The 113597-nt window shown below is 37.3% G+C and overlaps 12 protein-coding genes across 15 annotated transcripts; 6 read left to right on the top strand and 6 right to left on the bottom strand.

The window, feature by feature from the left end:
• Nucleotides 1-1146: 1146 nt before the first annotated feature.
• Nucleotides 1147-3508, top strand: LOC147865623 (rho GDP-dissociation inhibitor 1-like). Its single transcript, XM_087318477.1, has 5 exons — nucleotides 1147-1639; nucleotides 2350-2416; nucleotides 2553-2771; nucleotides 2937-3061; nucleotides 3135-3508. The coding sequence occupies exons 1-5, from the start codon at nucleotides 1373-1375 to the stop codon at nucleotides 3201-3203; spliced, it is 747 nt and encodes a 248-aa protein (XP_087174603.1). The 5' UTR covers nucleotides 1147-1372; the 3' UTR covers nucleotides 3204-3508.
• Nucleotides 3509-8342: 4834 nt separating this feature from the next.
• Nucleotides 8343-26713, bottom strand: PWD (chloroplastidic phosphoglucan, water dikinase (ATGWD3)). Of its 2 annotated transcripts, none has more exons than XM_087318478.1 (19): nucleotides 26400-26713; nucleotides 23099-23759; nucleotides 22892-22978; nucleotides 22684-22815; nucleotides 22011-22136; nucleotides 21741-21919; nucleotides 20806-20890; nucleotides 14194-14343; nucleotides 13976-14028; nucleotides 12285-12493; nucleotides 12067-12185; nucleotides 11550-11620; nucleotides 11023-11140; nucleotides 10546-10629; nucleotides 10361-10447; nucleotides 10035-10111; nucleotides 9783-9924; nucleotides 9583-9700; nucleotides 8343-9295 (listed from the first exon to the last, which is right to left on the bottom strand). In XM_087318478.1, exons 1-19 carry the CDS (start codon nucleotides 26624-26626, stop codon nucleotides 8391-8393), a joined length of 3630 nt encoding a protein of 1209 aa, XP_087174604.1. In that variant the 5' UTR covers nucleotides 26627-26713; the 3' UTR covers nucleotides 8343-8390. The 2 variants fall into 2 exon arrangements, with proteins under 2 accessions (XP_087174604.1, XP_087174605.1); XM_087318479.1 differs by having other exon boundaries at nucleotides 8343-9268.
• A 2059-nt stretch (nucleotides 26714-28772) lies between these two features.
• On the bottom strand, nucleotides 28773-35300 carry LOC147865621 (uncharacterized). Of its 2 annotated transcripts, none has more exons than XM_087318476.1 (11): nucleotides 35093-35300; nucleotides 33772-33841; nucleotides 32745-32905; nucleotides 32580-32673; nucleotides 32361-32431; nucleotides 32116-32222; nucleotides 31750-31871; nucleotides 31015-31103; nucleotides 30491-30550; nucleotides 30327-30416; nucleotides 28773-29245 (listed from the first exon to the last, which is right to left on the bottom strand). In XM_087318476.1, the coding sequence occupies exons 1-11, from the start codon at nucleotides 35180-35182 to the stop codon at nucleotides 29081-29083; spliced, it is 1119 nt and encodes a 372-aa protein (XP_087174602.1). In that variant the 5' UTR covers nucleotides 35183-35300; the 3' UTR covers nucleotides 28773-29080. The 2 variants fall into 2 exon arrangements, with proteins under 2 accessions (XP_087174602.1, XP_087174601.1); XM_087318475.1 differs by having other exon boundaries at nucleotides 28773-29248; nucleotides 35093-35299.
• Nucleotides 35301-36989: 1689 nt separating this feature from the next.
• Nucleotides 36990-40139, bottom strand: LOC147865620 (small ribosomal subunit protein uS4z-like). The gene is made up of 3 exons (XM_087318474.1): nucleotides 39980-40139; nucleotides 38041-38422; nucleotides 36990-37296 (listed from the first exon to the last, which is right to left on the bottom strand). The coding sequence occupies exons 1-3, from the start codon at nucleotides 40005-40007 to the stop codon at nucleotides 37119-37121; spliced, it is 588 nt and encodes a 195-aa protein (XP_087174600.1). The 5' UTR covers nucleotides 40008-40139; the 3' UTR covers nucleotides 36990-37118.
• A 1253-nt stretch (nucleotides 40140-41392) lies between these two features.
• On the top strand, nucleotides 41393-44294 carry LOC147865619 (pentatricopeptide repeat-containing protein At2g03380, mitochondrial-like). Its single transcript, XM_087318473.1, has one exon. It carries the CDS (start codon nucleotides 41521-41523, stop codon nucleotides 44158-44160), a length of 2640 nt encoding a protein of 879 aa, XP_087174599.1. The 5' UTR covers nucleotides 41393-41520; the 3' UTR covers nucleotides 44161-44294.
• A 477-nt stretch (nucleotides 44295-44771) lies between these two features.
• On the bottom strand, nucleotides 44772-49362 carry LOC147865618 (uncharacterized). Of its 2 annotated transcripts, XM_087318471.1 has the most exons (8): nucleotides 48642-49362; nucleotides 48231-48309; nucleotides 47804-47966; nucleotides 47578-47706; nucleotides 46816-47219; nucleotides 45311-46430; nucleotides 45156-45175; nucleotides 44772-45108 (listed from the first exon to the last, which is right to left on the bottom strand). In XM_087318471.1, the coding sequence occupies exons 1-6, from the start codon at nucleotides 49058-49060 to the stop codon at nucleotides 45312-45314; spliced, it is 2313 nt and encodes a 770-aa protein (XP_087174597.1). In that variant the 5' UTR covers nucleotides 49061-49362; the 3' UTR covers nucleotides 44772-45108; nucleotides 45156-45175; nucleotide 45311. The 2 variants fall into 2 exon arrangements, with proteins under 2 accessions (XP_087174597.1, XP_087174598.1); XM_087318472.1 differs by lacking the exons at nucleotides 44772-45108; nucleotides 45156-45175 and adding an exon at nucleotides 45246-45264.
• Nucleotides 49363-67164: 17802 nt separating this feature from the next.
• Nucleotides 67165-70063, top strand: LOC147865617 (protein STRICTOSIDINE SYNTHASE-LIKE 5-like). The gene is made up of 5 exons (XM_087318673.1): nucleotides 67165-67563; nucleotides 68010-68077; nucleotides 68731-68970; nucleotides 69125-69257; nucleotides 69797-70063. The coding sequence occupies exons 1-5, from the start codon at nucleotides 67165-67167 to the stop codon at nucleotides 70061-70063; spliced, it is 1107 nt and encodes a 368-aa protein (XP_087174799.1).
• Nucleotides 70064-71966: 1903 nt separating this feature from the next.
• Nucleotides 71967-74387, bottom strand: LOC147865616 (pentatricopeptide repeat-containing protein At5g27110-like). Its single transcript, XM_087318672.1, has one exon. It carries the CDS (start codon nucleotides 74385-74387, stop codon nucleotides 71967-71969), a length of 2421 nt encoding a protein of 806 aa, XP_087174798.1.
• Nucleotides 74388-86045: 11658 nt separating this feature from the next.
• Nucleotides 86046-87628, top strand: LOC147865615 (expansin-A10-like). Its single transcript, XM_087318470.1, has 3 exons — nucleotides 86046-86305; nucleotides 86467-86782; nucleotides 87311-87628. Exons 1-3 carry the CDS (start codon nucleotides 86113-86115, stop codon nucleotides 87615-87617), a joined length of 816 nt encoding a protein of 271 aa, XP_087174596.1. The 5' UTR covers nucleotides 86046-86112; the 3' UTR covers nucleotides 87618-87628.
• A 153-nt stretch (nucleotides 87629-87781) lies between these two features.
• LOC147865614 (pentatricopeptide repeat-containing protein At4g04370-like) lies at nucleotides 87782-91280 on the bottom strand. Its single transcript, XM_087318469.1, has one exon. The coding sequence runs from the start codon at nucleotides 91136-91138 to the stop codon at nucleotides 88934-88936; it is 2205 nt and encodes a 734-aa protein (XP_087174595.1). The 5' UTR covers nucleotides 91139-91280; the 3' UTR covers nucleotides 87782-88933.
• A 1557-nt stretch (nucleotides 91281-92837) lies between these two features.
• Nucleotides 92838-97880, top strand: LOC147865613 (uncharacterized). Its single transcript, XM_087318467.1, has 4 exons — nucleotides 92838-93030; nucleotides 94721-94831; nucleotides 97278-97355; nucleotides 97600-97880. Exons 1-4 carry the CDS (start codon nucleotides 92872-92874, stop codon nucleotides 97648-97650), a joined length of 399 nt encoding a protein of 132 aa, XP_087174593.1. The 5' UTR covers nucleotides 92838-92871; the 3' UTR covers nucleotides 97651-97880.
• Nucleotides 97881-99860: 1980 nt separating this feature from the next.
• Nucleotides 99861-104680, top strand: LOC147865612 (putative polygalacturonase). Its single transcript, XM_087318466.1, has 5 exons — nucleotides 99861-100627; nucleotides 102173-102293; nucleotides 102395-102569; nucleotides 103088-103158; nucleotides 103959-104680. The coding sequence occupies exons 1-5, from the start codon at nucleotides 100118-100120 to the stop codon at nucleotides 104606-104608; spliced, it is 1527 nt and encodes a 508-aa protein (XP_087174592.1). The 5' UTR covers nucleotides 99861-100117; the 3' UTR covers nucleotides 104609-104680.
• The last annotated feature ends 8917 nt before the right edge of the window (nucleotides 104681-113597 follow it).

Raw genomic sequence — 113597 nt, 5'->3', positions numbered from 1 at the left:
TTCTTTAGCGTCCTCGATGAAGCATGAACTATGAAGATATGTTCAAGTGTACAAAACCGTCTCTTGAAACAAATGGGACTTGAATACATATGTTTCTCATTTGATACGGCCTCATCAATGATAGCATGAAGCGAGAAGATATGGTTTAATGAAGTGAACTCTCGAAACTAGTGCGTCCCTTAGGGCTATTGTATAGTCTCTTAAATTCGCCAAAAACTTCAATATATATGTTTCTTATATGCTCTACTAACCTCAATGATAGACCAAAGTGCAACCATATGTTCCCATGTAGCGAAACTTCTCTTGAAACTAATGTGTCCCACATAGCCATTACATGTTCAAGAAAATATGCATATAGTTTTTCCAAAGAATAAGCAACCTGAGAGCGCGATGGTTGGTGGATGCATACCTCTCGTCTTTACTACTTGCACAATGGTGGCAATATTATGGGTCTATGGAAAAACCTCATAGTGACGTGTTGGATGGACATCCTCATATTCACGACTTGACTTTCACGCATGTTGGTCCTTAGATCTTCAACCTTTACGACTCATGGCTTGACTTTCAGTCATGTTGGATCTTCAACCTTTGCGATCAAGGTTTGACTTTTGGTGATGTGGGATCTTCAACCTTTGCAATCAAGGCTTGACTTTCAAGCATATTGGATCTTCAGCCTTCACGATTCAAGGCTCGACTTTCAGACATATTGTATCATCAACCCTTACGATTCGAGACTCGAGTTTCACACACATTGGGTCTTCAACCCTTACGATTGAAGGCTTGATATTAGACACATGTTGGATCTTCAGCCCTTACGATTGAAGGCTTGACATTTACACTTGTTGGTTATTCGGCCCCTACGATTGAAGGCTTGACTTTCACACATCTTTCATCCTAGTTTACTCGATCGAAGTGTGGAAAGTAGTTGAACCCATGATCTTTAGGTGTTCATGCGGTTCTCCGCCAGATGCCTTCCTTCCTTCATATGATGCCTCCCAAAGTATGTATGTAAGTAGGTCCCCCCCCCTCCCCCTCTCTTCTCTCTCTTTTTTCTACTACATCCTCATAACAATTGAAATTTTTGAACACAAAAAGCTCAAAGTAACAAAAGCTCATTTTCCTCCTCATTCTTCATTCTTCTTCTTCCATCTCTCTCTCTCTCTCTCTCTCTGTGTATGTCAAGGCTGTCATAGCAGAAGGAATTCCTGGAAACAACTCACAGAGGATAAAGGAAACAACAGAGAGAGGAGAAAAGAAAACAAAAAACAGAGGAGAAGCAAATTTATAAGGAAAAGGAAGAAAAACAGAGGAGGCCAAAAACAGAGGAGAAGGAACAGAGTAGAGTAGAATCTCTTTGAGGGTAAGGCAAGTTATGTCTGTGTTATTGATGGGGACCCCTCCTAGAAGAAGAGACATTCCTGAGATTTCCTCATCTGTGTCTTCCTCTTCGTCGTCTTCTTCCGATACCAAAACACACAACTCTTGTGAAGAAGAAAGAGGAGAAAGAGAAGGAGAAGGAGAAGGAGTGGCAGAAGGAGAAGAAGTAGCTGATTTGGAACAAGAAGAAATCATCGATGGAAAAGAAGAGTTTGTTGTGAGCCCCATTGTGCCCCTTAGAGATCAGCTAGAGAAAGATAAGGTGAGATTTAGTTCTCTCTTTTCCGTCTCTCTGTCCTCATCTGTGTATGGAACTGTTGATATTATATTTACCCACTAACATTAACTCCGTAATCACAACGAGCCTAATCAAGACCTCTTTCTATGTATGCAATGTATGTAGTCATATGCACATGTGTAACCATATGGTCTGCGTGTCTGAATTGCATACCATAAGTTTATGTATATGTGTATGTCTGTGTGTGTGAATCATGCCATATGTATACATGTAATGCTACATACATACATACATATATATGTGATTGTATGTATATCTGGCGAGGGAGAAGGAATGGTGTATGCAATGTATGTACTCATATGCATATGTGTAAACATATGTCTGCGTGTCTGAATGCACACCAGACGGTTATGTATATGTGTATGTCTGTGTGTGTGAATCATGTCATATGTATACATGTAATGATACATACATGCATATATATGTGCTTGTATGTGTATCTGGAGAGGGAGAAGGAATGGTGCATGTGTAACTGTGTGAGAGGGATTTAGCTAATCAGTCCTCAGTTGAGATGGCCATGTGGTTATTTTGGTTCACTGATGTGGCATGTAGTTTAAGAGAAGCAAAAAATGGTGTTGTCTGAAAGTAAGGATTTGAATCCATGAACTTATGTTGCTAGGCTAATTGCTTATCACTAGAGTAAGAGCAGAGAGAAATTGATGTTTCCAATGCAGGATGATGAAAGCTTACGAAGATGGAAGGAACAACTCTTGGGTAGCATTGTGCTTGATCCAGTAGAAGGTATAACATATATATGTGTGTGCTATTTTTCTAAAATTTACCATGTAAATGAAACAAAGAACAAAGTTTTTTATTTATTGCCATGGAATTTACACTATGCCTATTCCATGTGGTAATTGATCAATCGCTCTACCAGAGGGAGTAGAGCCGGAGGTACGAGTACTCGGTTTAAGCATCTTATCGAATGGGCGGCCAGACATCATTATCCCTCTTCCTCTTCCGCCAAAGTCCAAATCACACCTTTTTACTCTCAAAGAAGGAAGCGCCTACAATATCAAGTTCACATTCACTGTGCGCCGCAATATCGTGTCGGGACTCACGTATATTCATACTGTATGGAAGAATGGATTTAGAGGTATGCTATTTCAAAACAAATTATTCATGTTTGTGCTTCATATTTTGATTATTTGTAAATATTATCTTTGCTATGATCAGACTCATTGGGGATGTTTTATAGATGCAGTTGCACTTAATATGTGAAGACATTGTATAATGATTTTTGTTTTGGACTTTTTTCCAGTTGACAATACGAAGATCATGCTGGGAACATTTGGACCTCAATCTGAACCTTATACGTATGTGATGGAAGAGGAGATAACACCTTCAGGCATTCTTGCTCGAGGAAGTTATACTTCAAGAACCAGGGTAAGAAAACATAGCACCTTAATATCTTCTCTTCTCATCCAATAATACCTTAATAAGTGTTTGTGTCTCGCAGTTAGTTGATGACGATGGGCGGATCCATTTGGAGATTAACCACACGTTTGATATCCGTAAGGATTGGTAGACTATTTGCCCGACCAATTTTGGGCGACTTTGGAATCCAAGTGATAAAAAGACTCATAGTCATCAAAATTTCCACCAGCTTTCATAGTTTTTAAGTGGAGCATTTCTATAAAGATGATGGTGTTGATGTAATCAAGTTATGCAAAAGCCAAGGTTGTTATTAGGTAATATCTCCAAGAGTCTCGTGATTATTTGCATATATGCCCTTGTAGTATTCTCGTAGTCTGATGTTCTGTTGGTTGATCAAAATCTAATGTTACTTCTTATTTATGGATGCTAATGCTTAAAATCTCTTTGCTTTCTTAATTGAATGTCTTAATTTCTCTCTCTCCAGTTTGGTAGGTATATGGTCATGCGTATACAATCCCTTGTATCTTTAACATACGGGAACTTGAAAGAAATTGTTAGATTTTTCAATGTATATCGTGTTGATTGTCACTAAAGGATTTAATTTACAATTATACATGTTCGAATGAAAATGTATGTAAGGAGGAGAGCCTGTACATAATGTGGAATTGAGGTTGCCTACGGGAAGTGAGGAAAGTTTAAACCAATTGTATGAAAAAAGGCAGTCGATTGATAACTCCACATTGACCTTACAACAGCCATCGTGTTAAGGCTAGTTAACGTAAAGCCGTAACTCTTTTGGGGACAAAATACTGTTCTTATGGTTGAGCTGCGAGAACCTCCTCATTGTATTTGTTGTCTTGATTAATATAAAGGAGCCTCTCAGTGATCTAAAGCTAGTTGACATAAAGGTGTAACAATGCGGTGGACGAAAAACTTCCACCCGAGGTTTACTTCTCATCTAGGTATATATAGTTGCCAGAGAATCAAAACCTATTTCCTTTTCGTGCAACCATGCACTTAGCCACATACCATTTGTCTTTCATAGGGACATGCTCTTGGCTGATGCACGATGTATGTGTTCACTTCATATTTTAGATTGTAGAATGATGCAAACATCAAGTGTTTCTTATGTGATACCGAAAACTCATCCTTCAATATTCGCAGATGAACCTTACAAAATTACTTATTTCTTTCAAATGTCCTCTTTATCATGCCATCTGTATTTGACATAGACGCCATATTACGTGCAAAGCACAAACAAGGTGCACGTAGTAGTTTTTTTAATGAATTCATGAATTATAAATTGACAATCAAAATAGTGCGGCTAAAGAAGAAAGAAGAGAGGGCTTAGCTAATCATAATGAAACAAATGAAGCAAACAAACACTTGACAACCCGAAAATACCAAAATTTTAAAATACTCCATCATGAAATTCAGGCTTTACAATAACTTTTCAAAATGCAGCTTAGTTAGGGGATGGTAAAAAGGTTTGTGGCAAAAAATAGTTGGAGACGTAGGACATCGGGTTATGATTTGATGTCTTATCAATTAACTTCCTTACATTGGCACGAAATCATGTTGTTTTACAAATATCCATAAAGTCATTATCACACCAACAATGTTTAGAAATATGAAACCCAAAGCTCGACGTACAATTTTATATATCCCATTATCAATAAACTCAAATGCAAACAGTATATCGCCCAAAGTAACAAAATTACCTTGCCATCTGATATTTTTATGGTGTCCTTTCACCTTTAATATCAAAGTTACGACTAGACAATACAACTATTACAATAGTATCAGTCATTGTTTATTTTTGAAGGTTGTGATGCCCCGGGTTTTATCCTTGTTGGGATAGTTATTTTTTTAGAATTATGTGAATGAAAGTTTACCTTGGAACTTGTCCTTTGACACAAGAAGGGGATCCTCAATATTAACGATATCAATCAATCAATCAATATATGTATTGTTTGATGTTATGTGTATACCATACACACAAACATTTATTTCAAAACGCATTTAACATAAAATGAGGAAACTTATGTCTAATGCATTGATTCATAACCTTGTATGTTTTTACTTACAACATTTGTGGTCTTTAAGAAACAATCATGTGAAGCTATTTGCATGTTTTGAGTTATGTAACGAGAATCTTCATAAGAAAAAGTATTAATGAAAAGTATTGATATCTTAGCGGAGGTAGTACTTTCAGTGCTCGATAACTATGTTATAGGTTATTTTCTACTAACATGTAACAAAATTAAAGCGTAGTTGTTTTTTGATGAAATCTGAGCACTTAATCTCACATCAAAAGAAATGGAAGTCATTCTTTCAAGGAGGGTGAATATTTTGTCGCCTTACAAAAAAGAAAAGTGAACTTGAGTCTTGAAGATGAGCATATACATCAATTCTATTAGACCTATCAATGCTTTTTTTAGTAGAAGAACATAATGAAGTCACGGATTTAGGGTGATATGTTGGTGTACAAACACATTTTATATGATCATTAAAAGACATTAAAGGATAAGGCATGCGGCGTAGCAAAGTCCTTCAAGCATTCAAATCAATTCAAAATTTCCCATTCCCAAGGTGTTGGAAATTAGCTTTTGAAAAAGTTGTATATTAATGTTTCATTTTCCACTAATAATAAAAGTGAACAATGTCAATCAAGATTCAAGCATGTTTACTTGGTTTAGATCCTCATACATCTCCAAAATCCTTGATAGAGTAAGTTTTGGGAGTTGATAACTTCACCATCTTCACTTTAAGGTAGAAGAGGGGGTGGGGTGGGTGTAAATGCTGAGATAGGTTTGACAAATTGAAATTGCAAAACTTACGGAAAAAAGCTTTGCCACTTTGTTGGTTTGTTGTAAAAGGTGAAATAGTTAATGGAGACTTTAGGTAATACATATGATGAACTTTTCGAAACTGTACTTTCAAGATAAAAACAAGGCGACACATGCGTGTGCCCCCTGAAGAATCGAGATGAATAAGAGAGAGAGAGAGAGAGAGAGAGAGAGAGAGAGAGAGAGAGAGAGAGAGAGTCGAGAAGGAAAGAGACACTAATAAAAGATAGACGCCATCAATCTTTGTCTTTCAATGATTTTTGAGAGAAAATGTTTAATGAACAAGATTGGGATCATTATAGAGTCAAGGAAGAAAGGGAAATGTACACATCATTAAATATCGGGGAAATGGTTGTATGGATGTTGGAAACAAGAGAGAAAAAAGGAAAGAAAATGTATTTTTTTTCCCCCCCTTAAGAAGGTTTGCAACTTCATGGACGTTCGGTAGTATCTCTCTTTGGATTATCTCTTGTGTTTTGCTTTGCGGGAAATGAGAGGATTCAAATAAAAATGACGAGAATGTTCATTAATAGTGAGGTTATAAGTGACATCAATTTAAGACATAACTATTTGCTTATGGTTAGGACCTGTCAAGTTTGACCCAAATATAATGATGCTTTTAATTTTGAGTTTTTGATTTCGCCTATAATAGTATAGATATATGTTGCTACGTTTTCATTATAAAAAATGTGTAAGAAGAGTTTGTTTTTATTTGCAAGAGTCAAAATTTGAACTATGGATGCCCATCCTACAAAAGCCAACCTTACTTGTTTAGCACGGTTACTAAACGTGATCAAGTTATGATGCACACATTTATTCCATATTCATAGGTGTTTCAAACATAAAACAAACATGTATGAGCTGAAGACAAGTAGATTTTTTATTATATTTACAATCACGTTCTAATTAACTAATTAATAAATAATAATATTTAGTTGTATGTATGATTACTATTATAAAAAGGGGGTGTGAATTTGTGTGGGTGTGTGCACACGTGTGTGTGAATGATTCAATCCAGTCATCTAGGTATGGAGGGACGATTCGATGAGTCATGGGGGTATCTACCTTGACGTCAACACTATGCTTGTTAAATATTGTCATATTCTATGATCAAAAAATTTGAGTTGAATTTCTCAATTGAACTTTTTTGGCCACATAGTCAATCATTGGTGGAAGAAGAACTACAACACCTCGAGGCATTGAACTTTGGATCAGCCTAGTTATCTACACTACTAGATGGGGGTATTGCTTGTCATTCAATACTAGAAATGTAGGTTCACGAGACATGGAGAGTCGAGACATTACATTATGCATGCAATGAAAATAAATGGACATCGGAAGTTTTTACTCTTGTATTGTAGCAAAACTCGGGTGTTTTTCCTTATTCCAACCTATTCCAAAAGCATTTCTTTTTTCACATGTGTGCATTTTGAAGTATATTGCAATTTGCACCCATTAACTCTTGAAAGAAAACAACATAACTTCCTCAGAAATGAGCTTTGATAAACACTCTCTATGCACCTCTCAAGCACTTTTAAACGAATTGGTTTATCATAAGGTGTCAATGGTCATCATAAATCCCAGTTACTTTCTTGAATCTAAAAGGTATTTTTATCTATCATGCTTTCCTTACAAGGTCATTTGAGGTTACAATTCAGATTTGTTTATCTTTTATTATTTATATATCTTTTCAGATTTTCTAACTATTTTCCAAGAAATTATACAAAGTATACCCAAAGCTTTTGTCAAATCTGAATATTGTACATCAAAACATCCCAAAGGTTAGTAAGTTCAAAATGTCAAAACTCATCTCTCATGACAAAAACCACTTCCAAATATATCGTGCTTCTTAGTTTAAGAGCAAAGTTAAAACAAATCGTAAGGTTCATTGTTTCCATTCTTATGACATACTATAATTCCATTTCAATGTGATGTCATCCAAGTGCAAGAAGTAGAAGCATGCATGGATGGTATCTTGTCTCTTAACTTGGAAGTAGAAGCATGCATGGATTTTCTTAAAGGCGATCAAGTGTACGATATACTTTGTTGGGTGCCAAATAACATGGCGATTGGCTTTGATGGTCATGTAGTTGATTTGTGTTTGTGGTTCACCATCCTGTTTGGCCCATTTGTTACATAGCACAAGCATTCCATCTACGATAACCAAGCACATCATGACCAAGTATTCTCCATATTTTTTCAAGCACACACATATGCTTGGGTGCATTATCTATGAGCCATGAACATTACATGGACATAATAAACATAAAAATAGGAACATTCTCAATGATTACCTCTTCAATGCCTTCTCAATGCATAACAGAAGCCACATACGAGAAATGGATCTTTCCAAAAATACCGATTTAGAGAGTTAAAAAAATACATTTTTAAAAATATTGGGAAGCCCATACTTGATAAATGATTGACCAGGGACATACCTGTCACCATAATTATGTGTAGAAAACATATAAATAAATGAAAAAGTTGCATTATAGAGGTTGGGGACGCGATTGTACAATGTAAACCTTGTTCCCCACAATACAACCTTCAACGTCTTGAGGACAACCTAACTTCTGTTCCAAGAAGAACCCGATCGTTGCCAATTGCTGTCCAAGCTTCTCTCTGAATGTAGAGTTAGTGGACAGCTCCATTTTACTATAATCAATGGTATGTCTCTTCACATTCCCATTGGCAACACCCCCTTCATCGACAATCATCTCCTCGCTAAAGTTAGCAAAGCTGCAAGTTTTCACACTACCGTTGAATTTGTCGACAGCTAAGCGCCATGCAGTGCCACGCGTACCAGAGGCGAGCGTCTCACCCAATCCCGATGCAATCTCCGCTGATACTATCTTCTCATTTCGATCGACTGGACTAACTGTGTGTAAAACAAAGGAAAGCTGCGGAGACAGGAGCTCTTGTATGAGAATAGCCATAGACGCATCTTCCTGAGCTATTTTGGCGAATCTTCTGCTAAGGATAGCTCTCCTTGTATACAGTGAAGCCCACACTTGTGCCACTGCCTTGCTAAAACCATCCACATCTGACGCTTTCACATTAGGTATGGATTCGTATAGCCCTGCTCCTGACATTCCAGCCAGATCTTCTACGTTTGCACTCGAGCGGACAATTAGACGAGCATCAAGAGGCATGCTTTCACATATATCCTTGACCAATGACAGTGGAAGCCTTTGTGATGCCACCACGTCATGAAGCTGTCTACACACATTGTCAAGCTCACCATCTTTAACTCCTGCAGACTCAGCTTTAGCCAGTAACTCATTGAACTTTAGGTTGTCTCCACTTGTCTGGAGAGCTGCTTCCATTGCGCCGAATGGTATCACTTTGCCTGCTGGAACATGAAATGCTGCAGGAACACCTTGTTCATTATATGCTGCAATAGAATTCTTAATTTAATGTTTCTAGATTCATGTCAATGAATATTGTTATTCAGAACTTTTAAATGTAAGAGAACAGGACTTTCCTTAATAGGACACTCGAAAAGTTAAAGACAAGGGATTCTCCTTAATAGACATACATGCACATGAGATATAGAGGAGGGTCTACATCCTCTATATCATGGAAGGAACATCTCTTGAACCATGTGAGTATACTATTTTTCTGAGACTAATAATCGAAACTTCTATTGGAAAACAGTAGGTAAAAAGGTATAGTTGCTACCATGTTTTGCTTGAAGAGAAAGCTGAGCTAGCTGACCACATGAATATGCCTTTGCACCACAAGTTAGGATTTCAGCATAGGAAAGATCTAGAACAGATCCATTAAAAGCTGGTACAACCTGAGGATGACACAAACTCATCAACGATGAGAGAGATGAAGCATATTTTATGAAGACTCAGAGTTTACCAAAATTTCACTACCTTTCTTTGTTGTACAGGTTTTATTGCAGTTACTACATCCTCACTAGTTTTCTCATGTGCTCTACTCACTCCTACATTACCACCATCGTCTCCCCTTGGCTCTTGTGAGGAAACAACAACGGAATCTGTACTAACTTCAAGCCTGGCCACAAATGTCAGCGTTTATTATGCAGCTACATATTGATCAGGAATACAGCAACATATATGCTCTCTTATACAACGGATTTACATACATCATAATAGGAACTGTACCTGATGTTTTTACCAATTAGACTTCGAAGGTTCGCTATCTTATCTTCGTCCTCACATGTTACAAAAACTACCTTTTCCTGTGAAAAAGTTATATTTAAAGCCACAAAACATGGTAAAACTGTATATACATACATAATTGAATAATTCACATGAAAAATTAGCCATCATTCAAGTTGATTACATATAGGGAAGGTATCACCAGGAAGAGGATTAAGCAAATCGTCTTCATGAGAATTCAATGGAGGGAGGAGCAAAACATATGAAAAGTACGAAAATAATTTAAGTTTATTCCACATAGACACCACATTCATTTTTCAACAATATACCTGTCTTGCACGTACACCTAAATGCGAGAGATGGGGAAGCTCCTGTAGAAGAATGACTCCTTGAACATTCTCCCCGGAAGCTTTGACCTGCAAATAAAATTTTCTTTACTTTTGTCCCATTTGTGAAAGAAATGCAAAGAGGGTGCAAGAAAATTATGTTAAGCTTCCTAGATAACATAATTTACCTCTTCATCACCATCGGCCTCTTTAACAAGCAAAATGATTGGTCCAGATAGAGAAGATAGGGATTCGGGAATGATTCTGTCCACCTGAATGAGCACCGTAAGGAAGAATAGCAATCAAAACCCATATGTATTATCAACATGTGCATATTCATTATTCTTTATTCACGCTGGTGTAAAATTGGTCTCCAAGATTGATATCCTCAATTGGAGGCTGCATACTGATCCTCAATTTCATCATAAACATGAAGATTTACGTTTTAGGAGGGACAGGGAAGGTTATTCCTGATTCCATGATGTCTTGGTGTTTATTTTGAGTAAACCCTGGATAATTGAGGATGCTTAATGTTCATTCAAGTAGATTCCCAAACAAAGATTCGAATCTTTAAACTCTTGATGAGATGCTAGGATTGAAATTCCATCAAAATGCAAAATACTTTGACACTTACTACCAAATGCTAATGGAAGGATAATACAAACCTCAATCAAAGTTCCGACAGCTTCACCTGATACTAGAGGATCCCAGCCCTCTTCACCTGCAACTGTTCTTGCTGCTTTTAATAGGAGACTGCAGAGTTTTGAAAGCTGAAATACTACACTGGATAAAATAATGCCCAAGATATAGAGGATTATTAGATAATAACCTGGTTAAGCAAATATCATGCTCTAAAGTGATTCAAAGATGCAATAATCAACTACTTCAGTCAGACATGAAAATGAGTTATTTTAAGCATGTTGAATTCAAATCTGTTGGAACATAACAATTATCACTAATGCTGTTTGCTAGGAAAAGTGAATATAATCAAATAGCTAATAGATCACCTCAATACAGAAACTGGGGGTCTTTGGAAAATGGGGAAAAATGCAAGATTCAGAATAATGCTGTTTATCTAATAAAAATATAACTGGACATCTTGGGTATTGAACTCAAGAAGTTTGCATCCAACCCATCAGAAATTTCATCAAGACATGAAAAACGAAAATGCATCGAGGAGAAAAACTTCTACCTTGCACGGATTTCCGCTTCAGTGTAGCATCTAATTGTATTTTCTGGGATACCAAGTGCCGTCCCAAGTTTCTATCACAAAAGATGAAATTAAGATTACAGTTTAGCCACCTCAGTGACACAAAATGGTCTTTATAAAAGAGAAACCTCCTTGTATCGTTTTTAGTGGCCAAGAGTGCATTGCAATGTTTGGACATAAGCAACAACAAAACTACTAGAGTTTCCAAATCTCATTAACCTCTGTGTTAACTTTGCGTCTCAAATGTTTTCTTCATATAGAAAGATATCGTCCATCAACATGACTGAGTAGATAGGATTTTTGTGTATTGGCTGTAATCACAAAAACTACACAGCCCTACATGTCATCGATCTCATTTTCCTGGACATAATATGGACAATTTAAATTTACTGAGATGAAACCATGCACTTCATCAGAGTAAATTTAAAACATCCATATTAGGTACTGGAAATTTTTTGGCGACTATAGTTCTGTTTGCACAAGATTTGTAAAGACTGACCTCAACATTCTTTGGGTAAATCTGCAATAATAAATCAGAAAATGTTTCAGAAAGTCTTCTCGCTCTTTCAATGGTTGCTTTAACTCTAAGGGCCCATATTCTAATACCATCTTCATTTCCTGTCATTGCCAAAAAAGATACAATAAACAATCAAGTTAGTGCTGATATGCATATACTGCTTTCATTGACATTGTAAAGTTTTTAAAACTAGAGCATGCCTTCTTTTTCAAAAATCCCAGCTGACTGCCAAGCTATGATCTCATTTTCAATTGCCATACATTCTTCCCGCTTAAATCCAGAAAGTCCTAACTGGCGAATACCAAGGACAATAGCTCCAAAAGGATGGTTCCACGACTCCACTTTCTTTAAGCGAGCTTTCTGTGCTAGCATAGCTGAGCCACCCATTTCGTCGAGGGTGTTGGAAAACCTATAGAAATGAATGTGAACACCAAACATTATCACAAGATGCATGTGGTCACTGGTCCTCACAGACCTATTGGTACTCTCTGAAAGACTCCAGTCCAATATGGCCAGGAATGTTTTAACATATTCCAAGTTCTTAAATCATGACATAGAGAATATCGCATTTCATTCCTAATCTAAACTTTAATCTCTCTTTAAAATCTTTTATTTTAACCGATTTGGTCTAGCGTATTGATAAATATATAGAAATAAATATGACCAAACAAGTGGTCCTTGATCATCACAGACCTATCAGTGCTCTCTGAAAGCTCCCAACCTGATATGGCAGGCATGTCTTTAAAAATTTCAAGTTCATGAAACACGAAATACAGAATATTGTGTTTCAGTTCTAATCTAAAAATAAACTCACTAAAATCTTTTGTATCAACTATCCTGATAAACCAGAAAGACTGCACCATGAACTAAACCCATGAAAAAGGTCAAATGAAATCCAATGTATTGGGTACAGTGGTTTTGTTTAGATTGTCATATTCAATCTTGATTGCACACAGAGTATGTGAAACAACAATGCAAATAGTATATGCAAGTTTAACTGGTAAGTTAGGAATTGCTATCTTTTGTATTGTTAACATGGTTGGATAGACCATGGTTTGGATTCTAATGAACACATTTTTTATCTTTGATGGTGGTTAAATAGATTGTGTTAGTAGGTTCTATATACAACCTTCAAACTTCAGACATTTGATATGTCAAATGAAAGAAAGAAAGATATAGTAATGTCTTATAAGAGGCCAAAATGGCCTATGTGTTTGAACAAGGCATTATACCTTAAAATGCTGTTTTGCCTTTGACCAAACAAACCAATAAATGTTAATAGAAACTAGTAGCGCTGCCTAAGTAGATGGACTGAAATGTTTGCCTCCAACATGAGGTGACCCAATGTGATGTATGTGTAGTCCTATGCATGAGGTATGAAAATATTAACCACACACAAGTTTTTGAAAATGATAATCATAAAAATCAATAGCTTTTCTAAGGATTTCTATACAAATTTCACCCATAAACAATGTAAATCAACTACCAATCACGTTTCTAGTAAAGAATACCTTCAAAGTACTGTTTGATTAACAAAATAAGAAATATCTACCATGAGGTATGCTTTGGACTTGAAGCTGTATTCGGAAAGATGCTTTCCTATTCCTCAGGAAACCAAAGGCCAGTTTCCTTGAGTTCCAAATTGCCTAAAATCATTGATTTTTATGCACGAAAGAATAATCTAAATAATTCCTTGAGAACTTCAAACCATACACAAGGATGCTTTACAAGAATCAAGAATATGAGTCAAAATTAACTCAGATTTATAGGTTTTGGAAATGCAAAGGGCCTCCTATTCCATGAGTTCCAAATTAGCTAAAATATAATTTTCAGCAAGAGAGCTCAAGTACTTTCAACCACAGACATGGATACTTTCAAGAACCAAGAATACCTGCTCAAGAGCACAAAGAGGTACTCCTCTAAGCCAATCTCACAGAGCCTCCACTAAACATCAACAACCAAGCAGGTAAGAAATTTGAGAATTATTCAGATAAATGCAATAGTGCATATTTATATTTATATATATAAGAAACAAAATGGCATTCTTTGAGATTATATATATGATATAAAAAGTCATATGACATTGTGAAAATGTTTGCAGGAATATACCTTTTGGCGCATTGCAATAGCTTCATCAGAAGCATCATTTCGAAGCCCATTCTCAAGTCCCTTTACCAAACCAGCTCGTAGACCAGTTAAGGCATGCATAGTTCCAATAAGGGCATCAGTTCCAGTGGGGTTTCCAATCTCATCTAGTCTCTGTTGCAAAGAAAAAGAAGTTTCTCCCTCTCTTCCCCTCTGTTCCTTATTATAGGTTTTGTATAAACGGTACCAGAAGTGTATCAGAATTACTAACTGGTCCAAAATGGTTCAACTACTAGAAAGCAAAACTTAGAAAGAAAGTTGATTAAAAAGAGATATTGAGGGGAGAGGGAGTTAGCACATACGCTAACAAATATCAGCCTTCTAAGTAGGAAGAAGACTAAGAAGTAGTCTAGCTGTGATTAAGAGCTGAGTGGGTTGTGTACACCGTCCTGATTATTGGACAAAGATTAGTTGAGGTTCTTAATTCCCTTTTGGTGTCTGTAAAATGATCAATCAACCCCTATAAATGACCCCAATCCCCTCAATAGCTTAGGTAGGTCAAAAGATGCTATTTTTGGTTGCCCCATAGCATTGTTCGGCTACAAAAATGAGCACTTTTGGTCCAGGTAGGTCTCGAAACCATGGCTCTCATGTTATCAGTAGGAAGCTTCAACCGATGGAGCTAGCATGAGATGTCTTTGTTTACAATTCCGTTCTCTATTTCTATGAAATGATCCTCTTCATCCACCCCTTTTAACTTGACAAGGAACCCTCCTCAGCCTGAGTGCCGAACATGACATGACATTCGCCCCTGCCAAACTTGCACGTCCTCTGGTATGTGGCAATATCTGGAGAAGATTGAGTGCTTCTACTAATTTTAGTTTTTGAACTACAAGCATTGCTTTATTTTCTTGTTGTTCTTATTTTATTAATGATCTTTATTCATACTTTGTCCCTTCATATACCCCTGCATTTAATTTGGTCCATCACACCCAGTCTATTCATAAAATCCAGGCAGACCACCTAGTCGACCAAGCCTTGTTAGTCCTCCTTTGTTTAGTGGATGTATCAATATCTCTACTCCGACAACCCTTCAAATTGGAAGGTTGTAACTTCTACCCTTTAACAAGAAGCAATTGGTCTTGGGTCAAGTATCTTTAGGGACATCCCTTTTACTTTTTTCCCAAACCACTTCAATTTATCCTCCTCTTTTGGTTTCCCGATTTATTTATGACCTGAACTCCAAGTGATTTTAGTAACATTATATGGACCACCCCAAGTCGACAAAGCCCAAATTCCTGATCCGCCTGATTCCTCTTCCATAAATGAGAAGTATGACGCTCTGAGAACTTCACTTCACTGAGAAGTATGACGCTCTGAGAACTTCTACCATGTCGGTGTTTCTCTGACCTAGTTCATCAGAATTTATCTTCTTTACTTCACGATCCTTCTCATGTTGTGTTTGTCCTCATTTAGGTCTTTCTTTTCAATTTTTGTGCCACTGACCACTTTTCTAGTTGAGGCATTTGATAGCTTGGGCACAAAGCTTGAAGTATCAGCGAGATATTTTGACGGTGCTCATGTTGGGCAATCATAACTTGTTGGATTTTATATTCTCACGTCGGCCAATATTGAAATTTTGACCCAAATCTTTGCCTCATCTATCTTAAAGACTGTTGGTTGTATTGCATGGTCCTGACTTATGACTCCTGACCATTGGCTTATGCCCCCTGACCATTGCCTTCTATTCTCATGGTGGTTGCATGCCAATTTCACTTCATTCCATTTTACCTGAGGCTAGCAGGGCCTTCATCATCCTCTAAAAGAATTCCCAGTTCCATTCCGTCCTTCCGATTCACTGCATTTAGAAACAGTAGGACCTTGTCCCGCCCAGAAAACTCCAGATAAGCATGAAGTCCTTTCTTCACTTCCCAACATCCTTCACCACAGTCACTTTTTTTCTGGCCCACCATCCATTTGACAAAACTGTGTTGTGCCATCCTCGTATCATCAGGGGCAAACCCAATGAGCAAACCCCAATTAAACTCCACCCAAGTAGGGGGATGGTGTACAGTTCCACAATTTACACATGCATATACTTTGCACTCACTATTCACTATTGTAAACTATTTCAACAATCACATTAACACAATCTCTCTTCGTCTATGACCCATCTGGTTCTATTGATTTTCACACATGTACAAATACAATGTCATGTGACATGCACACACATAAAGAGTCCTAGATAGTTCAAATTTGGAAAGCTTGTACTGAATAATACCATCTTCTACAAGTATTTAAGTTTACATAAGAAAGTCTTTTGTTTTAAATATAGTGACTCGTATTGCCAGAATGACTTGGAACATAAGATCATAATCAATGAATGCACATAAAAGCTAGAGATTTTCTTTGCCTCCGGGTCTCCTTTCTGTTACATTATTAGGTGATTATAAACTTCGAGGAACTTCGATATGTTCACTGTTGTGTTAGCAAGCAATGTCCACAATTTTATGAATTATGTTTCCTAAGCCATCTCAAAAGTCAATAAAACTGGAACAGATACATAGTTGCCCTTAGGAGGAAAATCCTATAAAAAGAATAATAAAGGTATAGAATGGATCCATCCATCTGAAGTCACATATGACACAAACAAAATGTGATTGCATGCATCCTACTCCTTAGAAGCATATGTAGCTTCAGAAGATTGTACGTTGTCGGAGAGTTTGTGATTGGTATCTTGAACCACCAGCGTTATGAACAAGGAGAACTCTTAAAAGAAAGGGAGATAGATGAGCAAATACAAGAGATGGAATAGTGTAGGATCAAGGAAGCAGATTCCTTGAGAGTTGAAAAACCTTTACCAACAAGCTAGCTCGATTGATTGATTGATTGATTATTATATGAATATATTTTGACGCCTAGTTACTTCGTTTCCTTTTCCTAAAACAGGTATTCAAATAAGATTGTATGTGACGTATGAGAACATGTCTGTGAGAGTGCATATGCTGCATGCAATGTGCAATTGCCACTTGGCACTTGGTACACATGTGTTAATGTTTAATGCACACTCAACATCTTCAACCACACTTCTACTCTGTAAATCATTTACTACTTCATTCTTATCATTAATCACTATAGTGGCACCACTAGTTGACGCATACACATCTCCTTTACTTCTTCTAATCTCGGGATTTTGACTACACTTCAGGCCATCATAACCCCTTCCTGTAGAGGCCCGTTCTAGAAATCTTGGAGAAAGTCTTCAGATTCCTGCATTGGATGGTCGAGAAGGTGCTCTTTATTTCGCACATGGTTGGGTCAGATAGTAAGGAACTGAAATGATTTTCTTCCATCTTGCTTTTGATCATACGAATGCTGATCTGTTGTCTTATCACATTTGTCTCCATTCTTACTGGAGTGACGGCTCCTAGAATGACTAGGTAGAAAGATTTCTCTTGAACAAAGAAATTTTGATATATTGAAACATGCCCTACAGTTACTTTAATGTTGGAGCATGCTCTATATAGATCTTTAATTACACCTTTTGCCGCCAGGACTTTCCATCCATGGTTTTTCTCAATATGCTACTTCCCACGATTGTAAAAGTCAGACACATTATATTAATTTTGCAATCGTGGTGGATCAATGCGAGACATGATTCCATGACTTCCCCAACCTTGATCGAGGCCTCCTGCTCGAGCCCAATGTAGTGGCTTTTGTCTTTTTCTATATTGATATCTTTATCTGCACCCCTTACTCCAGCTAGTAATGCGCTTCCTTATCTGCATATTCTTGGAATTTATTTGCATTAAATCCCCCAGCTCCATTTGCTACTTGTCTTTTTCTTCAGATCACATCAATTATAACCTCGTCTTTTTCTTCAGATCACATCAATTATAACCTCATGAAATTCTTTCTTCATAATTCCTAACAATTCCTTGATAGTAAGCTCTACCTTAATATCAAGGATTTTACCTAACAATTCCTTGATAGTAAGCTCTACCTTAATATCAAGGATTCTAGTTTCTAAAATCTGTCTGTATGTCGACAGCAGTCTCTATGTCCGAAGCTAGCTTGAAAGATGGTGTTGCTTTTCGCGTTGACTTTTATTTCGCAACGACTTCCTTTGTTTCTCTTCTTTTTTGCTCTATAATTTCTGGTCTTTGATAAGGACCAACTTCATCCATTCTTTTTCTCTTCTCTTTTACTTGAAGATCATGGCTGTTCACCCCAATAAATTTTTGCTAACCTCATTAAAGTCTCTACTGGGCCATTCCACCCAATACTACTTCAGATCTCATTGCCAGAATTCCTTAAAGTCCTAAGGTCAGACCTTTCCTTTACTTGTATCAATCACCTTATTCTAGAAACCAGAACCAATATTAGGATCGCCTATCTTCAACCCAGACACTGCCGAGTAGTAAATTGCTTGTAACCTTTTGCCTCTGGTATTCTCCATTAACTTCTTCATTCCGCCTTTTCCAAAGTTGAATCAGAGGGGTTGTCAAGTTTCTAATAGATGAATCTATTACCCATCTTGATAGAAAATCAGATTTCCATCAAGATCTTCTTGATGACTCATGTAATGCTTGTGATGCTCGTGCTATCACACCATATGCATCAGCAGGTGAAGTTTTCATTGACTTAGAGCATTCAACTTTCTCCAACTTGACAACCCTCAATTGCAGATCTTTCATGCCTTTGATTAGCTTGTCACTTGGAGATTCTAATTCTTTTTCTTTTTGTTTCAGTCAACTCCTGTGTTGGACGATCTCTTGCAATAATTTTCTTTGATTTTTGCACATCGTCCTCCATCTGCAATCCCCTTCTTCAGAGTATATGAAAAGCCTCTGGGACCAGTTGGAGACAAGCTCAGTTGTGCTTATTTGATCTTCCATAAGAGCGCATTGTCCTCCATCTGCAATCCCCTTCTTCAAAGTATATGACAAGCCTCTCGGCCCAGTTGGAGACAAGCTCAGTTGTGCGCTAGATCTTTTCTAAATTATTTGTCCACTGTCAGCACTCTACTCAATTGAGCAGACCATGTGTCGCCCAATTGCACCTTTATTGGCCATTTCATACTTATATACCCCTGGAAATCTCATGATGTCTTCACCATGAATTCGGCAATCTTCTGCATAACGGATTGTACGAGCTGCACTTTGTTTTTATATAATTCAACTCATCATGGTCATCATGAAGTTGACCAAGTTCACATTGAAGCCCCTCTAAACCATTTCTACAATCGGATACTCTCCCTCACTAACGCTTCACGTCAGGTTCACTAAATTTTGTCATAGATTTCATGATTGGTGTGTAGAACCACCAGGGTTACGAACGAGGAGAGTTTGTAAAAGAAAGGGAGAGAGATGAGTATAGACGAGAGATGGACATAGTGCAGGATTAAAGAAGCAGAATTGAAAGGATGTTCTATTTAAATTGGGAATGCAAGATTTTATTTACCAAAGTTACAACATGCCACCCTAAGGATGACACTTTATATCTGTCAAGCTCCAACTCAGAACCCTTGACTTTGATCTTGAGAATTGAAAAACCTTCGCTGACCAGCTATAGCTTGCTTGATCGATTATTAGATGATTGTATTTTTATTGATGCTTAGATGCTTCGGTTCTTTCTCCTTAAATAGATGTTCAAATAAGAGTGCATGTGATGCATACGATGTGTGATTGCCACTTGGCGCACATGTGTTAACGTGTGATGCATGACAACCATGTTTACTCATCTGAATCAGCCTGTATGCAATACTGCATAAGACATAATTACAATGGTGTGAATATAGACTCCTAGAAATACTTGTCCTGATGGATCACACTTAGTGGTTGACATGGGAGGTTATCAATTCGAACCTCACAAATGACACTTGCAAACTATTTGAATTTGTTTTCATATCATGAAGCAACTGCTTCGTGACAATGTCCTCCTTTGATTCCACATTATGAATTCACTTGTAATTATTTGGGCATCACAAGCCAATAAAGCAACCAAAATATTCCTCCCAAAACCCACTCTATGGAACTCCCTAATATCTATGGGGGCATGAAGGACCATCAATGTGCAAAATGGCCCATCTGGCCTAGCCTCTTACAAATGTTGTCATGCTTGTCAATCTTGGAAAGTGAGCGACACTTCAGGCAGGGAATCCAACTATCTATAAGTACTAAGGCCCCTTATGTCCTTCAGCTAGTAAAAGACCCACTTCTATTTTCTCCAATAGAATGTATAGTCCAATTCTAGGAAAAGAATTTCTGAAGACATCTCAGAATAAAGCTTGACTATCATTCAACTCCACAATATAATATATAATGCTAGTCCCTTCAAATTACACTCCTCGATTTAAACACATTGTGATCAATCAATAATAAAGAAACAAAAATGCCTTCTATGGTTTAGAAAATTTTCCAGCACAGAAATATAATATATAATGCCAGTTCCTTCAAATACACACTCCCTGATTTAAACACATTATGATCCATCAATAATAAAGAAACAAAAATGCCTTCTATGGTTTAGAAAATTTTCCAGCACAGAAATATAATATATAATGCCAGTTCCTTCAAATACACACTCCCTGATTTAAACACATTATGATCCATCAATAATAAAGAAAAAAAATACCTTTTTATTGTTTAAAAAATTTTCCAGCATAGAAATAACTTGATCATCCAAAGAAGGCCGAATTGAGTCCAATTGTTCAGTTAAGCTACAAATGCCATTACTCGATAATGATTAGATAAAAGTACAAAAAGTATCTATTAAATTACAAAGCTTATAATAAAAGCATATATTTACAGTCCATCTTAGTGAGAGTGGATTTTTTTAATCGATTGATGCATATTGACGCTATAGCATCCCCAGTTTCGTCACCAGTTTCCAAGAGTAGGTATAGGTTCATATTTCAACAGTCAAGTAAACTAACATTACATGCACGAATCACCACATTCAGTTTCTATGACTTGTACTGAAAATGATGGGAAAACTCATCCTCGAAGAAGTCTAGGACTAAGTAAGATCAAGGTCTACCATGAATATATACATCTACAAGTATATATAGTATGGAAGATTGTCAAATTTAGCAAACAATCATGGAAAGATTGTCAATCTATTTAATTTATCTGAATGAACTATTATCTATTTAACTTCTTATTATTATGTAGATTCAACATCTAAGTTTCCATCAAAATATACTATACAGTTAGGCTTAAGTATGTATTAAAAATAATAAAACTTGAGGAAGAAAAGAATAGAGAACAATTATCATTATGAACAATTTATTGGGTATTGCAAAAACATTTTGAGTGAAAATTATGAGGGAATGGAAGTGATTGGCCTGTTATGACCACTCTCATGTCCAAAGCTTAGAATGTACCATATGCATTCCATTATCCATACACCCTCCTTCCAACTCAGGAATACATCATGCAGTTTTCCATATCCATGAGAATGGAGGAAACGCATGAATGATAGGACAAGTGCATATAAGGTATTCGTGTATTTTATCCAAGAGAAAATGATCATATTAAATCAACCATATGGATATGAAAGATGCTAACCTGCCAGCATTAAAAAAGTCTTTCAGCTCTCTAAAGAAAGTTTTGAACTCCTCGACAAAAGCTGCATTGTATTCTCCAGGCTTCTTTGTTATTCTTCCTAACATGAGCTCAGTTGCCACAAGATCCTCAGGACCAGCATTTCGATGCAGCTTATTTTGTATAGTATGCTTGATTTCTTGCTAAAAATTGATCAAACAAAAGGCACTCTCAATTAATAAATATCACATGATATATGAATAAATGGAAAGAATTGATCAGGTGATTTCAGACCTTCAAATCATGTGGAATATCATTCCTATGCGCAATGTCTCTAATTCGAGTTAATGGAACAGAGGCAGTGAACTCAGCTTTGAAAGATGGCAAGGATGGGTGAATCTTTCTAATCACAATGAGTTCCTGTGAGATAGAAATTTTAATCACAATAAGTTCCTCGCACTTGAAGATTGACACAAACTTGCAAAATCAGGTACTCATAACAGTTTGTTTTTGCATCAAATGCTCAAATTCAATCAAGCAACACTTCAAATTCTATCTCAAAGAAATTGAAAGTTATGAGTACATTAATGGATATATGTGGTGTATTGATGTAGTAGCCATTTAGTCACTTTATTTTTCATATTATTAATGCCCAAGGCGGTTATAATTCCCCCTCATGGACATTCAGATGATTGTGCTATCTTCACAGAAAGAAAGATACATTAAAATCTTCCCTTACGGGGCCAAACCAGCCTATGTAGCCATCCAGGAGATAACTTCTGAAAATGTTGTCTCATCTTGCACAAGACCATACCAAAATAAAAACAAATATATTAGCAAAACTTCCTAAGCTACCCTTGTTAACCCTCAAGAATTTGGCTAAGTACACAAACACCACAACATTCCATGCTTCTGAAAAAATCTAGAAATTCCCATTGTGGCAATACAAGGATTAGAAGTTACACACTTGAGGTAAGAGATCATTCTCAACAGCCATCCTTTCAAGCTCCCGAAATATACGCCTAGAAATTTCTGCATGTCGATTGGGCCTATGATGACCCCCATCTTCAAAGCACTGTATTTGGCCTGTATTTATCCACTGTAAAACATAAGATGAAAATGTGAGCCTGGCACCAACCTGGAAAGGCCCATAAATGAGTAGCTATAAATACTACCTTCAAATATATTGACATGTCAATGAGGGTGTTTAACCGGTTTTCTTTGATCAAGTCACCTGTTATCAAATTAATAACCACTTCCAGCTGCACACAAATTTATAAATTTTCATAATGATGAAAATAATAGTCTGATGAATTAAGTTTTCTTTTCTCAAAAGCATTATGTGAGTGAGTCTCTTCGTCCAAATATATCCATAAACCTACCTTCCGCCACCAATTACTTGCACTTTTATCTCCATCTACAAGGTAAAGGGCTGATCCTTCCAAGCCAGACACATCCCATTTACCTCTCTGCTCTCTGTTGTGCTCATTAGAACGCATAAATGAAATGTTCCTTCCTTGCCATTCTTGCACAAAGGTACTTGAAGTCTGAAAATCATCAGCCCCACTCTTTGCAGGTTCATCAGTTATAGAGATGCCTCCATTTGTTGATGATACTGCATTAAGTGGCATTTCTCTACTTTCAACAGATTTTTCCAGTCCTTGCATCGCATTTGCACTATCATTTTCATTCTCGCTTGTTCCAACTACTATTGTACCACCTTTGGTATCATTCCATTTAGAATGAAGTTCAAACGTGCTTCCCTTTGGTAGTTCTAGAGCTCTGTTAGGACCATCTTCCCAGATCAAGTCTTCATTTTCAAGAACAATAACAAATTTGAACTCTATTTTCTCATCGGTATCAATTTCTAAATCAACGAACCATCCTGACTCAGACCATTCCATTGGTATTGTCTTTTTCCAGGTGCCCATGGATGGGGATGAGCCAAGCAATGCATGTTGCTGACCAAACTCCACTTGATGATCCAATCTCAACTTTACCTTCACTTTAGTTGAATTGCAACGAATATTTAGAGTTGAATCCCTATATCCGAAAGGTAGTAATCATTTGAATATAATCCATAGAACTAAGAAACATGGATTACATCAGGATCAAATTCTCACACACATACAGAAAATCCTTTCAATATAATTTTATGATGTCAGGAATGGTCAACAATTTGCTTATGAACCAACTCATCCTTGTCAAGCAAGATTTTTATATGCAATGGAAAAATATGAAATCTTCAAATTTTAGATTCGGAAACAAGAAATTAGGAAAATATATCACGAATTGTAATGTGGCTGCACTAATACATAAGCCTTCAAATGGGGAATAATGAGATGAAATCATAAATCAAAATTGCAATTACTAGCTTTATTTCTATGCTATCATCATGACTTTTCCTAATAGGATTCTTGAAATAAGAAATAAAAAACATCCAGAGGTGCTTGATTTGCAAAGGATTATGAAGTGGAGTGATACTTTTGAGTAATACTTTCAAATATTTGAATGCTACTCAACTCCACAACCTTTGAGAGATACTAATGGAAAACCTCACAGTGAGTTGAAAACCACAAAGAATATTTACAGCATCTCAGGTTAGAATTAGAAATAAGAAAATAATAGAGCATAAATATGCCCACCAAGATCATGAGAAACATAGCAAACATAAAGGGATCGTTGAGGGAAAATCTAAATAAACGATAAAGCAGCAACATTTGCATTCCATACTATTTTTAAACTGCAGATTTCAAGAAGTCAATTCGTTTTCTGCGCCAAGAAATGGATATGTATTATTTAAGATGTCAAGGACCCTCCCAATGTGCGGCATACATAAATGCTCAAGCTTCAGAAAACGCCTTTTTTATTGCAGATTTTTTGCCAAAATTCACTCTTGCCAAGCACACAATGATAAGAAAATAAAAAAAATCTCAGGATTATGATATTGCAGCACGAATTTCTATATAAATCCCAAATGTACAAGTCTTTCATAACAAGCCCAAAAAAAACAAAGTACTAGTTAGAAATAACATAAACATTGATTATATGAAGAGAACTTGGTACACCTTGGCATTATAATTGCTAAGCATAGACTACATTTAGCATATCAAAATTTTCAAAAAAACATGCAAAAAAGAGCAAACATCAAGCTTTTATGGTGTCGCAGTGCCATATACTTTCAAGTTACATGAAATTATATACCAAAATTTGAAAATTTAGAAAAATGTTCATTATATTTTGATCTACATTATCCTTCCCAAGATGAATTAATGAAATGGGACAACACATTCACGAAATAGCAAAATCTGAGAAGATTATTAGGAAGAATTATATATTAAAATTGTAGATTCAACACAATGTTTACACGGTTACTATTTACATTATAATCCTGAGAAGATTTGAGAAACAGATACATGTTACTTGCCTCATTGGACAGGGTTACACCTTTTAAGAGAATACCATCACTCGTGCAAATACTACTGGTGGAACAAATCATACATGATAATGCCCCAAAAAATGCATGCATTATTATTATTCATGTTCAAACATTAGTGTTGACAATTCCATTGTTTATCAATGCTTTGCACACCCATTTATCAACGAGTCTTGTGAGAAGTGGGGACATTCAGAGAAAATTAATCAGTCAATGGTTTGCAAAAGTATGAATTGATTTCGAGCCATTAGATCAATGCTTTGGACACATCTAATCAAGATTTCCTGTGAGAAATAGAAATTATTGCACAATCAATCCACAGCCTTAATCCATAGTTTGAATGCTAATAAATCAGGATTGCTTGTGGGGAATGGAAACGGCTAAAATCTTAGTCAATGAAAATTTTGCACACCCATCAATCAAGATCTTCTTATGAGAAATTGGAAAAAACTTGGAACGTGAAATCATAACCATTGATCAATCATTCTTGCAAATATAGTAACTAGTTCATACACATGAGTCAAGATTTTCTCGTGAATTTGAATAATTAATTACATTCCTTTAACCAAACACTGTGAAACCCCAAGGCTTCTTGTGAGATTTGATGAACAATATCCGAACACATCCATTGATCAAGATTTCGTGAGAAATCAAATGAAAATTATTCAATCATCAATCAAGAAATATTCTGCACCCATAAAACAATGTTTTGCACTCATGTAATCAAGATTCTCCTAAGGTTCCATGGAAAACATTTGATCAAGATCAATGCAAAGTCTATCATAATCAATGTTTTTCATAGGTTTTCTATGAGATCCAATCATTCATCAATTTAACGCACAATAATCAACCAATGTATTTCACACCCATCAACACTAACAATAAACAAATTCTTTGCAAATTCATTAATCGAGATTTTCTTGTGAAGATTCAGACCAACGTAATTCATACCCCTCAATATCAGGATTTTTATGAGATTCATTCATCCATCAGTTTAAAATCCAATAGTCAACCATTTTTGCACATCCATTTATCAAGATTTTCTTGTGAGGTTCAATCAGGTTTGAAGCCCAATAACCAACCAATGTATTTCAACCCATCAATATCAAGATTGTTTTTCGACATTCAGCCATCAATCAATGTAAAACCCAACAATCGAACGATATTTTATAGTGAAATACAATGGAAAATGTATTGAATCATCAACAAGACAATGTCAATGCCTACAAAATGGATGCATCGATTACCTTATACATTTTCGCCTCAGGTGTGACAATTTTACAGATTTGGGTAATTTCTGTACCCTGAGATGTCCTTGTTGTAATCCTGAGAAAGCTCTAAGGGGGAGACCTCCACACTGATGACCTATTCCAGAAGAAGAAGAAGAAGAAGAAGAAGAAAGAATCGTCGTGACGGGTAGCTCTGCAGCAGACCTAGTAGTGCTGATCAGAGAAGAAGAGCTCTGATGAGCCATTGTCAAGCACCCGAGAAGCAAAAGAGGAACACAAAAAATCTCTCTCTCACTCACACACACATGTCACACACTCACACTCACACTAACACTCAGCACTAGAGAAGAACTGTGAAAAGAGAGGAAAACAAAAATGCAAAAGAATCAAGGGTCAAGGATAATAATAGATGGAAGAAAACAAAAAACAAAAAAGAGATGTGTAGATTCTTATGTATGTATTATCTTCGCTCGAGCAAAGTGAAGCATTTTCGCGCTCTATCCAAAAAAATTGGATTCCGGTAGCATCGTGATTCAGATTGGTCAAGGACAATAGTGTGTGTAGGGATAAGTTGGATTGAACATATATACATATATATATGGAAACCAAACATCATGTTGTAATTGAATGTGCAACCACTTGCACTAAAGCATGATGCTAAACCGGCCTCGCAAACTTGTGGGCACACATATCCATGATCAATGGGTCTCCTCATTAGTTCCCCAACGCTTTGCCTCACATCACACAGGTGGCGTGCTGAGTTATATGGAAGGAGTGATGGTTTGCATTCCAAATGGTGTGATTTTCTCATTTGGTGAAGAAGATGGTTTTGTGGTTTGGTACATGTTACATACGCAATATAGTGTGTGAAGTGTGAGCTTCCCAATCTCTTCTTAAGTTGTGATAATTTGAAGTTGGCCAAAAGACCTCGTCCCATGAGGAATGTATGGATGCATCATGAATCAAGCGTAGTGCATCCCATACTCTCTCAAGTATTCTTGCATATCTTGTATCCATTCATAATTCAATATTTTTGTCGTTTGTGTGTATTTGAATTTCGTTACTTGCTTTCAATTCAATTATAGGTTTTGTTTTCTATCTTAAGCATGCACACCTCAACCCTTTCTTTGCCCCGATCTCAACGTGAAAGACCCTATCTGAAGAAGTAAAACCACATGTGATGTTTGTATCTCTAACTTGATGAAAGCTCATAAGAAAACAAACATGAATACTTTTAACCTATTTCCAAGTGAGCTTAGCGATGCTATCACCCCCCATAGAGAACTAGAGTCAACAAAATATCAAGTATATTATTTTCTAAGAACTTGACATTTGCTTTATTCTCCATTGGATATGTTCTCAAGCCCACTTTCACACTTCCTAACGATGAGTTGCAATTTTTTCCCATCAATGGTTTGGGGGGAAACATGAAGGATGTACTCTTTCAAATGGCTTATTATTGTACACAATGCATTTTTGAGAGTCTTCAAAAGTATTGCCCTTGCTTTGGGGATATTGACATTCAACTTACTACTCATGCAATAGTTTTTTTGTACATTTACAAGCTTTTGCATATATTCTTACGTATTTTCCATTGTAGAATTGACCATAATTGTCCCACAATTGTTTATACATTATTCATGTCTCCCCTTTATGTAAAAGCTTTACCAAATTTGTGCTTCAAGTGTTACGCAAGGTATCCCACAATCCATGTCTAAGCATATCACAAATCCAAGCATGTTTATATTTTTCTCAAGTCAATACTTGAAGATCGGTCACCTTGCAAGTGGTGAAAATGCATAAGTTCTACTATCCACCCTTGATAGTAAAGAATGAAGACATATCCAAGAGAACCATAACTCATGTTTTTTTATGTTTGATTTCTTGAAATGTTATTGGAATGCATACTAAGTTCATAATAAGACTTCAGTTCCCATCTCTCTCAATACATTCTCATCTAGGTTTACCCAGAATTTACTAGATGCTTCTAATCAGGTTTGGAGCAGTTGGAGACGAATAGAGGAAACTAATTTTTATTTGGGGAGAGACCAAACGTTTATTCTATGATGTTGCATTGCTGCATTCAATGAAGACTTATACTAATTTGTGACAATATTCCCTATCGAAGTACTTTATTCTACTACATTAAATATGTCATCTAAATGTTCGTTACCATAACTATCTTTCCCAACTAATTCATCCTATATTTTATCTGTACTCTACAATTAATCTGATTCACTCAGTAGAGTAACTTCATCACAAAATAAAATGTTTCAATCACATAATTTGTTTTAATCATTATTCCAACTAATCCAATGTTCAATCACTGTATAAATGCCAATCAAATTCAACTAATTAAAGAGTATTGAATTGATTATGAAAAAAAGTAACCACAGGAAACAAAGAATATATATAGATAACCAATGGGGTTATTTACAATTATGAAATTCAATAAAGTTATTAATGCCATAAAGTTATCGTAAATAAATAGAAACGAAAATGCGGGTACACTTTGACATGCTACTTATACTAACACCCATATGACTGATTTATGTCCTAAAGTGAATCAATTGTTCATATTCTCACTCTTTTCTGTTAACACTATCATTCCCAAGTATGGAAAACATTCATTTGCTGAACATACATACAACACCCGCGCCCCCCCTCCCAAAAAAAAAAATGAAGAAAGAGAACTATTTTCATGATACAGCGGAAAGCGGTTGAAAATCTTCACTACCATCGTCCTTAAGCTTCGGATTTCCCTTACCAAACTCTTCATCAGCATTTATTTTCACACCAAAAAACTTTTTTGAAAGTGCCTTTGCAAATGACACTACATTTTCCTTTAGTCCTGGTAAGGCATCCTGCTGAGGAAGACAACAAAAAAAAGGTTAAGCACTGTTTTAAGTCAAACTCATACTGGGATGATCTCTGTCAAAGGTACATTTCCATTAGCAACATATCTCGTCTAGAAAAGATGTGTTGACTAGATATTAACATATGAAACCAGAAGATATATTAGCATGTGTACATATTATTGTCTGCCTAGAAAGAGCATAATTTTCATACGAGACAAAATCAAAGAGTTACAATTGTTAAAATATGTATATTGCGAGTTGCGACAAATGAGTATTTCAAAAACAGAAAACAGTTTCTTGGATTTGACACAACAATGCTATAGTTACTTAAAACATCTGTTTCAGGCATTCATTTTCTTCTTTTTGAAATTGCAAATGGCAAAGCTTAGGACCCTAGATACCTTCATTATACTCCTTTTTGCACTTTTTTGTGCCAAGTGTGTGGGGCTCCTGAACATGTTCGTTGATCCTTTGCAGGGGGGCTAGCAGGGCTATTGGTACAAGATAATGGACAAGATTGCATCTAATATGCTCATCCCACTTTCTCATGAACCACAGTTCAATCAAACCTAGCCACCTCAGAAGTGCTGTGTATATGATAAGTGATGCTCTCTACAAGATAATAGCCCAGGCTGCAACTGATAGACACACCTTTCTTTCTCATGAACCCTAATGGAATGATCACGCGTATCCCTTAAGAATCTCAAAACTGACCAATGCGAGTATGTTTTAATCATAAAGTTTGCAACATTTATAGAAATGAATTCAGTTACACACTATCCAAAAAGTGATAATGGGAAGACTTGGAATAGGATGATCTCTTACAGAAACACACAAATTTATATTGACAAACAATGTCTTACAGACTATATCAATGTATATATACAAACAAGTTATCAGGCTCCAGGTTTTTTAAGTTTATAAATACCCATCAATAAAACCCCGGGAAAAAATTTAAATATAATCATCTATGACGATATATAATCAAATACACAAATTTCAAAGCTAAAAAGCAGCTTTAAGAGGACAAACTAAAGAAAACCTGGACAATTCTAAATGAGAACTAACTGCCAAACAAAGAGCTTACCTCTGGAATTATCTGATCTTTCCTTGCAAAGAGCTCTGATGGCCAAACTTTGACCAGCATAGACAGATATTTATTCAGTTTTACCTTATCCTACACCAAGATAACAATACATATGGTCAGTTACCAAAAAGTTGCCCTACTGTAATTACCAAAAAACCGCTAACCTGACAATGTGCAGCAACAAGATCTGCGCCAACCAGAGGTTTTCCTTCTAACACATGTGCCTGAGAAATATTTTTATCCAAAAAATAGATCAGGAAATATCAAAACTATATCAGAAGGTTCTTTTAAACAATAAGAAAATATCCAAACTCAGATCCCACAGCTCAGAATTCCACCCTCTACTTAACACCTCCCTGCACCTTCTGTGATAGTTATTATGGGGGAAAAACTTTGAAATACCCAAGTTCTCTTCTTTTTTTGAGGTTGATTACGGCCATCTGGATAAATAACGAAAACTGTGTTCTATAGTTTCGTACAACTCTAAACTAGAAGTGTTTGCTATGTGACATTAATAGGTTAAGATGCAGAACTATGTGACCAAGTCCCAGTAGAGAAGAATGGCCAACTTAAGCATCAAAACATTTCGAGTAACAAACAGTATCACTTTAACAAAAAAGGCTTTCTTAAAATTGCTTTATTTTATCTACATAAAGCTCAATATAATGTTCATATATTTAACTTATACCTTTGCAACAGCAAAAACACTTGCAACTGTATGCTTCATGCCTGCTTCCTCTCTCCATTTTTGTGCTTTGAAAATGTTCTCCACAGAGCCTAAAAATATACAAAACATAAGTACATAATAATTAGTGGTGAAATCCTCTAAAGGCAATAGCAATCTTTGGGCTTCATCATTACAAACATATCCATGATATTTCAAAAAAATGTAAAATTTTCATCAGTCTACAGAGGCAACTTCACTTGTCTATTAATTTTCAAGAACTTGTTCTCAGAATCTAACAAATCCACACTTATCATACAAGACAGCAAGAACCACATGTAATGTTTCTTCATATGGTCATTGACATAAAATCAATCATCAGTTTTAAATTATATGAAATGAGGTCATTCCATTGCTGTGGTGTTTGTGTATTCTAAATTCAAATTAACCTTACTCCTTCAGAGGTTGGAAGTGCCCATGCATTAACAATGAAAGGTAATATAACTTTGTATTTCTTGAATTCGAGTACGCCAGAAATTTGACTTCGTCAGTAGATTAGTCAGCTAGAATATAATAATCATCACATGATGAGATTACACACTGAAGGAGCTAAAATACTCTAGAAACTATATCAGAGCTTTTTCCAGTTCCACTCTTTTCTGTTGAAATCCATACGAAATCATTGCCATAAGTATTTTTTCTTATATCGTGAATGACACAAAGATATGACAATCCAGAGAGAAAAAGTTAAGAGCAAACCAAAGCTAGCTGCTGTGGAAATCAAAATGTCGAACACAGAAGAGCTAAGCTTAATGCCATTCTCCAGGAATTCTTGTGCCAAATCAAACATCAATTGTAGATCTTCCTTCTCTTTGCAGATCCTACAAGTTGAAGTGGAATTTTCTAAGACAGTTAAACTTCTTTATACTTCAGAATTTCTATACTGCATAGCAGGAATATATTAAATAAACACTAAAAAATATTGCTCAAATAGCATGGACCTTCTGGTTTAGACGTCTCTACACTCTAGACTTCATTTTGCCACAAAAGTAAAATATACATTATTCTATGATAGAGGAAGCATCTTAGTACAGGTCTACATTCTTTACTTGCAAGAGGCAACACCTTATCATAATATCTGCTGTTTGTGTTGTTGGTATCAGGGAATTTTTTAGCATTGTCCTGTAAGCCTTCTTCATGAGGTCTATATCTCGAATTTCTTTTGCATGGCCCTGAGTAACCATCACCAAAGTAGGGAATTGTCTTCAGCTTTGTATATGAAAATTCAGTGTGGCATATTGTGAACTTGTTGTAAAGATATGATGAGCAAAAACATCACAAGAAAGAGCTTAAGAGGATAAAATATCTACCAAAAATTTGTGTGCATTTTCAAGTGTTGGAGAAAGTCCATAGACATTGTGTTCCCAAAGACACTTTAAACCTGCGAAAACCCAAAAAAGTGATTATCAACTTGGTATTCAGATATCATGTGAGAAAAAAAGATCTTCAAATGCAGAAAAATGAATTGAAGAGAGCACAATATCAAAACACATACAATTTAAGATGTGATATTTGTGGATAATATCTACCTAAATCATATGACTTTGTTCGCAAACTTGCCAAAACGGCCAATGAAGATATGTTGTCATTAAAATTTTGTTTAACCCGATTCTTCGAAGATCTCTGCAGAACAAATAAGGCAGCAAATGACTCCCAGAAATTTATAGCCTAGTTAGATGAGGATTACGACTTACATAAACACGATAATCCTGAAGCACTCTAAAGGCCATTCCTGTATCTTGAGGAGATTTGCATTGCTCTAAAATATTTCTTAGTAAAGATACTGGTACTGTTCTCTTCCCCTCCACTTCAGCTCTAAACTTTCCATGAAGTTCCTTGATCTCTTCACTACAATCTGCGGTGTAAGATATATAAAAGCACTCATTATAAAAGAAAATCCTCATCGAGCTTCTTGATTTTCCCAATATAATTTGAAGCATAAATATAATGCATAGAAACAAAGCAGTGATTGTTCTTGAATTTCTCGAGTACAATCTGAGGCATAGAATGCCTAAAAATATTTCTTGAGAACTTTCTTAATTACAATCTGAGCACATAATATATTATATAGAAAAACAGCAATGAAAAGAGCTGTAAACTTTCATGAAGCTCCTTCATTTCTTGATTATAATTTGAAGTTTTCTAATACACAAATGCAATTTTAATTGTAGTTTCTTCATCAACATGACATATAATCATTATACGTAAAAAACAAGTGATCATATAAGCTGTAATCTTTACATATAATTTCTTGATTTCTTCTTGACTATGACTACAAGCAAATAATCAATAAATAAAACCATGCTCTTTCTTCAAGAACATAGATATTCCTATGTATGCAGGCACCTATGAACGCACTGGCAGTAAACTCCAAAGCGTACAAGCATATAGATGGAATCAATATGCCATCCGCAACCAAGCAATACTTGGATTGATTTGTCAAATTTGTTTTTTGGATGTCATGACTTTGCCATTGCTTGGTAGAATTTTTTGCAATAATAAATTGATCAACTCCAACAAGCTATGCTAGAGCAATGGCACAACATACAAAAGCTATCCTGGAGGAAAAAATTTCAGCATGAAGTGCACCCATTACCATGCTTGAGTTGGTGAAACAAGAGCTATATATATATATATATATATATATATAATTCTATATTTATTTTTTACTAGATACTAAGTTCACACAGTGCAGCAAACTTTACAGAAATTAGAAAGTACCTTGTTCCTCAGAAGTTGCTGGAGCATTTGCATAGTGGCGCACTGAAGTCAGGTTTTCAGCACCCAATAGCTGGCCAGAATAAAGCATAAACATCAATCTAACTCCGCACAATAAATGGAATGTAAATGAATAAATTTAAAATGAATTTAACTAACAATCCCACTATGTATACAAAAATGGCTTCCTTCTATACAACATCATGAACCAATTTACGAAAACAACATTGGCAGGCCTCAAAAATCATTCCCATAAACCTTGTAATTCAGTACCCTTATCAAGAATATCATTTACTAGGTCAAAAGATAAAAGGCTTATTGACGACGAACACAAGGGACCATAAATTAGCAAAACAAAACTGCCAATGAACTAGTACCATCAAAAAGGCATGATGGACAAACGTGGCACTTTAGGACTCCTGAACCAATCATTTACCACCTGTACCTTATCTCCAACTGCGTCACAAATACATATAATTCAAGGTCTGATAGTTCAGGATGAACCTGAGCAACAGGGAGAGTCCATCTTCAAGAAACACACGTTCTCATTATCTGAATTGGGTGCACATATTCTCATCATCTATATTAAGTGCACCTTATGGAAGAGAAAACACATGCTGACTTGGCATCATTACTCAAATTATAAATAAAGAAACAAGCTAATGGCATAAATCATAAAACTGGTGAACATAATTCAAGACTTCCATTGCAATTCTGGAAGCTGAAAAACAGTTATTCTGTCCAATATACTGAAACCAAATTGAGCAATAAAGCTTTGGAGGATATTCTGTCTTCTGAAGTAAGCAAATGCAGTCGGATCAAACTAAAATTGGATCAAGCTTAAAATATACTATTGGATCAAACTAAAATCTAGCCATGTATATTATACACTACTATTCCTCCATACCACCGTTTTGTCTACACCAAACAGCCATACCAACTGATCTGGCTCTCCCTTCCCCCCAACCTGGATGTCTTTCGTAATGAGGGAATCCACTTCTGGGCATGTGGATACAATAATAATAGCTAAAATCCGTCCATGCATTGCTAAATGTGCCTCTGAGTCTTCCCCGTGTCCATTCATTCCATAAATTCACCTTTCCACATACACAAAAGGTTCCTCTCTATCGTACAATTTATCCATTAATTAACTTCATCAATGCATACGAAAGAAAATCGTCCCTACTGCGGGTGAGCATAGATCACGTGATTAATGATCTCAGTAACAAACAATAGCAGCGGGTAAACAAAGAAAAGGAAAATTCGAACGACGGAAACAAAGGAAAAAAAGAGGGATCAGGGAGCGGAGCAGAGGTCGCTGTACCTTGTGCATAGATCCATCGACTAGACGAGAAGTAGAGGCTGTGAGAAGATTCCGAGCGAGAACATTCGATTTGGCGATCGCCATGGCCATAGATGGAGAGACAGACAGACAGACAGACAGACAGAGGTTTAGTCTTGTCGGAGACAGAGATCAGCAAAACCCTAAAAAAGTGCAGAGTGAAAGCAGCTTCTGTATGGATGGATGGATGGGCATGACGTGGCATCCACGACCAACAAAAGGTTCCATGGAACACGGCCGCCAACCGAAGAAGAAGACGAAGATCTGGCTGGCCTTTTGCATTGTGCCAATCATATGTCGGTCGGTGTGAACCCGCCCTTGCCCAAGCAAATCAACGGTTTAGTGTCCATCGAAGATTTCTCAAGTCATCACTGGAGTGTGTCGAGACAATTGAATACTACTAGGTCATGAGATGGTGATATTATTGTCTCTCCACCTTTCAAATTAACAATGTTTACGCTTTCGGAAATTCACTTACCATAGTCTAAAACTTTCTAAGGCAATGTCAAAAGCCTTTTGGGATACTTTTTAGCATGGGTGATGATGGAATATCTCATTCTGTCATAGCATTGTGGGGTAAACATGAACATTGACTTCATTATATACTCATTTTAATCATTATTATCGATTACATAGATAGATACTTAACCATATTATCTATGAGAAAACGCCTCCAATTTAGGAACTATGTTTAAAACTTGTGCCACACTACATGCAAAGTAGACCATGACTAAGAGATATAGGACAAAGAGTTGTTGATTCTTCAACTTGTGTATGCATGCTATTCTAGGTGTAACGGTTAACATCCAAAATATAGTCTCCAAGACTTACCAAAAATCAAACCTAGACCACTTCTATTTTTCTTAATCCTGAGTACTAAGCAAGCATACAACAACCAAATGATCATAAATTACAACCATTGACTTGAGAAAAAAAATGTAAAAGATTATGATCATCAATTTTAGCAAGCTCACCCATGAAGGAAAATCAACAACCATACTCTTTGAATGCCAAGTTGTTGTCATTCAAATGCCTCAATCTTCCATTCAAAAGACATCCCAATAATTATCTATTATATTGCATTGCCTTTACCAGGAGGTGCTGTTAGGTTATTATCATTAATCAATAGCGTAATGAACACCTATATTTGAAAGCACTTTAGAAATGCCCCTAACTTAAATTACTATCAATCGTATCACCCACAAATTGATGGCCCCTCATACCGATATACAACGTTTTCAAGTGCAACAAGGATACATATGGACAAACTTCTCTCTGGAGCATGTTAAAGGCAAGAACAATAAATATTGCAGAGGTGGTCTTGATCATGGACATTGCAATTTCACATGTTTTTTACCACCTGTCTCAAAGGATAGTCACACTTAAAACTGGCTTAATATTCCAATAATGTATATATAATACTATTGCGACCATAAAGGGGCCACAAGACAAAGACAAGAAAAGAAATAGGTCTTGATGAATACTATTTTGGCACCAAAAACACAAGAAAAAGGCACCACAAAGTATCATTGACAGTATAACTTTGCCTAAAACATCAGATTTTGGACACTCCAAACAAGTAAACTTTAAAAAAGGTAAAATGACAGAATGTATTTGCTTGTCAATGTCTCTGTTCACATCACTACAAAAAGACTTCTCGCCATAAAAAATACTTGGCATCCTCATTTTATATCACAGATGCTTATCCTTCTGCAATGGCTACGGCATATTGTCAAGCCATGTCATAAGATTGAAAACAAGAGATTTCAATGTAAAAAGGATTTGCAGAAGCTAGATGCACATCTAGAAATTCCTCACTTTCAGAGACAACAGGTAACATCCCACCACCCAACAATAAATAAATGATAAAGAAGCAACATTAATGAAAAAGACCTTAGCGTCACATTAGTATGAGAACTTAAAAATGTAAAAAGGGAACTCAACTTTCTCCTATAAATCAGTACAAAATTGCAAGAATTCCTAATGACAGAAAACTCATACAACCTATTTATTCCTCTTCTTCATCATCACCACCAGATGCCTTCTTGGATGCTGCCTTAAGGTTCCGTCTCTTCACACGTCCAGGTCGACCACCACCGAAGGGGCTTGACAGAGCGAAATCAATGTGCTTCTGTGAATCAACTCTGACCAAGAATGAGGCGACATTCACAACTTGTTTTCCAACCCTGGGAAACCATGATTCACAACCACATCACTGGATGAGCAAGTATAGAACTCACTAAAACCTAGGAGTACATAGAGACCCATAAACTGCGAGCAAATAGAACACCAATAACCACGCAGCCTAAACTAGAAGTCAATAGGGCAACAAAAACTACATGGATCATTTTTTGTGTTTGTGAATACAGGACATCAATAAAGAAACAAGGTACAACACACATCGTTTATCAGCATTCATTAGCAACCAGACATAAAAATGTCCTAGAATAGATGGATATGATGTCACAGCATACTAGAGTAATCTGTTTCTGATAAGTCGAAATAGAGAGCTTGTTTATGCCAATCCCCAAAAACAAAAGTAGTGTTTGTTTCTCCTCAAATCCAACCTGCCTTAGACTATGGCATATGTGCCTCATAATTTAAAACTGAGTACATACAACACCAAAACCGAAGGAGGGAGTAAGTAAATCATTCATCACTAGAAACAAATTATGGTTTACATCAGAACACAGAACAATACGAAATCAGTATTTTTATAGGTTAGTGAAACATATATTATTGAATTATGATAACGAAGGAGAAAATAGAACACTGATAACTAAGAGTAAATAGAAATGGAGAAATAAGGAGTACAGATTTAAAGAAAACTAAAGAGTAAATAGAGAGCCAAAAAACGAGCAGCAATCTGAGAGAATAACACTCACCTTATCAACAATTAGGACTCGAAGAGAGAAAGTGTTAGCAATCACCTGATATGTCGTTGTTTGATGAGAACTCGCGCATGATGAATAGATTTAGCCATGCCCGACTTAAAGACTAAGGTCTGGAGACGGCGCTCCAGGAAATTCTCCACAGTCAAAGCCAAGACATAATCGAGTTTGTTCTGGCTCTCTTCAAGAAGACCATATCGAAACATCCGCCGGAGGAGAGCTTCCCCTTCAAAGATACGCCTTGAATTCTTCTCATCAAGTGTAAGAAGCATCCTTGCATTGTTCCGGATTCGGCTGAGTGCATATTGAACCCTCCAGAGCTCACGCTTGTTGCGAAGCCCATACTCTCCAACGAGCTTTAGCTCGGCATCCAGCCTTTCCTTCTCATATGGCCTTCGTGGCTTCTTGAATGTCTTCCCATCTGCAAGGAACCAGCTTCTAGGTTCTTAAATAGCAAAGAAAGACCCAAAATAGCAACAGACAAAGAACCAACATTTGTGATTTCCACTTTAGATCGATGTCATTTATAACTAATTGGCATGAGATTGAGAACAATAAATTGGAGATACAATAACATCAGTTCTTTAGCAAAGCAAGAAAATATAAGGTCCCCATGAATAACTAACATCAGAATCACGTGAAACAATGACATTTCAGCTTAACTGTAGACTAATAACAAGGGAACTCTAGAAGAGTGATGCAAAGCACTACACAAAAAATGCAAAAGAAATATGAAACATTTAAACCAATTTATATGAAGCCACATATACCAAGGATGCAAATAGCAACAGACATGGTCCTATACCAGTACAAGAACATTATGACTACGTTTTTATGGAGTCAAAATTTCAGCTCAAACTTCTGTCAATTATAAGGGAATAAGATGATGTATGAGAACTACTGCTCGAGACTACATAACAGATTTACGAACCGAACTAGATCCTTGTGACTGTTAGAATGGAGTTTGCTTCCGCTCAGACAATATGTCATCTATGAGGGAGCCACATACATTAAAAGAATCATAAATGAAACTGCACAAAATCAATCCTTCAGCTCAAACCTACACCATTTACCAGGAAACCAGCTGAAGGACAAGATTTATAATCGAAAAATGTGCAACAAAATCAATCATTTCTTCAAAGATCTTTCTATTTCAGTTATAACATATGACTATTTACAAGGCAATCAGAGATGAAAACTGCAGCAGAGTCCTGAAGAATTACTCCTAAAGCCGTCAAATCTTCACAATTCTGTTTACATAAAATCCCCTTCAGCTTCAAACAGATGAGAATCAGGGTTAAGAGTGTGCCAAAATCAGTCCGTTAACCATACATAAGATATTCATGAATCAAACAGTGAATCTGCATCAGTCTCATTTCGACTAAAATATATATGTTATTTACAGGATATTTAGCTGAATATTGAGTGAGTGAATAAGAGATGAAAATCCAACAAGAAAGTATTTCAAGCAGTGTAAGACCTCCGCCACGATATTGAATAATGAGAGAATCAGAGAAGAGAAAGTGATGTAACAAAATTCCAAACTTTGAAGCAGGAAAACAATGCCAGCATGTATGGAGCGTAACGGTACTAATCACCAAATGCAGAGAGAATAAGAAAATAATATTCAAAGCAAATAAGCTGAATAAGAAAAAACTATGGTCTTGATGAAGATGAATTGCAATGAAACCTGAAGAGTCAAATCGAGAAACCTTGAACAGAAAAAGAGAGATCTTGATGAAGAAAACTCCAATGGATTTTGGTGAAAGAAACCAGAGAGAGATGCGAAACAAACAAGCTTTAGCAAAAGAAAACGAAGATCTAGACGAAGATGAGTTGCAATGCATTCTGATGAAAGAAATCGAAATACAGACATGGATAGAGATACAATACAATTAAGCTTGAGTATGGAAAATAAAGGAAATTGATGAGGATTAATACAACGTATTCTTGAATAATGAACCCACGGAAGACTTACAGTTGCGGTAGAAGCTCACGTGCACCATAGCTGCCTGTCAATCGGCTCTCCTTCTGCGGCTTCACCTGTTGGACACAGAGAGGTAGGAAGGGGATTGTCCGCCTGTGAGGAGAGTTTCGAAACCCTAATTTTTTTGTATCAGAGTTTGGTTTCACACTTGTTCCCACCTTTGGGCGTCTTTGGTTGGACACATGTACATACATGTTGATGATGTGAATGATGAATCATGAAACCATTTGCTCGTATCGTGGTGTCCTGACCTGACCTGACCTACCCCACGCTCACCGAAGACCGGCATTACATTGCACTTCGATCGATCATATGTATCCTTCTTCCACGTTGGCCAAACAAATATCGTAATCCTCTCTCAGTGCTTGTGCATGCTCTTTCTATGAGTGATCGAATAGATATCGATGTATCCTTTCCAACACTGCTCGAACCCTAGGCATCCCCATTCCATAAATTTTCATCTGCAAATGATGGCGGGTTCAAATGTTTTATAATGCTTCTTTGGGCAACAGTCTATCTACTACTTTGCATGTGCACTTATGGTATTACATCTCTAGTACTAGTGCTTGAGAGAAAGTGGACAAATTGCTTGTCCTAGTTGGGAGGCTTCTAGTATCAACAAAGCATAATACAAGACTAAGCCTATCTAGTGGGAATGTCCTCGAAGTTCATGAGAAACATGAAGATTCACTAGTAAATCAAGATGCTTGTTCTGAAGCATATTTCGAAAGTAGCCACAAGAATTAGCATTGACTTCCATGCATTTTGTCTACTAATTAATTATATTAAGTTGTATGAGCCAATTACACGTGTCCATCTACATCTTGTGTCATGCATACCTAATAGACATGCACATGCATTGTGAGTACCTTCACTTTTTATCTTGATTATGGAAGCAATTTGGATATATAATTCAAATTGTGGTCTCTCATAACAAGGTGATAAGATAAAATACAGGGACAAAGGGAGATCGATCATTGGCTTCCAAGGTTGCACAGAAATGAAAGAGCGCCTAGGATAAAAAGAAAGACCTCTTTCGGACAAAGCCCACGAGTGTTGAGAAACATTCTTAACTAATCAGTCTAAAGACAATTAAGGGATGATTGATGTCCAATAGTGATCATGAAAATATTCTGAACTAATCGGCTGAGGTTAAACTTCCATGCATGAAACAACGGGTTTTTGTTACAAGAACAGAGCGACACACCAAAATATACCCCTACCTACCTCGTGAGGCATCTAAGGATACAACCCAATTTGTATTAGAGGGGTATGTTGGAAATTGTTGAAATTGGAGGGGCTACTTTGGTAAATATCCAAAAGTTTATGCAGGGGTACTTTGATAATCGTTTTCTGGTAAAAATACAAAACTCCCTTACAAAGGAACAGAGGAATCAGAGAAAATCAGTAGTACTAGCAGTAGAAGAAGAATCAAGACACCAGACCAAGATTGCTTTGGAAAGAGAAGGAATGGGGGAGGAAAGATACCATCCAAGAGCAGAAAGGAAAGAAAAACAGTGGACCTGGAAAACATGTGCATCGCTCGAGGAATCTCAGGGCCTTTTCGCACCGAGAGCTCTTGGAATTCTCTTATTCTATGCTTTGCTCGATCCAAAGAGCCTCAAAAAGCTCTCCTTACTTATGGGGAAATGCGAAAAAATCACCCCTCTATGCGTACGTATGTAGCCACTTTTGTGGCTTTGATGAAAGCTTGTGGAGAGCTAAAAGATGTCGATCGAGGGCATAGTTTGCATGTTGATGTTGTTAACAATGGTCTCCTTGAGGAATCAAATTCGTTTCTTGGTAACACTTTAGTTCATATGTATTCAAAATGTGGCTTGTTTGCAAAAGCACAAGAAGTGTTCGAAACACTTCCTGTGAGGGATGTGGTCTCTTGGACTGCTTTAATAACTGGTATAGATGCTATGTATACTGAAGATGCAATGAAATTCTTTGAATATATGCAATTGGAAGGTGTATCTCCAAATGTTGCCACTTTTATTTGCGTTTTGAAAGTGTGTAGCTCCACCAAAGCGATAGAAAAAGGGCGAGAAATACACATTGATATTGAGAAGAAAGGATATCTTGAAGGAGAGGTCTTCATCGGTAATGCATTAGTGGATATGTATGCTAAATGTGGCTCATTCACAAATGCTGTGAATTTGTTCGAGAAGCTTCCAATTAGAGACAAAGTTTCTTGGACGTCTTTGATCATGGGATATACCAGACAAAGGTATGGAGAGAAAGCCCTGCAGTATTTTGAACAGATGCAAGCAGAAGGGATTTGTCTGGATTCAGTTGCCTATCTTTGCAGTTTGAAAGCTTGTGGTTATAGCACCAGAGTGGAAAGCATAAGAAGCAAATTGCATTCGTTAATTGCATTTAATGGGTTGCTTGAGAAAGACCTTACTGTGGGAAACACACTCATTGACATATATGCTGAGAGTGGATGGCTTGTGGAAGCTCGAGAAGTATTTCGCAGGATTCCAGCTCGAGATTTGATCTCATGGAATGCATTAATTTCTGGATATGGTCAAAAGGAGATTGTTGAGGAAACACACTATTGCTTCCATCAGATGCAGCAAGAGGGAATTCTTCCTGATATCATCACGTTTACATGCTGTCTAAAAGCTTGTCGATGTGCTAGGACCATGGGTAAAGCTATAGAAATTCATGCCAGAGTTGGACCCTTGGAACAAGGGGATGTTATTGGCAATGCTTTAGTAGATATGTATGCAAAATGTGGGTTCTTCACAAAAGCTCAAGAAGTTTTTGATAACCTTCTCATTAGAAATGTGGTTTCTTGGACAGTACTGGCTTTAGGCTACACTAATCATGGGCATGCTAAGGAAGCACTGAACCTCTATAGGCAAATGCAGCCTGAAGGAGTGTGTCCAAATTCAATTACGTATGTTTGTTGCTTGAAAGCATGTGGTATTCTACAAGATTCGATCATGGGTGGAGAAATATATTCGGAAATGAACAGGAAAGGGTCATCAGATAATGACCTTGCTCTCGGAAATGCACTCATCAATATGTATGCCAAGTGTGGCTTGTTTTCAGAAGCTCTGCACTTCCACGAAAAACTTTGTGTTAGAGATATAGGTTCATGGAATGCGCTATTCACAGGTTATGCTTTGCACAAGAAGGCAAGAGAAGCTGTTGACTGTCTTAAATGTATGCAACTCGAAGGCCTTTCTCCTGATTCTACCACTCTTACTTCCATCTTGAAAGCATGTGGTAGTGCTGAAGCTATGAATGAAGGGAGAAATATACATGATGAGATAACAAAGAAAGGGTTGTTCCGAGGGGACCTTGTCATTGGCAATGCATTGATAGACATGTGTGCGAAATGTGGCTTGCTTCAGAAAGCCCAAGAAGTATTCAATGAACTTTCTATAAAAGATGTCGTCTCATGGACTACATTAATTTCAGGTTATGCTAAGGCAGAACATGCCGAGGAAGCGTTGAGTTGTTATGAACGTATGCAAATTGATGGTGTTTTTCCAGATGCCATCACATTTGCTTGTATATTAAAAGCTTGTGGCAACATTGGAGCCATTCATAAGGGTATTGCAACACACTCCGAGATAGCAAGATATGGGTTGTTGGAGAAAGATCTTGTTCTTGGTAATTCATTGATTGAGATGTATGTAAAATGTTTTCGCATTGGAAAAGCGCAAGAAGTGTTTGACATGCTTCCTCTTCAAACCACTTTATCATGGACCGTACTTATTGGGGGATATGTTGAGCGAGGAGAAACTGAATACGTCTTCTATATGCTCGAGAAGATGAGAGAAGAAGGTAAAATTCCTGATGAAGCTACATTTGTTACGATTTTAAGCGCATGCAATCATGGAGGAGGTCAAGTGGATAATGGCGAGTTATACTTTAAGGCCATGATAGAAATCTATGACATTGATCCAACACTCGAACACTATAGTTGTATGGTGGACCTTATATGTCGAGCTGGCCTTTTGGAAAGGGCTATCACTATCATTGAGGAAATGTCAGTTTCTCCTGATCCTATCTTATGGTACATTCTAATGGATGCTTGTCAAAAGTGTGGTAATGTGGACCTTGGCAGAAAAGCTTTTGAGCATGCTTTGTGTTTGGACAAGAAAGATCCTTCTATCTATGCTTGCATGTGTAACATCTATGCAGATGCTTAGTGGTGTAGAGGTGGGTAAACGGGCTTTTGGAAATGGACTACATTACATGGTACATCATGTATCACTTGTTTGTTCCAATACATGCAACGTTTACTCATACATAAACAAGTAATATTTACTCAATATTGATACTACAAGAACATTATCACCCATGAACGATTAAGAACTATTATTAAGGTTGGAACCTTGTACTTGGAACATACTAGCACCTATCTTTAGGCCCCTTGTACTTGGAACCTACTAGCAATTTCTTTCATGTATAACAGCTCATTTCATTTCAACTCAAGAGATTGTCTCATGGATCACATTGGCATCTTAGTAAACCTTAAGGCCTCTCTTTTTTCTCGCCATGTTCTTGGCAATCCTCTTTAATTTATAGAGGGTTCATTCAAATCCTCTTGTGGTCTCAAGAGCATGACTGCAGTATGCATCAAATCATGTTTTTCGCCAACAAAACATCTACAATGACTATTGTACTATACTTCTTAAAAGAACATCAATGTAATCTTACTGTTTTTGAGAAGCAGCTAAAAACACTTCTGACAAAGAAAGTTTGATCTAATGTAGGAAGCATGTAGCTTGTGCCGCCAACCTAACACAAGCATTGGGGGTAGACTTGAATCTGCACACTATACGTTGAAATTCTCAAATGTCAACATGATCATTACTTCTGCATCTTTTGAAGTTTTAAACCCAACATTTCCATCATTAAAAGCGATGTATTCAATTTAGGGCAAGCAACCTATGTACAGCAGTACTAATTTTACAAGAACTCACCCCATGTACAAGAATTGTACTCACAGAGAGAGGCAAGGAGTGGTTGGGGGAGAGATTTGTGAGAAGGGGTAAAGAGATGAGTTGGAAAATGCAACTGCTCCTCAAATGGATGGTCATCAAAAATAGGGTTGGAAAAAAGTAAGCATTTGGAGGTATGACTAAGAATACATGGTAGTGAAAGACTGCATTCGACTCCTACCTTAGGCACTGAATACATGTGGTAAAAGAGTGCATTTGACTCCTACCTTAGGCACCATACATATGTCCATGACTATGATCTTGTTGGGCTTGATATGATTGCAATGATATCAAGCATTCGACTCCTACCTTAGGCACTGAATACATGTGGTAAAAGAGTGCATTTGACTCCTACCTTAGGCACCATACATATGTCCATGACTATGATCTTGTTGGGCTTGATATGATTGCAATGATGGCCGAACCTCTGGAGTGATGGCTGATGGTCGATGTAAATGTGGTCTGAGCCCATGATGCCCATGCATAAAAGCTTGTGGATCGTTCCATTGCACAGGATAGGATGGTTGTGGAAAACGTAGAGGATATGCATGAGGTGGCAACGATGGGTGCCCATACATCTGTCCATGTGGCATTGGGATAGGATAAGAATACATTTCAGGTTGGTATGCTCGTTGCTCTGGATGTGTTTGAATGCTTGCTACCATATCTTGGTTTTGTATATGTAAGGGTGCCACAGTGTGCATATATCCATACCCAAGGTTTTGTTGTGACATGCCATTATCAACCGATGGTATATCTGGTCGCCCATTCTGAGGATACATAACTTGCCCATTATCTTGAACCCGATAAGGTGATTGTTCTATGCGAGCTCCATCTCCTTGTGATAGATATGGGTGCGTATGACCGTGACCATAGTATGCATGTTTTGCAATTAGAGAGTCATGGAGTGCGTTAGGTTCCTGTGTCATAGCTTCATTTGCAGCATCTCCATGACAACCCTCTTCATGTGTAATATCGTGATCTGATTCTTCATTTGCATCTTCTTGCTCTTCTAAGATCTTATCCGCACTTCGGTATATTGTATCATCATCGTCCGGTTCATATGCTTCCTCTGCCTCGTTATTCTCCTCCTCTTCTTCTTCCTCATACTCTTGCTCAGAGACAGGCCCGTGGGGATAATAACCTTCATCATCTTGCACTTCATAAGTTTGCTCGGTGACTGAATGATTTGTCTCAGGTTGTGGTTCATGTGCATGATAACCATGATAAGCTTGTTGATCTGATACTTCTAATGCGTTTGGAGCAGTAGCATGGACCTCGTTTTCCACATCTAAGGATACATGATAATCATGACTAACATAATAAGCACCACCATTGGCCTCAGCTACATATGGTGCATTGCCTCCTCCGTTACCATCTGCTTTCTCATTGCCTTGCAATTTTTGCAACCTCATCTTTTCTCTGTATTCTGCTAAGCACCTTTCCTTCTCTACATTACCAAGAGCATTATAGTACTGCAAAAAAACAAGAACCAAAAACTTAGTGACTTCATACTAGTATAGTATGCCTATGTAACATACATGTAAAATTGTATTGAGCCACTTCCACTGTCTTTTAGATGGGACAGATTCTACAGACTTTCTAGATAGTGTGGAAATATCACATCGTATCAAATTATTTCCAATCTATACCAGGATATTTGGGTTTTTGCACTAGGGAAATCTCAACATGCTTGCTATAATTTCACATGATATCGAGGAGCATACATAAGGCCAGTCCTATTTGAATGTTTCTAATAATTTCTTTGGTTATCGTATTTGGTGACCCAGGTAGAGGTTACCCACCAGTAATATCAAGTATTACTAGAACAAAAAAAGTAATGAGCATAAGAATACTTACAGATTTCTCATTCTCGGGAAGCTTGTTCCACATATCGATAACCTTCTTGCCAAGTCCCTTACTATCTGGGTAAAGCTCTTTTAACCGTGCTCGTTGTTCTTTGAAATAAATGTTATATCCTGTCCGAGTCCTTTTGGGACCATTCAGATCCTTCCTTCGAACATATTCTTTTCTTTTCTTCCCATATAGCTGTATCTCTAAACCTGTTGGAGACTCTCCGGTTCCCAAGCCATCAAGCAAGCTAGGAACACTTGCAAATTGCTGGACCTTATTGCGAGGAGCGAAGTGATATAAAAAACCACTTAGTTTTTCGGTACCGACCACTACTGACACAAAGTAACCTTCATCAAATTTCCCATTAATAGCTCCAGTGGAAACTGTGCCAACAGATGAGGCAGGATCAACTGCAAAAAGAACAAAGACATTGCACATTAAAGCAGAGTACGGAAATATTATTATTACAAAGTAGACATTACGGTGCCATAGTACAGACTATGCTTTAACGGTGAGATTACAGGTTCAAATCCAAAAAGATGGACCTAAAGTGATTGTTCATTGTAAAAAGTATTCGCAATGTAGGTTTGATTATCATATACAATTGAGCACTTTATCCTGTAAAACATAATGCGTTTAGAAATTCATTTACAAAACTTGACCAGTGGAAAAGGATAATAGCACTGCCTAAGTAAAAGGAACATTAAAAAGAAAAAAGCAATTTTCATTTTCTTCATCCAAGATATGGCACATAGAAAGAATATTCACCTCCAAAAACTTCAATTGGATCTAGCTTCCGTTTTTTCTTCTTCAACAAGGACCTCATCTCAGACGGCACCTCATAAGGAGACCCCGGCTCTGGATGCTGGTCCAGGGGAATAGGTGCAGCCAATGGACCTACCCCACAAACCATTGAATTGGACACACGTGTTAAAGAAGCAATCACAAATAAAAACACTTTTCGCATGTCATATTACATTTTTGTACATCATACCAGGAGGAGATAGAAGTTGTCCTTCAAATCTGAAGAAATAGACTTGCTCAAAATGAAACAACATATTCGCATAATGTTTGCGGAGAACATAATATCGGTTGGGTAGGGAGCGTGGAATTTCCAAAGCATCACAAAGGTCTTTCCAGCTAGCCAATCTAATGACCTATACAAGGCCAACCAAAATAATAAGCATCAGCAATGATTTAATTCGTCCAAAACCAATTTCAACTTACATAATATGGGTAAGTACATAGTACATGTATTCGTGTATTATCTATCTATACATGCATTTATAATTTCTCCATAAATACATATATCTATGTATGAAAATATATATGTATATACAAACATACGGTACATATCACATTCATTTTGTAGAAATTGAATGTCACTCAAGACCAAAATGCATATGCTCTCCTTTGATTACCTGTGCAAGACCACCACGTGCAGTAACTTCACAATAGAAGTGATGCAAATTGATCTCTTTTCCCCCTACCTTTGGTACCCTGAAATGTAAAAAATTAAAAATTCTTCCTTGTTATATAAGCCAAAAAACACCACAGCATACACGTACAGTTCATATGAAAAAGGGATGATGCATTAGAAAAAAAAATACCACTTGCAAGAACCAAGCCTACAGAAGAAACAGCTGTTTCGCCAAGAATTAAGATTACAAAAACATCCTCATTATCTAGCATTAATGCAGAAGATTCGAGGAACTGGTTCATACAAACTAAAGCTACGAGAAGAATTCATTTCGTCATTTCCAACCACAATGCAGCAAAATGCAAAGAAACGAAGTGTTGCAAGAATGTTTGATAGCTACACATTCACTTACTTTAGGGTCATCCCAAGGGCAGCGAGGAAGTCCTCCAAGGTTTCAATGAACAGTTTTGGATCGCTTATCACTTCATCATGTGAAGCCGATGGCGGAGGGTAGAATTGCGGGTGTCCTTCAGGTCCACAACCTGAGACTGGAACGATCATCTCTAGGCACTTACCCTCGTCCACATCAACATCTGTATCCGCCTCGTGCGATATATCATCATCTCGATCATGAGGATCAATAAGCCCAATGTCAGACGCATTTCTGTGATTCTGTAACTTTGGTGCACCAGACTCATTTCCATAATTTTGTAAGTTTGCCGGCCTTGTATATGCATCACCGTTTGATTGCCGAACAATTCCACCTTTGTGAGCTTCTTGAGCATTTGAGATCTGGCTATAGGTGGCTACCATATTGGCATGCTCAGCCATGGCCACCACACTTACTTTCCTTTTCTTCCTTTCTTTTAAACGGAAACAAAAGTATTTGCAGACTTTTGAAGGAATTTGGCGAAGAAGTTTTCTGAAACTGTTTTCTACAGAAATCAAACGAAGAAAAGGAAGTGCTTTGAAATTCTCACAAAAGAGCAGAGAAAGAACATTGATATTTTAACACGATTTGGAAGAAGAAGAAGAAGAAGAAGAAGAAGAAGAAAGACCCAAGAGCGGAAAAAGCGCAGGAAACGAAACCCACTTCTCGAAAATGGGCGAAAAAAACAAAAGGAAAACCCAAAACTTAGGGTTCCTACAGAGATGGGTAAAAAAGAGAGAAACACCCCCGAAACAAAAAGAAAGAAAGAAAGAAAGAAAGGCCCAAAGAAGAAGAAATTTCAAAACTGCACGGAAAACCCTAACCCTAATTCCTCACAGCTATGTACTATATACTCTCCCAAACTCTGTCAGTTTTTTTGGCCAAATCTTTAGTTATTATCTCCCATCTCTCCTCCATCATTTCTCTCTGCCTGCCTCTCTCTGTAGCTTTTCTTTTCTGGTTAAGCTAATTAGAGTATGTACCAACAACAAACCAAAGGCTCTTCTTAGAGCATGGGTTCAAATCCTCTTGAATGCATACATACATACATACATACTTACTTACTTACTTATTTTCACACACCTATCCTGATTCCTACCCCACATTATTTTTTATTCCTTCCTCTGCTAACTATGTCTCTCGGACATGCCTCATGTGTCAGTATATCACACACGGCCTCGTGCTTGCACCCATCTCTAATCCAACTATGTCTCTCACCTTTCGGATCTCTGGGCCCCACCCCACCATGTGTCAGTATATCGGACACGGCCTCATGGTTGCACCCATCTCTAATCTAACTATGTCTCTCTCCTTTTGCCTCTCTAGGGCCCCGCCCCACCCTGCCCCCCGTTTGATAGATCACAAACACAAGAGTCGGTATATATATATTTATATATAACAAACAAACCTCGTTGCTCACCACAACACTTCCACCATTTGGAATGGAAGATGAGATTTGTCATCCTACACCCCCGACTCCTCTCCAAACTGATGCAGAGAACAAGGTGCGGCAAGCAAGATTAATTTCATTGGTTCTACACACCAACATATTCAGGTCAATAACACTAATGGACCCTCTCTCCCCTAGAGATGCTCTGTTAAGTTTTCATTTTACAAGCTCCTTGCTGCGAGAATTTCGTAAAGATACCAGGGTCTATAGATAGTTATTTATCTCGTCGTACTACAGAGAAATAGGCCAACTTAAAGTTTTCTCCCACCGTTTGAAATTTGAAGTTAGACAAACCATACACATACCTAAAGCCAAAAAAACTTTGCAATGTTATGTAAAGTAGAGAAGAGGTTGAGCGCAAGGATGACTTCATCTCCTATTGTCCAACTTGCAAAGACATTGAGGGTAAGTATGCCTCTTTGTGGGTTTCACTGTCATTTGACATATTAGAAAGAAGATTGACTTGTAAGCCTTTGGTTAAAGCTTGTTGGAGTTTCAAGAGAGATCAACCCTTATATTATCAAATAGGATGCAACGATAATCCCGCATCTTCGTCTTCTTAAATATGCCTCGTCTACATTGACAACATTTGAGGAGTCATCGTAGAGAGAATAGAGGAAGGTTGATGACAGCAAGAGATTCAGGATATTGAGATAGAAGGCACGTGGGCAATATGAGCACTCAATCATGGAGATCCTTTTTTTTACTCAACCAATCCATTCGAGGATACCCCCAAGCACAAAATGAACTTGGTCATAGCCTCACTTCACTACACAAACCAATATATCACCAATCATTCCGCACACATTCATTATGCACTTCATGCTCGCATACCATCACATACATCATTCCCTCCCATGCAATAAGATCATTATCACGAAATTTTAGAAAACCTAAAGCGTCTACTTTTGCTTCAACATGGATAAGGCTAAATTTACCCATATTTGTAATCATGATTTTATCTCATAGGTTGATGTTGCTCTCCCCACATTTGGTGATGTGCTTTTCCTTATTCTACTTAAGTTGGAAATTATAGTGTTAGTAATCATGATTTATCTCATAGGATGATTTCAACCCTAGTTGGAATATAGGTTCATCTTTTCCCTCATAGAAGCACATGCATGTATTAAAAGAACATGACAATGCAAACAACCTTTATTGTATCTAATATACAAGTGATGAACTTATGGCGAAGTAGATACTCTATGGTGTTGTAAGACAATCTAAAATAAAGACAATTTTTATGACGATGTGTGTAGCGAGCAATCATCGAAACTATGTATTAAATCAATTATTCTTTTAGCCTAAGAACCTATTGTTATACACTAGGGAGACCGTCAAACAAGAACACAATTCCCGTACTCCAATTATACCATAGAGAAAATTACTTAAGGTAGTCAAACACTACCACATACAACAATGACAGTAAAGCTTTGGCTCCTTGAATAAAACCCAGTTAACAATGCCCAAATTTGTGACACAATCACTAAAATGGCTTTGGCAACTAGGCATATACGGAATCTATACGTGGCATTCTCCTCAATAATCTATAACATGTCAGCATTTCAAGGGCACCAACAACAACGACCCTACATCTCTCTCATTATGGTTTTGTATTTTTCTTTATTTCACTCAAACAAAGAAGTTCATTCTTGTTTTCTTGTTTGCTACTTTAGATTGGTATTTTCCCACTCTAATTCCTCCATAGTTTTGTGGTTCTTGAGCAAAAACGTAAAAAATTGTACAACATTAAAGATTTCGAGACACATGATGATCAATTCTAAATTTCCCTAGTAGTAGTTTAATTAAGTACACCTTTTTTTGTGCATCATTAGATTATGTGTCTCAACAAAACCAAAAAGTGTGTCTCTAGGTTCATTTCCAAGGGGGTGAAAGGTGGAACCTAACACCTTATAGAGGCCACTTGGCAACCTTGCATTAGAACTTGTACCCAATTGGCCGATACGAGCATCAAGAGGAGGGGATGACTTTGGTGATAAAAGCACAAGAGGTTTCTTTCTTCACCAACGACAATGTCCGCTCAACTCCTCTTAATGACAAATCTCAAGCTGTGTTGGATTTGGTCAACCCAATAACTCTTTGGATTCTATGGGAACAACGGTGTAGATGGGTCTTCTCCAACCAAACCGCGCATCCAACAAGGTTACTGCAAGAGATATGGAGTGAGATTGTAGCCACTCTAAAGAGCCAATATTATGGCGTCAAGGGCAGCTCTGATGGAGTTGAAAGACAACGAATAGCCTTCATCAACAATGGTCGTCCTCTCCCTTTCTTGAGTCAGTGGGCATCCACATAAGATGGAACTATCGCGTCCCTACAGGGATTTGTACATAATCGTCCCATTTGTAAAATTTTATAACTAATGGAAGGAGATTTTTTTTGGAAAAAAAAGAGTGTGTCCCTAGGTTCATTTCCAAGGGGGTGAAAGGTGGAACCTAGCACCTTAGAGAGGCCACTTGGCAACCTTGCATTAGAACTTGTACAAGGCTAGATAACCTTTATATTTAGTCTATTGGTTGCCATTTACTGTCTTCACCCCAATTACAACCTGTTTTAAATAGTGTAGGACCTAATAATCTAATATAAGATGGAGTACTTTACCCATTTTATTGGCTTCTTGGATTTAAGCATGAAATGAAATATGTTGTGTCATTGTTTCCTCCTTTTAAACAAAAAAGTTTTGTTCTTGTCTTCTTTAATCAAAGCAACTTGATCAATAATGATGACTATTGCATTCCAAATTTGGATTCTAGTTCGTGTTATAGATATACGCATTTATGTAAAGTATTGAATGGACCGAAAGATGTATGATTTCAAATTCCATGACATAGGGAAATAATTTATTACTGGCTATATGCTTTGACGTGGTTGTAAATAGAGCATGGCAGGTGCAATGACAACCAAACATAAGTAGTTGTCAAATGTAGGTTATTTAACTTTAGTAAACCCTAGGTTAAGGTAAATGCAACTTACATCATCTTTCATTCATTAATCAAGTGGAACCTTCATGGATATTAAAACCAAAATCTTATTTTTGGAAAAAAAATAAAACCAAAATCTTAATAATGAAAGTTGTCTCTAGCATTCATATGCCATAAATTGCTTAGGGAGACTTGAAGCCATGGGCCATAACCATATGAAATATTCTAACAAGATTAACCATTATAAAATTCCGGCTGTAAGATTATAAATATTTAATTCTTGTTGCATTCACATGACACTTTAGATAGTCAAGTGGTGATCATGCACTAGGACTAGGTGGCGAGCTACACAAAAATAGGTATAATAAATAAGAAAGTTCCAATGTCATCAAACCAATTCGAGTCAAACTACCAAGGCCCAAATGATCCAATATCGAATAAAAAAAGGAAATAAAACATAACATGTATGAGAAGAATAAAAGTACTATGGTGGGAACACCTTGACCGAAAATTGGTGTTGAAGCGAGATGATTTAACTAGATTGGAAATTTTCTATATATACTAACCTTAGTTCTATGTATTCTCACCATCTAACGCTATTGAACACACCCCACTTGACTAATATCATGTTTGACATTCAACTTCCATGCAAGATTTTTCAATAACTATTATGTGAAAATGGTACATATAGAATGTTATAATAAGTATTATACGTAAATTGCATGTTGGTCAAAGTCTACGACATGCAGTAAGGAGGTCAGGGGTTAAGTGCGTGAAGGATGTATGATTATGTAAGCTCACCATCAATGTACATGAATTGAGTATAGTAAAAAGGCAATGAAGTCACGGATTTAGTAAAAATTCAATGAGAATCTCATTGTGTTTCTACATTTCAACATTTATCATGAACAATCACAAAAAAATACAATCAATAACGATGGACCTAGTTTTTGAAAATCGTGGACCCCTTGTTGTGTAATGAGTATGATGTGCAAACACATAAGGAGTCACCCCTAGTTGTTTTTTGTAGTAGTTCCAAAACAAAAAAGTGCATGGAAGGAAATAAATTTATATCAACTTCATACCCTTTACCCATGAATGTAGGAAAGTGGGACAAAATGTTGTGGTGTATAGGTTGTGAAGGAGTTCAATTTGTTGTTCAGATTTGGCAATCTATGGTTATATGCTTGATTGCTGAAATACATACACAAAGTCACATAAATAAACTGTCTAGGGTGTGATGATAAATCTGACTAGCTATTTGTGAGAGAATCATAACGAGAAAAGTCCATAATGACATAATTGTAATGTTATATGATTCATGAGTTAGTTTTTAACGGGAGTAAGCATGTGAACATGAAATCTCATTTGTTGAATGTACATCTTATCCAAATCAACTTGGAAAGCAATCACCATTAAATGACTTCACTATGTCTCTAAATGGGTTCATGCAATATTGTTCAAAATAGGAATCGACAACGGTTCAGTTTCGGCTTAACTGGTTTGGGCTTGTCCAAACCAAACCAATTAAGCCCTAATTAATTTGGGAGTTTCCAAACTTGAATTGAACCTATTCCTAAACCACTTTAGCCAAGCCGATTAAGCCTTAACTAGTTTGGCCCAAATCAGTTTGGTTTGGTTTGAGCCATTCCAAACTGAGATCAAATTGATTACAAAAGCTCAAACCTAAACCGAATCGAACCACAAAACTGTTTTTAAATGGTTTAACAGTTCAATTTAGGCTTGAGCTGAGCCGTTGCCGATTCCTAGTTCCACACTCATATTTGTGATGGCTTGTTATGTTAAAAATTCTTATAATAAGATTATTTTGTTACAAGCCATCACAAATATGAGTGTGGAACTAGGAATCGGCAACGGCTCAGCTCAAGCCTAAATTGAACTGTTAAAGGCGACAATTATTGGAATATAATGAAATGTGTTGCATTAGTTTGTAGATTTTGGCATCGATGACATTAAATGGCTAATCCTCATTATCAAAATTGTTTTTTCAACATTGCGAACTTGAATTGTTATTTTAAAAATAACCCATTTTGACACTTTCAATGATATTTAAATATAAAAAGTTCCATTTCAATAAAATATTATAAGCCGCATGTGAAGTATTTATGTATGAATAATTTCATTGATGTTGAATTTATAAATTCTTAAACTATCAAAAGCGTTTCAATACCCATTGCTTTCTATAAGATCAAAATTTCCAACATATCCTAAAAAGAAACACAAAAATTATCATCCACGCCTTTCGAAGTGTGAAATGTGCCCTAGGGCCATATATGTATCATATACTCATACATATATAGGAGAAATATTGTTAAGGCCACTATAGGCTATGAATGTCTATGCTTAGAAAATCTGGGGACAAGCATGGGTAGGAAATCATATTTAGCTCATCCGACATATACCAATTGACAAGGGTGAGCCAAAATAGAAATATTCTTACGCAACTCCAATATAGCAGAGGGGGGATATATCTTGTGTTTGCGAGTACTCCATTCCAGGAGGATTCTTTGCAAAAGAATTAGAGAGGGAGAGGGAGAGAGGATCGTGCACCATACAAGGCTTCAATCGTGACATGGGGCCATCGACTAGGAACAAAAAACAAATGCAATTTTGTAAAGGGATTCATATATTTGCAATTTGTTATGCGTTTAGGTTAACCATCTTTAGGTATGAAAATTGGATGTTTTTAAAGATGCATAATGTATATTTTAAATACTTGACAAACAAGTAGTAGAATATGAAAGTATCATGGGAAGAAGGCTTGGTCAAATTAGCACTCAAAAAGAAATTGTGTGATTTTGTCTAGAATTGGCAATTGATATTTGCGATGCCAATGATATATAAACTCATTGCAAAGGTAACCTTGAATCATATCAAACATACTTTGTTGATGATATGCAATATGGGTTCATTCTGTAAAGGTAATATATAGATAATATTGTGAATTCGTAAATTAGAATGGAGTATGCTAAATACACAAAACAAGATGTTCCACAATGTAGATCGACTTTGAAAGGGTTGTGGATGTCAAGATATCAAGCTCAACTACACACCCTGGGTGAACACACTTGTTGGAAAATGTGTGTAATTTAAAGTTTACCTTTGTAGTAAAAAAGGATATATATATCCTTAGTTTTGAATTGAGTTGATATTATATGATATCCCCCTCGTCCTACAATTATAACATATTAGTTTAGGATACTATAAAAGTACACATCGATTCTTCAAAAAGTGAAACAAAATCTAACTTGTTGGAATATTGTAACATGGACCCCCCATCTTAGGTTGAGAATAAGTGGATCGATATTCATGGCTTACATTTAGTATTACCAATTTATGATGATTGGCCCAAACAAACTATACAAAAGATTAATACAAAAATGATATGATTCAATCCTGTAGAGGCATATGACTCCTATCACAAAGAGAAACTATGCACACAATATAAAATAATCATGTTTTATAGTTGCATAATATTGATTAGAATAACAATGTGTTGCCAAAATTTGGTCGACAAACATTGACTTGGGTAATGATACAAACATTTATGTTTGTCAATTTAAAATCCAAGTTATTTGGCTCATGGGATATAGTGTTTTGGAAGCTTTGTTGACGTATGAAAGTATGCCAACTTAGTTCCAAGAGTCTACAATATTGGAAGGAAGATTGTGAAGAAACCTAGAATTCAAGAACTCTTTGTGTTTGACGGCTTACATCGAAGTGCTATATCCCCATTAACAATCAGCAACGGTTCGGTTCAGTTCGGTTTGAGAGTGTCAAACCTGAACTGGTTTGAAGCCAAACTGTATAAATTTTTTGAAACTTGAACCGAACCACAAAACCATTTGAACCGAAATCGTTTAAACCAAATCGTTAAACTGTTAAAACCGCAGTTTTGTGATTCGGTTTCGGTTTTCAACTTAAGTCAAAATTCAAAATTTAAACTTTAAATTTTTTTCATTATTTTAAATTTTAAAATTTCAAAATTTTAAAGTTTTTCCTAAAATGTGAGAATTAGGCTTAAATAATAAAAATGAAAAGATTGTTAAAAAAAAAAACAAATTAAAAAAAAAGAAGAAGAAGTAAAAAACCATTAAATTGTTTAAACCGCAATTTCTAACCGTTAACCGAACCGAACCAACTGTTCAACCCCAAACCAAACTGAGCCGTTTAAGAACACTTAAAAACACTTGAACCTGAACCAAACCGAGCTGAGCCTTTTAAACCGTTAAGCTGTTAGACCGCGATTTCGAGGTTTGGTTTGGTTCAAGCTGAACCGTTACCGACTCTTAATCCCCATGATCATTAGTTTCGGAAGAACTTAGAAATGTTTTTTTCCAAGCCAAGAAAGGGTTGAAATCAATTCAACTTGTGTAAATGATCAAGGTCACTAATTAGGCTTCAATGATATAGAATCCTTGACCTATATGGAATAAATCAACATAGTTGGTTCTCAAATTAGTATGTGTGCCCCCTCCTTTACATAGATACGACTAGATGCTAAAATGAGCCGATATTGTTAATTTCAATGCATAAGATTCAACCACATTGACTATATAGGTTGCTACAACCCTCTTCGTGGTTCCAAGAAAATACAAATGCTTTGTGGCACTTATAAAAATCACAACCTTAGTTGAATAACAAACTTATGAATATATATAACACTGGCTTTCCAATTATGCAAAGAGGATTCCTATGGTGATGATTAAAGACGATGTGTTGTCGCATTGTGCATGATGTAGTGAAGAATTGCTATGGACTTATGCAAGGTTTGAGAAAGACTTTCGCTAGTTTGACATAATTTGTGTGATTGATATCGCTAATTTCAATGCATAAGATTCAACCACATTTAGCGCATAGGTTACTACAACCTTCTTCATGGTTCCAAGAAAATACAAAAGCTTCGTGGCACTTACAATAATCACAACCTTGGTTGAAAAATAAACTTATGAATATATAGCACTTTGGTTTTCCAATAATGCAAAGAGGATTCTATGGTGATGGTTAAAGATAACTTGTGTCACATCATGCATGATGTAGTGAAGAATTGCTATGGACTTGCTCAAAGGTTTGAGAAAAACTATTGCTAATTTGACATAATTTGTGTGACCTATCAAGCAAATCATATTTCCTCCAACTTATATGATTTTGGCCACTTTGACCCTATAAATGACCTACAATACTTAGGTCTTTTGATTGAAACCAATTGTAGGAAGTTGGCACATTGGTGCTTGGTGAGGAAACTTGGAAAGAGAGACTAGAGTTGTTTGCGCAAGACACTTTTTTAACCACCAACCAAATAATGTTATAATGCTAAGTTTCTTACAAGATGTAATAGCATTCACAAGTAAAAAACAAGGGTTGGAGCATGTGAACAATGTACTTGTAATCACATAACAAGGCTTTATGTATTGTAAGATAATTTATTAGTGACACTGCCTTACTAAACCTACCTCTATAGACCATAATTATGAATCTACCCCCTAGTGACATGCTAGCTTGCATGACCAAACTGAATGCTTTTGTAAAGTGTTGACATGTGTGATCAATCTAAATGCTTTTTATACAAGAATGTAGAGTGAGTGTGACTCAAAGGTTAGTAGAAGTTATTTCAAACTAAAAACATGAGGTAACATTGGACTATAGTTTACATTGTAAGGCCATAAATCATGATTCATAACCTTTCCCACAAGACTTGTACATTTGATCTATAATTGTAAATGTCCAAAATGTGTAGACATTTAATGTTTAAAATAAAAAGTTTGACACAATGTTTTCACTTTATGCTTTAGAAAACAAAAGGTACTTTTCCATGATTTGTCCATTGTTGCCATAAAATCTCATGTCACATCAAAAGATATAGGAATAATAGTACCTCTCTTAAATAATCTCTTATTATTGGCAATAATTCTTCCTTATTTGAAATATATAACATTCTTTTGTTATCATGCATTGTGCATATATTTTACCAACTATAGAAGAATGGATTTATAAACATCATTTGCATAAAAAACCATTGGGGTTGTTGTAGCCCGCACAAGTGTATCATGTTATGAAGTTGTCCTATTGCCAACTTAGGGCTAAGCGCAATGATCAGTGGGAAGGCTAGCGAATTAATAATGTTTATATAGAATTTGAGTAGAGATTGAGTTATGGATCTTAAATGAAAGGACCAATAGACTATTAGTTCTATATTGCACATGGTAATTCAAGTGGAAGGATGTATTATTCCAATGCATGTGTTACACTTGGATGATGCAAATAAAAACAACTCATCATAACTATAAAACTCATGTATTTTATTGCTAGAAAGGATTTGTTTGTTTATGGTATTAAAGATGCCAAACATGCATGAGGAGATTGAATATATATAATATCCAAGTATATATGGCAAATGTAAATTCATTGTTTGAAACACCTTATGGTAGCAATTTGTTGGAGGCAATTTACACGATATTGTTTCTAGTCATGGTTCAAGCTCTTCCTCTGGATCTCCATTTCAATGTTGAGACTATGATGCTTTTTAGGTTTGTCATGGCATGATCTTTCAATGTGATTTCTTGTATGTTTCGAATGATGTTTCTCAACTTCAAGTTATGCAACCTTGTCATGATTTCCCTCTCCATGACCACTTTGGAACTACCGAGACTTTGGGACTCATTGATCAATATTATTATTGACCATGTGTCCACTACGCTATCAATATTCTTTATCGTCATGTGACATTAGTTTTCATGAAAAATCTCTTAAGCAACATACACATGGATTTTGAAGAGCATTTTAGTGGATTTCATTGTGACTCAAGCTCCCATCTACCTAGGGCTATGATGTCATTGACCATTTCTCCAAGAGTGTGCATTTCATTCCTTATGGCATCACCATCTCTAGTGAGCTCCAATTGTTGTTTTGTTTCAAGTAGTTTGACTCCATGACTTAGATACCATTTGTTAGTGCTTGCAATCTTGATTTGTTTCTAGTTTCTAGAAGTTTCTTCAAATGTGTGGAATGTTCTGCAACTCTTATGTGTGGAATGTTTGTTATTTTCTAGACATCACCTAGACACCAACATGCACGTTTAATGGACTAGTCAAACTCTCAAGCAATATTTTGCAATATTTTATGAATTACTAAACACCAAACTTTGTTGATTTTATCACTCATAGTACATGCAGGTTTATATATGGACATCACCTAGAGACCTATGTGCAAGGCTGCAAGCAAAACGTACTATTTAGACTCTATGTAGCTTCTATGTCCACAACAACAAAACACATCTATGAATCCATAGAGTTCTTCCTCCACATTGATATTGTTGGGCCAAAGGATCCGAACAGACGTTTACTCTATTGGTAGTGAACTGGGCTAGAGTGATTGTCGATCACTCTTGAGCCTCTAGCTTTATAAGCTTAGCTTGGCAGTATTTGCACTCACTCTCTATCTTAATAGAACTTAGTGGTTAAACAATATACACCACTTTTATTATTGAAAGAGTGTACGATACACATACAAGAGTTGTGTGAGTAGGGTGTGGCTAACAAGATTGAAGCTTAATCACTCTTAAGATCAAATGAAAGATTGAGAATAAAGAGTAAGAGCTCCAATACAACTAAGTGTAAATAAGAAAATCCAAGAAGGAATAAGTGATACAAAAGTCACTAAAGGGTGACTTAAATATAGTTGTTTACAATGAGGTTGGGTTCCTTTCTCATTAGGGTGGCCATTTGGCCACAAGCTTTTAAGTGAGATTTACTCTATCCCCCCCCCCTTTCCTAGAGTCTTCTTGAGCTTTATGTACATTGTTGTTGTTGGTGGATTGGGAAGACGATTCCATGTGGGGCCTATAGGTAATATTAGCAATGGTCTTGATAAAGCTATAAATGTCCATCACTACTATCTAGAGAAATCTAACCCGTGTACTTCAGTTCCATGCTTGAGTCTTGACATCATGTTGCCAATGTTACAGGTGGATGTTGTGATGACCATATGACTACCATACTTTTCCTTAGAAACTTCATCCTCACATTGATGAAAAAGGTAGTTGCACGATGCAAGACTTGCTCCCTATAGTTGCAAAACACATATTTACCTAGTGAGAAACTAATACTTCTTTTAAGTATCCATCAGACATTTCACCTTTAGTGTTATGGTTTGAAGATACAATGAAGACTCTTAGTAACATTGTAACCGGATTTATGATGCGGCAAATCTCTGTCTCTTAGATGTACTACTCAAGATATGGGTGAACTTGCTAGCAGTAATCCATGACCAGACTGTCAGTATGATAATATGCATGGTTCCCCAAAGACTCTGAATATTTAAGAGATGGAAGAAGCTTCTTCACTTATGGAAAAAGTTGCCCTTCTTACAGTGTCAACTAAAGGGCCACAAAGGTCTTCCATGGACCCTTTCTTGAATATTAGTACATCATGGTAGTGTACATCAACAAATTCCAACACCTTCTACAAAGTCTTATATTTGGTCTTAGGATTATTGAACATCATCGTACATAAAAAGTTGTAAGCTTCTGGGCAGTCAAGTTCTAGTTGTAGCCTTTGGGCGGGTTTTCTTAATACTATTGAAGAAAATCTTTAACAAAAAACTAAATGGCTCTTAGTAACATTAGGTTAATAGAGAGGGAGAGAGCCAAACATTCTAATGAGGTACAAAGGTAACATATATAAACCTCGATACAATACATAATTGTAATTTAGTTAAATAAGGTAGATTGATAAAAATGAAAGACATAAATGTTTCCCCGAAGGGGCCAACATGATTCATATCTAGGAGTGTTGTACTTTCAAGGATCACTAACCTGTCCCAAGGGGTCGCCTTCCTCACAATGAGATAATTAAGGGATTGGGGGATGTCACTCCCAATTAAGACTATGCCATACCTCAATACATAAAAGTATGTACCCCTCCAAACAATGCACTCATGGAAGCCTCAAAGACTTTTGAAGTTAAACTAAAATTAATACTTACCTTAATTACTAGATAAGTAACATATAAGGTTTGTCAATTAAATATATAATTACTAAGCAAGAAAACATGTATACCTCAATTAATTAGTGTAATGCGTAATCATGGTATTATTCATTTTGTTTCCCAAAGAAAGATACTACATCAATATTAAAAAACTCCATAAGGCTATACATGCAAGATATGTATACCAAAAAGCCCCTTTTTTTAAAATTCTAATTGTCGGCTTAAATAAATACTTTGGTGTAGAGTAATCGGCGTTATTCATTTTGATTGGGATCAAGGTGAACAAATGTATCTATACATCTTCATGAGAGCTGCGTGTAAGCAAAGTACTCCATGTAGGCAAAATATATTCCAAAAATATGCAAGCATGCCCCAGAAAGTTTTTGGAACTTTCCAGAGATTTCTAGAATGAGAAAACTACTCTTAATGCACATGTGTTTTATTATAACTACATGTTGTGTTGAGATGCATTGGCTATGAGGATATCATTGATTAAATCATGAAATACATCACAAGTTTGACCACAATTCAAGCCTTGCTTCTTGATATCCAAACTGAATCATACAATCACGATAGCTCATGGCTCACATGCAAGGGGTTGAATAAGATGATGGGAAATTTGGATTTTCCATCCCCAATACTTTAATGCAGTTCATCATTTTGACAAACTTAATTCAGAGCTTGATAAGTTTGGCCACAATTCTTGCCTTTTTTATGTCCAATTTGAATCTTAGATCATCGCTCACATGCAAACATTTAAATAAGATGTCGGGCCCTTGTGATCCCAAGCCTTTAATGCAATATCATTTGGCCACATTGGACATGTGGACGTCAATGATTATCATGGGCAACGCTAGATCAAATGAAACATATGATCTTTGACACTATTTTTGCTAGCATAATTGGTAATTTGTTTCGCAGATTGATTACATGAATTAATCTTATAGAGCACAAAAGTTTAACCTCAATTATCCTAACACGATGAGTTGAATGGTTAAAATATAATTTGCCCATTGTATTAGGGTACATATTTTGTTTATGCAACTAACAATACATTGGATGCCATAGCACAAGGGGAAATCATTGACTTAATACATCATACATTCATGTTTTGTCATCCTCACCAATTTTATTTATTTAATTATTATTTATAAGGTCACAAACTTTTTATTTATGACATTGAACATGAAAATTGTCACGACACAGTGACATCAAATACATAGTTCGTGAGGATTGAACCTACAACCTCACATACATAAAATGTCATGTGCAACTATTTTAACATGAGCATGTATTCATCCTCACCAATTTTATTTATTTAATTATTATTTATAAGGTCACAAACTTTTTATTTATGACATTGAACATGAAAATTGGCACGACACAGTGACATCAAATACATAGTTCGTGAGGATTGAACCTACAACCTCACATAAATAAAATGTCATGTGCAACCATTTTGACATGAGCATGTATTTGTACATAACAATTTAGTATTGTAATATTCTAGCATATAGTACATTTCAGAATCAGAATATTCTAGTTGTTAGTATATTCTAGAAATATTGTACGGTATATTCTAGAGATATTTCTCGAGTATATTCTAGAGATATTCAATCTTGAAACTTGTATAAATACTTGTAACCTTCTTGGTCCCTTTCAGGGGATTCAACACCAGTTATTGACACATCAATCTAGTATTCTTGTTCCATTCCATCTTGTCTCGTTCTTCATCTCTGTCTTCATGCTTTTATGTCGTTCCTAGCTTCTTAAGTTCCACCCTCTTAGACCCATCATCTGTGTTCCGTCCCAGTCCGCACTTGGTGTGTTTGTGACAAAAATTTTATGAGATGATGTAGTGGTAATGCTTGTGATATATAATTCTAAGGTTGTGTGTTGAAGTCTTACATGATGGTTTTGATGTTAGGTAGGCACACTCATAGTTTGTCTTTGATCATGGACATTAATAGATGAGAATGTCCCAAAAATATGGCCTTGCAAATAAGTTTTTTTTTCCAAAAAAAACTCCTTCCATTAGTTATAAAATTTAATAGATGACAATGTTATATACAAATCCTAGTAGGGAGATGATAGCTCCATCTTATGTGGAGGCCCATTGACTCAAGAAAGGGAGAGCATGACCATTGTTGGATGAAGGCCAATCGTTGTCTTTAAACTCCATCAGATCCACCCATGAGGCCATTGTATTGGCTCTTTAGAGTGGCGATAACTTCACTCTATATCTCCTAATAACAATATTGCTTAATGCACGGTTTGATTGGAGAAGACCCATTTACACCGTTGTTTCTAGAGAATCCAAAGAGTTATTGGACTCACCAATTCCAACACAACTTGAGCTTTGACATTAATAGGAGTTGAGTGGATATTGTTGATGGTGGAAAATACGATCTCTTGTGCTTTTATCACCAATGTCATCCCCTGCTCTTGATGTTCATACTTGTCAACTTGAGTTTGCCATGATAACCAACATACATTCCCCCACTTGATTGTGCATTGCACCTGTCATAATTGCAATAGGTGGCCAACCCCCTGCCATATTCGATGGGTCTCTGGTAGTCCCACATAGTGTGTCAAATTAACCCAGTTGCATTTGGGCACGCTACACAATTAGGAGAGCTAAGGATCCCCGACTGCCCAGCTCCAACCGGTAGTGACCTATGTATTAATAACAATTGGAACGTGGTAATTCGCCTAGCGTGTTGTTGTTTCCATATTTTCTGCCAAAACTTGGTAATAATGGTATGGGGAGGATGATATATGTGCTATGTCTTTGTAGTTGCCCGCTTTCGGGCGGTTTGAGTGGCTAGAATGTGGTGGCTCAATCTAGCAGTGAGTTGGAAGAAAGGGATGGCTTTGCTTCCTAGACCCGCATAAGGATCGTGCCACATCCATTGCAACAAAGAGTCCTAGCTGACCTTATGTAACCATGTGTTTTCATAAGTATATACATGTCATTCTAGTTGTACTTTGATCGGATTGAGATCTACAATCCATTTACGACATGTATATGCGAGTACTTGAATTGCCATGTTTTATGTTGGTATCTCATTGTCTCACAATTCATGGCCTTAGATCCTATCTGTGTTTCCCTACCTCTTGGGATCAAAGTGTCCTCCTCCTCGTGGCCTATCCACTTCTCCATTGCCATCCTTTTATTAGCAACTTTCCTAAGCAATAGAGCGTTCATAATTTCAGATCTCATAGTCTGTCTGCCCTTGATTCCGTGGAGTATGTTGGTTTGATCTTGTATTTCGCAATGACATAAGCCGTCTCCAACATTCTATACTCTTTCCTAGACCTTCTACTGTAATGCTTCCCCAGGACATCCCTGTACTTGATCCAATTAGTTGACCGTATGCAAATAACTTTTTTGTCAACATAAACTAGCGGGCGCAAACAATATGGTTAAACAAAATTTACTTCCAACGCTAGTACATGATTCAACACAAAATCCATCGCTAAAGGCATGGACCTACAACTGTACCGCTGCAAAGCACAAACATTTGCACTACAAAAGTATAGCCTTATCCATCATTTACGTTGCAACCTCAAAGATGTAAAGTATAAACATTGCTACTACAATCGTATAAGTTTGTAAATAATTTAAGCTTTAGGTCCAAACAAGAAAATTATGGATAATCATTTGCAGAGGCATCTTATATTATTTATAAAGACAATGTTTTCGCATTGTGCCCAAGCATAATGAACCAGAATGCCGATTTTCTTATTTAACACTACAATTGAACCATCAAACATGATCCATTTCATTAGCTACTACTGATCAAAGAGCTTAATTGTAATAATAATGCAATTACGATGTTATTCATCAATTCAACACATACATCATAAATTTTTTAACTATGTACACACACATTTGCAATGCAGGGTGACATGCATAAGGCAATATTATTGTTGTACACATAGTTATTAATGAAGCTCACAAAACATATTGGTAATGGCAAGTCATGTTTTATGCATGGGTGCAGAAAAATTGGGAGAGACTTGAGTATAATTTCAATATCTTAATTTATCGATAACATCAATGCATGCCAATATTAGATTTGTACAAGTATTATTTGTGTTTGGTGAAATGAGTTATTCATGAAGATATGTCTATATATTGATTGCTACCCGCAAATAAGAAGAAGTTATGTACTAGGAATGAATGGTTTATGAAGAGATATGTCTATATATTGATTGCTACCTACAAAGAAGAAGTTATATATAATAGGAATGAAAGGTTTATCATCCAAGGGTTTCATAAGTAACAAAATTAGTTCAATGTAGACTCATCTATGCTATGCTTATAAATTGGGATCATTGTATCCATGTACATATCTACGTTCTTACTAAAAGGAGACCAAGGATTATATTAATGAGTGTTTACACCAAAACATCATAGTACTCTTCCTATAAAACATTTAAATTACGCGATGCAAAAGAGTCCATGAAGAGACAAAGAAGATGTTTTTTCTTTTGCATATGATACAAACAATTGTTCTTACCTACTATTTTGAATATGCTGACTTATTTGATGCATTTCAAGATTATGAGCTACTCATAAAACACAAAGAATATGGTTTCTTTTAGTTTGTACCAAAACATGTCTACTTTTTGTTTTTCAATATAAATTTGGTATGTTTCAAGATTGTGTTATGATGTTCATATATGTTTGGTTTGGTAAGTTTGACGATATTAAAGTTGCATTGCATCAAATGGGCCTTTGATTCTCTTTGGAATTGTCCTCACTCTCTCTTGTATGTGTGCATGATAATACATGTCAGTATGGAATAAAGATAATACATTTAATATAGCGAGTAAATATAAGATGCTTAGTGGACTCAACAAGGACATGGAAAGTTGTCAATAACTTCGTACTAGAAATTTGTATTGGTTTGTGTTATGAATATGTGTAATTCTTAAAAGGAGTGTTATTTGGCATATACATTATACTAGTTCTTTGGCCATTATATTTATATATATTGGAGAGAATCTAAAGCGATTATAATTTTGGTAGCTTGTCCTGGAGTCTGGAAAATGAGAAGGCATGCCCAAGAGTAACCCCAAGAAGTAAAATAGAAGTTAACATGGCAACAACAACAGGAGACGAAGGGGTGGTGGTGGTGTTTTGGGGATTTGTTGCATTATTTGTGATGCTAACATGGCAAAGCATGGTTAGGAAGGCATCACACATTGATCCATGGCCTACAGAGTTGGCAATGCCATTACCAATGCACAAGTGGCCAAAAGCCGAGAAATTGCAATTGGAACGTGTCGGTGAAGGTGAACTCCCATATCCTGAGGACTTGGCACCAACCTCAAAATCTGGTAGTGCATTGTTTGCAGCTTGTTCAGACGGATGGATCAAGCAAGTGTCCTTATCATCTGGCATCGTCGTAAACTGGACTAAGATCCCTAGTAATGGCCGCCCATTAGGACTTGCATTGGGCCTTCATGGAGAAGTCCTTGCATGTGAGCCTTCCCTTGTATGTTTCCTTCTTCTTTATTTCATACACAGTTTCATTGCTTCCTTGCGACAAGTTTTTACATATGGCCTCTAATAACTAAGCACCAATGAAGTGGAAGTGTAATTCAATGGATGACTCCTCATCATAGGATATCAACATTTTAATGCCTCCATCAATCCCTCATTATCTCTCATATTACACCTTCAAACATTAGAAACTTGTTCATCAGGAATGAATAAAACTCTCAAGTACATAAGTAACTTGATGGTTCAAGGAAGAAAGTATGAACAAGATATACAAGCTACTTCTCACTCTGTTGTGCTCTATTGTTTTGAAGCTCCTTCTTTGTTGGTTTGAATAGATTGTTGGATTAAGGTTAAGGAACTTAAAAGAACTTGTAGTATGCATGCATACGTTCATATGCATATGTATAAACTCAAATATAAATTGAATTACTTATGCAGGGACTCCTTAATATCACGAAGGGAAAGGTGTCTGTCTTAACCGACAATGCTTGTGGAATAAAATTCAAGTAAGGGAAAGTAATGAATGTAGATTTTAGATCTGATAACACAATCATATTCATTATCTCGTCTTCATCAACAAAAATGAGTTCTTTTTCACATGTGTACACATATTTTAAACCCTCAAGCACCCAATCCTACATTATTTCCAATGAACAAATATATTTGTTAGTTCAGCACGGGGTCCTAGGTTTTTTCTTTTTGTTCTATAGTTGTATATGTGAGATAGATAAATAGATAGTTTATTTGAGTGAGATTCATTAGGTGAATGCTTTTGTTTTCTCTTTTTTTCTACTGTGATTTTTTCTTGGTTAGATGGTAATTGTGGCATATTTTCCCTTAATGGCTTATCTTTACATTTTTGGGGGTCTTGGCATATGATATGCATGAATGCAATGGTTATCTTTTTTAAAACCTTTTCTTTTTCCCTTTCATGGAAACAACTTTTCAAAAACAAGGAAAGACAAAAACGCTCACTTGAGGAAGCTCACTAATATTTTGGGTCTTGTGTGTATGTTCATGTAAATTCCTGAATTTCATTAATAGAGTGCTCGACTTAATATAGATCAAAAGTATCTCTTACTTGATTTATTAGAATTGCATACTTTTTCGCAAATAAATGCTTTACTTTGTTGTCTCTTTAACTCCACATAATTCATAGGTTCACAGATGGTGTGGATGTCTCCCAAGACGATGGTATAATATACTTCACAGATGCTAGCACAAAATTTGGATATGGGCAATCAGATTTAGATGTGCTAGAGGGTCGGCCAAATGGTCGACTTCTTATGTATGAGCCATCAACAAAAGTAACAAGTGTGTTAGCTTCAAATTTGTTCTTTCCAAACGGCGTTGCAATCTCCTTGGACAAAAATTTCTTAGTATTCTGCGAAACTTCAAAGTACGATGTGTTTTTATCGTCTATTAATACATGGGTTGGCATATGCATACATGACCAGTATTTCATTGAAGTCATAGAACATACATAATTTCAAAAATTATACACACATATGCTCATAAGCACTTATTCACATTGTTGTTTCATTAACTTGTAGGGTACGTTGTCAAAGGTTATGGTTACGAGGCGATCGGAAGGGAGAAATGGAAGTTTTCATTGACAATCTTCCAGGCTATCCTGACAACATACACTCCACACAAAGAGGGACATTTTGGATTGGGCTAGTTGCAGTATGGAATTTTTTGAAGTATTTTGATTTCTTAAAATATTTGCTAGGACATATCTGTATTTATATATAAAGCATAAATATCTTGTGTGATCAAATTAGAGCATACAAAGTGTGACATTTAAACTAATGAACATTGGTGGGACAATTTCATGACCTATCCATAAACAAATTTCCATCTAATCATACCATGATTGTAGTCACAAATACTGAATGATCTAAATTTGTATAGAAACTAGGGCATGAACCAAGTGGCAACATTTCCATGTAGGAAGAATAGAGACACATGTGAAAAAGTTTATTTACATTATCATAAATCTCAAAAATCACATTTGATTGAGATAAATTGTTGTTGTTTTCACAAAGCCATTCACTTTAGATTTACCAAGATTAGAAATATATACACATATAAAACAAGACGCTACATCTAAAGCACAATGTTAACTTGTATATAGGAAAGTTTAAGAACACATTTAGTAAGCAACAACAATGCATGAAGTGGGCCAAGAGATAATAAACATATATGGATCTTCTCTTTTGTAGGGCCGAAGTTTATGGCAAGAGACATTGTTCAGTTTCTCCTTCGTCAAGCACTTCTATGCTAGTCCAAAAAGGCAACACGAGTTGAATGTGGCTCTTCGGAAGATGGCTAAGGTGCTCGAAGTTAGTAATGACGGTAAACCTCTTAGGTATTTTGAAGACTCGATTGGAGAATCCATTGGATATGTCACCACTGGCCTTGAGATTGGGGATTATCTCTATCTTGGAGGGCTTGCATCCACATATATAGGAAAGTTGAAGCTAGTCTAGTAATAAATGTTTATTCTTAACCAGCAACACATGAATCATGTATTGAGGATCTTAGATTTATTCTTAATGATAATTCCAAGATCTTCTAAGCTAGATTTTATATGTAAACTTCATTGTCACTCAATTTCATCTCCTTGCCCTTCTATAAATGGAGCCGATGTTTAAAAATAATTCCTTTCGCCAATAAATTTCATTTAAGTTTTACATCCATGAAGCATGTGATAAGCTTTCGTAGTATCTATTGATAGTACTCTACAAGCTTTATGTTCATTGACTATCAATCTATCAACTCGATGCCAATGTTTCCTTTCATGTTTTCTCAACTAGCGCTTAGAATCATTATTAGATCAACACTCTAATGGTTTTATATGGTTGTCGAAGGATAGCAAATTTGTTTTATTGGTCCAATGATGAGTTTGGTATGTGGGAGAGAACTTAGAACTTACAGGAAGAAAGCTAGACTTGTTAAATTATACCAAGTTGACAAACATATACATCTTACACATTGGTAAAAAAAACATGAAAAACTAAAGATACCACTCACAAGTGGAAGAGGCCAAATTGATTATATAAAAAGATAATGAAAAGAATACAATAATGGTGATTGCATTCTCAAGTTTGGGTTCCATTGTACACTATGTCCGGCTTCAAATCTTTGATCCAACATAGTACCCCTTCCACGTTGAGGGAGCCTAGCAGTCAAGTACAAAAAGCATGTATGCCCATTGATAGAGACTGATTCAAATCTTATGCTATCAACACCGGTGGAAAGAAGCTGGCACATGTTTAAAGTGTGTCTCCCCCGATACCCCGCTTAAAAGCATAATTGCACCATTGTACAATATGTCTGGCTTCAAATCTTTGATCCAACATAGTACCCCTTCCATGTTGAGGGAGCCTAGCAGTCAAGTACAAAAAGCATGTATGCCCATTGATAGAGACCGATTCAAATCTTATGCTATCAACACCGGTGGAAAGAAGCTGGCACATGTTTAAAGTGTGTCTCCCTCGATACCCCGCTTAAAAGCATAATTGCACCATTGTACAATATGTCTGGCTTCAAATCTTTGATCCAACATAGTACCCCTTCCATGTTGAGGGAGCCTAGCAGTCAAGTACAAAAAGCATGTATGCCCATTGATAGAGACCGATTCAAATCTTATGCTATCAACACCGGTGGAAAGAAGCTGGCACATGTTTAAAGTGTGTCTCCCCCGATACCCTGCTTAAAAGCATAATCTACCACCCTTTGTAGGGTTTGTAGAGAGAATAGGCTTTTTCCACCATTTCATCGTGATACTGTTTCATGCAAGTTCATTACCCGATCCATGTTACAATGTCAAATGCGACATTTGTTATTAGTTCAAGAACTTAGAAGGAAAATGCTCATCACTTCAGGCAATTCTCATCCATCCAAAACTCTCTGACTATCAATGTGGCATCATGGTCCAGAGTGTCAATTCTCGGTTCCAAAGTTTTATCTCTTCTATTTATTTATTCCCTCTACTCATGATGTGTGCTTGAAATCTTTTCCACAAAGTTGGAAATGCATTGCATTGCATTCATCTGATTGTGTATACTATGATTTAACAGAATTCCTGCATTGTCAACTCTATATATCAACCCTCATTTCCCCTCTGACACCATTTAACTAGTCCTGCACGCATTTCCAGCGTCTCCCATTTGTCATCTTCTTATAGCACAAAAGCCTGATGATGGATGGTATAAGGTTCAAGGGAATGTAGAGCTTGATATGAAAGTTGCATATTCCATCTCATGCCACATCCAGATTGATAAATTGTATTAATATCAGCAGCCAAGTAGGACCGAGAACATCTTGTTTTTTCGTCCTTATTGTGCATCATGAAGCCAAATACAAATCTTTAGAAGGCAATAGTTAGTTCTATTCACTAAACAAGTTGCCCACTAGGGGCAAAAATCCTTCATCCGACATTTCCGAACTGATAACTTGTACCTTTGCATATATATCATTTATACGTGAAGAGTAATCCCAATCCTCCTTCCAAGATGAAGCATATTTCAATCTCATGGTTTCCACATTGTGTGCATCCTCTTGCATGCCAGCTGCCGCAAAAATGTCAGTCATGAGCACATAGGCTGTTGCACAACTATTATCCAACTGTATAACTTGATCAAAGCACGACCTCCCAAGTTCCAAGTTTCTCCATTTCCGACATGCACCCAACAGGGCAAGCCACACTAAACCACATTCACATTCTGGAGATGGCATAACCTTAATGACCGACATGGCCTTGTCAAAATGCCCTGCATATCCAAAACCAGCCACCATACAAGTATGATGCTCCAAATTTGGAGTGACCCCGTATCTTCTTGACATGCTAACGAAAAGTGTTTGGGCTTCTTCAAGTAACCCGGCATGACTGCATGCCACCAGAAGACTGAGCAGTGTTACCGCATTTGGAAGTAGACCTTCACATTGCATCCATTCAAAGCACTTGAGTGCTTCCTGACCTCTCCCATGTTGCCCATACCCGGAAATTATTGTCGACCAAGACACCACATCTCGGATCGGAAGTGCTTCGAGCACCTGGCATGCTTTTCCAAGAACACCACATTTCCCATACATATCCACCAAAGCATTCCCAAGCACGATATCTTTCTCCAAGAGTTCTTTGCTTACAATCTCACAATGAATTTGTTTGCCTTTGTCAATCGCTCCAATCTTACCACAGGCTTTCAAAAGAGTGAGAAATGTGACCTCATCTGCTGAAGGACCCTCCCTTTGCATCCATTCAAAACAATCAAGAGCTTCATCACATCGGCCCTCGTGAACATACCCCACAATGAGTGCATTCCAAGCAACTACATCTTGAACCGGAAGACTTTTTAGAATTTGACGTGCTTTTGAGAGCATCCCACATTTTGCATACATATCCACCAAAGCATTGCAGAGCATGGCATCCTTCTCGAGGAAGCCAATGATCTGAACTTCGCCATGAATTTGTTTGCCCTTCTCTATAGCTTTTGCACTGCCACATGCCTTCAAGATGCAAAGAAAAGTGACTTCATCAGGAGACAAGCCCTCACTTTGCATTCTTTGGAAACAATAAAGTGACTCATGGTATTCCCCTTGATGAGCATAGCCTGCAATTAGTGCATTCCAAGTGACCACATTTCGGGTAGGAAGAGCTTCAAGCACCTCTTTTGCTTTGGTCAGAACACCACATTTCGCATACATATCCACCAAAGCAGTGCCGAGTATGATATCCCTGTCCAGCAACTTCCTACTCACAATCTCATCATGGATTTGTTTGCCCTTTTCGATGGCTCCAATATTTCCACATGCCATCAAAATGCAGACGAAGGTGATTACATTTGGCAGGCACCGCTCCTGAAACTTTTGCATCTGTTCAAAGATACCCAGAGCTTCATGGCATTGACCGTGTTGGACATACCCAGCAATCAATGCATTCCAAGCCACTACATCGTGAACATGAAGCTCTTCAATCACTTCTTGTGCTTTGGCCATCACACCACATTTGGCATACATATCAACCAGGGCAGTGCCAAGCACAACATCTTTTGCGAGCAAATTCCTAGTCACAATCTCATGATGAATTTGTATCCCCTTCTCAATGGCTTTGATGCCACTGCAAGCTTTCAAGATGCAAGTAAAAGTAACCTCATCCGGACAAAGGCCCTCAATTTGCATTTCGTCTAGACAGTTGATCGCTTCACGGCATTCCCAGTGTTGGATGTATCCTGAGATGAGAGCATTCCATGATGCTGTATTGCGCACTGGCAGCTCTTCAAGCACTTTTTGCGCTTTTCTAAGCTCGCCACATTTCACGTACATGGCGACCAAGGCAGTACCAAGCATGACATCCTTGGTTTCCATGAGCAACCTCCTCTTCACAATCTCATCATGCATTCTCTCACCATAGCCAATATTGCCGATGTCGCCATAAGCCTTGAAGATGCCAGTGAAAGTGATGGCATTCGGGGAGAGACCTTCTCTCCGCATGTCATCGAGAGAATCAAACACTTTATGCGCATGTGTGTGGCTGTACGAGTAACCTGAGATCAATGCCGACCACGAAACAACATCACGCATGGGCAGGGATTCCAACACTTGCTCGGCTTCCGAGAGCATGCCACATTTCACATACATATTCACAAGAGTGCTAGCAAGGTAAGGGTTCTTCTGTAATAGCCCTTCATCCCGGCGAATCTCATAATGTATTCTGATGCCTTCATGGAAGTCCTTCTTCTTGGCACATGCCTTGAGCAAGGCCACAAGAGTGAATTCAGCATTGGGTACAGCTTCTCTCCTCTCCTTCATATCTTCTTCTTCTTCTTCTTCTTCTTCATCTTCTACACATTAAATGAAGAACATGGAGACTCTGTTTTGGTAGACTTAAAATGATATTGTTCTTCCATAAGACTTTAGGAATCGGCAACGGTTTGGTTTCGGGTTAACCGGTTTGGCCTTGTCCAAACCAAATCGGTTAAGCCTAAACCGGTTTGGGGGTTTCCAAACCTAAACCGAACTGGAAGAATGTCACTATTTGTGAGTACGTAAGAGCCCATCGCAGAAGCTGCTTTCAAGGGTCTCAAAGTCTCTTTGTTTTGGTCATATGGAATTGAAGAGGAAGAATTGGAGACCTTATGAGAAATGTACAATATCATGAAATATTGTCCATGTTTTGCCGACTTGTTAAAGCAGCATGGCCACAATAACCCAATAATATATCGTCCTCCATGCCCACGTGTCTAACTACCTTCATGGCCAACATGCATATGATGGAGGAGTATGGCACTCCCAAACATATTATTATGACCAATACCCATGCAATGGGGTGCCCTACATGCATAACGACTTGTGAGCTTTATATCCATGCATTAGCACTTGTTTTATTAGCATATATGTACGTCTAGATCACTTACCAATTTGCCTCTTCTTGACTAAATCCATTCAAGTTCAAGCATACTCCTTCATGTGAGAATCTCTTTAACATGAATATTTCCTTTTCGATCATGAAACTTGAGAATAAGACATTGTGCTCTTAGGACACTAGAAACCCTAAAAGTATGTCATGAAAATTTCCCAATATCCTAGCGTCCCCATAATATGTTTGTAATTCTAATGAACTACAATAAACCATCCATGAAAACTTAGATATTTAACGATATTAGATCAATTATTCATGAGACTCAACATTGATAATGAAACTCAAAATTGATCATGATTGGAATGCTAATAACAAGTTAGTTCATGATCCATGAATTAAATCAATAAAAGGATAAATCGACAATAACAATAAAGATAACAAAGACATAAGTGTTGACGCGCCATGTTGTAGACTTCAACTCTTAAAATTTAAATTACTTCTACTATTGGATGGTGGTGGTACTAATTGTGCTTTAGAACAAAGTTATGGTTTGAAGTTGATGTCTTGAGCAACAAAGATCATAATGTATATTCTTCATATTTTTATTTTGGGATCTTAAACTATTGGTTTGATCATAAATTGAAACTCCATAGTTGTTGTCTAAATCTAGATGTGAATGCTTTGTTACCTTTAACGGTATTGAAAAGAAAACTTGGGCAAGAAGACTTTAGTCTTTCACCCCTCTTAAGTTTTCACTTTATCTTTGTCTGTTGCCGGTACCAAGAAAACCAAAACTCACCCTCCTCTACTATACCCCCCACTACTTTCATTACCAAAAACGAACAATTAAAATGTATTGTCACTTTTTTGCTTTACAAACGTACGCAAGTATCACCATGGTAATATGCTAGAACCTTTTCTACCAAGTGTATGAAAGCATGAAAACATTTAGGAGTATACCAAGAGTAATGTTGATATTGCCCCAAATACTAGGGGCATGTTTGATGGAGTATACATGGTGTTCAATGCAGTTGAGTGCAATGTGTTACAAATGCTACCCCAAAAAACAATGTCCTACAACTACGAAGGTAATGATGCTTATTTTAGTAGACTTTTAAATTATTGTGTTAACCTACCAATAATTGTGGCCGACATACACAATAGGTCGAACATTCGGTCAAGAAGATTGGGGTGGAGAGATGGGTTGGTCGGCACTAGTTCTACACTCAAAAAATAGGTGTACAAAGATTAGTTATTACGATTAAACATACACCCCTAATAGACTATTAGATATAATATAATTTGTGCAGCAAAAACTGAATTCGAACATCTGACACAGTGACAGATCGAGAAAATACACAGAGTAGTCGACATAGCAGCTACTCTAACTACCAAAACTTATATTAATCAAAATAGACCAATACAAATACAATGCTCTTGATCCCTTTTTATAGGTGACTTGAGAGTCTCTCTCCAAGATTTACGCTTGCCTTGTTCGGCAAGAACCTACAGTTATATCAAAACCGGTCTATTTCCTAATATTACTCTAATTTTTATACTTGGCAAAGTTACATTATATTCGAATTTTGTCCTTTCACATTCTGACTCTTGTTTATACATACTCTTCAACTTTGACTCCGACTCCTTTTCACATTCGTCCGACTCCGACCATTCAACTCCGGGTAGCTAACCAGCTAACACTAAACAACTTACTGTTTTTGCTAAATTATTAGTGAGGCACTTATTGTTTCTCGTGAAACAATAATGAGATATGTTTTTTTTGGGTGTGGGTAGCACGTAGCACATTCATGACCATTCACATTGCAAAGTACTACTTTACATTATTATGAACACAAGAAAAGTACTAATAAGCTATGTAGAGATACTACTATACAATACTGTGAACACAAGCAAAGTACTAATAAGTTAACTAGGGTCATGGACCATAATTATTTATAATAACACAACCACATTATTCATAATGAAATAATCGGGTGACGGTTGGAGAAGGTAGGTATGATAATGTGTCATCCTTGACTCATGGGGAGTTGGGGATTAGCACGCAACCTCTTAGTGTATATCATTGCCCTAAATCAAGGAAATCCAAAGTGTAGACAAAGGGATATAATATGTCAATATTCATACCATGCAAACTTAATCATGCACTCACTCAAGTATATCAAATTGGTTTATGTTTGATTACGGCCAATTACATCAATGATATGAGAGCTAATTGTAAGTGTTGGAAGGTCCCACAATCGTTATATGAAAGTTAGTGCTCAAAGTAAAATCAACTATCATGGGTGTTACCCCCAACTCTACTCTAATGATTTCAGATTGCATTGATGGATTTCATCAGAATCATACCTTGATATGGAAAAGGTAAATGGTTTTTCCATGATCTCCCATCCATCATAATACTATCAATGTTGTGATTGTTTTCTTTTGAGAAAGGTTATCTACAAGTATGCTAGAGTCATGGCCCCCAAAATTCTAAGCCATACACAAGTGTGGGGGTGACAATGGTGTTTAAAATCCACATAATGATTTGTGGATCTTGAAAATGTATAGTCACTTAGTGATCCAAGTGTTGCATATGCTCATATAAACTAAGCTTGTAATGTTTCATGAAGAGAATTGTGGCCCTTTGCACATAACCCCCAAGAATAAATTTCATTGAATGTATACTACATGTGCTCCTCCAAAGATAAAGAAATTCTCAAAAGCCCACCTTAATGAGGTGTTAGACAACATTGTGTTAGTTTTTGTAAGATTCACTATGAGTCCTCTATTTTTTGAGGTATGGAGAGAATCTAAGCATTGAAACCCCTTGGATATGTCCCAGCTTAATGAGTCATTAGACACAATTGTTTTAGTTTTGTAAGACTCATCGTGAAACCTCTATTTTTGGAGGCAGGGAGAGAATCTTAGAGTTGAAGCCCCTTGGATATGTCCCACCTTAATGAGGTGTTAGACACCATTGTTTTAGTTTTTGTAAGATTCATTGTGAGACCTCTATTTTCGGAGGCATGGAGAGAATCTAAGCGTTGAAGCCCCTTGGATACCTTGGAAATGAGCACAATATCATTGATATAGGGCAATACAAATGCCATCACTCCCACCACATTAGGTCCATCCCCTCCTCCGATATAGTTTGAGAGTTTTTTTATAAACATATCAAATAGGAAGGGCAATAGGAATGGTTGCTACGCTAGAATCCATTGGATCTTCTTGCAAGACGGTGTAGATAGTTTCTCAATGGCATAGCCCTCCATAGGCCTATGGCCCTATGAGTACCCTACGGATTTTTACTTTCTCACATAACCTATATGTAAATGGATAGACTTTCAACACAAATAGGGTTTTGCCCTTGTAGCCCCTCTGCATTTCCGAATATTATGTTTGCACCTTTTCTTAAAAATTTACAAAGCTTTAGGATTGTAGACATGTGTTCTATGTAAAAAAACCTTAATGAGTGCATTGAACATTGGTTTTTGCACTTTATTATTAAAATGCAACCATAAAAAAACTATATGTAGTCAACACGTACATAATGAACACACACACACAATGTTATGATTTTATTTTGTATCTAGGCTCTAAATCCATCATTTAAAAAGGTGCAAAAATCACATGATATATCACATGACAATGCTTTAATCCATAAATGCATATTGTTCATGTAATACGATAAAAACTATCAATTAGGAATCATGTGTACTCTTTTGTGAAAAGAAGAATTCAAAATGGTCAAACATGCTTCACAACTTGGCACTACAACTTACATGTTTCCTTCGATTTCATGACAACCTTCAATATATAAATGCATATGATTTCATGTACATATGCAATACTACCACTGAGAATCATGCATACATTTTATTGAAAATAACAAATTGGATGAACTTTCTATTGTGACTTGATGAAGCAAATGAGATGTTAGCTCTCACTCCATAGTCGAAACCACTTCCTATCCATATTAAATGCATTTTATTCCATGTACGTGATAAAATCATTTGAATCATCCATACTTTTTACTAAAATGAAGAAACTATTGGAACTTGTCAAAGCAAAAAGAGATTATTTAGTTATGGCGTAGTCGCTCTATGTACATATGTAGCATAAAGAAAGAGTTCTTAGTTAGACAGGGTTTAGGGTTTGTGAATGGAACTTGTCTTATTGCTTGGACTGATGTGTAGATTTTACAACACACTTAAAGGTTGATAGAATAAAATGTATCAAGTGATTTATCTAACATGATGGTGATCACATCCTCATTTTACTGACAAAATCATTGACTCTTAGCCAAACATGTCCCTTTGATGGATATATGAATTTCAAAAAATAAAGTTGCATGTCCCCAAGAAGAGCATAAGTCAAGAACATGTTGTATCTGACATGTATTGTTTTCATCTTGTCATTCATGAATGTGACCACTATACGCTTTTCTTTGCTTCTTTCCCCCTTCTTTTTTTCAAAGTATTCGCCTTTATCCATTCAAATAAAGTGAAAACCAACATAGGGATCAAGAGTTGCATAAAAAGAGGCATTGCTTAATATAAACATGTTTATGCATTATTCTAATGTGAAGAATTTATAAGAACTATTAAGATAGCAACATAATTCAATTAAATAATCACAAAATTATAACTTTTTATTTCTAGGTGCTTATTCTTGAAGCAATGTTAATGCTACTTGACACAGAATCCATGTGTTTGTGTGTGTATTATGAACATATTTAAATTTTACTCTATGTACATACACACATGCATATAAAATATAAAAAGAGTTCCACGTTAACATGTTAGTTAGAGTACCTACAATGAATAGATAGTTGAAGTGAATGTAGATATTGTAATCAAGGATCAAGGTCCGCAATCTACTATAAAACATTGAAAACATTGATTAAGTAACAAGGGTTCAAATGGAAAGCACCAATATTAAACTTTGTTAACTAGTCTTTCGTCACAATGCAAACATAAATATAGAGAGATTGTACTATACATTTAGTTAAGTTATGAGCACAATAGACATTGATGGAATTTTGGTAGATTTGGGGGCATCAAATTCCCGAATCTCTCTATTGGTGTATTGGGTAGTTGGACAAAGTTAAATCGTTACATTTGTCAAGATCCATCAAGGTTTGACATTGGGACTCCCCCTCTTCTATCTTGATAATATCCTGGAATGGAAGTGTTTCTTAAGGGTAGGAAATTGTGTGGGTTACTGTTGCAATCATATATTGTCCTTTTTAAGATGTGACTAATGTTTGGACCATTCCTAGATTGTCCATCATCTAAACGCATGGACATATGGTATGTTTTTTTCATTTGACATGATTGTTGGTGCATGCATAGGGAAGTAATATTCACGTATGGTTTGGGATTGTCCAAGTGGTGTACATGTGTGTGACTCTTGTTCGAGAGAAGGTGTTTTGTTATTGTCATCGATGTATATACAAGACAAGAAGCTCAAAGGCAAGGTAACTTTGCATCAGTTGACATTTGGTGTTTCCTATTTGGGCCTATTATTTTCTCTCACATAATCATGTGTTCATATGGAACAACAAATAGTGTTGAAGGTATTGCTATCTTTTGGGACATTTAATTTGTGGGTTAAAAGTCTTCTTCTCCCTTAGATGACAAATTATTCAAAATCATTTCTTTCTTTCTTTCTTTATCAATGATGGGTTGAGTCATGGTATTAGAACAATAATTAGTGTTGTCTATAAGCCCTCCTCTATGGGTTGTCTTAGTTAACCTACATCATTATTAGCCCACAACAAGGTGGTTCATCTACTATATAGGTTGTGGAGAACTACTCATAATTATCATACATATTTGATTTAATTCAATCCTACGAATATGATTCTAATGCAATCAAACCGTAAAGAAAATCATAGCCATGCTCGGCTTAACAACATTATGTACAATCCATATTGAACATCACGACAATCAAATGATGTAGTATGTGTAAAATAGGTGCCTTAGGCCTAATTAGTGTGTGGGCCTAAGTTTTATTTAGTACACATGACGGTCACAATGGCATTCACATGTGTGGATACACATCTAGTACCGCTTATATATATATATATATATATGCGAAAATTGACATTCTATTCACATTAACTTATAAACATTTGATATGTCAAATAAAATGTCCTTATTGCATTAATTCCGCACATTTATGAGAACATTTTCTAAGCATCCTCATAATTTGGTATCTTAGTCTTTGTCCTGAAGTGGAGGTACCAAGACACATGAGTTAATCATGTTATAATAGTAATTTGAGGCTTAACAATCTTTTTAACCATCTCCACGATGAGTGCTAGGATCAATTATAGCATTGACATTCTATGTTAACTTTTCTATTGAAGCCCCATCTGGTACAACCATCTAGCATGCCCCAATCTAAGGTTATCTTCCAATCATATGGATTATTAGCACAATAGGAGCATGAGGGTGTTGTATGGGTCCTTCCCAAGTACATCATTTGCATGTCCATGTGACATTAATGAGCATAGTACTCTCATCCATGAAGTTACAACATGCACCAAATTTTGATTGCCATTGATGAGCATAGTACTCTCTCAATCCATATGGTGACTAAGGAAGGTCTCTAATATAGGTTGTGTCCTCACAACATCTTAATGATTTCCTAGTTCCAGTTCTAAAAGGCAATATCATCAAAGGGGTTCTACACCCTATACATGTGAGCATAAACAAATGGCACAAAGACTCACCTTCCTATGTTAAATTAACACTCATATAATGTGTCTCAACCACACCATTGCTCCCTAGAAAGAAAACTTGTATGCATGTATGTGCATGAAACCCAATTGCACCACATACAATATGAGCGCACGAATATAATCTCTTATGGGATTATATCATTACATCCATTATAGATGGGATCATGCCCAACTACGATTGCCCATGTGCCCATTGGAAACCCTCAATACATGGCATGCCATTGGAAGCAAAACACTACTTGGCTAATATCTAATGACCATAATTGTGACCAAAATAGTTTTACCAATGTGAAGCCATCCATCATAAATAAGTGATAAAGAAAAATTGCATGTGCCTAAGGGGGATCTATCACTTGTCCACACATAGTATTTGAAGGAGATAATAACATCATATCACAATATAGAGATCTTGATTCCCTATTACAAGAAAATAGAATAGTAGAATGTGTGTCGTCACTAAAATAGGGAAAACGTAGAAGAGACTTCTTTGAAGCATCCAAAGTAGCATGTATTAATGGCATCACACAATCATTTGATTGTAGGTCCCCTAAACAAAACCTCATCATTCAATGGAGACATCCACAAAATGGGTGCTCTATTAACAAACCTTGTTTAAACAATCAAAACTGCAAATGTGATCAAATGTAGTTGATTGGTACATTCCCCTATCGATCCACAATGCTTATGGTGTGAGCGGTCACTAAAATAGGAAAAATATTGGTCGGAAATTAAGAAGAACCCACATTAATATATGTATTGGTGGTCATTGGAGTATAGGTATTGCCTCCTCGCCATCTATAGAAGGCATCCATAAGTGTGGTCTCTACTAACAATTACTTATTTGAAAGGCTCATAATTATATATGTGATCTCTTGTAGTTGATTGGACAATATCATTGTGCTCATAGATGGAGGGAATGACTCATGGATACCTACTTCAAGTAAAATATATGATCAACATTTAATGTGGACAATATCATCGTCCTCACTAATGAAGTCAATATAGATCCCAACTCTAAAGATAAGGCACAATCCATGTTTCATCTAGCTCAGTCAATATGGTTATGCTCTTCTATATGCCCCTACGAATCTTTGATAAATGTGCTCCAAATAAGAGGTTGCCTCGCGATTGTTGGGCAAGGCTCATGGATCCTCCAACCAAAGGATGACAATGAGAAATGAATGGAGCATATGAGGGTAAGGCATTGAATACCAAAGGCGTCACAAAGACTATCAACAAACACGTGTTCCAAAAAATGAAAAGAAAGCACAAATGTAAAGAAGGACACCAAAATTCGTATAGTCCATAGAGAAAGTCTACTATTGTCACAATTACAAAGCTGAATACAAGGGACTCTCAATTCACTATAATAACCTCACTTCAATAAAAAAAACTCTTTGTTTTTCACTCACTCCCAAACTTAAAAACTGTTTTCCAATCACCTCACAAGCACTTAAGAACTTTGCACCTCTTCATCTTTTTCTCTTCTTAATATTCAAACGCAAAGAAATGCCTATCTACAGAACATTACAAACATGACACTATAGAGAGTCTCTAGCATGCATGGCACACATGGCCAACATGCAATAAATAGACTTATTTGACATACAATAGCATGCAAATGGTTGATTCCATATCAATAAACGCTTGGGTTAATTAAATACATATTAAAACCATTAACTAACAATAAGGAAAATTTGCATCAACATGGAAGGTGCATCATCTATATTGACTTAAAACCAACATAGCAACAAGTTTGGCCTAGTGAAAGCCATGCAAGTTCATTCAACACTCTCCCAAGTGATTGCAGTTCCAAGTTCCATCTCCATTTGACAAAGTGAAGGTTTTTTCTTAGCTGATGTGACTACCACTAGCCATACCAATGCATCAAAGATTCTACTATAGTAATGGTGGGACATGGAGTCCCCTAATAATTGGTGCTTGATCTATGTATGATCAAACATAGCCTCCACCTTAGAACAAAAAGGGTTATGGTGCAAGTTTGGCCTAGTGAAAGCCATGCAAGTTCATTCAACACTCTCCCAAGTGATTGCAGTTCCAAGTTCCACCTCCATTTGACAAAGTGAAGGTTTTTTCTTAGCTGATGTGACTACCACTAGCCATACCAGGGGGACATGGAGTCCCCTAATAATTGGTGCTTGATCTATGTATGATCAAACATAGCCTCCACCTTAGAACAAAAAGGGTTATGGTGCCAAAGGACAACCCTACCAAATTAATGCATGCTTTTAGATTTTGAATTGTCAACCCTTTATTGATTTTGATAGATACAGAATCTCAAGATGGCTAAATTGAATTATGAAACGAACAACCTTTTAGACCATGAAGTAGTGACCATTTTCCATATAAACATCTTTGAATTTCAAAGTTCAAAGTAAGAGTTTGTGGATTAAGTATATAAGTATTTTTTTCAAGTAATGCATGTGAACTACGTTTTGCTTATGCATTTCCTTTTTGCCCGTGAAGAAGCTATAAAGGAATAACATAGGTCATATATAAATAGGGAAGACAAATTCAATCCAAAAGTGTGCGGAATTCAAGTTGGGGTTAGTCATCTAGGGTATAAACATTGTTTACAGTAGTAAATTTGATAGGATATCTCTCATAATCTCTAGAGCCCTCCTTGAGGTTGTGGTTTATTTTCCATCATCCTTCCCATATACATGAATTTCATTGAGTATATATTATTGGAATCATCGAAGAACTTGTCATTTACAAAAGAAATATACAATAATTTCTGATTGCTTGTTCATTTACTCTAGAATAATTCCCCCACATCACATACAAATCCCCATGGGGTTTCGCAATCCCTAATAACCAAGCCCACAATGGTCCTTGGGCTACAACATTAGGGTTATTTATTGAACTCAATATCATGTGTACTTTATACCTTCCATAAATGTTGGTTGGTTGCAATGGAATATATAATAAATATGGTTGCAACTCTTACATGGTATCACAACCCATGGTACATTAAGGTATAATAGTCTACAAGGTTGTTAACTCAAACTCACCCATTTCTAGAAGAAACTTGTTATAGAAAGACATGATTCCAATTGAGTAAGTTTGGTGTATTGCTTGATATAGGGATTCCCACTTGAAGGCTATAATAAAAACATAAGCTTTTATTTAACAATGTCATTTTTACACAACCATTTATAATAAATAATGGACATGCTACGAGAATGGTTTCATATTGTAATTAACGCTCTTTCAAAAAGGGTTTCATTGGGGCCTTCACTCAACTTGCAACAAAAGGTCATGTTGGTAGCAAAACATAGAGGAGGCAATCAAACTCCTCTCACGCCTCAAAAGGAGTTCTTCAATTGGCTTTAACCCAAATTTCATGGGTTGCGAAAACTATTTCCTCACAAACTAAGCGAATGGGCATCTATTACTTTTCAAATGTTGCCATCCTCATTTATGCCATTCTTACAAAATGGTGGTCATGTTACATCTCTCACATGTGAAGGACGTGCCTAAGGTTACTTTGACATTACCAAAAACTATACCTATTCATTCAATACACAAGTGATCACTCGAGTGTGTAGCTCAACAACCTCAACAAAAGAGAGGTAAACTCCAATGTGGTTTGAACTGATGTAGTGTATCGTTAACTCAGAAAGTTTGTTACCACATCAACCCTCTTTTTCATCCAAGGGCTTGCTTCCAAGGCTACTCCATAGATGACAGCTCCAACTCTTTGTTCTACAAACCCAGGGTCATTGGGTAAATTTTGCATTGTAGGCACCAAAACTTTCAAAATCGTTGGGCTTGCATGTCTATTGGTTCGTCATGTGACAAAGATGAGGCATGCATGTGATGTGTGTGCAAACATGCATACTCATCCATCAAATTGGGAGTCCACCATTAATATTTGATTTACCCATGAGGATGGGTTTAAGGTTAATACTTATGGTTCAATGTACAAATAGATATAGAAAGTTTGGATCGGAGTTGGTCGTGAGGATTGAATGCTTACATACGAGCAAAGGAAATTGGGTTCTCAAGGGTTCAATCATGATGATTCAATGCACATACAGATAAAGAGAACGAGAGTCTAGGTTAGGCGTTATGATTTAATGCACACATAGAAAAAGACACTCGGATTCGGGCCCGATCATTATGAACACAAAGAAAGACAAAACATGGGCAAACTTTAAGTTCAAACTTCACACCATAAGGTAAGGTTAGGGAAATGTTAAGTGCATAAAAGTGAGCACTTGTAAAGAGCTCTCTCTCTCTCTCTCTCTCTCTCTCTCTCTCTACACAAACACACACATATATTTATGTATCTCTTACACTCATTTTATTCCTGATCAAAGAGGCTTCTCTTTCTCACTCACTCACACACACACACACTCTCTCTCTCTCTACTCAATTTCCTCTGCCTCTCACACTCCATGGCTCCTCTAATGTTGGCAATCCTCATCACATTGTCTTGTAATTATCGTGGTGGCTTTGTCCACGGAATCGAAGGTCACGTAAGCCTTAAACGAGGTCATCGGGGCACCCGGCTAGGTAACCGAAGACAAGGCCATTGGGAGACCGCCCACGCAACATTCTACGGCGGCGGTGATGCGTCGGGAACCATGGGTATCTAACCAATTCATCTTCTTCTCTCATTAGTATATGAGAGTATATATGTACATTACACATAATCATGTAGTTAGTGACAAGAATTACATGTTTGTTTGTTTGTTTGTTTCATTGTTGCTGATATTACACATATACCTGGTCACAATGCTCAAATGTAGGTGGCGCCTGTGGCTATGGGAACTTGTATGACTCGGGTTATGGAACCAACACTGCGGCATTGAGCACCGCATTGTTCAACGGGGGCCTATCTTGCGGGGCATGCTTCGAGGTCATGTGTGCCGATGACCCGCAATGGTGCTTGCCTGGCAAGACCATTGTTGTCACCGCCACGAACTTTTGTCCACCCAACAATGCTCTCCTCAACACCGATGGGGGTTGGTGTAACCCTCCCCTCCGCCATTTCGACATGGCGGAGCCCGCATTCCGACAAATTGCGGTCCAGAGAGGAGGTATCGTGCCCGTAGCTTACCGAAGGTATTATATGCATAAGATCTACTAGGTTGGGTTTTTTTTTTGGCCAGTTTGTGTATTTTCTTTTCTTCAATTTCTGTTGTACTTGAATAAATTCAGCAGTAACTGCTTTTTTGTTTGCCGGGAGACATTGAATTATTGCTGTTTCGTCCTCTCTCATTTGTGGGTTGCTTTTTCTTTTTCAAACTCACCTTTCGCGCTGTAGATTATAGGCATGTATGCATGTGTGTGTGTGTGTGTGTGTGTGTGTGTGTGTGTGTGTGTGTGTGTGTGTGTGTGTGTGTGTGTGTGTGTGTGTATGTATCATGTATGTATTTATGTATGTGTGTGTATATGTATGTATGTATGCTTGTGTATGTATGTATGTATGTATCCATGTATATGTATATGTATCTATGTATAACGTATGTATGTGTATTTATGTATGTATGTATGTACTACATGCATGCATGTAGATATCGTGGAGTGGAACAGACTGATTCACATGTGTAAATGTGTGTAAGTATCTATGTGCCTTGTACATTTCAACAGAGTAGCATGTGAGAAGAAAGGAGGGATTCATTACACGGTGAACGGACATGTGTACTTCAACCTTGTCCTAATAAGCAATGTGGGCGGTGCCGGGGATGTCCATGCGGTCTCAGTGAAGGGCTCTAACACGGGTTGGCAACCGATGATGAGAAATTGGGGCCAGAATTGGCAGAGCAATGCGGCACTTTTCGGCCAATCGCTCTCCTTCCGCGTAATGACAAGTGATGGGCGCATCCACACCGACTATGATGTTGCCCCCTCGAACTGGCAATATGGCCAGACCTTTGGGGGGTCTCGCCAATTCTAACTTCGGAAAAAGATTTCCGAATTCGGGTTAGGGTTCTGTGGTGGCCCTAACATTTTTTATTTTTAAAAGAGCCACCCGCTCCCTCTCGAAATTTTCGGTGAGAGTAGATCTGTTTTCCTTCTGGTATGTCATAAATTGTAGTTGTAGGTACTGGGGTGTTCCTGTTTGTAGAAGTGGTGGCCTATTTTCGTTTCCACCCGCTGCACTCACTTTTCTAATGTTGTACCAATTTTCGAATGAACTCCATCCATATACATCTTGGGCATAATATGTGCGCGCCTCTTATTTCCATGTAACTTATTTTGGTAGTGAGTTGTTTGTTGGGTGATCTTAACAAATTCAATTATAAAACCCAATTTTAATTGAATAAGAACTTCTCTCACTAGAATCCTCTTGACGAAACGAAAGAATTCTTCGTATTCGCATTGCTGTTTTAGGGAAATCTAAAAGTTAATGTCTTTTGTAGAATGATCCCAACATCAATCCCATTGATTAATATTTGAACTCAGTACCATTAGTTTGTAAATTGCAAGGCTCATGTTTATGTGTAACTGTAATCTCAAATCAAGGAAAATGGTGACTTGTAAATATGAGGTCATAAGTGGCTTTGCTGATGTCTAGCATCCTGGCTAAGAAACCTTAAAATGATGTCTATAAGCTATATACAAAAGATCTTATAAATATAGCTAATAAAAATGTGAAAATTTTCCTAGGATTGACTGCCCTGGAAGTAACACCATGGTTACTACATTTGTGATTTATGTTATACAAATGCAAGATTTATCGCAAGCTTAAGCTAGCCATAAGTAGCACGTGAACTAAAGATTCTAGAACTTTAAGCTCAAGAGCGATGGGCACATATTCAAAGTTCTTAGAGTTCCACATATCTCAAGAAGTGGGGGTAACCTTTACCGAAGGTTTCAAATTCCTTGAAAGCCCGATCCAAACCTTCACATGAACACATCATATGTTCTGCATATTTTCTCCTCAGAAATTAGAAATCTACATCTGGCAGCGACAAGAAATCAAGTTTTTCTATGCATTATGGCAAAGAATAATGCAGTAACATAAGCTAGTTTGCTAAGATTAATCTCCAATGGAGCCAAGAGCAGATCACAATGAGCTTCCTCAGAATCACAGACAATGATCGTCTCTGTCTCCTTTCGCTTCCTTTATTTTCTATCTTCAGCATGATCTTAGAATTGCTTTGGCTTTGCAAACTCCACTGATCTTCTCAGCATCCTCCCTCTTTTCTGCATTTGTAATAGGGCATTAGGGCATGTAAGTATATGTATAGCCACCATTGCCACACTTGATCACGAATTTATCTGAGCATAAGACTGTTGTCCCGTTTGTATGTCCCCATGCATTCTACATGCAGTTAACAGAGGGAAACAACTTGCATTAGAACTATGTAATTGTGGAATTGATCTAAGATAATGTGTAGCTTCATCCACACACCCAATCACGCCTAAGAGGTCAACCATAGTTGTCACGTTCTCAATACTTGGAATGCCAAAATTTGTCATGTTCTTGGAAATTTTAATACCTTCTTGTAGCTGTCCACTATGGCTGCATGCATTAAGAAGACTTGTTAATATTATATCGTTCACCTTCAAACCTTGCTTTTGCATTTTCTCTAAGCATTGGGTAGCAAGTGACAAATTCCCATGTTGGCAATACCCATGGATTAATGCACCCCAGGAAGCAAGATCAACAAGTGAAGAATCATAAACACTCAATACTTGCTGTGCCTCATCGAGACTACCACATTTCGCATACATGTCTATGAGGCCATTTATTACTGCTCTGTCGGATTCGAACCCAAATTTGACAATTTTGGTATGTATTTCCCTACCTTGCATTAAGGCTCCAATGCAACTACAGACCTTTAGAATACATGAGAGTGTAGATTTGTTTGAAGTAGATGCACCCTCCTTACTCTCCATTTCCTCAAACATCTTTAGTGATTGATGATTATCACCTATTTCCACGAAACCGGAAATGATTGTACTCCAAGATACTATGTTTTTCTCATGTAAACCATGGAAAACCTTACATGCATCAGTTATTTGTCTACACTTAGCATACATGTCTATGATCGAATTGTTAAGTGTAACTTCATTGTAATCAAGTCCACTCTTGAGAATTTGATCATGGACAACTCTTCCCTGTCTTAATAAGCATAGGCTAGAACATGCTTTCAAGACACACAAATAAATGACTCTATCAGGCTCCAAGCTGGCGGCATCATGTTGCATGCTCTCAAAAAGTTGAAGAGACAAATGGCCATGTCCTTGCTCTGCAAGGCCACCAATAATGGCCGCCCAAGTTACAACATTCCGCTCGGGCAAATCCTCGAAAACTTTACATGCTTCTGCAAGGTGCCCACATCTAGCATACATATCCACAAGAGTGCTGCCAACAATCACACCTTTTTCACACCCAAGTTTCACTATCTCATTTTGTAAATGCGTACCCTTACTTAAATCACCAATCATCCCACATGCTTTGAGTGAACAAACATAAATCGTGTCATTAGCTTTCATGCCTTCGTTTTCCATTTCCTCTAGAAGATGAAGAGCTGAATACCCATCTCCGACCTCTACATATCCTCCTATCATCACACCCCAAGAAATGACATTTTTCTCAACTAAATTATTGAATGTTTGTTGAGCTTCCTCTAGACGTCCACAATTACAATACATATGAATAAGAGTGTTGAGGAGGGAGGAATGATTCGATTTGATCATCTCGACAATAACCAATGCATGTAGCAACATTCCTTCTTCTATGGCTTTGGCATGACTACACGCTTTTAGTAAACACAAGACGGTAACATAGTTGGGCGACACATGAGCATCGTGCATTCTTCCAAAAATAGTAAGAGCACAAATACTTTGCTCCTGCTGAACATATGCAGAAATCATGGAGGTCCAAACAACCACACTTTTCTTGTTAGATGAACCCTCAAACACTTGAGAAGCTGACTCTAAGCACCCACATTTTCCATACATATCGATGAGCGAGCTTCTCATGAAATCATCAATGTATGTACCAGTCCTCGAAACAATATGGTGATGTATGGATTTCCCATGCTCCAGGGATTGTAGCTTGGAGCACATATTCAAGACGGACGTGTATGCGTACTTGTCTGGTTCCACACCATGCCAGATCATGATATAGAACAACTCCAGAGCTCGGATGTTTTGTCCGGCAGATGAATGGGCGGACATCAATGCACACCAATCGCGAGGGCGAGGTTGTTTCGGGATCATGCAAAACATGATATTAGCTTCAAGAATAGAGCCACGCGAAGCAAACAAGTGAAAAAGCTCCGAAGCATCGACGGGGGAATAAGAGATGCCATGGTACATCATCCCCATGATACTATGTACATTTGTAGCCACATGTAAGTGCTTGTAGATAGCCCGGATTGAAAGAGTAGTGGAAACACACCTCTTTCCTCTTCTTTTGCAATGGTGAAGCAGAATGCCACAAGTTCCTCTGTTCTGCCACATTTGATTCTGCTATATGGATGAAACAAACAGAAGCATTGAAAGAAGAAGAACGATTCGATGATGAGCATGATTGATTCTGTCGTGCGGGTGCAGATTCGACGGCACATTAAATTAACAGAAGGATTTACTGATGAAGAACCTCTGTTATTGTTAGAACTTAGATAGGTAGATAGATAAAGAAAGCCACTTACTCATTTCACTTGATCCTTTGTTCTATGGAAGGACCGATCGATCCTCTGTTCTATCGATAGTAGACCAATCAATCCTTCGTTCACCACCGACTCGGATCGCTCGATCATTTCTTCGCCATCGATAGATAGATATTGCATTGAATCCCTCGATTCCTCTGTTCGCTGCCGATGGATCGAGTCGAGTCGAGTGTCTTGACGATGTGATCTTCTTTTGATCGACACCGATTTAATGTCAGATGGCTCAATCTTCTGTTCGTTGCCGATACCTAAAGTCATATCCCCACTTCACGCGATCTTCTATCGATTGTCCCAATTTTTGAAACTTTCTCTCGCAATGCATCAATAGATCCATCCATGAGTGATGTTTATGACTCCGGCTTGGCTTGGGGAAAGATGTGGAGGTTCACATCCCACTTGTCACATACATACATTGCACCAAACTACGTAACTTTCTTCTTCTCTGTACGAGAAAACCACACACACTTATACATGCAAAGGCACTTTGGCCTATACAAGTTACTAAGTTAGTGAATTAGATAGAGTCTTGTACTCTATTACCATGCTCCACCTTCAATCACGGCTTCCACATATTGTGAATCCAACCCTGTCTCTACGAGCATTTCTCTCGCAATCACAACATGCCATTTCATGAGATATAAATGGCAACATACAAACCTCATGTCTTGATTTTATCCACAAGGTTCTTACATTGCCATTTATATATCTCAAGGTGTTGGTAACTAACCTATACTTACGTAATCATATGGGCGATAAAGTTTCGCCACATAAGTGGAGTGAAACACGAAGAAGAACCTAAATTGAAAGGCTTCAATATTGTTCTTTTGACCACTCAAAAATGGGTGAAATCTAAGGAAGTATTGATGTAAAAAAATTGTATGAAGAGAACTTGCTTCTAAGTGCTCATTGTCGGTGAGTGTTAGCTATGTCGATAAAATGTTATCTACTAGGTCACCTTCAACACCTACTAACATATCAACAATAAACCGAATTCTCTCAGCATCTCTATGAGGCCGCCTTCAACACATCACTGGCATATCGATGGAGCAAGTTATGAAGAAGTATAGGAAAGTGATGGCTCAATTTATGTCAACAATAAACCGAAATCTCGCCGCTTCTCTACCAAGGAAGGCCTATTAACACTTCACTAGCATATCAACAAATAAATCGAATGCCCTTACCCCATGCAAAAGGTGTGTGTGTGGTATGTTTTGGGCAAAGGGGGGGTAGATTTAGGTTCATAACAAAATGGAGGGGCATTTAGAGAATTAGGAAATACCGAGAAAATCATAACGTAATATGTATGTTACACATAGTACGTAAAATTCGTTTTCCTACGTTGGAAAACGAATGCGAATGTTATTCAAACATTCTTGGGTTAGTATGGTATTTATCATTCGTTGAGGGTGTTTTTTCTTACGCGAATGTACGTATGGTACGTATGGTTCATACTATGTATGTATATATGCATAGATAAAGCTATCAGAAAGAAGAAGAGAGAGAGAGAAGGAGAAGGAAGAAGCCATGGCGAGCAGGAAGAAGAGAGGGTTAACGAAGGTGAGTGGAGGAGATGCCCCTTGGAGGGCACCCCTGGGTGAGAAACCCATCCCTAGAATCTCATCCCCTCCCATCCTCTCCATCCGTGCACCTCCCAACTTCAGCTACGCCGTCAGCATCATGAAGGTAAGGCATATTTGGAACTTATCATCATCGCCATCGTCTTCATTGATTCTCATCATCAGATACAATTTAGATGCATAGTTAGGTCGATTTTATTCGCGTCCTTGGAGCTCTTTTTATGACCCATGAGACCAAAATTGGAACATTTTTAATTACTGTCTTGTGTGTATGTGTTTGTGTTTGTGTGTGTGTGTGTGGAGTCCAGATGTGACTCTGGGTTGAAGCAAGGTATGCATTTGTTTATTTTGTTAATTAATTTTTGTTTTCCTTGGACTGGTTATCATTGGGTGGAGACCAGAAGATCACGTGTTTAACTCCAATATTCCACATGGTCAGCTAATAAATTCGTTATATTTGTGGAAAATGAGCCCCCTATACATGGGTTAATAGAAACATGGTTTATCAACTAGGGTCAGAACAATACAGAATATAGAGATAATATTGATGATGAGAATACAATTGTCATCTAGAAAGAGACATGACGATGATGATCTATTATCATCCACTGGGTGCCGAACTGATCCATGGAACCTCCAAGCATTCATAAAGTACTAGAAATAATGGGCGAAAAGAAGGACCTGAGGTGAATTTGAAAAGGAAAAAAATACATTCAAATTCGTAACTATGTGTCACATTTGCCAAATGTAAGAGTGGCTTTGTCTGAAGTTGTAGGTACATCTCTTTACACTCCCTATCCCATTGATTTTGGGTCATATTCCCGAGAAGGTGGCATCTTGATGGTGTGTGGTATGGAAACCTATCGATGGCAGATGTATGGAGTATAGTAGAATATCGGGTGGATGACAACATCAATGGGTGTGGTTGATATAGATGGTGGTTTCCTTGATGGATGCCTTGACTATAATCAGGAATAGAATAGAATAGATATTTTATCATTCATGATGAGGCCAATTTTGATCTATGTGACCAAATCAACATAACAACTTGTATGTGACTCCTTTCTAAGAAGGGTGGTTAAATCTCTTGATCTGAAAATAATGCATGCACATATATTCTCACTATGCTTGATGGAAATTTGAGTATGAAACTCACATTATCATGCCTGTCTAACAAAGCATCATATTTCTCGCAAATTACCTTATATGCTGAGCATGCAATAAGTAGGTAATATTCATCCTCCTCTAGGTTTTCATTGCATACCTTGCATATCGTCATTTTTGCGTGATGATTCCATGATGCTACCTCGACACCTAACTTGTGTGAACGAGTTCAAAGAAGTGTCAAGGTTCTCCGAGAGCCAAGGGTAATACGGGCAGTGAGATGCGATTAGATACATTCTGGCTTTTTTTTCTTTGTATTGGGGCCAATATTCCAAATTTGACATTTTAGCAACTTGCTGCTTCATCCTTAGTACCTCTAGCGTCTATCCCCAATGATCACATACTTCTTAGCATCACCTGAGAGCTCCAATAGATCTTTTACTCCCCATCTCTTAAATGTTTTCATAATGTCAAACACCCAACCAGATGAGATGATTTTGCTTTTATTAGTTTTTCGTACTTTGCATCTTATGTTCCTAGCTTGTTTGTGCAGTCTATGACCAGGCATATTCATGACTTTTGTGATATATTTGTATACTCTTTGCATGGCCAGTACCTCTATGGGCCAAGCCTGTTTCTAATAGAATATGAGAGAGAGAGAGAGAGAGAGAGATTTGTCTGAATAATTCCAGCACCCTGATCCTATTGGTATGGAGCTTGCTAGTGAGGCTTACATTGAAGCTGCTGGACCAGATTGTCTTATCCCAGGTCAAGAAAAGCCAATCAGAGTACTGGGACTTAAGGTACCGATCAAACATTTCTGGGTGTTTCCTTTATTTGAACTTTTGTATTGTTTCTTCAAGTAAACATAATCCTTGTTAATCTGAACTTTTTGAAAAAGGTTATGCATCTTGTTCAAAGTGTGTCTTTAGCAGACAAAGTGGCTGTTGGATTATGCTTAACATTCTGTTGTTAGGTTTGAGGAATTAGAAAACAGTGCACACACATATGTGCTGAACATTTTGGGTGGTGCTTTGAGTATGGCTTGTAAGTTCCGATGATCTTTGTGAATTGCATTATATGCTCATTCTGATGATCAAGTGAGATTCACCCTCCACAAAGTCTTCATTACATACCTTGCATCTTAATTTGCACACATGACTATTGACATGGCGCAACATTACTAAAGGAAAACACATGTAATGATCATATGGTGGCTTGGTTTCCTATCTATAGAACTAATCAATTCTTCGTTAAACGTAGTATGTGTCACATGTTGGAGTTCCTTATACAAATGTTTCATATTAGATCTGCAATTGGAGGCATCAATTCAGACATCTAAAGGAGATAACATGTGATCTTTAATGTTCTTGCTAGACCATACATTGGTCAAATGTGGTTATTGTCATTATATGTACGTTTATCAAGAATAGCTTAACTAGATTTTTACTGTAGAGTTAAAGTTTCTTTACTTCTTCTTATTTTATGTATAAAATAGGGTTTCAAAGACATCTCAATATTCTATGACCGGAATTTACTAAGATCTGCAGTAAAGACTTTTTGTAGCAACTGAAACATCAATATTTAAAAACTTCCACTCAGAGAAAATTAGCAAAAAATTGAAGAAAGGCGTGAAATGTGTTTGCAGCATATATATGCATGAAAGCATTGATTTATAATTGTGATCTGAAATTTAGTAGGAGAATATGTACAGAAACATCAAAATATAAAAGGAAGATAGTATTCCTAGAACTCCATTAAGAGTGGATACAAAGCATGGTCTAGCTCAAGGTTCAACATCAGTGCAGGGCAGCATATGTCAACAAACACTGGAAACGTTGGGAAGAGATTGCAAGCATAAGGGTTGCTATTCACATACTCATGTTATTAAATATATATTAATGTGACAGTCCCATAAATGTTAATTTCAATGCTAATGGCTGGTAATGTTCACATATTGCTACCCTCTCTGAAATGCAAATATGCCCATTCCAATTTTATAACTCCGTTATCCTATGGTGAAATGCATCTCCTCTCTTGACATTGGTCCAAGTAAGCATAGTTGCTGAACCGCTCCCTGGGTCCTGTCACTATGCTTACTTCTATCAGAGTAGATAAACCCAGGTTATATTGGGAATCGTGGATTCACTCGCTTACAAATTTAGCCACATACAACTATCTCAATGCTAGAGATAATCACAGAAGTAATCTACTTTAGATACAACGGAACTGTTCTGGTCTGCAATTCGGTTTACCATCAATGTTGCAGGTACTAGTTGGGTTACTGCTTCTACTAGTATGCTTTTACCTTAGTCTTTCAGGGAGATGCCAGATGGTCCCCCCGGCAGGATATCTGATAATTCATGACATCATGTGCTGCTATTGGTGTGGATCGTGTACTCATTGGAATTCAGAAGTACTGTTGAGGTCATGGCCTAGCTCTTCTTTTTGGCCCCAAAGTGGACATTCCATTTGCTTTCTTTTTCTAGAGCAGTGTGCTATTGTGCTCCATTTTCTCATCTAATATGGGAAGGTTTTACTAATAATATAATTACTAATTTAGAACAAGACAGATTATGATGTGGTGAAAATGTATTCAAACTTTACTGTTTAATGGATCATCCCAATCTCAAGAGCTCCCATTTTAGCACAACCTTGACAAGTACAAGTTGAGGTAACATGATACAATATGCCATCCTTACTGGTCATGTAGACTTTGTAGTCATGAATAATACATCTTTTAAAAGGAAAACACCTTATCCTTACCTCCTGTTCCCTGTTGCTATTGTTGTTTCCATCACACGTTACTAATAACTATCTATATGGCTTAACAACTTCTCTATGCGTAACTCATGACTATTTGCAATCACAGTAGTCACAATATTTTTAACTAAGTGTTCAAAGACTGGACAATTGTCCTAGTCAGTGTGAATCATGTTTTGGGAAATGTCTACCATTTGATTGAGTCTTGAGATAATCTCTTTTGAATGCTTCTAGTTCATCTGCAGATATACTGTGGTATTGGTCTTTTTATTTGACAATTGTTGTGGGTTTTCACATTGCGTTGAGGTTTCATAGTAGTAATATTATGCATTACAAAAGAGTGGAATCTCCTCCTTTATTGCGATAATCATTTTGCTATTATTATCAAATATATGTGCAGTTCAGGTTCTACTATGACAAGTTTGACACAACAAATTGAGGAAAAACCAATTTTCTAATTGTTGTGAGTTTTGTGGGTATTTCCAGGTTTGGCCAATTGACACGCCAGAGGTAAATTTCAAGGCATTAGAACCGATTGGTCGTGAGCTGAAGACATTCAGTAAGGTAGGCTGATTTAGTGTTAATATATCTTGTGTGGGTCTAGTTTGTGTTCTATTTTACTTAAAAGAAAAAGCACCAAAATACCCCAACTTATTTGGTATTTATGATAATACACATAACTTTTTGGAAATTACCAGAATACTCCTATGTTATTCTTCTTATTTGAATGTTTTATCTTAGATCTAAGTTAATTCCTAATTCATTGATACATTCGCACATTGTGATTTGCGATGTTGCTTTTTTGCAGATGGTGGATAAAGCTTTTGACATTATGCAAGCACCATTCAATGAAAGATAAATTGTGTGTTTTCTCTCTTCTTGTATTCATACTCTTTTTATATAGTATATGCATAGAGTGATGGCTTAAAATTGTAGCTTTGTTATTGGAAAGTTAGAAGAAATATCGACAAGATTCGGAATGATTTTATTTTTGAGGTATTCTTGAAAAGAATTGAACAATTTGTATTTATTTGAATGATTGATAAAACTCATTCTGAAAGAAAACACCTTCAATGCTTTTTTCTACAAGTTTTTATTTTTATTTTTAGATCATTGTGGTGTGGCTATAATATATTATTAATGAGCATGTAATCCATGTTACTGTAGGTGGTAAGTTGGCCATGTGTTTGGTTCATTGATGTTCAACAATGAATGAAGATGTACTGTCCCTGGATTATAGGAGTGTAGGAATCTCAGAAGACACAAAGTGGGCACAATAATGAACTAGAATGGTCTGAAACACATAACATTGCCCTTTGTATGTCTCAATATCTAACAATCCATCAGGTCACACAATGGAGTGAAGGAATTTTTATCAACAATGTTTGCTCGTATCTCCAATGATCACTCGCTTTTTCATGTGTTCTATGAAGATGCCTAAACAACAAGGCCGACAAGGTCCTATGGGGATACAATAACTTTTATATATGCCCACTCCCTTTTGTGTTGGCTATGTTCTATCTTTCTTTGTATCAAGGAGCAGTTCTATCCTTGGTGTCTAACCTCAACTCATAAATTTCAATTCAAATCTGTTGTTCTGTCAAGATGCATTCACTTAACATATGTGTTTGCCTTGTCTTGTAGAACTAACTTTCATGTCTCTCTCATGTGAATGTCAAATGAATTGTTTCCATTAATCTAGGCTTCCTAGCTTTATTAATTTTCAGTGTACTCTTTTAAGATATTATTTGGAGTCACCTCTTCTCATGTTGGATTCAGACTATCATGATATGTACATATAGTTATTTGTTTGTCGTGCATGAAATATATTTGCAGCTAGCTTTTTTGCACTGCGCGGTTTAATGAGATAAAAAGATGAAGCAAATGAAGATTTTTGAACTAGTGACTCCTTTAGAATATGAAGACAAAATATCCTCATTGGAGCCAAAGTTGAATACAATCAAGATTCAGTGTTCGATATTAAATTTAAATAAATGGGATTTAATATGCTAAAGCTAAAATAATATTTCAAGAACTTATTAAGGTGTTGACATATCAACTACATACTTGAATTGAATCTAAAAAATGTGGATGTGGAAGGAGGTATGTTGACTTCAAACATATGGTCCTACAAAGAAAGAAATGTATGCACACATACACATGTGTGGGTGTGTCTATCTATGTTTTTATATACACAATATGAAAGCAGTCCCTTTATATGTCATGTCTAAATCCTACCAATTCAATCAAACAAATTATTTTTTGCAGATTCATGAACTTATGTATAAAACTTCCTTAATTTGATCTATACATACATGATGTAATAAGAAAGCTTGTGCTTCATCGCCTCATAATGTGGGATCAACTTGAGCAATATGATGCATTCATCATAATCTTTTGTATAGTTTTCATTTGAGGTGACATAAAACAACAATTTTCCCCTAGTAAATGGCTTGACATATGCTCATTATAAAATTTCTTTATATTTTGCTTGTTTGCGGTGGCATGTACATCAACAATGGATATGACCCTACAATCATTATAAAGAAACATATTCATATGGTTACGCAAAAGTTTGCTATAAATTTTGGGTTTACTAATTTAATTTCCACGACCCAAGTCCCAAGGGGGGAAAGTAAGGTCATGCTGATAGATTTTATAGTTGTACACATACATGGATCATGGCTACTAACATGTTGCTACTGAAATACATGGCTTTGTCAATTCACTTTCCACAGCAGAAGAGTTCCTAACAATTTTATATTACACCAACATGTTTAAACTTTATAATGTTCATGATACCTTTTTCTTCCTAATCAACATACATATACATAATTTTTAGGATACTCAGAGAAATGGTCATACTCTAGAGGAAAAAAGGATATATTTCTATTGGATTTCAACTAGCAAGTGGAAAATGTTAAAACGACAATTTAGTGATGATGAGCACCTTTTTCCTAAACACGAGTGATTTCATCGACATATATACATACATATATATGTAGACATATATCTATACATACTAATAAATATACAAACATAGTTGGTTCAATGTCATGAAGGTCGGTTCACTTTTAAAGGTTGGGAACTACAACAAGTCAAAAGGCATAAGAAAACACATTATGATTTTTCAAGTGGAAGAAGTTATAAAATAATTGAGGACTTGACTATTCAACTAAGCCAAGCAAAACATTTTGGATCAAGGAATTTTGCACTGAAAATTTTAGCTATTGTATGAGAAGGTGCTTAGACTTGGCTACGCATAGCTTAAGGTGATTGTGTGTATGTGTGTGTCATAAGAGAGGGCTAACTTAAGGGGGGTGGTCATGATTCAACACCCATGCTTCACTAGGCTATACCACCACCCAAATTGGAGACAACATGTCCTTCGACAGTACTCCGATCTCCGAATACTCCCGATCATCAGCGGATCAATATTGCTCATCATCTTAATGTTAAGTACACTACATCTCATAGTACCCCCACACATGCACCGACATTCGGTGCCGACTACCCCAACGTTGGACGAACGTGTGGAGCACACATGTGTTGTTAGGCCATTCCTTAGGCCTCCGATCGAGTGTAATGACTTGGAGTCCCTCTACTCGAGGCCGGCGGCCCGTGCACATAATGCGAGCATCGTGGACTACGGGGGTGTCGGGGACGGCGTGGCCGTGAACACGGCAGCATTCGAGCGAGCCATAGCTCATCTCTCCACATTATCCGGCGGGGCTCGGCTCGACATCCCGCCCGGCCAATGGCTCACCGGGTGCTTTGAACTCGCCTCGCATCTCACACTCTTCCTGCACAAGGGCGCGGTCATTCTCGCCTCTCAAGTAAGTCTTCCTCTCTCCATTGTCTCTCCCTCTTGATGCTGGTTTACTTACTTGCATCACAAGTCATAAACTTATTGAGAGAGAACTCCTAAGTTTGATCCTCATGACCGTGGGATGGGCTACTGGACAGTCCATTGCAATATATAGATTGCATTCGGACTCTTGTGGACATTAAGAAAGAATACATCTATGGACTTCTCTCGATCCCATTGACCATATTTGGCACAACCTGAGTTATTTCGTAACAAAAGTTCGTGTTATGAAAGATCGCCAGATCAACGTGACAAATTTTGGCACAACCGAGTCGTTTCGTAACAAAAAGTTTGGGGTTATGAAAGATCGACTAGATCCTCTATGTTTGGCCTAAGGCCTACTCTGTTCTCGATCGTGCCATGATGCACCTAGGTGGGGTTCACTAATGTCATTTGTCCCGTGAGAGTTCTAGTTGTTTCGCGATCCCCTTCCAAGTCTTAATGATCCGCTGAAAGTATCTAGTTAATCCATGATGGGGCCAAAGGGTGTGTACATCGAAATAATAGGGCCACATCGATCGATTGCCACATGTGACTTCTAGGGTGCCTACGACGACTTTCCTAACCTGGGCAATTTGTCTTAAGCCACCATTTAGTCTGGTACAAGTAGTTGCTTGTAAGGCAGTTAAATATGCCTTGTGGTTCAAATATTGCGTCTCCTATCTAAATTCATCCTAAATCATCTAATTACGGTTCAACAACTTGTCATTAAATGTATTGCAAAGGTCTGAAATACAATTAAACACATATCAATCAATGGATACAATATCAATGATCATGCCTGACCTACCAAACCTTCAAAGTCAATCTTAATTGTACCATATCACTCATCCAAACTCCATACTTAGTTGACATTTGAATTGAAGTTGTAAGAAACTTGAAGCAAATTTCAATCCATGATCCATGTTGCATGGCCCAAGGTGAGGAAAAAGCAAGCAAAAGCTCACCAATCTTCCATTAAAAGCTCATCTAGTGCCACTTGCTTGTCAAATTAATATACCCAACTACGTCATTATTGGTGTTAGGTTCATCGTGGGCGAAAAAAATTTGTTCTTCTCATTTGTGCATTCCCCCTTTCTAAATCATGCATAGTGATTTCATATCCAAAAAAATTCTATAAACAAAACATAACATTCAATATGCTCTTACTTGAATGTCAAGAAGTTGGGTGTTCATTATTGTCATGGATATAGCTGTGAAGTAACGATTGGCAAAATGTTAATTATATGTCATGTGCTACATCAAACCCTATCTTATGACTTATTGATCATTAGAAAGAACTTAGTGAGAGGATTCTAAGTAGCATTAAACTCCAAAAAATATTGACAACATTGGAGTTGTGTCGTGGCAATTATGACATTTTCTCTAGAAAACAATTCAAAAAGCTCTCGAATGAAAGCTTTAGAATGATTTATAGTATTTCAAATCCTCATAAGGCTCAATATTGATTATGGAATTTTCCCAATTGAATTGATGTTTTAGATTATGAAGCCGACTCTTTTTGGAATTTCAGGATCCCAAGCAATGGCCATTGGTAGAACCATTGCCATCATATGGTTATGGTAGGGAAAGGCCGGGTAGACGACATTGTAGTCTCATACATGGAGAGAATTTGACCGACGTATGGATTACAGGTATGGTATCATAGCGATAACATACAATTTGATGCTCAAATATATGTAGTTAAGAGAAAATTACTGATGAAAATGTATTGAAGTGTGTGATGTTTAAATAGGTGAAAATGGTACAATTGATGGCCAAGGATGGTCTTGGTGGGACATGTGGAGAAATCGAAGTCTCGCGCATACACGAGGTCATCTTATAGAATTTATTAGCTCTGAAGATATAGTGATATCTAACGTCGTCTTACGCAATTCTCCGTTTTGGACTATACATCCTATTTATTGCAAGTATGAATCTCTCATCATTCTCTTTGTTTGTATGTTTTTTCTACACATCACATGTAAAGATTGTTTTTTTTACTATGTATCATTCGATGTTTTTTTCCGCATATATGGCTTGTAACAACTCATTACTCCAGTCGGCTAGTAGCATAATGCCTACTCATGGCCTCCATTAGCTATCACTGTATGGTTTTATAAGCTCATAAATCAGGCAAGACATATTATAAATATGCAATTTGCAAGTAGCTTGGAATGTGTCTACAGAATAGCTTGGAATAGCTTGGAATGTGTCTATAGAATAACTTTCAGATTAGTTGACTAGTTTTCTCTACTTTGGAGTACATAGATTGCTTTCCTCAAACCATCATCTTATAAAGATGAGTTGGGAAAAATATTTTGTATGTTGTTGTTATGACTTTTCTAAAAACTAATGGAAGGATATGTTCTTTTGAAAAAAAAATAAAAAATGCAATTTGCAGATTCTAATTGGTAGAACTATTGGTAATGTAATGTATGTTTTACAGCAACATTGTTGTCAAGAATGTGACAATTTTGGCCCCATGGAATGCGCCCAACACTGATGGCATTGATCCAGGTGAAATGTGTTTCTATTATGCTTGTCTTAAGCTTTTCTTTCTGTTTTATAATGTCATTTTGAATGTAGGAAATGCATTTGTTGGTTTGTTGGTTCATGCTTTTTGGATATACAAGACTAATATCATGATCCAAATATGAAGAAGTCATGAGCCAAATACATTTGGCACTTTCCTTTTCGTACAAGTAGAAGTTGTTACATTGAAAATACTTACAAATGTAGTGTAATTATAATGGTATGCATGCCACTGATGCAAGAATATTTGAATATTATTCAATCCTTGTGTCCTAGTAGACCGACACTAGAAAATATACATATGTGTCTTACAAAGAATCACAAGTAGTTTATTTTTTGATGATGTGCAAACAACTAAGGCCCAAATTTCCACATAGTTGGCCATACCACTTTCTTGGGATCCAATCACTCATAATCGCCTTATTGACAAGCCCATTTGCAATTATGTTACCTACATGAATATGATAACATTCACAAACTTGGAAAATTAAATAAAAATGTTTCAATTATCAATGCTTTAACATTTCTCATCGACACACAAGACGTGTGAAAAGAGAAAGCAATATTTGAAACTTCCAAGGATAAGAAAGTTGCAATCATAAAAATCATTCATGTATACACTTTTTAATTTTAAATGCAAGTAAGAGTTTCCTACAATTGATGTAATAACTATGGTGGCAATAGCTTTAAATTTATATTTTAGCGACATTTTCGGTTTGTAGACTTGCAACCAAAACATGTTCTTTAATCCTAAACTTGTGTTTTATTGTCTTGTAATAATGTAGATTCGAGCTCTAATGTCTGCATAGAAGATTGTTACATAAGTAATGGTGACGATCTTATTGCAATAAAGAGTGGTTGGGATGAATATGGCATGCGCATGGCATGCCCAAGTGTCAAAATCACTATCAGGAGAGTGACTGGCACAACAAAAACGTGCTCCGGAATTGCATTTGGAAGTGAGGTCTCAGGTGGCATTTCAAATGTCCATGTGGAGGACATCCATATTTTTAACTCCTCGTATGGACTTCGTCTAAAAACTGCCCCCGGTCGTGGTGGCTACATTACCAACATTACCATCTTAAATATCACCTTAACGCACGTTAAGCATGCGATTGTATTTACCGGAGATGCAGGGGAACATCCACCTCCTTCACCTCGAAACTCTTATCTTGCACCTCATAATTTCTCGTTGGTCAATAATATTGTCATAAGAAATTGTATAGGCTTTCACTTTAATTCCCCGGGCCGTTTTTGGTCTATTCCAGAATCTCCCTTTCAAGATATTTGTTTGTATAATATCTCCCTCAATGTAGCGTCACCTTCATGGTCTTGTTCCCATGCCTTTGGCTCTTCATACCTTGTGTCTCCTCAACTTTGCGCTACATTTAAGAACTCAAGTTCTTCTAAATCTTGTTATTCACACTACTTGTAATGTACAATTACAATCCATTCAAGAAAGCAAAATTCATAATTTATTTTTTGGACACTCCCAAAGTACAAATCATAGTAACTTAGTCCTTTGTTTACGGAAATGTGCGTATATTACCTGTGGGAACCTCAATGCGAGGAAGAAACCCACAACAAAATTTATAGAGAAAGCTAGTACTCAAAAGCACTCAAAATAAAGTTGAAAAGTATTTGCAATGGGATCTATTCGAAGTGGAGACAATCACAAAAAGGTCGTCTCAAAGAGAATTGAAGATATCAAGACGCAGTTGACGAAGTACCTAGAATTTGATCTCATGGAAAAATATGTCATGATCTTGGTAATGATTCGGAAAGAGACCAACATGTTTGGAAATCTAAGTTGAAGATTACCCTTGAGTTGATGGATAAAAGTTATTTTTAATGGGCAAGTTCATAATAATTGAATCTTTGTTTTGAATCCTCTTTGAAACCCCACACAAAGAGGAAATTGTATTGGAACTATACCCAATAGTGCCTTGGATGTTGAGATTTTTTGTAGAGCATTTACTTGAGCCTCCACATTAGCCAAAGGGCAAGAACTTAATGCCCCATGTAGCTCCATTGAAAATTTTTCATACATCCATTAAATAACTTTCAACATTTTAGGTTCAATTGCCATCTTCACAATGTAGCTAATAATTCATTAGATCATATCTTGAATAATCATTACATTTTGAATTGTGTGCTTCGCACACTCCATAACAATATAAGTGTTAACAATAGTACATATAATTTGTCTTGTGGTATAAAACCACATTATAAGCATTCTTTAATTATTGAAACTTCTACAACTTAAATTAGCATCCAAATGCACCTCCATATATGACAAGAGAATAAGAGTCCATATTATATCCTTAAGAAACACTTATTTGAGGTAACTATTTTTTATGATGAAGTGTCTCTTTCGAGCAAAAATGGATCTGCTTTAAATGAGGGACAAAAAATAGATGTAACATAGATTTACTAATGCGTGATATTCGTGGTATTCACCATCCGTAATATTCATAATATTCGAGAATACAAAATGACCCCAAGAATATTACAAAACCATTTGTTTATTGTTTATTGTTTATTTATTATTTAAAAAGAACAAATATTTTTACATCTATGATAAAAATATTAGTGTGAGGTCCCCTTTTTAATGTCACATAAAAATATCAAATTTTGTGCGAGAGTAAAAAGTTGGGAATTAATGAACCATTTATTTATTATTTATTATTTAAAAATAAAACAAATCATTTCAAGTTTTCCATCTATTATAAAAATTATATTAGTGTGAGGTTCCCTTTTTAATGTCAAATAAAAATATCAAATTTTGTGGGAGAGTAAAAAGTGGGGATATTGTAAAATACTCAAAGTGATTCACCCAAAATAACCAGTGCCCCAGCCTCTAGTTTGCATCTCTATTTATAGTATCTTGTTACATCATTTGTGTTCTTGGTTCCTACTTAAACTAAATGTTTATCAATCTTGGAAGATCATAAGTTTGGTTCAAGAACTGCCATGTCATACATATATGACACCTCCCCCTTTTGAGAAAAGGGTGAACGATGGTGGTAAATTCTTATTATGAGGACACCTTGTAATTATGGTCAGATCGTATAATGCCTGATTGTCATTTGGTTGCGGCCCACTCCAAGCGTGGGGGAGCATCAATTGAAGGTATGCGCTTGATTCGACTGATATGGGCGACTATTTCGAATGAATTGGTTGTCCGCCGCAAACGATACATCGGTGTGCCAATGCGTGTTGTGACTGTGTATGGCCCGAGCCAACGATGCATGAGGGATTCGCAGAGTCCGGGCTTGCGAATAGGATAATAAACTCTTACAATCTCTCTAATCTGTAGTTCCATCGGCGTATGGGATGCATCATAGTATTTCTTTTGTGTTTGTTGTGCCATACATAAATTGTGTTGGAGAGCACGTCGAAGTAGTGGTTGATGGAGTTGGAGATGAAGCCACCATTCAGTTGCATCATTCTTTTGGGGTTGCACTTTGATGTTATGGATATCTAGTGGGAGGTGCATGTCGCGACCGTACAGAGCTCGAAAAGGGCTGATCTTGGTGGATGTCCAGACTGAGGCGTTGTATGCGTGAACGATGAAGGGCAAAACATGATCCCATGAATGATGCAACGCATCCACATATGGTGAAATAACCTGTTTAATTGTCTTATTCATGCATTCTGTCAAACCATTTGTTTGTGGATGATAAGGTGATGTAAACACTTGCTTAATTCCCAAACTATGGTTGAGCACTTGAAGAACCTCCCTGCGAAATTGTGATCCCTGATTGGATAAATGTTGTTGAGGGCATCAATGAGGGAAGATTACTTTGTGAAGCAATGCTTGAGCCACCGAGTTGGCTGTGGCTTTTGGTAATGCGGCGGCAGCTTCACACCAATGTGTGAGATATTCTGTCATGACCAAAATATACTTTTTTTTTTCCAAAAAAGAATATCCTTCCATTAGATAAGAAAACCAAGTTTGCTACAACATACAAAGTATGTGGAAAGAAAGCCAAGATACTTTCTAAAGCCCTCTTGTAAAATTCAATGGGCAACCATAGATCTTTCCCTAAAGAGGCTAAGGAGATGGATCTATATACATCCCAACTTACAACGGAGAACAACCAACAAAGGGGGGAAACTGCTAGATCATCTTACAACTGCTAGATCATCTTACAATCTACTCATTGAAAATCTAGAATACAACTTCAAAGCTTCTGTCAAGAAATTTGTAATAACAATGTAGAATCCATATGTGTAGCAATACTATCATTTTGTCTTTTATCCAAATCAGAGATTGTACCCTGTCCATGTTGTCCAACACTTCCTTGGTTGTTCCAAACATACCACCTTTGTCATACATGTCCTTCGAAGCATTGCCCAATACCATTATATCATTATCCACAAGAGCCATATCCGGTTTTCCCTTGTCGATAACTTCTACACTTCCACAAGACTTTGCTACGGCAGGCTAGGAGACCACATGTAAAGGAAAAAACAATCTCCAACATGTAAAAACAAGTCCATCTTATCATGATTGCATTCCAAATGGCCACCAGCTAATTCCAATGTCTGAAGTCAAGCAATGTCTTTCGATGACAGCAACACATTTGGTCTGAGTTGTTGTGTCTTAAAACCATTAAAAATCTCCAAGCTTCAAAACCTGTATTGTCGTTGACCCTCAAGAAAAAGCTTCCAAATCCACAACAACAACACTCATAAAACAAAAAAAGAAAAAGAAAAGAAAATGCGTCTACTCTCCCATCGTGAAGTATGCTTCAACCCCCGCCAACCTCATGACCCATCCTTATCAAACAAGAATCTGTTTTATTTTCCCCATCCAACAGACCACCGAAGCCCTGTACAAGAAAAAACATAATGACACTACTCTCCGGATCCCCTCATGAAATTATGCTTCTGCCCTCGACACCATCGTCAATCATCCTTGTCAGTCATCCTTGTCATCTTTTACTACGAAGGTCCTTGAGATTGGAAGACGAGATGACCAACATCCAATGTGCTCTCCTTCTCCCCTCATGAAAGTATGCTTCAACCCCTACACCATCAAAGAATCGAATGAATCACTCTCCTCAGACACTCATAAAAACTGCTTCACCCTCCAACACCATCTTTATGAAATTCTGCTTCATTTTCAACATCAACCATCTTTATGACCAAAATATACTTATTACCATTTATTGAAGTTGGAAAGGGACCCATTAGATCCCAACCCAGTAATTCAAACGGTTCCTTGACTGTGAGAGGTTGTAGAATGTCGGATGCTTGTTGTGGCTCTTTCATCGATTGGCATGTCGGGAATGCTTGTGGAAATCGAGAGATTGAATGGCGAAGTTTGGGCCGATAGAATAGAGATATGATATGGTGTAATATTTTATGAAAACCGAAGTGTCCGGCTAGTTGGTTGCTATGATAGAACTCCAAATATGTTGAACATAACGCTTTTGGGACATAAAGTTGTGGGGGTTGTCCTTGACTAACGAAGTGTAATATGTTATTGATGATGATGACGTTGCGATTGACATGTTGATCTCGTCCACACTGAAGACACAAGATAATGTCTCAAATCATCGGGTCTTTCTGCTGAAGCTCGACTACTTGGTGTGGATAAATTGGCAGCTCGGTCTGCACATCGATTTGGGATGCCTGATGCTTTATGCGAGATAGTGAATCAACTACTATATTAGTGATGCCACGTCTGTAGGTCATGGTGAATCTGTATTCCTGTAATGCTAATGCCCCGCGTAATAGACGACCCGGTGGATGGCTCTTGTGTATCAATGATACTAAGGGTTGATGGTTTGTTTCGACCTGAACTATGGTCCCATGCAAATATGGGTGAAACTTTTGGAAGGCCCAAACCACTGCCAAGAATTCCTTTTCTGTAGTTGAGTAGTTCAATTTGGCCTTTGTGAGAGCTCGACTAATGTAGGCGATAGGTCGCCAATTATGAGAGTGATCCCGATGTAGTAAAACAACACCAATTCCTGTATTTGATGCGTCCGTTTGTAAGTGAAATGTCTTGCTGAAATCCAAGAATGCTAATTGGGCTGCTTCTTGAATGATTCTTTTGATTTGTTGAAAACTCTTTATGCAAGCCTTCAACCAAGAGAATGGTGTGTCCTTCTTCAATAAGAGGCATAATGGTTGTGTGATGGTTGTGAGTTGTGGGACAAACCGGAGAGAGAAGTTGACAAGACCTAAGAAGCTTTGGAGTGACTTGACATTTGCTGGCTGCGGATAATCGGTGATTGCCTTGATCTTAGCAAGGTCCATGTTGATTCCTATGGCAGATATGATGAAACCCAAGAATTTTAATGTAGTAGCACCCCATTGGCATTTCTTCCATTGGAGTTGTAGGTTGTATTTCTATATCTTGTGTAGAACCTCCTTCAAAATGTGGATATGTTGTTCCCATTCTGGTGTATGAATCAAAATATCGTATAGGTATACTAGTACCACTCCTTCTTGGATCAAGTCGTGAAATATTGAATTCGCCATCCTCTGAAAAGTGTTGCTAGCATCAGATAGGCCGAAGGGCATTCTTTTAAACTGAAATAAACCATGTTGTGTCCTAAAAGTAGTTTTATGTTTGTTCGTAGGGGTTAATGGAATCTGTCAATAGCCTAATGCGAGGTCTAATGATGTGAAGTATTTGGACTTCCCGACTTGATCCAATAGATCATTTATGTGTGGAAGCAGGTATAGGTCATGCTTGGTAACCTTATTCAAAGGACAGAAATCAATGCAAAAATGAAAGGCGTCATCGTCCTTGCGCACCAAATGCGGTTCCGAGACCCAGTCACTATTTGATGGCTCTATACTATCCTTGTCCAACATGTCTTTTACTGCTTGATTGATCCTTTGATTATCCAAGGGAGATCGTCGTCTGGCAGCCATCCGAACTTGTTGTCCTATGACTGTCGGGATTGTATGTTGAACAGGAAAATAGATTTGTGTTGGGATCGTTGTCCTGCGGAATAACGTTGGAAATTCCCGCAAGAGTCGGCGGATGTCGGCGGTCCATACTATGGTCGATTCTATATGAACTTGTGTATGCATTATGTGGCTGCTAAGTTGTGGTGAGCTAAGCAAGGGAATCGTGGTGAACGGCTTAAGGGATGGCAAAACTAGCGATTGAGTATCAAAATGTAGTTGTGCTCGAGTTTTGATAAACCAATCGCATCCTAATGTCATGTGAAATAATTGTTGTGGTAATACATAAAATGAATGTAGGAACTTATGTTGTGCTAAAAAGAAGGTCCAATGTGCTTGTGTGGACGATTGGTAGACTCATTGTTTATCACCAAAGACTACTTGTATTTGTGTTGCTGGGGACGTGGGTAGGTTTAATGAATTGACTAAATCTATGCTAATAGAAGAGATCGTGCTTCCTGAATCTAAGAGGGCCTCTTGTGACGTGTTATCTATTCGTGCTAATGTGGAACATACCAGTCGTTTGGAAGAGGTTGCGGCTTGAATGTGTGGTAGTTGCTCCTCCATCAGTTTCCCGCTTGGTGGTTTCCTTGTACATCGGCAAGTGACATCGAATCAGCCAATTGGACTTGAGCATTCTGATGGTGTTTAGATGTCGCCAATTTCCTGCAATGTTTTTTAATATGGCCATACCCATTACAGTAAAAACAATGCAGCTTGCCGTGAGAATTGACGGGAACTCAACGCTCCTTATGCACAAAGCTCGGCCACAATCGAGATTCTTTTCATACACAGAAAACGGGAAATAGAACACGACAGAAAGGAGAGGAAGATACACACACACTACACAGGAGGTTTACGTGGAAAACCCCAAACTAGGGGAAAAACCACGGCAGCCCACAGGCTGCAAACTGTCACTATGTATGAATGTACAAAACAGTGAGTTCTCGGAGGCAACGACCTCGGACTCACGCTCTTCGCCACAGGCGGCGATTACAACAGAGGCAGCGACCTCTTTCTCTCTCTCTCTCTCTCTGTACAGTTATGCACACTGATCTCGTGCAAAACAGAAAATGACAACAACTATACCTAGAAGTTTGCCCTAAGTCATATTTATACTAATATGACTTTTCGGCTATTTACAAATGTAGCCTCGATGGGCTCTCAGAAACATATTTACGAATATGTCTCTTCATCCGATTCTCACCGAGTCTGTACCATCCGGCTCTCCGTAGCTGGGTACTCCTCATCCGGTTCATACCGGGCCTGCACCATCCGGCGCTCCGTAGCCGGGTACTCCTCATCCGGTTCATACCGGGCCTGCACCATCCGGCTCTCCGTAGCCGGGTCCTCCTCATACGGTTTCGGCCGAGGCCGAGTTTGTTCATCGGCACTGTTCTTCTTCCTTCCCATCCGGAGGGACCTGTTTCCCAACAAACTCCCCCTTCACTCCGGCATGGGGTGTCTTACCAGTCCGATCCTCTTCCGGCATGCGTCCAGCTTGTCGGGTGTCAGCACTTTGGTCAGCATATCTGACCCGTTCTCGGCCGTGTGGATCTTCGTCAGTGCGAACTCCTGGTCATCTACTCTTTCCCGGATCCAGTGATACCTCCGCTGGATATGCTTCGTCCGGGAATGGTAGGCCGCATTCTTAGCAAGGTGGATGGCACTTTGACTGTCGCAGTAGAGTCGGTATTCCTCTTGCCGTTTACCGAGCTCTCCGATGAAGTCCTTCATCCATAAAATTTCCTTGTCGGCTTCCACAACCGCCATGTACTCCGCCTCCGTGGTTGACAATGTAACCGTCTTTTGCAGCCTCGACTGCCACGAAACAGCTCCCCCTGCATATGTCATCACATACCCGGATGTAGACCGGTTGGTATCCACATCAGCCGACATGTCCGAATCGGTGAAACCGTCCAGTTGAGGTTTTCCGGAGCCAAATCGGAGACACATATTTGAAGTGCCCTTCAAATACCGGAGTATCCATTTGACTGCGTTCCAGTGCTCCTTGCAGGGATTACTCATGAACCGGCTCACCACTCCGACTGCGTATCCAATATCCGGCCGGGTACAAACCATTGCGTACATCAAGCTCCCGACGGCAGAGGCATATGGAATCTTCATCATATCTGCCTTCTCTCCTTTCGTCTTCGGGCTTTGCTTGCCGGATAGCTTGCAGTTTGCCGGAAGTGTCGATCCGACCGGTTTTGCATCTGACATGTTGAACCGGTGAAGCACCTTTGTCACATACTTCTCCTGTGACAACCATAATTGCTTCGCTTTCCGGTTACGGATGATGTGCATCCCTAACATCTGTCTTGCCGGACCCAAGTCTTTCATTGAGAAGGTCCGGTTGAGAGCCTTCTTCAGCATCCGTATTTTTACTTGGTCTCGTCCGACGATCAACATGTCATCCACGTACAGGAGGAGTATCAGGAAGTCCCCTCCTTCGAACTTCTTCACAAACACGTAGTGATCGGCCTGCGTCTTGTGGTACCCTTGATCGGTCATGAAGGAGTCGAACTTCCGGTACCATTGTCGGGGAGCCTGCTTAAGTCCGTACAGGCTCTTCTTCAACCGGCATACCAGGTGCTCCTTCCCTTTCTCCACAAATCCTTTCGGTTGCTGCATGTAGATCTCCTCTTCGAGGTCGCCGTGAAGGAATGCCGTCTTCACGTCCAGCTGCTCTACCTCGAGGTCCATGCTTGCCGCTATACTCAGCACTGTCCGGATGGAGGTCATCTTTACTACCGGGGCAAATATCTCGTCGAAGTCCACGCCCTTCTTCTGCTGGAACCCCTTCACCACGATCCTGGCTTTGTATCTCGGGGGTTTGCCGGCATCTCTCGGTTTCAACTTGTACACCCACTTGTTTCGGAGTGCCCGCTTTCCTTTCGGCAACTCCACCAATTCGTATGTATGGTTCTCATGTAGGGAATCCATCTCGTCCTGCATGGCACTTAACCATTTTCGGCTGTGGGTGTCTTCCTTCACTTCTTCGAAGCTTTCCGGCTCCCCCTCATCGGTCAGCAGAACATGCTCTGCATCCGAAAATCTCCGGGGGGGCCTTCTTTCTCTAAGAGGATATCTACGTCTTCGGGCTTCGGTAACCGGCTCCTCCATTTGCTCTTCATCCGAATCCGATTCGGGGTCTTGGCCGGTTCCGGTCTCAGCTTCCTCTACTTCTTCTTCTGCCGATTCGGTATCCTCACCGTAACCGGCTGGTTCCTCGAGTGCTAACCGGTCTCTTGCCGGTTGGGTCTGTTCATCGTAGAGTCTATCCTTACTAGTCGACTCGGAGTTCATTATCTTCTTCTCTGACTCCCAGTCGGCGAGCGTCTTGCCCTCCATGAAGATAATATCTCGACTCCGGAATACCTTCTTGTCGACCGGGTCCCACACTCGGTAGCCGAACTCATCGTCACCGTAACCGAGGAATATGCATGGTCGGGTCTTTGGATCTAACTTACCTCTCCAGTCCTTAGCTA

This window comes from Azolla caroliniana, unplaced genomic scaffold (assembly GCF_043228905.1).
Source record: "Azolla caroliniana isolate FFs.n. ecotype wild unplaced genomic scaffold, voAzoCaro1.0.p SCAF_4, whole genome shotgun sequence".
Taxonomy (NCBI): Eukaryota; Viridiplantae; Streptophyta; class Polypodiopsida; order Salviniales; family Salviniaceae; genus Azolla; species Azolla caroliniana.
Note: the sequence above shows the minus strand (reverse complement) of the source record. Positions and strands in the feature narration are given on the sequence as shown.

Excerpts from the sequence above, each read along its gene's own strand:
- LOC147865614 (XM_087318469.1), bottom strand. The coding sequence starts at position 91,138 with ATGTGGCAGAACAGAGGAACTTGTGGCATTCTGCTTCACCATTGCAAA.
- LOC147865619 (XM_087318473.1), top strand. The coding sequence starts at position 41,521 with ATGTGCATCGCTCGAGGAATCTCAGGGCCTTTTCGCACCGAGAGCTCT.
- LOC147865615 (XM_087318470.1), top strand. The coding sequence starts at position 86,113 with ATGGCTCCTCTAATGTTGGCAATCCTCATCACATTGTCTTGTAATTAT. Across the intron at positions 86,306-86,466 it reads TGATGCGTCGGGAACCATGG|GTGGCGCCTGTGGCTATGGG; the intron begins GTATCTAACCAA and ends GCTCAAATGTAG. Across the intron at positions 86,783-87,310 it reads GTGCCCGTAGCTTACCGAAG|AGTAGCATGTGAGAAGAAAG; the intron begins GTATTATATGCA and ends ACATTTCAACAG.
- PWD (XM_087318478.1), bottom strand. The coding sequence starts at position 26,626 with ATGGCTCATCAGAGCTCTTCTTCTCTGATCAGCACTACTAGGTCTGCT. Across the intron at positions 22,979-23,098 it reads CAAGTAATTGGTGGCGGAAG|CTGGAAGTGGTTATTAATTT; the intron begins GTAGGTTTATGG and ends ATTTGTGTGCAG. Across the intron at positions 12,186-12,284 it reads TGGGATTTTTGAAAAAGAAG|GAAATGAAGATGGTATTAGA; the intron begins GCATGCTCTAGT and ends TGGCAATGACAG.
- LOC147865617 (XM_087318673.1), top strand. The coding sequence starts at position 67,165 with ATGGCAACAACAACAGGAGACGAAGGGGTGGTGGTGGTGTTTTGGGGA. Across the intron at positions 68,078-68,730 it reads GCTTGTGGAATAAAATTCAA|GTTCACAGATGGTGTGGATG; the intron begins GTAAGGGAAAGT and ends CATAATTCATAG. Across the intron at positions 69,258-69,796 it reads TTTGGATTGGGCTAGTTGCA|GGCCGAAGTTTATGGCAAGA; the intron begins GTATGGAATTTT and ends TCTCTTTTGTAG.
- LOC147865613 (XM_087318467.1), top strand. The coding sequence starts at position 92,872 with ATGGCGAGCAGGAAGAAGAGAGGGTTAACGAAGGTGAGTGGAGGAGAT. Across the intron at positions 93,031-94,720 it reads ACGCCGTCAGCATCATGAAG|CACCCTGATCCTATTGGTAT; the intron begins GTAAGGCATATT and ends GAATAATTCCAG. Across the intron at positions 97,356-97,599 it reads AGCTGAAGACATTCAGTAAG|ATGGTGGATAAAGCTTTTGA; the intron begins GTAGGCTGATTT and ends GCTTTTTTGCAG.
- LOC147865618 (XM_087318471.1), bottom strand. The coding sequence starts at position 49,060 with ATGGCTGAGCATGCCAATATGGTAGCCACCTATAGCCAGATCTCAAAT. Across the intron at positions 48,310-48,641 it reads GCCCTTGGGATGACCCTAAA|GGTACCAAAGGTAGGGGGAA; the intron begins GTAAGTGAATGT and ends TTTACATTTCAG. Across the intron at positions 47,220-47,577 it reads TCCAATTGAAGTTTTTGGAG|TTGATCCTGCCTCATCTGTT; the intron begins GTGAATATTCTT and ends TTCTTTTTGCAG.
- LOC147865620 (XM_087318474.1), bottom strand. The coding sequence starts at position 40,007 with ATGGTGCACGTGAGCTTCTACCGCAACT. Across the intron at positions 38,423-39,979 it reads CGTGAGCTTCTACCGCAACT|ATGGGAAGACATTCAAGAAG; the intron begins GTAAGTCTTCCG and ends GGTTCCTTGCAG. Across the intron at positions 37,297-38,040 it reads ATCAAACAACGACATATCAG|GGTTGGAAAACAAGTTGTGA; the intron begins GTGATTGCTAAC and ends ATGGTTTCCCAG.
- LOC147865612 (XM_087318466.1), top strand. The coding sequence starts at position 100,118 with ATGATTCAACACCCATGCTTCACTAGGCTATACCACCACCCAAATTGG. Across the intron at positions 102,294-102,394 it reads GACCGACGTATGGATTACAG|GTGAAAATGGTACAATTGAT; the intron begins GTATGGTATCAT and ends ATGTTTAAATAG. Across the intron at positions 102,570-103,087 it reads ATACATCCTATTTATTGCAA|CAACATTGTTGTCAAGAATG; the intron begins GTATGAATCTCT and ends TATGTTTTACAG.
- LOC147865621 (XM_087318475.1), bottom strand. The coding sequence starts at position 35,182 with ATGGCCATGGCGATCGCCAAATCGAATGTTCTCGCTCGGAATCTTCTC. Across the intron at positions 32,674-32,744 it reads TTCAGGATTATCGTGTTTAT|AGATCTTCGAAGAATCGGGT; the intron begins GTAAGTCGTAAT and ends TTTGTTCTGCAG. Across the intron at positions 31,104-31,749 it reads TTCCACAGCAGCTAGCTTTG|GCTCTGTGGAGAACATTTTC; the intron begins GTTTGCTCTTAA and ends GTATATTTTTAG.
- LOC147865616 (XM_087318672.1), bottom strand. The coding sequence starts at position 74,387 with ATGAAGGAGAGGAGAGAAGCTGTACCCAATGCTGAATTCACTCTTGTG.
- LOC147865623 (XM_087318477.1), top strand. The coding sequence starts at position 1,373 with ATGTCTGTGTTATTGATGGGGACCCCTCCTAGAAGAAGAGACATTCCT. Across the intron at positions 1,640-2,349 it reads ATCAGCTAGAGAAAGATAAG|GATGATGAAAGCTTACGAAG; the intron begins GTGAGATTTAGT and ends TTTCCAATGCAG. Across the intron at positions 2,772-2,936 it reads ATGGAAGAATGGATTTAGAG|TTGACAATACGAAGATCATG; the intron begins GTATGCTATTTC and ends ACTTTTTTCCAG.